We start from the raw sequence: 142923 nt of genomic DNA on the forward strand, positions 1-142923 counted from the left end.
AAGTCGTATCTTGTATCAGAGGGAGGTTTTATATCACTGCTGTGAAGCTTGACATTGCTACTGCTGAGGAGGTGACCTTGGCACATGTTCCCTCCCCTTTGCTCCTCACACTATGTGTTAGCACCACACTTTGTGCTTCCAGTTGAATGCTTCAAAAAACAACACAGAAGTCAAATGAGGATTTTTTTTTTAATAATACAACTTAGTAGCTTTCCAGTAATCCCCGCTCCCTTGAGAAGAATTATAAAAACAGACCTCCAGACCTAAACAAACTTTCTCTTGCTAAATAAGTGCTCATTTTTTTTAAATCTCAGAACTTCAGTTAGGGAAGACAATGGAGTCTCACCAGCATTATTTTTCTATAAAATCCCTGTGAGTTTGTTGGGTTTTGTTTTTTTCATGAGAAGTTCAATGGAACTGCTGTACAAAGAAACAAATTGTGCTAGAATCAAGATGGGAATTACATGCCATTAAAACCAGCATGATTTTCTCACTTCTATCCTTAACAAAGATGAAGGGGAAAGCCTGAAAAACACAATTGAAGGGAATTCCAAAAGTCATGGAGTGCTGTGTGTTAGGCACACCACAAAAAAAATACCCCATATGATCCTTGAGGATGGAGATGTAGGAATTGCTGTGCTGGACTGAAGCTGAAATCTAGTTAGTTCAAGACAATTTCTCTGACCTTGATGTCAGTAGTGAGAGTCTGGTTCTTCCTATTTTTTTTCACACTTTATATTTTCAGGGTGAAAACTGATTGATATTTCCTGTGATAAAGACAGCGAGGCAGAATTTTTGTAGCAAGCCTCCTGTCACCAAGACATGTGGCAGTGGCTGCTTTGCTGGAGCCGAGCTGTATGGTCAGCAGAATTTAATTTCACCTTCCCCTCTCCAAATATGTGGCAGTGAGTAGATTCTCAATGAGTTGCCTGAAAAATGCCACCTAAAGTGACTGTGTGTTTTTCTACAAACACAAATTCCCAAAATGCATTTAGGGTTTGAAGAGGGTGGAAAAAGACCCTGATTGATACAATACTGCTTCAGGTTGCTTCAGAAAGGCTCCTGCATGGAGGGACTGTCGTTTAGTTAACAGTGCGTTTTACAAGGAAGAACTTCAAAGTTGTCACACAGAGTGATCTTTGACATGCTCTATTCTCTAGCTGGCTCTTTGTTTTTTTAAGGATGGGAGATGCAGAGAGTAATGGTAAATGTAGTGAGAGTGTGAAATGAAGCAGTGGTGTTGAGGCAGATTTGGTGCTAAGAAGCTATTTTGCATGTTTTAACAGTAAAGGTTCGATGCTCTAGGTGTGCTGGTTTAGTAATTAAAAAAGGACTTATCCACCCTCCTTCCTATATTTTTCAGTGGCTTGTGGTGATAGTGACATAAAAAGATGTTATGGAAACATATAACCATACTTTCCAATTACAATGTGTGGCAGAGGAGTAGGAACTCCCTCTATGTATGTGTGCTAGCCTTGGTGCTCTGCAGATTTGACATGGAGGAGACGAGGAAGGAATTCGAGCTGCTTTTGTGATCCTTATTGCCCCTACTGAAACTGCCTGCCCATGAACAGCTGCACTGTGCAAATACACTTGTAAGGTGGCTTGATGATGTGCCAGGTACAGAAATGGACAACAGTGGCAAGGAGACAGATGAGCAGATATCACTTGTCTAGGCCTGAGGAACACCATGGCTATGTCTTCAAGAGTAAAAACTCAAATGTCAGTGGCCCTTACTAGTTGTGCCTGTTAATGCCACTGAGATGCATCAAGTGATCTATTTTCTAAGCCAGTATAGACTGTCTGAATAGGACCCTCTGGATGCATTTGTCTCCATCATGATAGGCAGAAATTTAGACCTTGCTTGCATAACATTAATTATTATTTTGATTAGAGGTAGATTTTTGGATGGTCTTTTTGTTTATCTAACTGAAATTTGATCTGATGCTGTCAAGGGGGTACAGAGGCCTGTTATATGTTTAAAGCTCATCGCCCTGGCAATGTAGTGCTATTAACACCTCAAATCCAGCATCTGTGTCCATCCTGAGTGAGCTGCACTGATTTAATGCTATCAGTGTATTAAAGCAGTATTACTTGTATATCAACAAGCTCCTCTCTTTTAACAGTGAATACATGTAGTGAGTAAATTACATTTTTCTGACAAAAGAGAAGAGAAGGCATTAAATCTGTGTCTCACCTCAAGCTCCAGGCGAGGTGCATTTATGCACTGCTGGCAGCCTGGACCCCTGCTGCAACCCAGAAAGCTGGTACAAAGGAGCCTGCTGAGGAATTGGGCACTGGAGTGCCACTGAACTGAGGTGGACAGTTGTCACAGCACCAGGGACCAGCCCACGTCAGGAGCAAAGGAGTAAGAGGCAGTACTGGGGAATGGAGCTCCTCTGCTTCTCACTTCAGTCATTGCAGACCTCACAATTTCACCTTTTGCTCCTGTTCCCTGTTAATTTCATATCAAGGAGACACAAAACACACGCAATGAATGTAGGAAATGCGTCACTGCTCCTTCAGACAGCTCCCATGGGGAAGTCTATTCTTATCACTTGTAAAACCTCAAATCCTTAGAAAGTGCTGCTGATGCCCTTTCTGATGTAGGTAAGCTCATGCTTCAGCAGGTGGGGTGGTGGTAGGGCATTGCATCTCAAGTGCAGTGCAACTGGAAACAGTGTAATAGGGCTGGAAAAAATTATTCCCGATTGTGGCACAATAGTTGGATTTTGAGCAACAGAAACAGAGTGAGATTGGGCCATTTTGAGGAGACCAAAATTCTGAACAAGATTTTCAGAGCCACAGCTGATCAGTCTTCAGAGACAGAAGAAAAGTGTTTTCCTGTCTGTGTCTCTCTGTCCAAATTTTTCATTTCTGACTTCTCTGGCATCCATAAACTATATTCTGAATCATGCTCAAAGCTGTGAAATCCTGACTTCAATAAATCCATATCCAAAGCATTACACATGGGCTGAGGTCAAAAAACTACAAAATCAGCAGAGGTATAAAATTAAAAGTAACTGCAACCCTTTCTGTATCTTGATACACTGGCTGCAGCTCATTTATTGACTTCTGCTCAGTCTGGGGCAAAAAAAATGGGCACCTAGATGAATGTGCATAGTCTACCTCAGTTCAGTCTATGGAAGGCAGTGCCAGGTTGCTGGTTCCAATGTTTTATTAGTGAAAGAAATTTGCAACTGAGCCAAAAATTAATTCCAAATTTTGTTATTTATACTGTAGTGGCTGGTGATGGAAATTTGGGTGAGCCCTAGCTCATGATGAATGGACAATGACCTGATGGTCTGATGCCATCACAAATAATTTCTGTTGCAGATGATTTAAAACAACTTCAGATTTAGACGGATGTGGTGCTAGTTGCACCCCAGATAGCAGTTCTTCTGTCATCCTTTTTCCCCTCCCATAGGAGCCCATATTCACCAAGTTTTTGTAAGGCACCTTTTGTTCTGCTTTGTCTGCCATAAGAGAAATCCACCTTCTGTTCTCACTCTTGTTCCTCACCATACAAATAATATTCACTTGCTTTGTTAGTTGGACTCTTTCCTCTTTCCAGCAGGCTTGTTCTGAAGCAGTGCTGAGTATGCCTGTGAGAGGAACAGCCTCCTGGATTTTCCTTGCAATGCATGGGACACCTGACTGAGGAATTCCTGGCTTTCCCCAAACTCACTCCTCTGGTGAGCAGTCTCTTGTGGCACCTCCCTCTGAGACTCTAGGAGACTGGACTTTAATTCTTTAATTTCTAGATCCAATAGATATTTTTCGTTGTGTTTCCCATTTGTCATTCTCAGCTTTGCTGGTCAAGACCTTCCATTTCCTACCTCCTTGCATCACAGAGGGCCCTCAGATTGTGTTATTTAATGACAGGGCTAGTTTTCTGCTAACAATCAGAAGACACATCTCTTCCCTCACTGTTGATTACACTCTCACATGGCTTATTCTTAGCTCTTTCTTTTGATCCAGGAGCTATGAAGAACATTAAGGAGGATAAGGCAGGAGGAGGGAGATGTGAAGAAGTGGAGTGTTTGTTTCTCTGTACATGGGGAGGTTGTAGAAGTTCCTGAGAGCTGGAAACATGTCAAAGCAAACTCATCCCTCAGAGCTGGTTGGGGGCCAAATGGCCCTATGAGACACATCTGTCCTATGGAGCTCCTCCCTGCACCTAATGATAAAGGGAATCTGGTGCCTCCTTCCCTCTGTGTCTGCTGCCCTCAGCTGCCCTTGGGGGTGCCAGGAAGGGAAGAGCTGCCTCCCATCACTGGAGACACAGGTACAGGGGCTGCTGCTGCCCAGCTGAGGCAGGAACATAGCACATGAGAGCCCAGCGTGTGTCTGAGGTGCTGAGATGGTGGGGTCTGAACTTGTTCCGTGCTGGAGTTGGGATAAAGCCTGCCTAGCTGAGCCAGCTGCTTGGAGCAGAAAAAAAGCCAGGGAATGAAGTAGGAAAGACCAGGATCACACTTATGTATGGTAACATAACTGTTGGCAGGCTGAGATTGCATATACTGCACATGGGGCTTTAAAACTTGGGCCTATCAATATGGCTATTTTTCTCTGTATAGATTTTACTGCAGTAAAATAGCTTGTAAGTTCTTCAGTATGCCATTAAGCAATATGATTATAATTGTTGCACAGAGCCTTTTTCATCCTTTGTCTGTGGGGAAAAGTATGCTGCAGTGGACACATTTGTAGAGGAATTACTTGTGCAAGTAGTTATATATTTGCTAGAGATGGCACATTTGGATCTCGCTGTGACCTTCATACAGAAATGGTCAGCCTTGCAGTGGTTCTTAGCTCCTGTGGGAGATATTTTCCTCGTTTTCAGCCAGCACCTGAAAAAGTGGTGTCTGCTGTAAACTTGAGTTGACTTAAAACTAATCTAAGGGTGTGAAATGTGCAAGCATGCATATGCATGTCATGATGTATCTCTGTATCTGGAAATACTGCAGTGATGTGCTGAGCATCTCTGCAGACATGCAAGTGTTCAAATGAAAGAATACCACTTTCATTTACAGTGGCTTAAGCAGTTTCTCCCCCTTCTCACTCTGTTTTCTGGCTGCTGTGCTCCACAGTGACAGCTCTTCATTGCCAAATCATGCGTTCAGGTACTGGAGACAATTACAAGGAAAAATGAGGGGTCATTTTTAAATAGTGAAATTTTTTACTTCATAATTCCCATCCCCTCTTATATGCAAAAGACTGGTGCAGGTCATTTTGTTCAGCATATCCAAAGCATTCATCTGTAGAGGAGGATAAAAATATTTGCCCTAAAATGTGACTATTTAAAGAATATGAATCTCACTTTCCCTATTACTATTACAAATGTAATCTTTATTACATTTCTATATTATACAGTGTGCATTATAAAAATTACTTCCTAATGATGAAGTCCTTTGCCTTTCAAGGGCAGATAAAAAGTCTGGGACTCCTCCATTTGGGGAAGGAAAGGCTAGCCGAGAGGGCAGAAATCATGGAGGCAGTGAATTAGGTGAATGGAGAAGTGCCATGCACCAAATTCCACTGTTTGGGGTCCAGGGGGCAATTGGTCTTGCATGTAGGAGGTTCCTTTACAACATATAAAAGATAAAGTGTTGTTGTGCAACATGTAGTGAAGTGTTGGACATTGTTGTCACAACAGGTGGTGGAAGCAGATGCTATTAAGAGGTTAAGAAGGTGAATATGTAAATGTATAGGCTCTATTGCCATTAACAGATCCTATAGGGAATAGAAGGATGGCATCCCATAAAAGAGGAGCAGGTATGCCAGGGGAATATGAAAGGGACAGACTGCAGGAAGAGGCCTGGTTCATGACAGCATGTCTTGAGACAACTTCTGGAGACAGGGTAATAGGACAAAATGAACCATTGGTTTCCCTCAATTCAGTGTAACTTATGTTCTTACTAGTATGTCCCAAATGCTACATTTTCTAGCAGTCCTTTGGGATGTTTTATAATAGACAGCCTATGGTGTCAGGTGTCTTCATGGTGAGGCTGTCAGCCAGCTGTCACCAGCACTGGGGAGTTTTGGAGAAAAATTCTGTCCTCAAGTTTGTACCTTCAAATCTCTTTTCATTCCATGGGACCTGATCTGCAAACCAGGGAGCCCCATGTGCCTGCTACAGAAGTCAGGGCTGGAAAGGGTCTGCAAGTGTGGAGATATGAAACAGGGATGATGTAAACTAAGTTCCCTAAAGCAAATGCCCTCAAATGCTCATTACCTTCAGCTGGAGCCATTTGCTCCCAGCACTTTGCAGCATCAAAGTCAGGCCGGCTGCCATGGAGGTTACATGTACCTGCACTGAGATCCCAGCTGCCTTCAGGGAGTTGGCTCCCACCAGTGCTTCTCTTGCCACCCTGACTGTCATTGTACTTTTAGTGCTTCATTAACTTTGGGTCGCAATATGGCACAGGTCACCCTGACTTTCTTATCTTCCCATGCTGCCTCAGTGATTAACCTGAGTGTGGGAGAGAAACACTGAATGTTAATACTGAAACCCCAATAAGACTAATGAGAAGAGCTGAGCAAGGAGAGGTAGGTACATCACACACAAGCTGCTGACCTGTCCCAGTACTGGCAGCGGCTGGGGGCTGGAGCTGTGCAGGAATTTAAATTCCAAGTTTTCCCAGGCGTAGCTGTCACTGCTGAAGTTTTCCAAAATGACCAGACCTGCATGATCCTAGTTCAAAGGGTTCCCATGCTGGATGACTTTCTAAAGTCGTGAAAGAACAGTAGCTCCATTTCTGCAAGATCTTCAAAATAATTTAGCAGCATATTTGTGGAAGCTTAGCAATACTGGAATTGCTCTTTTTAGAGAGGAATGCTGTCAGGCTCAGATTGTGTACCTTATTCTTCAATCAAAAATGGTGCCATGTGGATGGTGTTGTCTGTTCGTTGCCCCATGAAGCCCCTGGTGTCTTCCAGACTGACATAGCTGCTTGCTGACCTGCTGCAGGTCAGCAGTTTATACCGGCTACAGCTCCACCAGGGCTGTCATCTCAATTAATGTTCTTCCCATCCTTGATGTCTGCTTCACCCACCTCCCTGGGAGTAAAGATGTTCCAGTATAGCACAGATGGAAATGCTAGAAACTTATAAATATTTAATATCTTATTGTTCCTGGATTGTACTCCTGACATTACAGGCAGGGATGTCTGATGTCCTCTGGACTCCAACCCCTTTCCTGGCTTTTTTATACACTCCAGTTGCCACTTGGAGACAGACCTTGATGCCAGCAGGCAGATTATGGCATCAGGCTTGCTGCAGCAGCACTGCAATGGCTCTGGAGTTGACTGATCCATCGCTCCTATTTCTGGCCTGGAGTTTCTCATGCTTAGTGCAAGGGCTGGAATGTTTTGGAAAGTTTTCCATTAATTGCCCAAGGTATTTTCAGTAATAGAGCTTCAAAAATACATTTCTGTGATCTTTAGGAAAGTTAAGCATCTTTCATTGCACTCTACTCAAACCCAGTCTGCTGTGCAGGGTGCAAGCCCCTTTTATGGGATGTGTGAGAAACTGGGTGGGATATTTTTCGCAGGTTATTTCCCTGATTGTTGTGTTTTCACATGGAATTCCTCTGTAGTGGAAGACAGGAGTTTCATCATTTTACCAAATGAGCATTTCAAACTGCTCCTCCTTTGCAGCCAAGAAGACTGTTACAAGCACTAACCTGGTAGCTACATTGAGCTGTAAAAGCCTTGAATTTCTATGAGGATTAAATTGCAGTTCAGGTCACAGTCAATGCTGTGATGGGATGCCAGTAAAGGAGAGCAAATTGTCATCTGATTTAATAAAAAGATTTTATTGTTAATTAATTCTGAGTACCATAAAAAGTGCTATGTGCTTTACCATGAAGGTGGGAAATAAATCCTTATCCTAGAAAACATGCAGCAAGGAAGAGAAGTAAATGATTTGAGGTGAGAAAAGGAGATAAAAGTGGTAGGAGGGAGAGCAAGGCTCACAGCATGAATCAAGTTGATTATACATGGATCTCCTAGTTAATAAGTTGTATTAATAAGTAATTATGACTACTTAAATATTTATTCTGTTTCTACACTTTTAAAAGATTGTACAATGGGTATATGAACTTAGAGCATTGTTCTGGGCTGTTGATCTTTCCTGTCCAATTCTGCCATAACACCACTCCTCACTAAGGCTGCATCTAGTCTTGTGGAGGCAAAATAGGTGGGTTACCTGGCTTAGAGGGGATTAATGGCACTGTCTCCTAGGGGGTAGAGAGGGTGTCCTGAATCCCAGCTAACCATCTCTGAAGATTTTCCTGGCTCTTTCACACTGTCTTGCCACTGTTAGCCTTCTAGCAGGTGTTTTTCTCTTCATACTTGAAGAGCACAAGTGCAATGGGGAACTGTTAATTACAGCTTACTGGGATTCTTCTATAAGCTCTCATTTTCCTTAAGAAACATGCCCATGAAAGTGATGTTAAGATTTACAGTGACCTTAAACAACACTTAAGACAATGTTTCATTATACAATTTAAAGGAACTGAAATCCTGGTTTCCAGTTAACCATATGCTATTTGACTTAATTTGGCCCTAAGTCACTGTCCTCCACCACCTTACTGTTTGCACACTGACCAGAAACAATGTGGCCCGTAACATATTTCTGTCCTGGCCAGCAGATATGACACCCTAGACAACTTATCTTCTGTCAAATGCAGAACTAATTGGCACCCACCATCTGTACCTATTCTGATTGAGCATCAGGATAAATTAGGGATGAAGCCCCTCCTAGGGGAGAAATTTATCTGACTGGCCTTTTTGTGGTGCCTGTGGCAGTGAAGGGCTGGAGACTACTTGAACAGTGTCTAGCTCTAGGCAGGGCATAATCAAGACAAGCTGTCACACCTTGCAGTTTCCCAACGGTGTCTGAGGCCAAGGATGTGGAGGATGATATATGACCTGCAGCACAGCAGTATGGACTTTCAGAAGCCCACACACATACCCATGCTCTCTGACCAGTATGAGAAAGCTTCCTCAGACAAGGAGAGTATTTCAGGGAGTTAGGAATTTGGCCAATGTAGATGAGTAATGCAGGTAACATTTTTCTTTTCTAACACTTTTCTTTTCAACAAGCACATGGTAGAGGATAGCATACTCTGTCATCTTGGCATTGTGGTATGGGTGAACATGTCTCAGAGGTTTATAGGGGTACGATTTGGATCTGGATGAAGAGCATAGTGAGATGTCATGGTCAGACTATCAGAGGGGCCTCTCCTCTATTATGGGGAGGAGAGGCCCATCTCTTTCTGCCCGTTGAGACAAACATTTCCCCTTCTCCCTCATTTTTTTGAACCGAAATCAGGGATGAGCTGTGAGTCCTCTCCCTTCAATAGATAAATTGCTTTCCCCCACTCCTACCAACCTCCTCCTAACCTGGAAGCAGACCACTGACCCTGCTAGGGAAAAGACCAGGAGCTTCACCAGGGAGGGTGAGTGTCCAGCCCAGGGATCAGCCAGAGGAGGAAGAAGGAGCCACTTGGTGGCAGCAAGTTCAGAGAAAACATCCTAAGACGTCTCACCTCCTGGGCACTCAGCTCTGCCCATGCAGAAGGAACTCCCTGAGGAGTGATCTCTTGTGAAAAATCCTGGGAAAATTCCTGAACTGGGGCTGCTCTTCCCTTGATGCAATGAGGAGCTCAACTGCTGACTGGCTGCAAGCAAGCAGAGCTGCTTCTCTCTGAGCAAGTCTTCTCATCCCAACTTATCATCGTAACATGCTACACTGGTTTCTCTCTGGAGCATGACCTGCTCTAATCCCTGAACTCTGATGCTAATTTTCTTCATATGTTCTTAGCTAAACTCTGGATAAATGTACTCAAAACAGTTTCCAGAGTCTAGACAGACCTTACATTCATGTTTCAGATGGCACTTCCATGCCTGGAGGCCACAAATATAGCAGACCTGATTTCTCAGGTCAGAGTAGTGCTAAGAAAAACCTTTCCGTGTTCTCCAGATGTTACACAGTTGAAAGCTCAGCTACATTTTCTGTCAGATGACTGCAAAAACATACACTGTGTCTCACCATAACTATAAAGCAGACATACCTCATTTTTCTGAAGAGAAATCTGGATGATGCTTGTCTTTTCCCCTGCAACAAAGATCACCTCAATTTTATCTGGGCAATTTGAGACACCAGATCTCCTAAATGATGTTACCTAAGCTGTCAGACAAAGACACAAAAATGGCTTCTCAAGAGCACTTTTTAATATTCACAGCTTTAGGAGATCTCTTTCTTTTTTCTTTGAAGGGGATGTGGGTTAGGGCCTTGGTGTTTGTAAATAAAATAAGGTTCTCAAACCTCACATAAATTTCTCCACATAGCTGGTCGTATTCCTCCTCCTGTTCTGTATTGACATCATTCACCAAATACTTAGTCTATCCTTGTGCTAAAGAATCAGCCACTTGGGTTCCTTATTCCACTGTACAAAGTTTGTCACAAAATAAGGTAAGACTTAACATCTCTAATATGGAACTGGAAAAGAACAAGTGTGCTGTGGGCTTTGTATAATCTTGATTTGATTAGTTTATTACGTGTCTCAGGTCACTTCTCTTAGGGCATTTATTGAATTAGCTGGTGCTTTTGCAAAGATCAGCTGTGAAGTATTATCACTGTTAATATTCACTGTATGTCTACATTGCAGGTTGTGTGGTGTAGACATTTCCATGCCAGACTGTTTCTGGTATTCTTTTCTATGATGGGGATGGTTCTAAAATCTGAATGCAGCATTGCAGCTTACAGTATAGCTATACCTGAACAATTTATATTATCAGAGATCCCTGTAGAACATAAGGTTTGAATCGTGTTGTCTTTTAAAAGAAAGATGAAATTCTGGAGCAAAGCTTGATGATCAGAGATTAAATCATTGCAAGTTCTGGCTGCAGAACATGAAACCTTTGTTACCAATAGCTTGGACCTGAGAGCTAGTCATCCTGCAAGTGAGGTATTTGGGCCCTGAAGATGAAACATTGCTGTAGACACTTCCAAAGCATGTGGAAGCCTGGTGCTGCCTATGTGCATGTCTTTTCAAGGTCCTTTCTCCTTCAGGTCAGTCAGCTCTAGTGCCATGAGCAGCATGCCCTAACTCTCTTCAGTTCAAATAGGTCCCAAAGCTCAGGCAATGTAAATAATGGATCCTTGCAAATCTGGTTTGTCTGTGCTGAACTGGATACCTGTGGGCATGGTGAGCTGCTCTGCCACCAGCTCCGAGGGTGAGTAACTCAGTGCTTTTGCTGTGCCCTTTGCTACTGTTGTGTGCTAGAGCGGAGCTTCCCTACCCTGCTTGTTTCTGGCAATTCCCTACAGGCCATCCCTGGAGAGGGATTTGGGGGTCTTCAAATTAAATGGTTAAATTATGTGGGTTTTTTTCTTATAAGTAATGAATTAAAGAAGGAAGGCAGTGATTCTTCACAGGAGAGTTCCTGTCACTGATGTAAGTTGTCAGCACACCACATTACCCAGGTAGAACAAGTAAACTCAGTGGTTTTAATTTCTTGGTGCTGTTTTCTGAACTGCTGGCAATGCTCTGGGAATAACAGGATGTGATGGGGGCAGAATAGCAAAGAGGGCTCAGCAGTATGTCTTGCATGAGTGAGAAAGCACTATTGAGAGCTTGGAAGTCTCCTCTCCAAGAGCTCATCGATGACAGAGAGCAGCCACCAGTACACAGTCAGCTTTCAAGGCTTGTGCGTAAGATGCTTCCAGTGACAAGGGTCAGCTGGATGCAGGCAGCTGCCCACTAAACTGCGCTGTGGACAGTGACTCCCTACCCTGTATGTACAGAAGTTAAGTGCCAACACAGCCTGAAATCTCTCCTGACACATTCCTCCGGGCCGTGATTGCAGCTCTGAAACACAGCAAGACCATATTGCACTGCTCCCTTGATTACCTGGCAGTGCTTTGCACCTGCTTAGCATAGGGGTTGATGGCTGTTGCTGGCAGGTGGGACCAGTCCAGTGGGTGTGAACCAGTACTGTAGCATGGACAAGGTGCTGGGAATCATTAGCAGATGCCAAATGTTAGACTGCACTTTCAAAACTGAAGTTTCACAGGTAAATGCTGTGAAAACGTGATTCCTCTGGCCCATGTCCTGCATAGGGAATAAAGTGCAAGGTGTCATTCCTCAGAAGATGGTATCTGCTCTGGAAAGGGAAGCATGCTCAAAATGGTGTCCTTGTAGAATCTGAAGAGTCTGGGAGCTGTTTTTTTCTAAGCAGAAAAAGGAGATGCTGGGCTGACCCTGCAGGGGACTTGTCAACTGTTAGAGGCTTGGCTGAGGCTGAGATGCTTGTGCAGTGGGGATCTCCATTAGGATAGTTGAAAGTTGAGTAATGTGGTGTGAGGAGGCAATGGTTACTGCATGGCAGCTCATAGGGTGTGCTAGAGGGGCGGGGAGGGGCAATGCAGGAAGAATGGCTGCAGTGGAAGGGGGAAGCAGCATGCCTGGAAAGGCAGGAGGAGGCAGTCTGCTTAATTCAAGTGTTGGGGTAGAGGATTTTCTCCTGTTTCACACTTATTTCTCCACTGCTGTTGGTAATTTGCTTTTCTGTAGTGAATTTCACCAAATGGTGAGAAAAGATTAAGAAGAAATCAAGCAGAGTCTGGTGTGATCTACACACTGGTGAAAGAGGAGACAGTCTATGGGGCTAGCTCTGCTGTCACGTGGACATGAACACATCTTACTCTCCGTCTTTCCTTTTTCTGAATCCTTGGTACAGCTCTTTTGCCTCTCTTCATGTACCTCTGCAACCCAGGCAGCTGCTGGATCCAAATGCATGTAGGAGAGCAGATGCACTTCCTTTGGTAGGACTGGGAAAGAGATTGAAAATAGTGGGAGCTCAGCTTCCACAGGTTACTCGTACCACTGGAATAGGTTTGGACTGGGCAGCTTGGACTAATTATGTTTTTGTTGATCCCTTGGAGGACTTTGTTTTTGCCTTAAAGTCTCAAACTTCCCCTAGCCACTGACTATTATCAGCTGGCCTGGGAAGCTATGGTGGTTGACAAGTCATTGGGAAAGGTACCTTGGAGGATGTGAGATGCTTTCTAACATCTTTCTGTATCAGGAGTGCAGTGTGCTTTGCAGGGAGGTTGGTGTAGAGCAGCCCTGGAAGTGGTGGTTCTAGAAATAGCATTCTGCCCTGAGTGCTTGCACGTACAAATCTGATGGATGAATTTTATACTGTACTGTATTTCAGGAAACAAGCAGTGTGCAGGTAAACCTGAAAGGGCAATTTAGTAGGGCAAATTGTAAATACATTTAGAGGAATTTGATCAGGAGGAAGGCAGGGCAAAAAATTATTTAGAAGCCTTTTTGACATTTTCTGTACTATAATGCAAATCCCCTAATCCCCTCGTCAGGTGCCTTGGAAGCACCCATATTTTCTAAGCATTTGTCTTCACTGCTAATTTTTATTGCTATCTCCTCCTGCTCTCACAAGCTACCTTTAAGCTGTAGCTGCACCGCAGCTGCACTGTGCCTAAATGAAGCTTGTTTTCTCAAGCTGGATGGTCTGTTGCTTAAGCTGCCCTCAGGGCTGAATTCAGTGAGCTTTTTACTGCTGTAGCTTTGGCAGTGCCCTGTAATGGGGAATTGTATCATCGCTGACACTCCACTGCCACGCTTGCCCTCTTGCAGGGCTCGAAAGGCCTCAAGGCTGTGGTGCTGGCCCAGGTGCCCAGGTCTTGTGCCAGTGTGTGACTGCTGTGTGGTTGTGTGTAGCAGCAATGGGAACGGGTGCTTGGGCAGCTCCATCATCAGCCCGAGAGCCTTGCTCCTGTGAACCACACCAGCTTCAGAACGAGATGTGCTCATCTCCAGGGAGTGGATGCCTAGATCCCGTGTGCCATGGGGTGCCACGGTGTATTGGCTGGTTACTTCCCCTACGGACACGAGTACCGCGTGGTGCTGGGGCCAGCGAGGACAGGCACCCGAGCAGGCGGGGCAGGAGGGCAGACTGCTGTGCTACCCGCCTCCCAGCAGCTGCCCCCTGCGGCTGAGCCCGTGTTACCTTCGCCCCGCCACGTGGGTCCTGCCGCCCCCTCCCCGCTTCGGCTGCAGCGCTGAGTGTACCCTCAGCTGCATCTCGCCGGCAGCCTGCCCCGGCTCCTCGCGCCGTCCAGGCCAGGAGGAGGAGGAGCAGGAGGAGGCGCGGAGCCCTCCGCCCCCTGCGGCGGAGCGGGCGAGGCGTTAGGACCCGGCGGCGGCGGCTGGGCGGTGCGGGGCCGGGACCGGAGCGGTGCGGGGCGGGGGGGAGCCGCGCCGCCGCCACCGCCTCCTTCTCCTCTCCTTCCTCCCACAGCCGCCCCTGCCCGTCGAGGCAGCGCTCCCAGGCTCCCCTGGGGCGCTCGGAATGAGGAGAATCAGGGCCAATGCCATCGCCATCCTGACCGTCGCCTGGATCCTGGGCACTTTCTACTACTTATGGCAGGACAACAAACCCCGCTCGGCGGCCGCCGGCAGGTCCGCCGGCAGCGGTAGCGGCGGCGCCCGGAGCGGGCAGAGGACGGCCGGCAGGCTGGAGCTCCGCCGGGAAGAGAAGACCATCCCCCTCATCGTGAGTGAGCGGCGGCCGCCGGCATCCCGTCCTGCCGCGGCGGGGAGGGATGCTCGGGGAGGGAGCCGCCGCGGCGGGCGCGGGGTGAGCTGGCGAAGGGCTGCGCTTTGCCTTCGGGTTGTTTTCTGTTTATTTTAGCGTTCGCGCTTGTCACCATGGCAGCCGCTACAATCGGGGAGCAGGGTGGGCACGCTCGGGGGAATAGAGTAATGTCGTGGGTAAAGTGTTTGCGAGTTGTCTCCGCCGCTATCACTCAGCCCGGGCTCTGCTCCTCCAGCTGAGAGCGACTGCCCTTGGCCAGGGAAAAGGGCGGGTGAAACAGCTGGAAGGTTTTTGGTTCGCGTTCAGGAGGCGCATACATACACGTATGTATACACACAGGCATGTATGTGATCACAGTGCTTTGCCGTCAGGACCAGCAAAGAGCCATGACCTCTCACAAGCCCGTCCTCCGGCCAGCCGGGCTCTGAGCATCGGGGCCAGGGGATACGGATGGTATTACACTGGGGGATTGTGCAACCCTTACCAGCCTCTACCTCGGCCCCCTCCACTTGGAGAACCTGGACACCACTCGTGAGTTTTGTCTCTTTTAAGCCAGAGACAGTAGCCTGTGAGTCGGGCTCAGGCTAGAGTCTGGGCAGGGTGGTAGTTGGACGGGAGCCCTCAGGCCTCCTTCCTATCCTTAGGAGTGCTAGCAGTGCCCACATGTGATACTTCAGTTTTGTTGAGAGTCGAACACTCTGCCTTCCCTGGGTATCTCTGGGCTCAGTGAGGTGATAAAATCAAGCTCCTGACTTAAGGATGATGAGAATCTTTCTGCTCTGTCTATGGAGGTGATTTGTCCTCCCTTCGGCCTGTATAACAGCATCAATAAAGCTCTCCAAACTCTAGGCAATAGCTTCTTAAAAAATAAACCAGCCCCTGGAGCAAAAAGTGGCCCAGCAATACTATTCCCGGGAGCTGAAGCAGTTTGGGAACTGCACTGTGTGTCACTCTTTGTCTGCAAATCCATTTGTCAGCTGGTTATGCACACATGGAAGCGAACAAAAGCAGCAGCCTGGTCAGAGTTGGGGCAGGGACCGGGCACTGGGGCTCTCCACTTCCTCCCTTGACTGGCACTGGGGTTTTTGGCCTGTGTCTCTCTTTTCACCAGCTGTAAAGTGGGGGTGGAAGATGTGTGTATGAGTGTTTGGAAAGCCTTATGAATGTTTGGAAAATGCTGTCAGAACACTCCCAGCCTTCAGGCAGCAGGGTGGAAACCCTTCAAATGAGACCCTTGGCCATTGCTTGCAGCTGCCAAAACTCAAAAGTCAAAACTGAGGCTCCTGGGCAGAGTAAGGATGTTATTTCCTGCTTGCTAGGGCCGTGGGCTTCCAGCAGTTCAAGCTGCTCTGCTGTGCACCTCTATGGATCCCTGTGCATCCTCTATGGAGCAGGACTGTGGAAATTAGTACAGTGAGGTGAGGAGCTCTGTGCGAGTGCTGTTATTGCTGTAGCCCTTTAGGCACTCAGGAAAATGCTCTCAGGCTGACCAGGGCTGAGTTGAATAAACAGAGGATTTAGAGCACTCTTGTCTTTTTGATTCCACCTCAGTGGCAGAGGAAGCTGCCCCTGAGCCCCTGATTTCTTGTGTGTGCTTGAACAAGCTACTCTGGCAGTTTTATTCTTCCATTTCACCGCTTATCCCTTCTGGGTTTTTATAGCGTTTACTTTACTCCCTCTCAGAGGGCTTGTGAGGTTGCCTGAGTCCATATCGTCTACCAAGCACCTTAAAATCCTCAGGAGGAGGATGCTGTGGCAACGCCACACATTGTTATATTGCTGCTGTTTGGGGGGAGGCAGTATGTGCTCATGGCTAACCACAAAGCCTCTCCTTACAAGATGTAGCACCGCGCAACAGCCACTCCAGATCTGGTCCTGTTCTCAAAACGATGTAAGGCATCCCAGCTCTGCTCCATGCCTGAAATCCCTTAGCAAGGAAAAATATTCGTCCTTTGCCTCTCCTCTCCCTGTGTCACTGGAATCCCAGGATGTACCAGCCCCCTCCAGTATGTCCTGACCCCCGAGCAGGCAGCAGCTGAGATGAAGGAGGACCCTCTCCCGATGCACCTGACAGGGGGGCATGGTGGAAATATGACATTCTGACCTGCCACGATCCATTTACATAGAGAAGAGAAACAGGAGAGGTTTGTGGTATTTGGGCTTCCCCTCATGCATGCAGAGTGGTTTCCCTAGGGTTTGGTGGGTTGCTGTGACAGGTAATCTGGTAAAATACAATATGTGTGCTCCTGTAACTATGCAGTGCCATGGCTATGGAGAACTTGATGTGCTTCACTGCGATGCACATAACGAGCCAACTGGGCCATGGCGTCTGCCTGAGCTGCTGGGGCCAGAATCAGGGAAGCGACTGTAGGTGGGTACGGGGTGGGAAGGTTGGCAGGGTTCCGGGGATAACCCTCGCATGGGGTGGCATCTAGCCGGGTCTGAGCAGTTGGTCCTGTGGCCAAGTTAGCTGTGTGAGCCTGCAGGGCTGGTTACGCCAGGACTGTAGCTGTGCATATGGCCCTCAGCATAGCCCAGCTTCATCTGACTGTGCAACATGTGGGCTGTGGCAAGGCCCACTGCTCTGTCCCAGCCAACATGGAAAATGTGCCACATCAATTGCTCTGCTGGAGAAATAACGAATCTAGAGAAGCAGCTGTCCTTTGGCACTGTAGAGCCCTTGACCCTGAGTTAATTCCCATCAAAGTTAGGTTCCTTGACTTAATATGTAATGGCAGTCTTGTGTAAGGGGAGGCGTGCCTGGACTCTGCCTGCTTCTTGTATCCCTGAGTAGCCACTGAGACAAGCTGTCCATTTTAACCATTTTTTGGTTTCCTCTGCTCCTCATGAGTGATGGTTTTGGAGTTCAGGTTTGGGCTCATCTGCAAATAAGAGTGACTTGTGACTTATGAGTCTATGGAAAATATTTTTTCAGTTTTTTAAAACTGGCTGCTCTTTTGTCTGGGAAAAAGGAAAAAAAATATTTCTTTTGGATGAGTGTGTCCAAGAGTTCTGCTCTTGTATCTATGCTATGACATTTCAAATCCTTGGCAAATGAAGGTGCATTGCATGGGTTTAAAAATTGAAGTGCTTTCTGGGCTTGTAGTTTTCTTCTTTATTCTCTCTCAGTGTGAAGAATAAAAATCACCTCAGGTAAACACTGTAGTTGATTGCAAGTCTCAGCTTGAAACTGATTTTTTACTTGTTGACCTCATGTTTACTAGCACAACTTTAAACTTAAAATCTGGTTGTCTGATTCCTGGAGTCAGCAAGAGAAATCTTTGAATATTTAAGTTGGGGCGTGGGGCTATCAGAAATCAGTGTCTCAGAAGCAGCTCATGTATTGAAAGTGATCCTACAGATCTCTTCTTTATACATAGAAATCTTGACATGTGGTCTCTCTGAAATGGTGTTGAAACAAACAGGCCCTAGAGATGCCTGAAATAAAAATTCAGAAATTGGTAAATGCCAGGACTGACTTGGTGACACACTGAGCCCCTGCATGTTTCGCCTTCCACTTGCCATGGAGGGTGGAAACACAAGTGACTACCACAGTCCCAGGAATGCATTTTTATTTTGGAGCACAGCTCTGGCAGTTGGTTTGTGTGTTGAGTGTTTCTGAAGGATAGACTTCTTCCCTGAGCTCTTTTCTGTCCCTCCCAGGCAAAAAGTTGTCCTGTCCTCCAGGAAATTTCCGAGGACCAGAAGTTTTGCAGTGTGTCTTTGGAAGGGTTTTGGCATCATTCCCACACTATGTACAGGTGATTCATTGTTCACCTTATACTGCTTGTCTGCTTTAGTATGGCACTGATGGCAGAGTCCATCTGTTCTTCCACCTCTAAAGATTGTGGCATGGGAAGCTTGTCCAGCATACTTGTGCCCTGCTGAAGAGAGCAAGGCCATTGCTGCCATGTGGGCAAAGCTTGTTAGTGAGAGGGGTGGTTAGTAGTAGCTTTGAAAGAGGAATTTTTCTGTTGGCTGACCATAAGCTAAGGGTGAGAATATTGGCTCCCATTTCCCAGTCAAAAGCTGGACGTGAGGCTGCCCACAGGCTTCTCCATCTTGCTCATTTCTCTGGGGTGTCATGAAAGCAGCAACTTGCCTGAAAGATGGAGACAGAAGAGTACTGTTATTTAAATACTCTGAATTTTGTTAGGCTGGTGCCCAATTGCTCTTTGGAGCAGATATGATGCCTGTTATCTTTGCAGTTGCTCTTTGGAGCAGGTATGTTGTCTCTTGTGTTTGTCCTGCCAACTTTTGTGACCTGTGTATTTCCTCTGTGACCCCACTAGAGCCTGTTTGGCAGTGGAGAGACCCTATATTATAATGCTGGCTCAGGTTGCCTGGGCTCAGCCCTCCTGGCTGTTGCCTGCCTCATTGCTCAGCCGTATAAAATGAGCACTGGGGAGATGAGATCAAGGCGTCTTATTTCCTTATAGCAAAGGCTTTCTAAATGCTCTGCAAAACATCGCTGCCTGTGGTGAGACAGCGAGCAGGAGACTCCTCGGGATGCTTTGCTGAGAACAGGAGGTATCTGAAGGCATCGAACAAGTTGGTGAAGAAAGATGTCAATTGTTTGATTCCCCCATCTTATTTAGCTAGAAAATCAGCAGTGGCTGGGGTCTACCTGCTTCTCTGAGTTGTCAAACTAGCACATTTAAGCACCATGTAAGAGCCCCTTGATATATGCTCTTCAGACCCTGGTACACCTAACTAACTTGGCCAAACAGTATGCTCTGCTGCATTTGTTTTGTGTTGCCTTTGGCCGTGGGTATCTGAATCCTGTGGAACAGGTGCTGGCTGATGTTTACCGTGTATTCATGAATGATTTTATTCTCATCCCTTCATCACGTTTCCTCTGTGCATAGCTTTCAGAGGATGCTGTTTTTCTAACAACTGGGACATCCTGCAACTTTCATGGTTTGCTAAATGATACCATTTTCAAGGACTTGTATCCCATTAAGGCTCCCGCATGTGTGCCTACCTGGATGCAGGTCTTGTAGCCTCAGGCATGTAACTCTGGGAATTGAGGTAGATCCTAAATAAATAAAAAACCTCCAACAAACTCAACAAGAGAGGCAAGAGCACTAATTCCTTGCATTGACATATTGTCAGGCTTGATTTCACGTCCTCCTGTGCTGTGGAAGAGAAGGCCTAATATTTAATGAGATGCCACAGTCCATTTCAGCAAGCTCCTTACCATTTTACTCATACCAGGTTGCTCCCTCTTGAGTCTCCAGCCTTTTGGGGCCAAGATCAGGAATGTGGCTATATAGGTTTCTTTCTGCTCTTATGCTGGGTGACTGCATGTCAATTTACACACTTGTGAACTCTCCATCCTACCAACCTGCAAAACAGTTCTGCTCTCTGTGGCTCTGCAAATATCATGAGTGTTGGAAGTGAGGTGGGAAAGAAGCTGTAGGTTGCAGTGCCAATGCTTTTGTAGGTGAAGGTGCTCCTGCCAATTGCTGGGTTTGTCTGTGATGTTCAGCCTGGCCCATTCCCCTGCCAAAATTCAGCACCTGCCTGGCTCTTCCCTGCAACTGTATGGCCTCTGCTCTTACCAGTTTATATTAGGGTGGGGGACACAACCCTTAATGCTTGGGGTTTTGTGGCAGCCATTCCTGCTGTGGCAAGACCCCTGCAACACTGATTTCTTTTTGGATCTCTGTGGGATCTGTCTTGTGGCATGTGAGAGGCCTGTGCCAGCTCCCTGGGGAAGGATGACTTGGTAACTGTTTCTCTGAGGGTATAACTGCAGGAGGAAGATTCAAGGACAGTTTGACAGTTTAATATTTTATTTACAGTGTTTATGTTTTAAAAATGTGGGAATGACTGCTGTTTGCCTAAATGACAGAAAATTATTTTGTATTAATTTATCCCAGTGGCCCATGTGGTGCATTAAAAAATAAAATAAAAGAAATGGTTCACAATAGTAATACTGATAAAATCCAGTTTGCAACACTGGCCTTAGTTGTTAATCAAAGTGAATGCTGTAGCTGCAGTGAGGTAGCTGGGGCTTGGAGAACATGGTGATCTGGGCAGCCTGGGACAGGATGTAGATGTGAGGGGGGCGCAAGTGTAGATGATGTATTTTACTATAGCCTTTCCATTAAACTAGTGAGTGAAACAGTTGCAAGTTTTAGCTAGCTGAAGCATTCTTTAGTATGCAGCTGCTTCCCCAGTTAGATTTGTCTTTGCACATACAAAATTGCCTTAAGATTTTAAAGCTAAAAATTTAGCAGTGCTGCTGGAAACAGAATGCTTTGGGAGACATCTCAGGTTGCTGTTTGATGTTTGAATCTTGGTCCAGACACTTCATCCTGAGGCAAACAGGTTGAGTCAAGGGGAGAAAAATGTGGTTTTGTTTCACTGTGGTTTTGTGGCACTGAACTGGGACTGCCCATTTTGGAGTGCTAAAAATGACAATTACTCCTGATAGAAAAACATGCAGAGTAGCACAAAGGCAATGAAACAAACAGAGGTGAATGTGCTGGGTATGAAGCATGTGGGTCAGCGGAGTTCACTTGTGCTGTGCATTGCATCCCGTCTGCAGGGGAAGCCCCAGGGCAGAGCCTGGCAAAGTGGGATTTCTTGCTCTTCCTTGGCTCCCCACAGGATGTCAGCTGGTTGTTCCTATTCAGTGTCACCTCAGTGACAGTCCCAGGACCTCACGCTCTCTTTCCTGTTTTAGTCGCGTTTGCAGGTCCCTTGTGCTCCTCTAGCCCTACCTGCCAGCTCCTGCAGTAGGGCTGTCGGCTCTTTGGGGTTGTCATGTCACCTGTCCCTGCTGTTCTGTCTGTACAGGCCTAGCTCAGAGGCCATGATCCACAACACACCCCATACTACCATATTAAGGGAAAGATAAAACTAAAGTGAAACCCATGGATAGGGAGCTGAACTGGCTTATTGACTGAGCTGCAAACTCATCTTCCTTACAGGCTCTTTACATGCCTCAGTTTCCCCAAAGTCTAAAATGGAGATTTTATCTGCTTCACAGGGCTTTTGGGAGGCTTAGCTTGCAAGTTTTGTAAAGGACTGGAGATGAGAGAGATAACCTTAGCAAAATATTTGGTTGAGTTCTCCCTTTGTATACCTTTGAACCAGCAATGGATTAGCAGAAATGCAGCAGGTCAGGGCCAATCTGCTGCAAGAGGAAGGTGTTAAAGGCACAGCATGGACTGCTCCGTGCACTGAACAACAGGGTTTATTAGGAAAGTTTGTATCTTTCCTGTTGCTGTCTTCCACTGTGTTTTTATAAGCATATATTCTTGCAACTTATAAAAGTGATAAAGGACTGTAGGGAGACTGTTCACTTCAAATTTCCAGGTCCCAGTTGTGCCGGTGGATGTGGAGACACTGAGATATATAGGAGTACATTTAAATCAAAATCAAAAACAAAGTAAGAAAAAATATAGTGGTCTCTTGGGCCTCATCTTTGCAGAGAAATTACCTATGTTGTGATGTGCTTTGAGCATATGGGTAGTTTCTCAGTGTTAGTAGGGACTGGGGTTTTGATAGACATCTGTGTGCTCCCTTTGGAGCTACTTTGTTTCTGCTACTTCAGGGGCATCATGTCTGCAGAGACCTACCTCAGCTCCCTCTGCTGTGCCAGTGCAGGTCTCTCAGCACTGTTGGTGTCTGAGCCCTGTGCATCCCCAGGATGCGAATGAAGCTGCCACATGGGGCTGCCCCTGGGCCGGGAAGCTGTTTTGGCTGGTCACATAAGGCTTGGTTGGTCGTCCTGCCATGATGGAGCTGTAGAGTTGACTTTGCACTTCAGGCTTCAAGGCTTCAGGCTGGGATAGTGCTCTAACTTCTGACTGTTATAGAACGGTCACTGATGACATTTGGCTAAAGCTGCAGAAAATTATCTCCTTTATTTAACCTCTTGTTTTCCTTCTCCCACTTTCCAAATTTTTTTTCTTATAAGCTGAAATATGATCCTTTTGAGGAGACTTTGTTTTAGCGTAGCAGAGAGAGAAAGCACCTGTGCTGAAACCTGCATCATCCATTTCGTGTGCCTGTGAGGAAAAAAAAGGAATATTTTTCTTCCCTTTTTGTTTTGGATAACAGCCCTGAAACAGTTAGAGCTTGGCTGGAAAACTGCTTCTAATAAATGAAGGTGTCTTCAGAGATTCTGTGTGGTGGTTTTTCAAGCCACACTCTGAAAAAAATCTTTCTGCAGGACAAAATCGTAAGAAATTATGCTTTCCATCTGCTTGCATGCTGAGTGCCCTGAACAAAGTATCTCGTGCCAGAGTGTGTCATGCCCAGTAATGCCATGCTGTTACATTGTACCTTTTGGTACCAAGTATGCAGTAAAAGGCCTAATAAATAAGGAAGAGTGTGTAAGAGCTGCAAAAAGCAGTGTGGCTCCTTGGGTAACTGGTCACTTAGTCTCTGAATGCAGGAATATGGATAGAGTGGCAGTGCAAATGGGAGCCATCACATCCACACAATGAAGTTGAAAAAATTCTGTGTTTCTTATGTAGTTTCCCAAAGTCTTATGAAATTGTAGAAATTAATAGTAATGCATTGAAGTTAGCAAATGTGAATGTTACAAGTGCTCATTGTAGACTCCTGGTGCGCATGATCATGCTGTGTTTCCCAGGTGCTATAATATACTTGTGATTTTTGGTGAGTTTTCTTTCTTTATTCCTTTCTAGGAGATTTTTCAGATAGTAGTAGGAATTACCAGCCGCCAGGCTGCTGCTAGAGTAGGCTGTATGTGTCTCCCAACCTTCTGACATGTCTCAGTTAGTCTGAACTACCTATTTTATGCCTAAAGATAGGATACAGTCTCTCACAGTGATCTCAGGGTGGGTTCATAGGAGCATTGACAAACAGGTAGGTCACAACCCTATCCCTGCCATAGTGATGCTGAGTTGCCACATCCCTGCTGGCGCTACAGTTGCAGAACTGGCTTCCCTGGCAGTACCAGCTGCAGGCTGAGGTCAGAGTGCAGTGTGGTGTTTATACTGAGCTTGGGTTGGCACCAGAAGGATGGATGCTCTGTAGTGAGGTAACCCTTTCAAAAAAATCTGTTGGAGCAAATCTGAGTGAACTTGGTGTCTATTTGCATCCTCTCTGCATTTAGGTAGTCTAAGTCTGGTTGTGCCATACCTTGAAATGCCAGATTGCTGTGCCATGCCTGCTTGTTGAGTGACCCTGGGGGGCATTTCCAGGCATTTGCAGTCTGTGCTGGGAAAACTGGACCACACTGGCTGGGCAGTCCCGAAGATACTTTGGGAAGAGCTGGGAAATCAGTGTTCCTTGAGGACTAACTATGAAGCTATCAGTTCAGGCGATGATGATAAGATGCAGTCAGGTGAGTTCTGGCCTTGGAGAGGTGGCCCAAGCACCTATCAAAAGCTGCCTTTGTCTGAGCGTGAAAGGGTTTTTTTAAGTCAAGTCCTTGAACAGATACAAATCTCATGTTAGGCGACCCACAAGGAGGGGGTTTACAATGAAAATAAACACTGTCCTTACAGCGCAGGATACAGATTGAGTCACATCTGGTAATAGGAAAAGTCTGCTGATCTGCCTGCATCAATCTCCTTACAGCATTATTAAAAATTATGAATTGTAAATTATTTACTCATTAATTTTCTTGGGCCCAAAGTTTCACCTTCAGGAAAGATATTCTGGAGTTGAAGGAAACATGATGGGGTGATTCAAATCATTGTATGTGGCAGGGCTAATGTGAAATATAGGTTATTGCTACGTTCTTCTTTCTGCTGCTGTTCAGCTGTTAATTGTGTAGTGCTACCCTGTGTGATTGTTACCACTCCAACCTTTGCTGCCTCTTGTATCTGGAAATCAAAAGGGCTACCTGAGTTCTTCTGCCAACCCCATGGTTTTGGATGCATTAGTCATGGCATGGCAGTGCCATGGCAATAGAGTCCTCTTGCCCACTGACAGCTTCTTCAGGGCAGTGGGTCTTATCAACTCTCGCTTGCACCGAGGAATTGTCAAGGACAGTGTACTGTGAGGACCTTGTTAGAGACATTTGATGTGTGCAAAGCTGAGCCCTTTAAATCTTGGTGCCCTAGTTAACAGGAATTTAGTCCTCCCAACCTGTCACAGTCCATCTCATTTTTCCCTCTTTCCTTTTACTTAGAGGATTATAATTGTTGCATTGAGCTTAAAGGGGATTGGAATGCTCTGTATTTTTCTTCCACTTTTGCCCAATATGTTCTAAGAGACATCATAAAGAAGGACCAGGAATGGATAAATAGGTATTAGCAGCACTGCGAGTGGTGAAGAAGGGGTGAGAAAACTCTCCCTACCCTTTTGTGCCTCTATTGCAGAGTCTGCACAGGATGCTCTGTGACCTCCTGAGCTGTGGCAGCTGCCTGACACACTGGCATTAGTCTGTGTCCACAGATTGCCTGGTAAGCAGGAGCAGGGACTCCTGGCAGTCAGTTGGGCAGGACCAACAGCTGCAGGGGGGGAGAGTTCAAATGGAACTGGGTTTATGAAGGGATTCCCTTCTTATTTTTCTATGTCTCCTGCACCATTAGAGCAGGAACCTGGTAAGACGTTTTCTAGTTCCCCAGATGATGAGTGCATGAAAGGAACTTGCTGCTGCCAGTGGGCTGCATGTTCAGAAAACCCAATACTCATCTGCACAGTTCCTTCAGCTCAGCTTCAGCAGAATCCAAAACCTAAACTTTAAATGCAATATCTTGACTTTTTGGGGAGGGGGTGGGAAGAGGGGTGTAAGTGGGTGATGCTGTTCACTGTGGAAGAATACATAGAACTGTTAGAAAGCAGAAATGCAGGGTGACCATTTGAACTTCTCTAGTTTATATAGCAGTGAATCTGAGAAATTAGGAAATAATGCTGCACATGGTATTTATTAAATATCCAGGAAATTGCTAAACTTAAGTCTTGTGACAGATTCATTAAGCTCTGGAAGGTGGACTTCAGGTTTTCCCACTTCAGCCCTAGTACTAAATGGTGTTGAAACACTCCTTAGCAGGTTGAGGTTGCAACCAGCTGAGCTCCCTGGGGCTGATGCTGCTTCTTCAGTCTCAATTCTGCTTTTGGAGAGTTAAATTCTCAACTTAAATCAGGGTAAAGTGTGGTTCCCCATGTTATATTGTTTTCAATGCTGCATGACGTTGTAACCATTGTCTGGCTTCTAGTTCAGTGCTTAAAGCAGTATCTTCTGTAATTAGATCTTCTGGATGGAAAATACACTGTAACACTTTTAATTGTTCTCTCTGAAGAAGTGTGTTTTCATCTGCATCTATGTTCCTGGTGTTTGTGTGTTCTTGTTTTTTGTCTTACTACTAAGTTCTTTATACAGATAGATAACAACATGAGAGCCTGGATGCTGAAATGCTTGTATGCGTGGCCAGTGGCATGTGGCACACGTTGTCACGGGCAATGCCATCTGACTGGGCATATGGCCTTTTCCCCACAGGTTATTAATAGTCAAATGCAAGCAAAACCAGCAATGTCTACTTTTGTAGCAGCAGAATTTTACTGGGGTGAATTCAGCTGACTGTACTCATTTCCCTTCAAATAGGAGTCTCAGTGTAGGGCATCCACTGCTGCTACTGCATACCCAACTTTGTGTTGAGAAGGGGTACTTAACAAGTTCAGACTCTAGCAGTCTGAACAACATCAGATAGATGATGAGAAGTTATGAATGGATGACCAGGCATTTACCCCCATTGCTTTGGCAAGTGGTATTGGGTAATATTTGTTGCCAGTAATTCTGCAGCAGGTGAAACTTTGCAAGGGCTCCTGGGGTATAGTCTGCATCTGGGCTGGATAACCCACTCTGTGAGGCATGCTGAAGAACATCTCTCCTGATCAGAGGTGACGAGTATTGTTTCTAGGTCAGCAGCAACATGCCACCTCAAGGAAGCTCCTGACAGCTGCAAGCAGCTCAGAGTCCTTGGGTAAGTCTGTCCTGTTTGACAAAGGCTTGCTGTTGCTTCTTGAATATCTCCATATGGTTCTATTGGGGTGATGGCTGTGGGACAGAAGTGGTTCTGCAGAACTGGTTCTTCAGAATGGCTCTGCACTGTAAGAGAAATGGCTCTTTAGACTTACTTGAGGGGAAAAAATGGCCAAAATAGATCAAAACCCCTGATGATCTAAAGGAAATACCTTTGCTCCTGAGAAGGGTAAGACAAAAATTCCCACCTACTTGGTAGGGCCGTTCAGGCTCCCTGTAGGCTTTGGTTCCAGAAGAACTATGTGCAATGCTTCTACCAGTTCAGTACCTCCAGCCTTACCAAAGTGTATGTGAAAAGCAACTGTATGGGAATGTCTTTGATATTAGAGGATAGCTCAGCTATCTGTCCTCAGGACAGACATCAAGTCTGACAAGGATGAAGGTATTTATACTGTTCTTTAAGTAAGTGTTGACCTAAAAGAACTTGTTACAGTGCATTTCTCAAAAACCTGCTTTAAAAAAACTCTCTTAGCTTTAATTAAATTGATTTGGTACATTTCTGAGAGTGTGATGGTGATCAGCAATATTCTTCTTGGTTTGCTGGACTAGCTTATCTGAATTTGAGGAGCTTTCTTGGTGCTTCCTTGGGATGAGAAAGGTGTGCAAAGAAGCATGGGGTGCAAGGACTTTTTTTTCTTTAGTATGTTCTCCTAGTACAGAGGGGGTGTGGAAGTACTAAAATATGTATTTAAAACAATTAAATGTTTGCTGAAATGTAGGCTCTTAATATTGTCTTTCTTAACTCGTCACTTCAGCTATTTGAGTGTATTAAACAAGAAGTTGGGTTTTTTAATTTATTTCCTCTTTACAAGTATTTTGGTGGTTGCATAGGTCACAGAAAGTGGAGATGTTAAAATAACTGCAGCCTCCCTGCAGATGCTGACTGCCTCCTGTAGAAATGGCCCATGAAGAAGCTCTTGGAGCTTCTGACTTGTTTTAGGAGACACAGAAACCATCCAATAGCTCTTCCTTCCTCTGTCCTGTTAAATAGGTTGATAATATAATATGCAGGATGTACAACAGTGTGGTTTTAGTCTATATTGAGCTAGTTTGAATGCTCAATGTCTGGAACCAGAAGGAAAGATTACCTTAAGAATGCTGGGATTACAGAGTAGGATTCAATGGGATGGGGCTGGAGCTGGCTTCTCCCTGCTGTACAAGGAACTTGGCCCCAACCCCCTTTTTAAAGAAGTGTGATTTAGGAGGAGAGGGCTGCTGTTAGAGAGGCCTATCTGCTACTCCAGAGCTAAATTAACATCCTGCCTTCCATTCAAGCAAGGGAAGTCCTATCAATGGATTTTTTCCTATTGTATTAAGTGACCTGGCTGTATGTCATGGCTTACTTGTGTTACCCCAGAGGGCAGCGGGTAGAGGATGACTGTCCTTGAAAGTTTTCTTTGCTGCATTGGGAAGGGGCTGCTCCCATCTGATTCAGCTGCTAGGCAGCCAGATTTCTCTCTGCTGGTCAATAAACAGAAACTGCTGTTTTATGCACCAGAAACTGGGGTACTGGCTGCTATAGTTATGACTTAATTACTAGTGTCAGATTAGTTAGGACTTGGATATTGCACCAAGCCAAGGATCTGTATACTAGAAATGTACAGGTTGAAAGCAAACCTGTATATCTACATTAAACAGATTTGTAGCAGCATCAAAAGGTTTTTACAGGGAAAACAGTCCACAGACAATAAGATTGAAATACATCATTTGGTACTTTTGGTAATAAACATTTTTTACATTGACGGGTCATGGGCACTTGACTCTTCAGAAATGTGGTAGATGCTTAAGTATCTTCTTTTACAGATCAAGAGTCTGAGGAAGGCTCAGAAAGGTTAAAGTCTTGATTTATCCTGATTGCTCATTCTCCATTGACTTTCTCTTTGAATGTCTTTCCCACTGGGCATTTAACTGACATCACCTTCCTTAGAGCTTCAGTGCATGTTTAAATAGCCATGGCTTTTTTGCAGGGAGGGCAAGGGTAATAAGGAAAATTGAAGTGAATATACCCCTCTGATGCACAGTGATAGCATTCTTTGCCCCCAAAGGATGACACATCTCCTCTTGGGTGTCTTTAGGATGCAGCATTGAGAGTGCTCAGGTCTCTGTTTGCAAGTGGGACATCTTGCAGTGCTGCGAGGTGAAGGCCCTTGGAATGAGTGGCTCAAATGCTGCAGATAGTAACGAGTTGTCTGGGAACGGTTCATTGGCTCCTGCCTGGCAGAAGGAAAAGTGTCCCTGTGATTTGTGCTTACCTAGCTACGCAGCTGAATTTTATCCTTGAACTGGATTCCTGGTTCAGACAAAATCCCTCATGTGAAACACATGGCATTTGCACAGCGTTCTTAATTAGAAGAATTCATCATAAACATGGGCATCGTTCTCTTGTTATTATGTCAGGGAATACAGATTAATTACATCAACAGAAACATATCTGTTGTTTTTTACTATATGAAATGTGGCAATCCTTGATGTCTGCAGAAAGAGATGAGGTTCCATATGATATTGTTGTGCTGCCACTATTATGCTTTTAATTACTTAATGAACTACTGATTTTTGAGTTGAAGTAGCTCCATAAGGATTGTTATCTGTTGATTAGGAGATGCTTAAAACTTGAATATTCAAAAATATCTAGATATGCAGGGGAAAATAATGGCATGTTTAAATTTTTAATAGCAGCCCTCTCCTAAAATATCTGTTTTCTCTTCTCCCATACTGACACTAGCAAACAAAGGCATAGAGTGCAAGGAAATAATTTACTATGATAATTTCAAAATGAACAGCTTGGTTTGGGGCACCCTGCTTTCTCTCCTTTCTGCTCTCTCAGATGACTAAGGGATACCAGTTTGAAAACATTGAAAGTCCATTGTTTGCAAAGCTCAATAATTTGAGATTAAAAATTGCTTATTGGGTTCTTCTGTGTGAAGCTTAGCTTCTAGTGCTGAGGATTAATTGTTCACCTTCGGGTTTTTAAGGGTCTGTGTCTTTCGTAGAGAATAAAGCAAGAATATCTTGCTGGCTGTAAATCACATAAGCGTTATTTGAAATGCTTGCCGGGGGGGTACAGCAGAGTCCTCTTAAGCTAGCAGGAACTATTGGACTACTGAAGAATTGATTTTGCTAGTTTTTTCAGTCAATAATCCCCGTCTATCTCCTTGGGGAAATTTTCTTTTAGCTGGTTTGTCTCCTTTCTTCCTCTCCGAATGGATATCATGGTATAAACAGATTGCTAAGGAGAAATGTCTCCTTCTCTGACTAAAAAGGAAGTGAATGTATGGAAGCTGTCTCAGAGATGAGTTTTGAGCCCTCTTTTAACTCGGCTAAGATTTTGCTCTCGACCCTGGAGCCCTGGGAAAAAATGCCAGTGAGTCAGAGGCAGACAGGGCTTACAGGAAGAACAAACAGAGTGTGTTTTGAGGAGACCAGCGTGTAACAGTTGGGCACACTTCTGCTGCACTGGGCCACTTCCCACTCTGTCTCTCACAGTATGTAGAAGTTGGGGTTTTCAGCTGCTTCTGTCCTTTAAGCACAAAAGCTAGGTGATCAGTGGTATTACTGGAGATGAATATTTGTCCATGTGTTTAATGAAGATCTGCTCATCTATGAGTGCTTTGCACTGCTGGAAGCAGTTAATTAAATAAACACTGTGGGTTATAGAATTGAAACGTCTTTTGGGAGAAGGACTTGGGTAGATGTGGAAGTGGGTGTTTGATGAAGCTGTTTTCTGCTTTGCGGTTTTCGCTTTCAGCTGAGATGGAAAGGGAGTGTTAATCACTTCTCAAGGGCTCCTCAAGACATTGCTTCAGTCTTGTGTACATAATTGTTTGTGTCCTCTGAAAGATCTTGCTGGGGCCATGCAACTGGCAGCTCTGGTAGCTTGCTGAACGAAACAAGAATATTTGATTTGAGAGCCTGCAGGCAATTATTACTGCTCCTCTTGCTCTGATAAGGCACTAATACTGTATTTTGCTCTGCGAGTTACAATAAACGACTATGCCGTTTTTCCAGATTTTGCCAACTGCCAGTGGAGACAGTGCTTGGGAGGGCAAGAAATACAGAAGAAAGTAGTCTTAACAAGTTATCACTCCATCTGTCTGCAAAGGATGCCTGCATTTTCTTGTCCCTGGGTACTGCCTCCCCTTTGGGCTGTGAGAGAGGCAGAGGCTGAGCCAGTACAGCCCCATACCTGCAGGAGATGGGGGCCCTGCTAGGTTATGATTGGTCTAGAGACAGAGGTCATCTTCCAGTAACTGGACTGAGAAGACACTGTGGGATGTGAGTTGTGTTTGGAAGGACTGTAGGGGGAAACAGGAGAAGCAAAAAACCATCTTAGCTGGATGCTGACTGTGGTCCCTGAGGAAATCTAATTTTGCTCTACAAAATCTAATTTTTTTGCCACTGGTGTTTGTACTCAAGGTTAAAGCACCTGAGTGGAGGTGAAGACATCATTCTGGGAATGTTTTGCTTCAGATGGGTTGATTACAAAGAGAATTCCTTTTGTTAGCCTCGTATTAACCAGGGGCTATGAGAGGGATGATGACTGTTACTTGCCTGGTAATGTGAAAGTGTGCAATGAAGGATAACATAATGCCATTATTAACTAAAAGAAGTTGAGGGAGTTCCTTTCCCTCTTGGTTAAAAACTTACTTCTTCACACAGGTTAACACAGTGCTCTGGGAAGAAATCGAAGGGGTGGATGTGTATAGGAAGAGAGAGGGTGGGGATGGGTGTTCTCTATATACTTTTTCCGTTTGCTGCTTCCCTCCAAAATTTATCAGTCATTTGGAAATTGGTTCTGGCAATATTGGTCTTTATGTTGTAATAGGAGGAGTCTGTTAAAGGTGTATCTGATGGGTGATGGAGTACTTGTATGAGTTTTCATCTGTTAAGATGTTACCAGGTGGTCGTTTTCGGGAGTAGTTGTTACATCCCCAGCTCTAGGTGAGCACTGAGTGGAGGACAAGTTGGAAAGGTGCCATTTGGACTAGCAACCTGCAGTTCAGCTCCAAGGGCTGCTGGAGCAGCCTTGCTGGAAATATCCTTGCAGTTTGAGCCAATGCCCTATATGGCTCCATAGGCCAGAGAGTGAATATTAACATGGAAATAGAGAAGTCTCACAGCCTCTGACTCAGTGCATCTAAGTGGCATGGAATGGGGAGAGCTTGTAGGGGGGTTGACAGGATGGATAAAGAAAGCTAATTTGGCTGGGAAGCATATTGCACTGTGGTAAGATAAGACCAACTCTGTTTCCTTGTGCTTTTGCCCCTGGCTCTAGACTGCAGAGAACAGCAGCTATTTAAACATCCCCATAGATCTTCCTCCCTTTTATATGAGGCAAAAAAGGGACAATATTTTTTTAGGAAACCTGAGGTGTGAGTACATGCACAGTTTCTGAGTTGAGTTGTCTGGGAGATATGTATGCGTTATTTCTGTGGGTATATACTGACAGCCTTGTTCTGCAGAGACTTTTTCAGTACAGAGGATTTTCAGCATCTTTGTATTTATTTTCCTATTTTGTTTAAAGTAGTAATTCATATCTAGTTTTTCTCCTACAGCTCTGAATGGTACAAAGGAAATAGTGATGAGCCATTTGGATGCCTGAGCAAAAGCACTGGATGCCAGAATGCCTGTATTTGCCAGTGGAATTGACATACCTACTAAGAGACCAAACCTGATCAATTTGGCTGATGCACTTCTGTCCCCACCAAGTAAAGGTTCATCTTGAACACCTTTAATTTAAAATTCTCAGAACCATCCTGCAGAAATGAATGATGGAGCAGAGGGCTGCAGGACCCAGCTGCCTTCCTTCCTCTCGAGCTTCTCTTGTCTGGGGGATCCCTCAGCAGGACTTGGGACATCCAAGAGCTGGAGACAAGCCAGGTTACTCTCCTCTGTCAGGGTGGGCTTGGTCACGATGGGTTCACTCATGTGTACATCCTTTGGTGAAGTCACCAGGGCAGCAGTGATGTGGAGCAGGTAGACCCTGTTTAGCTGGAGATGGTCTCTGAGCCTTGCAACAGAGACTCCACCAGCAAAAGCTAGTGAAGCACTTTCAACTTCTTTGATTAAAACCACAGTAAATGAGCATTTACTTGTGATGGCTAAGTGAAGTTGTAGTACCGCAGCCTATGAGATTTTTTTAGATATTTTAGTGTTCCCAAGTTAATGAGCTTCCTTGAGATAGGTATGTCTTTTCTCTTGACGCCTATCATCATGTCTTAGACCTGGCAGAGTAGGATTTGAACTGTTGAGACTGCTTAATGCAGAGATATAAATTGCTATTACTTTTGCTGTGGTGTGTGGTCTGTGTCAGTTTTCCCTCTCAAAGCCAGCCATTTCTGAAGCAGTCCTTCTCATGCTACAATTTTGCTTTCAGTGAGGAAAAATTACTTACATTTCTGTGATGAGAAAAATTATTTCTTCCCTAATCTGTGATTAAAGACCAGTGGACTTTTGAAAAATACCTTTTTACTTTCCTCTAAGGAAACTATTCATTCTCTTGTTCTTCATGACTGACAGATATCTATCAACTCCAGGCCTTTAGTGTTGCAGTACAAACCTCTGCTGCATGCATTTAAGCAATTCATTCATTTGCAGGAACAGTACCAGGCAGTAATCCCCCATGAACAGTCACACAGAAATGGGTAGTGTGCAGTTGTAGCACATCAGCAAGATAGGTGTGCAAAAATTGCTCCATTTCATTATGGATCTAACTTCCAAAAATTTGATGGTGTGAGGCTTTTCTGCTGTTTAACTTAACTGATTTCTAATGAAGTGTGCTGCAAAGCTTTTCTGCTCCACCTAGTTGAGGCATTGGTTGAGAAAGAGTCAGCTTTCCAAGATTACTTAAATGGACCAAGTGTTTGACTCTTAAAAAAGATAAAGGAAATCTTCTTGCAAAACGATACCTTTCTTTCTGCTTCTGGAAGGATTTTCCTTTGGATACCCTTGGCTCTGAACATGATAACGGTTAGTTATTTTTGAGGAGTAAATGTCTGGCCATCAACTTTTTTCGTCTTTTTCACATTCATTGGAGTAGCCTGTGAATGACATGCTGAAAACCAATGTTTGTTGATATGGCAGATTGGGAAAACACTCTTATGATAGGTGTTTTAAGGCTACTGTAGATCATTACCAGACCCTGGAGCAGACTCTAGGATAGATGGAAAAGTTTGCTTTACGTTATTTGTGCTGGTCATGTAAGCTGCTTTTGGCTGAGCTGTTTAAGGGAGAAGCTGAAAGTGGATGCTCATAGCAATCTGATGGGTGTTCTGAGAAAAGTTATCACAAGGGCTCCTCAGGAGGTAAGTGGTGCAGAGGTGTGGTGCTCATCAGTGTGGGTAGGAAGCAACACCATGGTGGGTGCAAGCATCAGAAATGGCTTTGGTGAGTGAAGTGGCAGAGTCCTTCAATCACAGAGGGACCAAGGCAGGAGCTGAGCATCTTCTCTTAGCACCCTGCTCCCAGGTAGGAGGCCCTGCCACATCTACAAGCACACTGTGAGGTTTCCTTCTAGCATAACGGGGAACTGGCTCTGTTTGCACTGGCTAAGAACCCAGCTTTAAAAAAAAAAAACAAAAGCAACAAAACAAGCTAAAAAGTACTGTGATGCTGCTATGGTAACAAACATCTAGAAATGCAGACAGATCTCTGTATTAACTGCAGGCTTGGGCTTTATAGCCTGTGCCCTGGTGGTTGCATATGCAATCAGAGACAGAAATGTTGCTGTAAAGGGAAACAGCAGCATGTTTATGATACCTCGGGATCTTTTCAAATATGAGACCTACTGCTCCCTATGCTTGAGGCAGGCTAGGAGCAGGCTGTTGGTGTGTGTCTGTCACTACCCACCCAGGCGATGAGAGGTGAGCGGCCAAATGCACTTAGCAGCACTGTTATGGCTAAGCAAAAATGGCTGATTATGGGATTGGCACTGCAATATCCAGCAGTTTGAGTTTATGAACACCTTGGCCTTGTATCAGGCTTTGAGAGAGCTTAAACTAGTTGGATAAAACGGGTATCATTTGCAGCTTCCAGCAACACATTCAAAGGCAGACCTGGGAGAAGGCAAAGGGAGCTCAGCTGGTATGGTGCTTAGTCGTGCGTGCAGTGGTTCTGCGTTTTGCTTTGTTTTCATTCTTGTTTTCCAGTTCCACACTGTTTTGGGCAGTGTTAAAATCCCACTAGACAGAAGGTGCCAGCAGCAGAGCGCATTTTGTTTCTGGCAGAGATGGAGCAGGTTCTTCCAAAGCACCCCTAAAGCCATCTTCCTCTCCACAAGCATCTCCCGGGAAGTATGGCAGGACTGGGCAATAGGTAAGGAGAAAAAGGGAAGAAACTTCCACCAGGGCAATTACAGAGATGTAGGGGACCCTGCTATAATTGTGGAGACTGATGTTAGAAGAGGAAAAGACCTGTTCTGATGAGAGGCCTGATGCACCTGGAGGCCTGGATGATGAGAGGACTGGAGCACCTCTCTTACGAGGAAAGGCTCAGGGAGCTGGGCCTATTCAGCCTTGAGAAGAGATGACTGAGAGGGGACCTTATCAATGTATATAAGTATCTGAAGGGAGGGTGACAAGGAGATGGATCCAGGCTCCGCTTGGTGGTGCGGAGCAATAGAACAAAAGGGAATGGACAGAAACTGACGCACAGGAAGTTCCACCTGAATATGAGGAAAAACTTCTTTACAGTGCAGGTGACTGTGCCCTGGAACAGATTGCCCAGAGAGGTTGTGGAGTCTCCCTCTCTGGAGATATTCAAGAACCATCTGGGCGCAATCCTATGCAATGTGCTCGAGCAGGAAGGTTGGACCAGATGACCCATTGTGGTCCTTCCAGCCTTACCCACTCTGTGATTCTGTGAAAATGCTGCCTCCTTAGAAAGGTCTTGTTTTTTATTCTGCAACCCTTTCTGAGGATGATCCTGAAGGGATCCTGGCATGTGAAAAGGAAGCCACCTCTTGGAAAACAAGGACTTCTCTGGCTTACTGCTGCTCTGGCTCCCCTTGGGACCAAGTCGCAGGCCTGACTACCATTTCAGGCTTCAAATTTATTAAAGCTACTGACCGTGAGGTATCACTGGGGAATTGATCTGGACACTTTTGTCATGCCACTTGTTTCTGTTCTACTTTGTATGTGATTGCAGGGAAGCAGAGGAAGAACTCCAGGGAGATTGGTCTCCTGCATCAGGACACACATTGGCATGTAATTATGTGCAGTTGTGCCAATTAATGCTTGTAGTGGGCATGCATGGTAGAAGTAGCTTTGCTTGACACTTGTAATTCAGGACTGCCCTTTTTGCTGAGTGCCTAACTCTACAACCTTAGATATGCCTTTTAATATTGCTTTGGGGAAGAAAGGGCAAGAGAGAGAGAACTGTATAAAAAGCTGTATGTATTGACAGATTGTGAAGAGCATCAGTACATGTTGCTTAAACATCTATTAATTAGGGAAAAAGATTGAAAAATGCTATCCTGACAGTTGGCTGGTTCTTGAGCAGTGAGTGTTACTCAGGACATGAGAGCTGCCATGCACACTCTGGCTCACACCCTGCAGCTGTAGAGACCTCACTGGCAGCTGCCTTTGTGATAATAAAAAGTAAGGTTTGAACAGTTAAATATATTTTATTCATTAGAAGAGCAATATTTAGAATATTGCTCTTTCTTGACATTGGGTGTGTTGCTGGTCCAAGCACCTTTAGCATTGGCAGGGACAGACTGTCTGGAATAGGGCATGCCAGTGAATACACTACCTGGGTGCTGTTCTGGATCCAGTGAATACACTGCCAGTGAATACACTGCCTGGGTCCATAGTTCTGCCATGTTTAAACTCATTATACAGAATACCTTTTACATCTAACCAGCTACAGTAAAAAATACTTATTCCAGACTGTGTAATGCAGAATTACAAGCCAGTTTCTCTTTCTTATTCACTTTTTGTAGTCTAAGGAAAGGCCTCTCACATCTGGTGCTGTCTGTCCCTGCGCTTGCAACCACAGCTCTGCTTTTAGTTTTTTTGGGGTTTTTACATCTACTTTGAACAAACCTGTCAGCACATTTCTTTTGTTCATGTTTGGTAATCTCTACATTCCCTTGTGGAGTCAGAAATGCAGAAACCCAACAAGAGCAAGCCAGAAATGTGAAGAATGTCTCAACATCTTTTTCTGTTTGGGAGAAAATGAGTTCTGTTACAGACGCCATGTCTCCCAACAAGCTGTTTTGCTTTTAACCTTTATCTTGCCATTGCAACCTCCAGCTAGAAATTTATACATTATTTGTCTTCTGGGTAATGAGGGCCATTTATAACATGTTAGTTAAAATGGTTTCTAAACACAAGCCATTTTCCAGGGCAAATAGAGAGTTGTAAGAAAGGGAAGTTCAGTGTGTTAAGCAGTTTGATTTTTCCAAACGACTGAAAGGTAATAGAAAACTGAGTCTTGGATGAGTACTGTGTGTGTTTGTTTCTCATTGTTTATATTTTTGTTGTGGTGAAAATTCTGTCCTGCTGATGTCACTGGGAGTTTTGCCACTGAATTTCCCTAGTCATTTACAGACACTCAGACTTTCCTATTGTGTTCTTCTGAACACAAATAAAGCCTGTGTGCTTCATGCAGCTCCGTGCTGAGAGAAGAAAGCAGAACTCACTGAAGAGAGCTCATCCTCATGAGCAACCCTGTGGGCTTCATGGAACAGTGACAGGACTGGACATGTCTAGGTTTATTTTTCATTCATCTTTAGGAAGGTTCCTGAAGGTGTGGCCAAGATTCTTTGACCATCACAGCACTGGTGGCTTTTTGAGGCTGTGCTCTCTCTTTGGGGAAACAGATCTGCGTGGTGTTCCTTGGGCCATGGGAGGTAGCAAGGCTGTTATGTTGCCCCAAGATGTGAATAGAGGTCACTCAGTCCTACTGGCTATACTCAGCCATCGTACTTTGGAAGAGGAGAATTTTTAAAAAGCATCCTGTGGATCTCGAGAAGGGAAAACTGTCTTCTTGACAGTATTGGTTACTCTCACACAATGCTCCTATGGAAGCCAAAGTTTAGGATCACAGCCCCACCTACCAGAAACAGACACCCAAGTTTTTGCTATGACCCATACATGAGCTTTGAAGAGTGAAAGCTTGCTCACAGAGTGAAAACTGCTGAGCTGGCAACTGGATTGGAGCCATCTGGGTGTCAGGGAGGGAGGGGGTTATGTCAGGAGTGCAGGTTTTGTGTGATGAGAGGGAAATGGGACCAGGTTGCAGGACTCTGAGAGCATTCTGAAAGTGAATGAATATGTGGAGAAAAATGTCAGACATATCTTTTCATAAATGAACTCAAAAACAACAGCTCCCAAAGTCAGCCTGATCAAATTTATGGCTAAGCCAGGCCAAGGAAACAGCTATAGCCCAAGGTTTCTGTAGCACTGTTATTGCTGACCACAAACATTCAAACATTACTTGATTTGAAAATTAAGTGTTGTGTTCTTTACCTTCTGGATTTTTAATTTCTATATATCCACCTTTTTCTCTTCTGCAACTATGAAGGCAAAAAAATTATCTTATTAATAGGAAAGCTGTGAGTTCTCCTAACAACATAACCCAGGAGTTGCATCTTTACAAGATGATCGTACAGTATGGACCTGTGAGAACTGTGTGTGCAGAGTCAGACAATGGCTGGCCTTTGTATTGGACAGGGATTGATTGAGTAATGGATTTTGAAGATCCTTGCTATCACTGACTTTGTTTTGCTGCAGTTTGCACCTGCAGAATGAGACAAGTGGCTGTGTAAGGGACTGCGGCACTTTGTGCACAGGCATGTTTCCATGAGCAGTGTTTGTGCCATACCTGTCCTGAGTGTATCTTTGTGATGCCTGCTTCAGTGGTTCTGTTCTTCCTTATATGCCCAACTCTTTCCTGGTTGACAGTGATTAAATGGCAGAACTGAGAGGCTGTTGAAGAGGCCTCTATTAAAAATGTGATTGAAGTCTAGAATGACAGAGGCCTGCATAGCAGAACACAGGTGTTTTTTGTATTTGACAGGCATATAGGAGCCCATTGCATTATTCTTCATTGGTATGCATCCTTGATTAAATTTGCTATTGGGGAAGTGAATTTAATGCCTTTGCAAATGGGGATCCAAGCAGGAGCAGAATGTGGCTCTGAGGGTTTTGTCAGTTCAGTTTGATTGCTGAGTCCTGGAATTGGAGCAGTGCAGTAACTGAAAAATTAATCAATTATAATGGAATATCATTTGGCTCCTAAACAAAATGGCAACAACCTGATATTTTCAAATCTTCATGGACAAATAGACAGTGAGTTTTTCCACTGTTAGAAAACAATGTTGCATGCTGCAGGACTGAGTGCATGGCAGAGGAGATGTCTGAGTGAAGAAGGTCTTCACTCAGAAGGAGTGAAGGAACACCCTTCACTCAAAAGGACTCATTTTTGTAATAAATTATGGATCTATATGCACCATTGCTATTGTCACTACAGAAGAAATATCAGTACAGTCCTTGGGAATAGATCTCACGGCTTCAAACCTCCAAAATACAAGTCTACTTTGTGAGCTGAAGGTTGTTCTTGAACTTCTCTAAGAAATCAGGTCATAATTCAGTGGCAACATGGGGAGTTATATTAAGTCACTCTGTTTAATGTCAGCTTGGTTGCATTTTCATATTGGGCTTGTCTGACTCCCAGCCAATGGGTCCTGCCAAAAGCCTTTCTCTGTGATGTTTAAAAGCTAATGTGAGGAAGAGCTATGTGGAGCATCGTGGTAAATTACCTGACTCATCAAAGTCATGTCCTGCTCAGGTGTTATTTCCTGGGAAGACAAGGTCTGTGCAGGCTCTGGGGCTGTGGGCTAGCCTCCAGAGGCAGCATAGTACTGGGCCCAGCTGGCACAAAGGCAGGAATGTGGCTCCAGAGGCCAGACTGCCACCTGGCTCTGTCTGAAGGATGTGCAGTGTTTCCCACCTGCCTGCTGCAGCTACCTGTGAAAGGCTGTAACAGAATCTATCTGGTAATTAACATGGAAAGAGAGGAGAAAGTTGATGTGGAATTGAATGATATTTAAAATCATGATTGTTTGAGGAAGACCTGCTAACAAAAACACATTCGAGAAAAGTCTTTCCTTGCTGGAAGATGGGGAGAAATTCTCGTGTCCTGCTGGGTTTGTCCCTGGTAGGGTTATGAAGTGTCCTGAAATGTCCCCTTGTCTTTCTGGCTCAGCTGTGCATGGGCACAGTGTTTCTTTGGAGTGTGACCGTTGGCTACTTGCAAAACCACGCTATTTTATTCTTAATCTTCTAATCTCCATTTAAAGCTCTAACCCTTGAGGATGAATGATTAAAAAGGTACTTCAGCTTCCTTTCTCTAGCCTTACTAAAAAGCCCTTGCAGCGTGATCTTGAAGGCAAAGAAAATGAGCCCTAATCTTAATGTATTTAAATACTTAAATGCTTTGAATGAGCGGTGCCCACTTCTCAGTGCTAGCTGACCTCTGCTCATCTCTTAGGTAACTAGTTCACTGCTTACTACGTTAGCAGCTTATGAGGCCTAAAGTTGCTTTGTCCTTTTCTGTGAAAATATGTGTGTCGGCATCTGTCACTCTAGACAGTTGTGATTCACTGGGAGGAAAGGACTAAATGTAGGTCACTTGAGTTCAAAGGGAATAGATTAGTACATCAGTGCAGAAGGCACGTACACATCTGTGCAGACAGCGTAGGTGGGGGAGTGGGCATAGAGAGACACAGTTCATGTGACTGATGTTTTATGAAGACCTAGACCACCTTCATTTGAACTGTCTTATTGGTTTTGTGGGTGCTACCAGGTGAACGTGGGGACATCATCTATCTTGATACAGAATGCTGTATGTCAGTCTGTTGTGATACAGGTGCTATAAATCAGGGTTCAGGTAGAAGCTAAGAGGCCACTGAGCATCTAACACTTAGAAGACAAATAACAAAACAATGTTCCTTTTTCTTCCTTGTTTTCCCAATTCAAAATCACTGGGAAACCAGGGGCGTCCTTTGCATATTTAAATGCTTATGAAGACTGGGATATTTTTCCAAAAGAAAAAATGCAGCTTCTCATAGTGCCTTTTTTACTCTGAATACAAACTGTATATGTATGACCTTTAGCAGAGCAGTATTCCTGACCTATCTATCTCACATTGGCCTTTTTAACGTGCTTGTAGCAAATGTGGGTAGAGCCCTTCCCAAATCTTTGTTCGCGAAGCCTAGTCATGATGATTCCTATATACAGTAAGTAACCTAGATGGCTTTTACTAAGGAGGTTTCCTGTGTGATACTAAACAGATGTCTGAATGCAGACAGCTTCATGTCCATGTGACCATCTTCTCTGTGGAAAACCTTCATGCCCAGCGGCACAGTGTCCCCAGCTACCCACTAAGACCTCTTTCTGACAATGCTGCTGTTTTGGTGTGGGTGCCAGCATAAATGGTCAAGTTCTTTAGATATTCAAATAGTGTACTGTCCTGTCTGTCTTCTCTCTGGCACCAGATGTTGTCGTGGATATTTACAGATATAGAGAGGTGTGCTTGGAAAACAAGTGCTATTTCAGGGAACAGCAACCCCAGAGACCTCACACTCCCTTCTCATTTTGGAACTCAGCAATTTTGAAGACCATCCACTCACTGTTTTTCATGGGGTGTTCCACACTGGTTTTCTCCTGAAGTGAAATACAAAAGCATGAAGATTTATATGAGTAAAAATGGCATATCACAACAAAGTTTGCCAAATGGGAAACAAATGGCTTTACTCCAGGATATGAGATGAAGACTGAATGAACACAGAAGCCAGATGTATGTGAGTCTTGACATGTGGGTATTTATACAAAATCAATGTATGTGAATGTCATAAATATATTAAACCCAAAAATAGTAATATAATTTTTCACATTTTCATAATGGACATTTGTGTGCATTAGACTTCAAACTGAGGGGAGAAATGGGCTTTGGCAACAGCCTTACCTCATCTGGGATCTGGATCTCTATGGTTCTGAGGAGCCTGATTTTCTCTGGTTCCAAACAGCCTCATTTCCTCTGAGCTATTTGGAAGAGAGTGCCCTCAGGCATCTGTCTTTGAAGCCCTTCTGGCTTCCACTGCTTTTGCTTTATTCAATGGCTCCTAAAAACAAATGTCCAGAAGGATACCTTAGGGCATCATGTCCCCTCTCTCCAGTTATGGTCAATATCTTCCTGCCTCTGGGCAACTGGGCCACAAGACTTTATAGGATCTAGCTCTTGCTAACTACTCATAGTCTATTCAGGATTACCTAGCTAGATCAAAGATGGACATACTTTACAGAAGTAATCTCCTGCTATATGTTATATCTATATATGCTATATCTGCCTTGGCCAGCCATAGAGAATGATGAACAGTAGTATTGTGCACCTGTAACACGTGAGGTATAATAAATTCCAGCTTCTCAGGTTATCATTCTACAATGAATATACATCAGGACTGTATTCAGAGGGGAGTCCAAGTTGGCATGATTTATGCATTGATTGTTAATCTATGTGGGCATGGAGAGGGGTTAGTTGGTGCTGAAGCCAATGCCTGCATGTGAAACTGGTGCAGTGTTATGCTGACCTAGTATAACCAGTAGGCAGCGGGTACTCCACGCTCTTTAGGGCTTCTATTTGCAGAATGAATGAGACTGATTTCTGCTGTAGTGCTGGCGCTTGTGCAATGTGTGTTACTTTTGGCCATCCTCCAGTTGTCAATCCATGCTGCTTTGCATACCTTTGAGGCCTGGGCAAAGTGATCCATATGTGCTTCCTGGAAGCATCTCTTCTCTCCTGTAGACAAGGACAGGCAGGGTCTGGATGAAGTATCACAAGGTTGCTTTTCCACAGAGTCACTAAAGAGATGGCTAAGTAGGATCATTAGGCAGAGGCCACATGGCTGCCTCAGAAGCAAGTCTGTGTGTACTTAACGAGGAGCTGGGACTGCACCTTTTTGTATACTGAGAAGTTGGATGACAGTAGTGGTGTGTGAAGCTATCAGAGAACGACTGTTTGTGACAGAGGCAGTAATTTAATTGCTCTTGGTTTTTTTGGTGTGTTTTTTTTTTGCTGCTCTCCCTGTAAACTTCCCAACACTGTCAGACCACAGCAAGTCTGCTTGAAAGTTAGTGACCAAGCCTTGTCTATCAAGACAAGGTTGTGACCTGTAAGTCAGCAACATCCTGTTTCTAAATTCTTCTCACTAACAACCCATGTCTTCTTGTAACAGACATCATAGGAGAGTGTGATGTTCACCTATCCCATGCTGTAGGGATTAACATGGAAAACACTGTGCCATCTTCTGTATCTCTTGGAGGAGGCTCTGAAAGTAACATCCAAAATTGATGGGTGTGGAAAACCAGTTGCCATGGAAAACAAATACAGAAAGGTAGTTGCATCTCCTTTCTTGTCTTGCACAGGATTTCCACCTTTACAGGCCAGATTCTTGAGGACACTTTCCTTGTCAACAATTCAATGTCTGGCAAAACTATGAGGGAAGAAAAGAACAAAACAGAAAATGTTTAGTGGAATCACATGACTTCCTAGCCATGAGGCAGGGATGGAAAGAAAGGGTTTTTCAGGACTGAAACAGAAGAGTGTAGACATGCAGTGTTGCAGAGTTGACAGAGAATTGCACAGAAGGCAATACATGCCAGGAGACTGTGGAAAAGAATAGGGAGATGGAGAAGCCTTTGGGCAAGCATAAAGACTGGAAAGCAAGCCCCAGTAGACCTTCTCTGCTTCTCACTCTTACCATCCCTTGGCAACTACAGCTCTGTCACAGGGCCTGGAGAAGTGCTGTTTGCTGGTGACCATGGCCTTTTCTCGGAGAGTGTTGGTAATAGCCTCTGCTGGGAGCCCACCACTCGTGTCTCCAGCCCAATTTGGAAATGGCAGCTGGCTGTCCGGTGTTGATGGTGGTAGAAATTCTTTTGTGACCAATTAGCTGCTGTGATAGCTGATCAAGTAGCTCTACTGCTTCCATTGTGTTGCTCCAGTTTGTGCGAGCTACAAATGAAACATTCAAATTGGTCTCTGAGCTCCTCTGTCAGCACTTCTGAAGAACAGAGATGGTTCTATTTAACTGTGGTAATTTTTATTAACATTTCTTAGTAGAAGTTCCATAAGAGCATGGTTCCTAAACCACATTTACAATGCTTTACACAGTTAAACAAAGCATGAATAAAATAGGCCCTATGCTGTCAGGCACAGGCTTTTCTCTCTAAGTACTATGAGAAATTTTTTGGAGAAGTGTACACACTATTTCATGAGACATAACAAAAGCCATGTGCGCACTGAGGTTCCTAACCCCGACTGGAAATGCAACAGACCCTCTAAAACAAGTGCTTTTGGCTACAGGTATTCAGCTCACCTTATCTTGCAGGTTCAGCCCATAGAGAGTAGCTTGCTGCCTGGGAATTTCTGGGGTGTTGCTGTAGCTCTCAGTCCTGCTCTGCCTGTGATCTGAGCCATTCATAGCCCATCCATGTGCCACCATATGGGTTACAGAACTGAGCAGCACTTGTCTCTGTAGCATCCCCAAGCACTGCTGTGCTTCCCAGCATCTCATTGCTGGTTGTGGTGCTGTGCCATCTTGTCCACTCTGGAACTTGTCTTCAGGTCACTGGGACAGCATATGGAGCATGTGGAATAAACTAGATTTTTCCAGAGAAAAATTTCACACCATGCAGGCCCCAGCAACTCCACTGTGGTTTGCAGAGGTGACTTGGCTCTGACCTTTGCTCTGAAAGAAGAGGATCTGCTCAGCCAGCAAGGTTGTATCTCAATCCAGTGGGTTGAAACTGGCATTAAACCAGTTCAGAGGGGAGGAATCTGCTGAGACCTGTGGAACTGGTGGGAGGGAGATGCTGGCAGGGTTGGGGATCATGTCAGTGGCAGAATGTGAGGCTGCAGCAGTGGGATAAGTTGAAGGGGGGGCCTGGAAAGGGAAGAAGATTTGGTGAAGTTATTACTCTTTGCTTTGTGTCCATATTGATCAATTGATCAGTTAGGTCTTCCAGAGAGAGACACTTACTGGGGATGGCTTGGAATTGATGCTTTGCATTTCTGGGGATTTGGCAGAGCTGACACAGTCATGAAAATGAGCTTAGAACAAAGGAGAAGCATGGCAACCCCTGCTCCATTTGTTGTACTGGCACTAAATATTTGTAAGAAGTGCAAGAACTGCAAAGTATACATCGTGTCACATAAAACTGCTATTGGACTAAGTTTACAGTAACTGTAAAATTATTAATTGCATTTACCTCTGAGAGTTTTGCATACCTTACTCTAATTAGGTAACAATTCTTCGTGACCTGTGGGGTGTGGTTATTGTCCTAGTTAGAACAGCTGTGACCAGTTCATCACTGTATGGGTGTAACACAAAACTATGTATTCTATAGCCTTCCATGCCATTTCCCAGAAACTGTTATCGATGAACCATTTACACCATCTGCCCAGAGCAGCCTGACTCCTCAGGCTATAAACTGGGTGTTAAGAGGCCAGTGAGATAGGAGGGTGCCCCCTGTCCTCACACCCATTGTGGAACTCCCCACCCTGAGGGAGGTACTGGGCATTCCTGCCTGAACTGGAGAATATATAATCTTGGAGTCTTGGGACTTTTTTAACCACTCGTGGGATCCAGAGGAAGACTGCAGACCATCATTCTCAACTAGACTGCAACCACCACTCTTCAACCAGACTGCAGACCACCACTCTCGACTGGACTGCAACCACCACCCTCGACCGGACTGCAATCACCACTCTTGACCAGACTGCAACAGCACTCTCACCAGCTGGTTTTCCCCTCTCCTTTAACTTTGGACTCAGGGGGCCCAACAAACACCACTCTTGTTCATGCCCCAGGGTGCTGGGTTATACATTTGGGTTTTGTGGGTTAAAACCAATTGTTTGTCTGTATAACCGTACTTATTGTATTATTTTATTAAATTGTTATTCTGATTTATAATCTCTCTTTTGAGTTGGATTCATTTCCCCTGCTGGTTTACCTTTAAACCAGCACAGTTATTCTTTTTGAATTTGACCAAACCTGCTGTTAAAAAAATGCATCTTGGGGTCCTGAATTCCCCAGCTCTGGTTTTAGTGGCTGTTAGCACAATGTGGCAGTTGGTGTGCCTGTGTCTGGTGGCAGACAGTGACAATGCACAGAGGTGAATGGCACAGTCTGTATTATAGTCTTACTATTTAACAAGGAATCAGGCCTAGAGGAATATCTCTGTGTTAGTCAAGAAATGAGTTTCTCAAGTTTTCATAGATGTGCATGGCATTCATTCCTTACCCTTAATCCCTTGCTAACAAAGTTAATTTCACTATTTAACTAGTGTCTGGTCTATTGAACCATCTCAAAACACAAATAAGAACACACTTTCAACAGCAGACAAGCATATGAGTCCATTCTGTCACTGAAAGGGAAAAGCATTTATGAAAATGAAAAAGGGCAGAATAAGATTAGAAGGTTTAGAGTATTTCCTGAAATTTTGATATGCAAATTTTGTTGGATGCCTCAGCAATGTTTGGGACAAAACTTAATTTGTGCAAACTGTTTTCTAATCCCTAGTCTAGACACTCACATTTCCAGTGCCTATTCATCTTTATTTCTGCTTTTGTATAGCACTACTTTTTTTATTTTTTTGATCTATCACAGAACATCAGTCATAAGGAACTGGGGTCTTCCACTGCCCTAACTCCACCTTGTAGTCCCAACCTCAAGCGTAGGGATATAGAGAGTGTGTAATTACATTACCTGATGAACTGTAGGGGTCTGTGGTGCCCCTATTGAATTGCATTTACTGTTTTCAGACAATTTTTTCCCACATATTGAGATAATTTTGAATTCTCATCCTGTTACCTAATGTGTCTGACATTTTTTCTGGATTTCCTATGGATTTGACATACATACTCTGAATATCCAAGGTACTTATGAAAATACTGAATGGTGTTGAATCCAGAACAAACCCTTAAGACCTGCCCTCACCACTGCTCTGGCAGTGAACAGCTAATAATTCTGCTCAGACAGTGGTTTTCCAAACCATTTCACCCATTCTTCAGTAGTTTCACCCAGACTATTATTTTTCTAGCTCGCTAATGACAACATCTTAACAGCCCATATCAAAAACCTTATCAAAGTCATGAAGTATCTTATCTCTTACTTTTCCACACCCTTGAGCCTGATTACTCCATCACAGGAGAAAATTATGTTGATCTGATGTGATCGGTCTTGACAAATCTCAGTTGGCTGTTATTTATTACTTTGTTATCTTCATGGTGCTCATAGATGAATGTTTGATTACTTGTTGATTATCTATTGATTAGCTGCCTTTCTGGAAGCTGAAGCCAGACCCTCCTATCATCCCCTGCAACTTCTCTTCTGCCTGTTTGAAGAGAGCACAAAGTGATACTGTCTGAGATAAACTACAAGTGGGACTTAATTCTTAACTGACAATCAATTCCAAGTGCTCTTCTACCACTGTTTGATGTATAAACTATGTAAGAACCATAGTATCTAGAGGAATTATCCCTGATAGTTCAAGTTTAAACGTATCATGGCCTTGAGGTCACTAGTCATGTCCCTGCTCACTTCCCAGGACTCTCCCCACCTTGCCCATGGCCCAGGACCCCATGTCAGCCCCCTGAGACTTTCCCCACCCTGCCCATGGCCAGGACCCCAGGGTCTCTCAGCCCCTGCCCCAGTGACACTGCAGCAGGGCTGGTCTCCACCTCCCAACAGCCTTGCCTGCCTGGGGCCCCCATCCTATCCCGTCCCCAGAGAGGTGCCCAATACCCGGGACTGGGGCTGCCCTGGTGCCCCTCGCTGGTGCTCAACTTCTGGCTGGGGTGTGGGATGGTCCCTGGCTGCCAGACCCTGCTCCACACTATGGGGAGTCCCCAGCCTTTGCACTGCCCTGAGAAAAATGTCTCCTGAAAATTTATTGCCAGTTCCAGCATTTTCTGGTATGTTCCTGGCAATATAAACCAAAACGAGGTGTTACTTTTCAGGGACCTCAGGGAGACATAAGTAGCAGAGGGCAAGTGAGTGAGTGCAAAATATTTAAAGGCATGTGATAAGCCAGGCTTTTGCTGCAAATCAGCATTGTTTTCTAGGGTGAAAGGAAAAAGAGAAATGGAAGCTAAGTTTGACAAAACTCCTAGTATGATTTAGAGAAAGAAAACATTTCAGTTTTTAGAGGTATGAAAGTAATTATTTTTCTCATCATCCTGAAAATACGATTTTGAGGGAGATTCTAGGTAGCAGGCTGTGAAACCAGCCATAAAAGTAACTGAGATGTTACTGTAACCCAGTGACATGCCTGGTTGGTGGGGTTGTGGTGGTGATGGCTGCAAGAGGTGGGAGAGGATGGTGGCCTTGAGAAGGGGTGGCAGAGCAGGGCATTCTCTGCCTGGAGGAGCGGAACAGAGGCAGACTTATCCACTGGAGTATACCTATGTGTGTCCTACACCATAAACATAGGCTTGGTTGTACAGTGGTTGAAGGAGTTTCTTTGTGTTGAAAATAGGAGCACATTTTTTCCCTACGAAAAGACGTTTCCCTCGTTCTTGTATGGTAAGAAGGGGAAATATGAGCATCAGGCTGACTTTAGCTGTATTAGGCATAATTTTATGGGCCGTCTTCATTTTTTTTTCTGACTTCATTCATCTTCTCTCCAAATGGAATAGTCCTAACCTCTAATTTCTCTTCATCCTCCGGTAGCTTCCTTCCAGAGACAGGCTTGACAAAACCTGTGCTCTGGCCACGGTTGCTGGGTTGTCACTGATTCAAATAATTGCTCACAATGGTTTCAGTTTTCTCTGTTCCATTTGCAGTGCACTCAATTTGCTGTATTTCCCATCTTGGCAGACCGAGTGCAGGGTTTCATCTGAGCATTCATTTCGTGGGGATGCTCAGATCTGTAACCTGAGTGGTCATGGTTCATTTGAAATCCATCAATGTACACGAGTAGTTCAATTTTTTTTTTCTAATGTTTGTTATCTTACACTTCTCCATGCTGAATTTCATTTACCATCTTCTTATCCAACACTCTGGTTCTCCTAGGGCTGTCTGCACTGCAAGGTAGCCTTTCTCAGAGAAAGTTGGAGATATGTAGGTTCTTCTAAGCACTCTCTTGCTTAAGGAATTTGCTGTGGTGGTGGGTCTCTTGAATTCTTTCCCAGCCCACTAAGATGGCTCAAGCAAAATGTTGTGTGATAGTGGGGACCACACTCTTTTCTCTTACCCTCTATAACTCCTAAAAGGAGCTCTTTAGCAGAGGGAGAAATGTGATCAAGGCTGGTATTAGAGGGTATCCAAACTATTTTACATAGAATGATCTCAGGATCTGAGGATTATCCAGTGCTTTGAATGAGACGTGTATGTGCCAGTATTTGCCTCTTGCAGCAGTTTTAGGGAGCTCCAGCACTCCCTTGCACAAGGCTGGGAGTATTTTATGGCTTCTTCATGACTTGGTCTACCAAACGGCTACCACAGACAATTTGTTAAACTACTTCTGTTGTATGAACAATCCCGATTGCTTTATAATCCAATATTTTAGAGTTTGTATGTTTTTTCCAACCAAAATCTCCTGAGTTCAGCATGGGCCAGAGCTGTGCCTGTCCTCTCCTCTGGTGACACTAGTGAATGGTTTTTAGGTGCTGGTTTTGCACTGACTCTATGGCCTCAGAAAGCTAGAGGAAAATTAGGAGAGGAGAGGGATGGGTCAGGCATTTTAACTCTTGTGGGGTACTGAGGACAGTCACATGCAACTTTCAACTGTATTACGGACTTCTGTGAGATTGGGAAAATCTGGGCAAGGCACAGCAGGGAACTTGTTAAATCAGCTGCCTCTGTATTTGTATGAAATAGTGATTGTCAAAAGGCTGAAACTGTTTTTCCTCAAAATACTGTGTTTCAGCCACCTTGGCTGGAGACTGTTCTCAAACATGCATCTCCTGGAAGGATTTCCGAATGTCTGCAGCCTCACACATTCTCTGTAACAAGTGCTAAAGGGAATTTGGCTCTGCCTGTGCTATCAGGAACATCAGCTTTCGTCCCAAACCCAGTCGGCAAGGATAGTGAGGCCTGCAATTTTCCTCAGAGAAGGCAATTATAAAACCCAGTCTATGAGGGTTTCCTGCTCTCATTTCTTAGTTCTTGCCTATTGTGTCTTTTCTCCATACCTGAGCCACTTACAGATGTGTAGCAATGTCTGAACTTATTATCTGTCTAACCATGTGTAGGCAGCTCTCCCTGATGCTCTGATGCTTGTGTCTGCTCTAGATGACGCGGACTCCCCAAGGAGAGAAGAACAGCCGGAGGGGTTTTGATGAAAAGGCTTATTTGTCCTCAAAGCAGCTGAAGGCTGGAGAAGACCCTTACCGCCAGCACGCTTTTAATCAGCTGGAGAGCGACAGACTCAGCAGCGATCGACTCATTCGGGACACCAGGCACTACAGGTACCCTGCAGCCCTTGCTCTAAGCCATGGCTGCTGCTTGGAGCAGGGAGACCACTGTCCTCCTGTGTTGTTCTGCAATGTTGACCAAGGATGTTTGGGGTTTTTCTTTGCCAACATTGGTCCATTACTTCACTGAATTGGATGGTTAATCTGGAAGGGTCTCAAATGCTCTGAGACCCTTGACTAATTCAACTCCAGCCTGTGACCTTTCTAGCATCTCTTTTTCCAGGTCCAAGCATCAACTTTGCAGCTCATATTACTCATCTAACAGTTGTTTTTTGCACAACTCCCCTCACAATCATGGCTTCCCTCTCCTGGCTGCAAAGTATACCTTTGTTGCAGTCTTGCTTTGCTCTAGTGTTCATCACCTGCTGTGCCCTGGCTGTCTGAAGCTGGTTTGGTGCCTTCTTTCCAGTCTGAGCATTACTGTTTGGATGAAGGCTGCTGGGGTGGGGATAAAACTAACGTGCAACTACAGTTTGATGGCTTGTGAAGTCCTGTTGTTCTGTCCTTATTTCAATGGGGGTGAATTTATTCAGCTGAATAAACCCATCCTTAAATTGCTAATATGCTCAAGTAATGTAGTTTCTGGAGTACAAAAAGGTAATGCTGTATCTTGAAAAGTGTAGGTTTGATAGGGATAGGATAGTGTCAAACAGTCTCCTTAAGTCCTAGACCCTGTCTGGAGTTGCAAAGCAACATTTCACAGCTGCTGGGAACAGGAAACCAGCCATCTAACTTGATTGAAACTGTGAAAGGGATGTCAGGAGACATGGAGTTTTGTAAGCCTGCCAGCACTGACAGCCATCAGAGTTCTTATGAAGGGAAGCAGTTGGGACCTTGGTTGTAGGATCCAAATCTTGTGCTCCTGTTCCCCAGCATAGTACTTGGGATTGGTTTTCTAGTGACTTGGAGGCAGCAGTGCCATGTCCTGTGGTACTGACAAGTCTCTCTGCCATGCAGAATTGCTGTTTTCTGTTAATCTGCTGTCATGTTCTGGCCGAAAACTAGCTCACTTCAAAGGTGAGTTATTGTTTATTTTGATCTGCATTAGCATGCAGAGAGAGCATGCTTTTTGTGCAAAGCCTCATCTGTGCACTTCAGTCTGAAGAGCAACATATATGTAATCCCCAGCAAATGTATGGCCATTTCAGACCCAGCTTTGCAAGGATCCCCTTGAGCAATGGAGAGTCCAAAGTAGTATATAATCAGAACAAATAAACCTATTTCCGTGTTCCTACCCTTTAAAGGAGTGGCAGTTGGAGAATGAGGGAACTGTGTTTGAGTATCTTGCCTTATAACGATATTGGAATAGTTACTGGGATGGCAACTCAGGATGAAGACTTATTTCAGCTGATAGAAGTTAGATTGTGGACCTGGCTCTGTGTTTAAGGAATCGGGGGAGTCAGTAGGTCACTAACTTGCTAATTTTTCTTCAGGCACCCAAGCAGAGCATGGACATACTTGACTCCATATCCTACAAGTTCCTTCTGCCTTAGTATGTAGCTGTTTCTTTGATCCAAAGCAAAGACAGGGTCAACTTTCGAGTGCAAACCTTGTCCTTGTCCTCTGTGGTGCTGTAGTAATGCTGAATTCTTTGGATGACTTCCTCAAATAACACACACATTCCTGATTCCTCAATACATTTTGTATGCATTACATCATAGAGTTATTTTGAAACAATAATAAATATGGTATGTCTCATGTCTGGTCTCACATTTTCTACTTGAGTCTTTATCAAAGGTTTCTTCATATGTTTATAAACTGTTGTATGAAGCTGCTGTCCCCTTAATAAAACATTAAAATGAAAAAGTCATAAACCAGTAGGATCAAATGTGATGATAAAAACAGTAACAGTTTAGCAACAACCATAAAAGAATACTAAGTAAATGTGGAAATACAACTAGTGGCTCTAAGAAGTGATTTGTATTCCCTCCCAGGATGGATTCAGTCTATGCGTGGCCTTGAATTGTTAAGAACAGGTGTGGACTCTTCATCAGACAGGGAATTAGTGCTGGCTGACTGCAGTTTTACCCTGGCTGGAAGTTAAGAAGGCAGACACTTTGGAGGAGCAGATCAGCCCAAATCTGCCATACTTAGCATCTGCCAGAACTGGATTCAGGATTCACATTTGTGAGTTGTTCCCCTCACAGAAACTTTGTTCTCCACAGGGTATGAACAGCCCTGGTGCATATTAATCCTTAGTTCTGAGTGTGAGAATGTATGTATGTACCTAACATTACAAAGTCAGATGGGAAGACATAAGGAATTGCTCTTCACTGCCCGCTGAGCTGTTAGTGTTGAACCTCAGCAACTCCCCAATGCAGATTACAGCACTAGCTTGTGTTTTCCTTTCTGTAAAGTTCAATATCCAAAGAATTTGAAGTGCTTTATGCGGTGATGCCTGGGCGTACCAGCTCCATGCATCCTCAGCATATGCATGTCCTATGCATGAATAAACAAGATTTTATGTGAATCACAGGTAAATGCAGGGACTAGAGTCCATGCTGTTGAATCTTTTCTCACTGTAAAACCCACATGCCCTCCTTAGTGTGCACCTTTGCAGGCTTAGGTATCACAGCCTCAAAACTGCCTTTCAACAGGCACATGTCTTTTTAAGCTCTGCCAACCTTGGTACAAGATCTGCTGAGGCCTCCCTTGCTGCAGCTCAATTGTGCTGTTTCTAATTTTAGTATATTACTCTCTTCTTAGGAGTTCTAGGTACATTGCTGCAGTGGCTGCTGCTGAGTAATGTTTGTCTTACACTTCTGCTCTCCTGTGTTGCAGGTGCACTTCTGTACGCTATGACACTGACTTGCCAGCTACCAGTCTCATCATCACCTTCCACAATGAGGCGCGATCTACTCTGCTCCGCACGGTGAAGAGGTGAGTTTAGCAAGGGATGCTGGGCCTGGATGGTGGAGTCAGGAAGGGTACTGGTGGAGAAATAGGAGTTTTCCAGCAGTTAGACAAGCAGGGTGACTGCAGTTCCCCAAGTGCTAGTGTTCTAGCCTTCAGCTGGCCCACTAGGACAAGCCAAGGGCTTGGATTGACAGTGTGGGCATATTTTCAAATACAGAGCATATCTACAGTTACCCACTATATGGCTCCTTGGGGGGGCATCACGAGCAGCAGGAACAGGCTGCTGGGCTTGCATCCGCAGGTAAGAAGAGTCTGTGTGAGCTTGGTTTGGAAGAGTGAAAAGGGACCAAAGAGAACACTGTGTGTTGCCTGATGCAATGAGTGATGGAGGCTTAGGAGGGACTATGTTTCATAACCAGAAAAAAGCAGTCAGCTTCCTGCTAGGGCACGTGTTCCAGAAGCTGGGACTGGCTCAGTGTGGGTGGGAGCACAGCTTATAAGTCTTTCAAGCAGAATGTGATGGACAAGTCTTGTAGAGACCGAGCTCTTGTGGTCTGAGCAGGTGCTCAGAATCGCTTGCTGGTAAACAGTTGCTGAACCTGATGGCCCACCAGATCCTCCCTGGGGCTTTGCACGCAGACCCTGCTGAGCCTGCAGGACACTTGCTATCTTGTACCAGTGTCTCTTCATATCTGAGTATCAGCAGTGGCCAAATCTAACTATGTAAATAGGTGGCATAGGGCCTGTCAGCATCCCCAGGTAGATGGAAGCATGCAGTCATCTGTACTAAAAAGCAATGCTCCAGCTGCTCCTTCACCCCCCTCTTCCATCACCCCCACAGAACCCAGGTAGGCTCCTTTCCTTTTAGTTTTCACAGAAAAAAATGCCCTCTGCCTTTTCTGACTTACCAAGTCATTTCTCAAAGGGTCTCTGAAGCCTGTATGCAGGTCCAGGAACAGCCTGTGGAGGCTGAAGGAAGAGTGAATTGTCTGTGTAGAAGGTTGAGCTGGTGATATCACTAGCAGGAGTGCATTATTCATCATTGCCACTTCTTTCCCCTGACAGGTCCTGTGGACCTATGTGAATGTGCTATGTGAATAAATAACAGGCCTTTCCAAGTTAGCCTCATGGCTAGAAGGCTAGGTTTCTGTCTGCCAAGTTTGATGCTACTATGTTTCCAGAGACCTGTATATATTGCATTAAAATGTTTTTTTCTTCTTAATTGTATCATTTCCTTTTCATTTGAACTATGCTGTGAGTTCTACAGAGTCACTGTTCAGAAAATGAGCAGAGTTGTTTGAAACCATGGTGCTGCTAGGGCAATGGGACTGAGGATGCCAGCAAGAAGCCATTTGAACTGGCATGTTCACAGGTTCTGTCTGATAGCCTATTTCCCATTTTTTTCCCTATTCCCCTTCTTAGTCTCTTGCTGGATATTTTTAGCCAGTTGTCTCAGTCTACATTGAAAACAAATAAACAAAATTTGTCTGAAGGACTCTCTGCATGGTACTAGTCAGATTTGGGGCAGAATGGCCTATTGGTGTGCTGGCCTGGTCCCTTTGGCAGCTTGCAGGTTGGGCAGCAGGTCCAGTTGACTGTTGCCTTTACCTAGAACAGAGGAGGAAAATGGCTGGAGCCCACAGCAGAAGGCAGGCATCCAGCCCATGCTGCCTCTGGAGACCAGGAGGGACAAGCAACAGCATGCTGGAGGGAGTAAGTTACTCATCCTCACAGTCACTCCTCTGTTTCCCCCTCTCCCTCATATACAAACATTTCTCCCATCCTCAAGGGGCAACAATGGCACATCATTCCCATTGCCTCCATCCAGCAACAGAGATCCCAGAGACAGCAAGCAGAGCTTGGCAACTGCTGAGCTACCAGAAATGTTTGTGCAAGTCCATGTGCGATACATGCAGGTGGGGTTAGCAAGAAAGGTCTGCAGATCAGGATCTGGCCCCTACAGCTGCCATGTTTAAATGATCCTGAAATATACTGTAGTGCAGGAGTCTCATCCCTGGGTCACTTCCCAAGGCATTATGGTACCAGCATCACCACTTTGTTGAGTTATCCTGCAGAGCTGACAGAATAACACAGTAAGCCAGTATCTGGCCCAGGGGAGTGCATTTAGGCTCCTTCTAGTTATAATTTAAGAACAGTTCAATCCCAGTACCCTTTTCATATATTTCTTCCTAGAATTTCCCAAAGTTTTTTGGCTGATCTTTGAGTGCCTAAGTTCAGGCACTCAACAGCCAGACTTGCAAAGATCTCAAGTATGAAAACCTCAACTAGTAATACATATTCTACTCACCTCAAAAGATTAGACCTCTCAAAATGTTTTCAGACATAGAAAATTTTTGGTTTAGTGCTGCTCATGTCCACTCAGTTGTCCTCTTTCACCCCTACTTCTCTTATAGCATCCTCACAGTGTAATTATGATAACAGAACTTGAGAAAAGGCCCATAATAACAGTGGAATCATATTTAACTTTCACAGGATACATTTCAAATGGTTCATTCTAATTCTCTAAATAATCATGCCCTACCTAGCTTAAGAAAGCTCTAACAGATACAGAAATAATGACAAGCTGCAAGTCTGACTAGTCAGCAGGTAAACAGGCAAGCAAGCAATGCAATTTTATGGTTCCTGTTGCTTAGTATCACTGTGGTCCTTCGCAGACTCACAGCCAGGTCATAAACCCAACAGAACAGAACAGCCCTGTTCCTTTGATAGTTGACTTATCCCAAAGTGCAAGGGATGCAATGTAATTACATAGTATTGGTGCATTGACTGTGTATGTAAATTGAGCAAAAATTACACTCACAGCAGTAATTCAGCCTGGCACATTCAGATGAGTTCTGCTGAAAGACAGGACCCTCAGGTTACAGAAGAGGCCCTGAAGAGCACTGTGAAGTCTTCAACTCCCTTTCTATAACATCACTGTCAGCCTGCAAATGGGACAGCTCTATGCCTCTTCTAACAGTGCAGCCATGACCTGAGCCTTTACCTTTGTGTATGGTTGTCAAACCTCCAGTGCCTCAAAGGCAAGGCTCCTAGCCAATGCTTGGTTGTTGGACACTCCAAATACTGTAGAGCTCAAGAGGAACTCAGCTGTCGGGATCCCTCACCAGATAGGGATAAATTATTGACACTTCTGACGTGATTTAAGGAAGGAGTAAATCAGTCACGTACACTGGCTGTAAACCATCTGGCAATGAAGAGTACAGCTGTAGCCAAAGGTCTGGGAGGAAATTCCATCCACTATACCATTCACAGCAGAGTACAGACAGTTCTTCACAACAGCACCCCCTCCAGTGGCAGCAGTATTGCAGGGTCCAATCTGAACAGATAGGTCATCCATTTTTCAAGTCTTTGTTGGGATCTCTCTTACTAGGTAGGACATAGCTGTCACTCTCAAACCAGTTACTTGCTTGGCATCCTGTTCTCTTTCTCATTTTCTGTGATTGATGTCTATGTGTGATTAGTCATTAAGCGATACCATCACCTCAGCTGCAGTGACCATTCCCACAGAAGGGAAAGTCAACTGCTTTGTTATCTGGTCCCTTTCTTTCCTTTTCTGATTTCAGTCACTATTGCAAGGACTGTTTGATTTTGGTGCAAATGTAAAGGTGAATGGTCAGGCTCTAAGTCAATGGACTCGAACGGCTGCCAGTGGTTCAGTGCCTATGCAGACAGCCTGTAAAAATTCTGATTAAAAGGATGCTATTGCAATGCTAGAGCGCTTGGTGTAGCATTTCATTACAATGACAATTGAGATGATGGCAAAAGAGGAGATTATTTTAGAGCAAAGGGAAAAAGGATGCTCTTCTGCTAACATCTGGAATAAACAGGATTATCTGTGAGCTGATGGGGGATGGACAGATCAGCAGAGGAGAGAAAGTCATTGGCAATGCTGATGCGATGTCATGTCATGCAAGAGAGTAAGGACACTGATACAAAAAGAAGAAGGAAGCTGTGAGAAAAAACAAAGTAAGAAGAGAGTCCATGAGATGAAGGGAGAACAGCTGGTGTTTCTGCTGTAAAATGCAATTGTCATTTGAATTTTGGAATCCTAATAATGCATTTTTGTGCCTAGAAGTAATTGATTGTCATGCCAGTCTCTGCACCTCACTGAAGAGGAATACTAGGATTATTGTGTTCCTTGCTAAAAAGACAAGCAAAACAAAGTGCAAAGAACATTAATTACCTTTCCCAAGAATCCACAGCAAATTATTGTAGAGAGAAGAACTGGACATTGTACAATGAGCTGTGAACTCCTCAAGAAGTGTGTTCTCTCTACTGGGGAATCAGTGGACAGGCAAGGAAGAGAGAACAAAATGTTTGGGGTTTTTTCCCCAGATGTGTTGAGTTGAAAGACCTGAAACTTTTGAAGAAAATGTGAGCATTGCCAGTAGCCAGGCTAGTGGGAGAATGTGTAGAATACTGGTTTACAGCCATTATACTGCAGGATGCAGTCTGTCTGGATTGTTTTGCATTGGGTTTGCACAAACAAGAATTTCAGTGCAGGGCAACCTTGTCTATAAAATATGCAGATGATGGCTGTGCTGGGAGAATCTGTGCTTAAAATGGCAAAGAGGAGCATCCCCTCCACCTCCCACCCCACCATATGAGAGGATTCAGAGAGGTATGTGCCAAGTGAAGCAAATGAGATTCAGCTTTAAAAAATGCAAACTCAGTCATCTAGGGACATGTAAGTTTAAAATACAAATACTATCAGAAGCATATAAAGCAGCATAAATCTGAAATAGAGTGGGATGTGATACTAAGCAGCAGAACAGTCAGAATTTTGCTGTGAGAGACAGCAGAAAACTCACAAACTGAAGAAACTTTGGCTCTGTATGCAAAGGCATTAGTGATGTTACTTAGCAAGATGATAATTTGTTTCTCTACTTCTTCATACCTGAGAGTATGGGATTAGTTTTGCTATCTGTTTCCTCTATAAAACAAAAAAGCCCACAGAAGAGAAAAAAAGCCAGCAATCTTTCTGCAGAATTGCTCAAAATAGAAGAGCAGGTGTCACTGAAATGAGACAGGTTGCTAGAACTAGGAGAATAGTGTTTACCTCTGTTTTTGATACTTAAATTTGCATAACTGTCCTCTACACTGGGGTGCCTAAGCATTACTGAGCAATCTTGTTGAAGTTAATGAGGACCTGCCTGTTCATAGAGGCATTGGAGGAGGCTTGAAGGGGGAATACGCTGAGTGATGGTAGTAAAGCCAGGGGAGAGAGTTAAAGTTCATGGAAAATGAGTTCAAGCGTTTTAAAGAAATGAGAGCGATTAAGAGGTCAGAACCAAACTGCTCAGACTCCAGGGTACTAGAGTTCTTCGACCTCTGAGGAGGGCAGAAGCTTCTATCTCACCCTGTGTGTGAAAGCTCCTGTATCCTGCAGATGCAAACTCACTGCAGTCCTGAGGGTATTGCAGGGTGTGGTGCAACCACCCTAGGAAAGAGGATGCTTTCAGCAAGTGTAGGGCTGGTTTGAAAGAAGTAACAAGCAAAAGAGGAAAAAAAAATCCAAATCCAGAATATTGCCAAGGCAGTATTGACAATATTCCCGTCCAAAGAGGGGAATTGGTGAGAAAGCTTGAGCAGGGCTCATCTGTGGCATTAAGATAGAGCTCCTTATGGGGGAAAGTGGCTGCTCTTTTTGCTCTCCAGCAATGGTGAACTTTGCCCAGAGCCTGGCAAATGGTAATGGCCATCAGGCTCTGCATTTCTCCTCTCTGTTTGGAGTCAGAGAGCATGCAGCAGCATCCTTTGCTGGCTGGCAAGTCCCCAGTCAGCTTCCTGTCCGTGGGTCCTTGTAAGGTACCACCGAGATGCCACAGCTCTCCGCGATACTCCTACTTGGAGTTTGGTTCCTATCAATGAATCCTGCTACAAGGGCAAGGTCACCACTTCCACTTTACTGGAGTTTGGTATTGCTGTTGTAATGCATAGCATAGCAGATTTTTATCAGTCTTAACGTTGTTGTTATTATTATGGCAGCTCACAAAGTGTGTTTTTTTCCTCCCTGGGTTCTTGCAGTGTTCTGAACCGCACCCCTCCCAGTCTCATCCAGGAGATCATTTTGGTAGATGACTTCAGCTCAGATTGTAAGTATGGATTTGCACTGATTTCTTCCCTCCTGTTTTCCTGCCTTGTTTTTGTATTTGTACTGAAAATCAAAATCAAGCGAGCTTTTTCCCTTCTGCTCTGTGGGAGGTTTCCATCCTCCCTGAGCTCGACCCTCTCTCTCACAGATCTCCTCTTGTCTGTATGCAAGAGAAAAAGAAAAGAAGGAAGTTTTCTGTGTTTAAGGTCCATGCATGGCAGAGGCCAGAGCGTCTTCCTCTCTTTTTCTTTACATTGGGTCTTCCTTTTTTGTCAGCTTGGCAGTTTGGCCTAGGTTGCCAGAGATCTCTGTCTAGTTTCATTATGCACCATTTGGTGAGCTGATTAGCACAGATATATATGCAGCAATGCTGTACATGTGCAGAGTGGGTAATTACAGACCAAGAGAGAACAAGAGGATGCAGTGGAACCTACAGAAAATTGCTGCCTGTGGTCCTGCAGGCAGACCAGGGCAAGACTGCCTGCCTGCCCTCATATGTTTAGGATCCCAGGTGTCCCTGTGGGAAGCTGTGGAAAGTTAGTGCTTTGGGCAGCACCATACCTTCTTCTGCAGCTTGTCATAGGGATGGAGTGTCTACTGCATGAGTTCCACCAGATCTGCAGACTGGAGGCTGTGTACTCTTTCCATCTGTACAGTTGCTCTTGCTCCTGGCTGTTGTGTAGTAGTGGTGAGGTGGTGGGTATAGAAGCCTTCTTGCTTCTCCCATGATGTGTACTAGATTCAAGGACAATCTAGTTATGTACCATTTATAATAATTGATAATTACTCCTTCAGAACACTTTACAGATAGCTGCGAATGCCCACCTTGGCCTGCTGAGGTAAGGAAGCAATGCTCTTTTGATTTTGCAGCTAAATACTTTACATAGCTTTGGCCAAAAAAAAAAACATTTTTAAAGGTGGATGCTGAGATGAGGAATTTAACTTTCTGAGGGCCTTACAGTGTGATTTGAATAAGTACTGAGCTGTGTCCAGCTGTAGAAGCTCGATGTTTCTGAGTACTTCCAGCAAACAATCCTAAGTGTCCTACACTCAGCACCTAAAAATTCAGTTCTCAATGGGCAAAGTGTACCAGATCAAAACTGATATATTTCTGGTACCCATTCTGCACAGGGCTCATCCAAAAAATTGCGTTTAGGCTCCTAGCTAAATAGAAAGATTTTAACAAAGCTTCATCCTATGACAGCTCTCATTTTTTCACTGGTAACTGGATATTTATGGATATAGCCACTCCTCCGAGACACCTCCATGGAGGTACTTTAGCGCATGTTTGAGGTCGGACACTTTGCTTTAATACCCACCTCAGTTTCTCCAAAGATATTGAGAGTCTGTCTTCTCTTGCAAGTAGCTGCAGGCAGAGTGATGTGCTCCGCTCCTGCAGAGTGAACGAGTTAATAAGGATTCTCATACCTGAAGTTGTGACTTGGCCAAGATGAGATCATTGCCTTCCCTTGTAGCAGAGGTCCAGCAAAATCGTGATACTCTGTAATTCAGAGCACCTGCAACTTCCCTTGGATAGTGTAGCAGCTGCTAAAATGCCCACATTAGAGCAGAATTTCAGATTGCATATGTCCTTGAGAATGGAAATGCTTGTACAGGAACATGCTAAAAGATGCACTTTGGCTAAGGGTCTTGCATTCTCCCCAGAGTGCTCAGTCTGTGGGAATATGACAGCGGGAAAGGGGGGCATGAGACATGAAAAGGAATGTGGAATAAATGTGGAAACTGGGGTGAACTTGGAGCAAGATAAAAGAGCAAGTTAGAAATTGTTATGACCTCTACTAGGGCAGGAATAGAGAGCAGATGGCAGAGAACTAACAACTCAGTGCTCATTGGTACAGCTGGGCTGGAGCAGGTAACTGTTCCTCTCTGTCATCTCCCCTGGCCAATGTAAATAAGAGATACCAAGAGCTTCTGGCAAGCTGCCAGCAGAGCCCTCGGTCAGGCATCCATGTGTTAATGTAATAGTGTCTCCAAGGAAACGGGTCACATCCCTTTGGTCTTTATTAAACAAAGTCAAGCAGAAAGTGCCCTGAGAACAAATGGCAGGAAATGCCCAGATGAGCCACGGAAGGCGAAGAGAGAGGATAAGATCACTTTATATGACAGAACTCTCTTATCCTTGTCACTCTGGTCATTTACATTCCCGGCTCCCTGTGTTCCCTCCGTTTCATCGGTGCCCAGTGCCACACTGCCAGCACATGCTCATTGTTCTTGGAGGCCTGGCTGCTCAGAGGATTGGGAAACATAGGCCCAGCTGTCTAAGGACAGCAAGCAGGCAGTGCTCTTCTGTGTACTCTTTAGACAACAGGATTAAGGCCATCAGGTTGATTAATGTGATGCTAAATGAAAGTAGAATTTCCCCTCCCGTGGAGAAGCAGGAGAACAGCTAATTGGGGCTCTCTGCTGAAGGCAAATAATTCATGCATGTGTGCCAAATGTGTTTTTTTGCCTTCTCTAAGCTGAGGATTGCCAGCTCCTTACCAAGATCCCAAAGGTCAAATGTCTACGAAACATGCGTCGAGAAGGTGAGTGTGGAAAGCTTTGTACATACAAAGATTTTGCATATTTTCCCACATGACCCTGTTTGCCTGACAACTGCTTACATGTTATTTCTTATAGTTGCAGTTTGTTTTGGTATTCTAGTTTGGAGGCTCTGTGGAGGGAGAATGGGGCTTATCAACTCTCAGACTTCAGGGCTCTCATTTCACACTTTAAATAATGAGAAGTGGAGTCCAGAGGCCTGGCTAGAACAAAGACCATATTTTAAGATCTTTAGGAATAAAGATGTAGGTGTAACTCCTGTCCTTTTAAACTCAGAGTGCAAGATAACAAGCCATGTAGGGATGTGGGAGAAGGAAAAACAATGATATATCTATCATAAGGAGGTACAATTAAGGAAAGCTTTTTCTCATATGTCTCCTGCATGCATAAATTGTAACTCTGACTTTCCCAGCTGCCCTTTAGTTTGACTCACATGTGCTGGTTTATTTCTAAAGCTGTCAGCGAACAGCAGGCCTGGAGTGAGCATCTAGAAGGAGAGACAGGAACCACTGTTTAGTTCACAAAGAGTGTTCCCACATAGTGGGATGGTCTGTAAGGAAGTAAGGAGACATCTGAGAGCCAGGCTGATATCTCTGACTGCAGGGCAGAATAAAGGACAAATGGGAATAAAGCAGATAAGCAGTAAGAAAGGCAGAAAGAGAAAGTAGAATTTGGTCATGGGGAATTGGTAAGAGAGGGAGCAGGGTGCTCAGTGGAAGAGACAGTAAGCAGGCAGCAGCAAGGTATCTGTAGGGACAGCTGGAAGAGGAGGCAGATGAAAGTTCTATGTCATGGAGAGAAGCAATAGGAGAAGTCATTCTTGGTGTGCTGGGGGGGCTCAGCTGACTGCCCCCAGAGGATGCCCTGCTAAAACTGCTCTCTGTTCCTGATGGAGATGTGATATAGGAGATTCGCCTGCTCTTCCCTTGTAATGGCCACACAAAATATTTATTCTGAAGGAGGCTCAACTGTTTCCCTTCCTAACCTTCCTGCTCCTTTCTTCACTGTAGGGCTGATTCGCTCTCGGGTGCGAGGAGCTGAAGTGGCTACTGCTGACATTCTTACCTTCTTGGACAGTCACTGTGAAGTCAACAGTGAGTGGCTGCAGCCAATGCTTCAGAGAGTGAAAGAGGTGAGCACCACGTCCTCCTCTGGGATGGATGGAGCTTGCCTGACTTGTGCTGGTGGATCCTCTGCCCTCACATGCCATTAGCAGTGCTGGTGAGGACAAAGCCTGCCAAGGCAGGCAGGCTCTTACAGAGGAAAGTACAGCCTGAGCTACATGGGCAAGAGATCCCTAATGGGCTTCTACATTCTGATAGTGTGCCAAGGCAGGAGGTGCAGAGTGATGGGATGCAAAGGTGAACTCTGGAACCATCAACTTGTATCTCATGTGTCCTGCAGGCATCGTGCTTCCTAGTCCTGTTCACCTGTACATAGGACACCCACTTTGACAGCATACACTCTGTGACTTTTCCATGGTTTCCACCTCCCTTCTTGCTGCTGGACCCTCCCCTCTGCCTTGTCACTGCCACAATTTTCCTTCCATTAATGTTCCTACTGAGCCGCCAACATACACAACGTGCGTGCAGCAGCTTCCTAGCACAGAAGACCTGCCTGCAAGTTCAGGGATGTCCTTTTGATGGTTCACTTGGCAAAAGATAGATGTGAGGCTGGAAGAGTGAAAATGAGGCGGAAATATTAGCAGCTGTCACCCTGACTGCCCTGGAGAGCTGGAGGGAGAGACATACAGCTCTGCTATAAGAGAAGGCAGGAGAGAGGTGATGGGAAAAGTCAAGCCATGCTTGCAAGTGCCTGTAATTGATCCCCTCTGAAAGGTGGATACCATGGAGTAATGAGCCCCAGGAGAAGGGATGGAGACTTTATTGATGCTTTTTGTCCATGTCTACTTGGCTTAATATGAAGGAGCAGAAGAAGGTGAAACTCCAGGATTGATAACTAAAAAAGCTTCTGCTTTTTATTCCTGTTCAATTCCTGTCTCTGAAGCCCATAAATGTTTACTTTACTATTGGTCTTTAAGTTAAGCTGCAGCAGCAGCATAGGTGTCCCTAAGCAGAAAGAACCTCACTAGTTTCTTCAGTGAAGGATCTAAATTGCAAAATCTTGGGTGCTGACTCTAATATACTAATTTTTTTAGTGAGCAGATTTCAAATCAGCCTATTTCTGACATACATCCTACATTTCTGATATGCACCCTAGTTCAGATTTCAGTCTTTCCCTACCCAGTCCTGGTATTGACTGGTGGAGTAGAGGCTGGTGCACCAGGCTGCCAGGTGCATGCTGAGGGGTTCAGGCTGGGCAAACACACTCTCACTGGGCAACCATCACAGCACAGAGGGGAATAAACATGAATGATAACTCTCACCTAGGATGCCCCATCCTGAACAAGTGTGCAACATCAGGAGGAACTACTGCAAGGCACCAAATGAAGGTTTGGTAGGAAAGGCATGGATGTTGGCAGCTGTTTGATACCAAGGTGCTGTTTGTGGCATTGGCAGCTCAGTTTCATCTTATGTGTCAGCTGTCACAAGACTGTCTTTAATGCCCTGTGCTATGATGTTGAAAAACTATTCAACTTCTACTTACTAAAAGGATTGCAAAGGAAAACTGTAAATATCTATACCCCTCAGTGGTGATAAAGTACTCACAATATCTTAATATTGTAATTTATGTAATGTATTATATGTATTATAATGTTTGCAATATGATTTTTAAGTGTAGGGTCTTGATTCATAGTATTTCTTATGAAGATACTTTATTAAGGGTTTGATAATTTCTAAACTGATGATAATGAGTTAATCCAAGGATGGCTTAACAGAAAGTATGCTGTTGGTAGATATCAAAAACAAGCACAAAACTTTTGGGACCGTGATTCAAGCCTTGTGACTTGGGCAGGAAGTAAATAGCTGTTTCTTAGCAGCACTGCTGGGTATTGGAGTCTGACTCCATTTCCCACATCCATGGAGTGCAACTGGCTACTACCCACTGTCTCCACGTTTGGATGTAGTGGCCACGGTTCCCTTGTGCAGCTACCAAAACCATACTGGAGAAACCAGACAAAGATTTACATGTGCAGCTTTGTGTGGCACATTTTATGTTTTCTAATCTCTGGCAGCTTTGCCAGACATTCAAGAAAAGCCTGATTCCTTTTTTTCTCCCTTGCTCTCTCTCCCTCAGGATTATACCCGAGTGGTGAGTCCAATTATTGATGTTATCAGCCTGGATAATTTTGCCTACCTGGCAGCATCAGCCGATTTGAGGGGAGGTGGGTATAATGAATGGCTTGTGTAAGTTAGGCCTGAGGGATGGTGCATGAAAAATAAGTTACATTCTCTTCAGCTTTCCAAGAAAACAGTGATGATCTTTCCTGATGGATTCTCTGTCCTTTTTTCTCTGCAACTTGCAAAGTCTTTTGCAGAGTTAGAACAAAACTAGTGTTTTCCGCTTGAGCTTGCATCACTGTCATAACATTTTGCAATTTCAGGACTTAGTTAATTGATTAGATGTCTCACCATGCCATCCCTATGCTACATGTACACTGGAGTCTTGACAGGCACTTCCAGTTGCTGCTTTGATCTGCCAGACTATCTCATGGCATCTTCTTCAAAGCGTTTTCACCTCTGCTCTGCAGCTGAACCCCCTGCAGCTGTTCTTGTAGTCACCTCAGTGCCTGATGCCCTTCTACCTGTTCTGTGGCTGGGGTTCACTTCTGCCCTGCTTGCAGCCAAGGGCTACCTCTTCTCTGGCTACCCTCAGCAATGATATGAAGTTAGTGACTGTGCTGTGCTCAACTACCCACACAGGCCAACTATAAGTAGCCTTGAAAGAGGTGATATTTACCATCATCTTCGGGCCTTTGTTACCAGAATACATCACATCCCACTTTATTAAACCTCATAACTTTGGCAGACAGAGAAGTGTAAGACAGAGTGGCCGAAATACAATTACGTTTTACACCGACAACACTCTCCTGAAGATGTGGAATTAAATTGAGGAGGGGTCTGTAATGCCAAGGGGTGACAGTGCCAAGACAGAAGCTGGTAACATCTATATTAGGGTAGACTATTGCCATTTTGGGTAGACTGTGAGGGTGGTCAGGGAAGGAACAAAGGGATAGCTTGTGATGTAAAGGTAGAGACTATCACTGAAGCTAGTAGTATTGTTTTTACAATAACAAAACCAATTTGATGTGTCTTTTTCCTTCTCAGGGTTTGACTGGAGCCTTCACTTTAAGTGGGAGCAGATTCCTATAGAGCAGAAAATGTCCAGAACAGACCCAACTCAGTCTATAAGGTAACTGTCTCTGATGGACAGGGTACAGTCCTCCAAATGCCTTTACCAAGCCTTCACCTGTATGGCAAGGAGGGTACAGAGACTGCCTTGCTGAGGACAAAATGCCAGAGAGTTCACTTGATGATGACAAACTCTTCATGTTATTTTTTGAATGCACTGAGGTCAATACCCTCTGAATATTGTAAGAACAGGAATGACATGCTGTCATGCATGCCGCCTCTACAAGCCACCTCTTCTATATGTTTGTTCTTGTGGTCTCCCTCACTCAACACACTGAATGCCTCAGAAATCCCTTTGGGGTTTTTTAATTACCTCTGCCTTTCAAGTGAAAACTTATGAAATGAAGCAGATAAACAGTCATCCAGCAGGTGTAAAGTAGATTGGAAAACTGAATCTTACTTAATAATGTGGGCACAGAATTACTTTCGCCTCCTAAATCTGCATGTTGATGGACAGATGAGGCAGTTGTTGCCAGCCTCACTGCTGTGTACATGGCTCTGAAACATGTAGAATGTAACAAATCCTGAAATGAAAAGTCACGGTGCTTGTCCATATAGGCAGAAAGCTCCCTATTTGTAATATAAAAGTATCATTTAACTCCTCTGTGTGATTTGTGAGCCTCTGTTTTGCACACCAGAGGCAACCAGCTTGGTAACAGCAGAGCAATAAACGCAACAGCCTGTCACACTGTGTCTAATTGGTGAACACAATCATCAGACAGTGCCTCTGTCATTCCTTCATACTGTGAATATTTGTATAAATGCAAAAGACACAGCATTACTCCTGTAGTGCTTGCAGGACCATCTAACAAAGGCAGGAGAATGATATAGTGAGGGGGATCTCAGAAACCTGCTGCAGGTTCACTTCCCAACTCTCCTCTTTTTCTCTTTTACATGAGGTAAAATTTGTCAGACCTGGATAAATTGTCTGCCCTCTAAAATTAAGCTTGTGATGCTACATATACTTGTGATTATTTTGTGGGCTTCTGTTTTCTCTTCCAGAACCCCTGTTATAGCAGGAGGCATCTTTGTGATTGACAAGTCCTGGTTTAACCACCTGGGAAAATATGATACTCAAATGGACATCTGGGGAGGAGAAAATTTTGGTAAGTGTAGGGAATGGCACACTAATGCAGAACCTCTTCCCAGTCTTCATCACTTACCAGAATTCTTCTTCTGAGAGATCTGATCTGTATGTCAGTGTAAGGTTAGGGACATGGCCAGGTAATCCCCATGGTGGTCGGAGCTATTATTGCTGTCAGCATAAAGTGGAGACATTCTGCAATCGGGGCTACAGTCCCTTACAGGCATATGTGCTATTATACAGGTGCTTCCACAGTACAAGAAAGAAGGAGGAACCTCCTGAAATTTAAATGGTTGCTTCTTTTTGGAGAATATTCCCCCAGTTCTTCACATGACAGTCTGTGTTGCTCCAGCTCTGAAGTGGACAGCCCCTCCTACAGTCTCTTATACCTGTTCCTCTCTCGTAGATAAGTCTGAGTTGGTCTTCCAGTTTGACAGGTCAGAAAGATATTTTTCCTAATAAAACAAATGTCTTTGTAAACAAAATTTGATTACAAATAGATTCAGAATGCAAACATTTAGAAGCAGACTAGGGCATCACAAACATGTAAAGCATTCAGAGGCCCAGTGTAGTCTGTCCACTGTAGTGCTGTTATAGGGCGTGGTGCTTAAACCTGTGTCCTTGCACTTAATGGTGGCACAGATATTCCAGGAATCTCTCTTTGATCTGTGTGAAGGGGTGCTGCAATGTCACCAGATGTTAGTGACAAACGCAAGAAGATGCAAGGAGAGGTTCATGGAGACCTCAAATATTTGGGGCATTCATTTAGAAATGGTGCAGGTGGAGCTGAAGGGATAAAAGCCTTATGCTGTCTTGCACTAACTTAAGTAGATTTTTCTGTAGCTAACACTGCTGAAGAAAATTCTATTTCTACAGCTTGCATAAATGTCACAGATTTGTAAATAAAACCCTTTAAAGAAGAATTTGTATGGTGTTTTCTAGCACCTGGAGAAACAACTAGGAAGAACAAAATAGTCAGGAAGAGGAAACTTTTGTTTATCTGAACACAGCTGGGAGAACTGCTTGTTTCTGAAATGCTTTCTGAAACCAGGAAATAATATTTTGGGCTGATAGTAGAATATCAAAGTACCACATTTCAAAAGCAAAATATCTGATAATAAGTGCTTGTGTCCTCTGTTTTCTCAGGTCTTGCTTCAGTTTTATGATATTCATTATATTAAAAAGAGATATTACATGGGGCTGGCATTGGGATCTCAACAGTGCTAGTAGCATCAGCTAAGCACTGTGCCAGGAAGCCTTTACTCAGGCATGAAGATCCCCTCTCCTTTGTCCCTTGGACTCCTCTGCACAGCCAGATTCAGCTCCTTGCTGTCACTAGCCCTGCTTCAGCTGCAGAGCCAGCTACTTGGACATTCTGCCTACCTCTGAGCTGCAGCTCTGTAAAAGGTGTAAGCCTCAAGGAGGGAGAAAGAATATTTCTTTAGGTTTTTGTTTGTCTGCTTCTGCCCACCTGGGAGCCCAGTGTTATTTTTTAGTCTGTATGATATCAGTAGCATGATAATAAGCAGAGCTCTCTGCCATAAGTAGCAGTAAATTATCTACACACTCACAGCCATTCTTACAGGTAGAGCTGTTCAAAACCTCCACAGAATTGGTTCATTCTCCTTGAAATTGCTCTTGTAAAGCCTGGCAGTGGCTGGGCCAGGCTGTGTGAGACTCAGCAACATGTACAGGGCTTGCCAGCTTTGCCTTGTTACGTGGTTTTCCTGTAAATTCTGTGTCTACCATCACTTGTCTCTTATCCTCTGTTGAGCCTGTTGCTGTTGAATGCAGAGGGATAGAAACCAACCTGTATTTGACAACAAGAAATATTAATTTTCCCTGAATAATTCAGAATGGTTAATTTAGCCTCTATAAAAACATGTTAACCATACTTAATTGAAAACTGGGTTTTCTGATTAAGGAAAACTATTAATAATATTCTGAAACACTGTTTTTACTTAAAATTACAGTTTTGAGTGGAAAGAAACTGTTTGAATTAGGTCATCATTTTAGATGAGGTGGAAGAGGGTTTCTGACTAATTTGGGTGGGTGGGATGGGCCATTCTCTGCTCACAAAGGTCATTTTTAACGAACTACTTTGAAACATTTTTTGTGTGAGGAAACAGGATAAGAGAATGTATGGGAAGGGCACAGAGCTGGATGAGCTCTACACACACAACAGGTACACAAAAATGATCAGGCAGCAATTACCAGCTGCTTAAATATCCTTCCAGCTGGATGTGAGCTGGTAAATCCCCCTTTTTCCACTGTGATGGGGAAAAAACACAGTGATTAAGTAATTTAAAACACATATAGACTAGGTCATGTCCTGAAAAATGTACAGCAAAAAGTTCTGTTTTTCATCAGAGGATGGATGAAAGTCCTTAATAAGTTATGTTTGGTCTTCATTTTCTCTGATGTGTCCAAAATCTGCATTCTTTTGCCTCTTCTTTAAAGAGTTTTTTATCATTTACAAACCTGGACATGCAGTCTGTCTGTGTGTCTAAGATGGCATGAGAAATCCTCTTTTGGGAAATGGACAAGACTTTAAGTTACACATGCTAGACTGAGAGTTATATTTTTGTTGTAGGCCAGAGTGAGTCAGAACCTCATTCCAAGAGAGCAAATGCCAGGTGGACACACCACCAGACATAAACTTATGTCTTGGGCTTTTTTTTTCTTTGTTTTAAAACCCTTCCTCTATTCAAATCTGGAACTCCCTGTTGAAAAGAAACTGAAAATAATAAGCTCAGGAAAAGAGACAAGGAGAGACAAGAAACAGTAAGAAATGCCACAAAATACGGTATAGTAAAATGCGGTTTTTTACTTAGAAGCTAGATTAAATGCACCACCTTCCCCCACCCTGCAACTTACTGTTTAACAACCTCTCTCAGTGTGCAGAGAGGAAAGCAACGGACAAAGATGAAGGTTGGGAAGATGTTAGTGTGTATGTATGCTTTCAAACATCCATTAGATCTGGATGCATAATTTCTTTTTAATTTCTAAACATCAGAGCCACATACTTCAGGCATTACTGGAGGGAGATCCCAACTGCGTAAAATTTTTGAAGTAATTAGTCTATACAATCTGAAGCCCTTTTAGTAAGGACTACCAAACTACCCAGCTAATTTTCATTTTCCGTCTTCCGTCTTCTCTTCTCATCACCACATGAAATGTGAGTGGAAAACCCCTTTGGTGTGGCAGTGATTAAATTTGCAAGGACAGACTCATAAGCTTGAGCAAGGTCACATATCTTCTGTGATGCAAATAAGTGCCTGTACATCAAAGCTCCATGTTCTTCTAATCCTTTACCAAAATGTTGAATTTAGCTTCAGGATAGGGTGGATTTCTTCAAGTAGCAGGATTCTCTCCATATTTTTATAGTCATACTATTATTAGACTCATATCTGCTCTGAGCAGCTTCCCCAGCAGAGGCAACTGTTGACAAACTGTAACACAGTCATCCATTTATTTTCTTTTTTTTTTTATTTATTTTTTGTTAAATTAGAAATAGACCCAACCAGAACAAGAAGCCATTGTAGGGTGGATAACCTAGAGGTATAAGGGAGAGGACTTTGCTCTAGATGTTGAATCTCTATGCCCTCATCTTGTTCTCTTCTTTCTCTTTGTCTTCTAAACTCCCTTTCTTCCTCACATGATTTGCTTTACACAGTAATTCTTCTTTTTTAATTCCATCTATATGCAGGGAGGAATGTTACAGGAGTCCAAAGCAAGGTGGGTGTGTCAATGATCTCACTGTTGACAAATGCCATCCTGAAGGCCTGACAGAAACCTCAATGACCTGGTCAGATGCAAAGGTGTCTCACTGAAATGCTCAGGGAACTAAAGAGGAGCAGGACTGGAGAAGGCTAGGAAGTCTCTGAGCCACAAGGGTTGCCTCCATTTTAACAAAGGGAGAACAGTTTCTCTGCTCTCACCATGGCATCGCTTTTCCCGATTTTGCTGTTGCAGGCAATACATCTAGAGCAGAGGGGCAAGGAAGTTGCCCTTTTTGGAACTGCTGCTGATCTGCCTGTATCTGTATGACTCTTGGGGTCTCTTCCAGAGCTCTCTTTCCGAGTGTGGATGTGTGGTGGCAGCTTGGAGATCGTTCCCTGCAGTCGAGTGGGACACGTGTTCAGGAAGCGCCATCCCTATGACTTTCCTGAGGGCAATGCACTGACTTACATCAAGTAGGTGTTGAGTAGTTCCTGGTAGCAGCCAGATCACCTTTGTGTTGGATATGTCTAAATAAGCCTGAATTCTTTGTTGTCTTTCTGCCTGGTAACAGAGAACAGCTTGTGGCTGAGCATCTGTTCTCAAGGGAAGGATGAGTTGCTGTTTTCTGTGAACAAAACCTGTTCCCTTCTCTGTTTGTATTAGTGTGTCTTGTTCCTCCTCAGTCTGCAGTGGAGGGGGGAACAGTACCCCAGAGTGAGACAATGGCTGTTCGTGGATACTGCCTTATGACATGTGCCTGTGTATTGGCAGTCCTTAGTTATCTCTGTTGTCTCTGAGCTGTATGTGCTCTGAGATAAGCCCTGAGGACGACTTCTACTGCAGGATAGATGGGAAGGGAAGACTGTTGAGACAAAGTGTTTGACAATTGTGTCAGGGCCCCAGAAAGGCAGTGAAATATCCATCCTTGGAGATTTCAAAACTCAACTAGTCAAGACGCTGAACAACATGAGCTAATATGAAGCTAGTCTGCTTTGGGCAGAATGTTAGATGTTAGACAGAAGTGCATTCCAAGCTGAATTATCCAATAGTGTTATTCTAATCTGGGGAAAGGAATACTGTAAATGAGTGGGATGGTGACAGTCAGTCCAGGTGTCTCTGCAGAGGGAGTATATGTGAAAAAGTCGTGGTAAACTATGGCTATTAAAATTTTAACTTCCAAACAGAAGCGTTCCTGCAAGGCTTTGTAGACTTAACACATTCAATCTCTATCCATCCATACTGCCCAGTGTGTTTCATATTTGGGACCATCCCCCACTCCCTCCTGGCAGACAGGCCTTAGTTCTGCTCACCCAGTCAGTACCTGCTCACTGGGAGGGCAGGTTCTCCAACAGCACTCAGCAAATCATCTCCTCATCCCCCTGCAGGAACACCAAGCGCACAGCAGAGGTGTGGATGGATGAATACAAGCAGTACTACTATGAGGCCCGGCCATCTGCTATTGGGAAGTCGTTTGGAAGGTAAGCTGCCCCCAGACCTTGGTAAGAGGCTCTGGTAAAACGCTTGGTAGCAACAAATAGTTTTTAGATCTTCTCTGGGGCTAAGTGTGAGAAACAGAGATGCTCTAAAAGGCTAGCTTACCGGGGAGGTTGTAGCTTGAGTGTCTGGCTAATGAGGTTTGCTTCTAATTCCCTTTATTTTTCCCCCAGTAACTTTGCATAAATCGTCTGTTAGCAGAAGGCCAGAGGGATCTGTAATGAAATTAAAAGACCAAACATTTTAAGTGGATTGATAGGAATATTTTTTTAACACAACATGCAGCTGTTCTAGAAATGCAAGCTATGCAGTTACTAGAGCTTGACCTGAAGTTCCTGTGTGGATAGAATCTCAGGGCAAGCACAGCTGGCTGTCACATGGGGCAGGTTGCACTTGGTGCACTCCCCTCTTTCCTGATGAGTGAATGGGTAGTTTGCCTGGTTTGTAGGGCAGGAGAGAACACGGCCAGTGGTGAGACGTGTCATTCAGAAACAGAATCTCTGCAGAACTGTGCTCCTTACAGCACCTTTCCTAAAGCTATCTTCAGGCCACATGGGATTCGTTGTTACAGGCTTAACCGTTCTCTGTGACCCAGAAATCAGTGATGGACACCAAAACCTGGGATGAGAGGAGAGCTTGCTCTCTGTGCTATCAAACCCCTTTGAATCCCAAATAAATGTAAAAATCCCAGGAGTGCTGTATACCTGTGGGTTGTACCTGCCCTGTGAACAAATGGCTATTGTATCGGTGTAAGGACTTGGCAAATGTGGTTGTATCTCAAATGTGTAGCTATGTGCACTGGGTAATGATGCATGTCCTTCTTATTTGATGACAAGCAGGTCACTTTTTTTGCTGTACATTGTGCTTTATTATCATGATGCATTACATATCTTGGTACAAATAGCTTTGCCTGCCTAATTTATCTGTCCTTGAGCTGACTGCAGCAGCTGGACTGGGGCCAAATAGCAAGTAACCCTGCTGCTTGTGAGGGAAATCGGACTATTGCATTTTGTACATGGATATATTGCTCATGTGTTTTAGGGGCCAAACCTGCAGCTCTTGTTCACACAGACTTCCTAGTGACTTTACTAGTAGCATTGGCTGAATAAGAGCTGGAGCAAAGTGTAAGGCTTTTTGATTTCAGGCAATTTCTTGACCTGTAGTAACAATCCTGTGAACTTTAATCTAGAACCATTAAATCTAGATTTTAGAATGCAAATGCTTTTGACACCATCACTGACAACGGGGCCTATAATGGACCCTCCTTCCCCACAATTTTGGTAGATATAGAATCTAAGTACATTTTCCTGAGGTGTGTGGCCTCATGTATATATGTACAGTGGCCTCTGGGGGCTGAGGATGGCAAGGTGCATAAGTACAGTTGAAATTTGTTCCAACACACAAATGTAGTGTTACAGCTTGAAGACAAGAGCTCCTAGTTTCACTGCTCACAGAATCACAGAATATGCTGAGTTGGAAGGGACACACAAGGATCACTGAGTCCAACTCCTGGCCCTGCACAGAAGCATATCCAGGAGTCACACCCTGTGCCTGAGGGTATCATCTAAACGCTTCTTGAACTCTGTCAGCCTTGGTGCTGTGACCACTTCCCTGGGGAGCCTGTTCCAGTGCCCAACCACCCTCTGGGTGAAGAACCTTTTTCTAATATCCAACCTAAACCTCCCCTGACACAACTTCAGGCCATTCCTTCGGGTCCTGTCACTGGTCCCCACAGAGAAGAGATCACTGCCTGCCCTTCCTCTTCCCCTCACAAAGAGTTGTAGACTGCAATGAGGTCTCCCTTTAGTCTCCTGTTCTCCAGGCTGAACAGACCAAGTGACCTCAGCCACTCCTTATATGGCTTCCCCTCAAGGCCCTTCACCATCTTCATTACCCTCCTTTGGACTCTCTCTAACAGCTTAATGTCTTTCTTATATTGTGGTGCCCAAAACTGCCACAATATTCAAGGTGAGGCCGCCCCAGTGCAGAGCAGAGTGGGACAATCCCCTCCCTTGACCGGCTTGCGATGCTTTGCCTGATGCCCCCCAGGACAGGGTTGGCCACCCTGGCTGCCAGGGCACTGCTGACTCATATTCAGCTTGCCATTGACCAGGACCCCCAGGTCCCTTTCTGTGGTACTGCTCTCCAGCATCTCATTCCCCAGTCTGTAGGAGCATACAGGGTTGCCCCATCCCAGGTGCAATATCCAGCACTTTCCCTTATTGAACTTCATATGGTTGGTGATTGCCCAGTTCTCTAATTTGTCGAGGTCTCTCTACAGGGCCTCCCTGCCTTTGAGGGAGTCAACGGGTCCTCCGAGTTTTGTGTCATCTGCAAACTTGCTCAGTATCCACTCCAATCCTGCATCCGAGTCATTTATGAAGATGTTGAAGAGCACAGGGCCTAAGATGGAGCCCTGCAGAACCCCACTTGAGAGTGACTGCTTGAGAGAAATTCTCTTGTTCAGCCAGCTAAAGCCAAGCAAATCAGCAATGTGAGGACTGGTGCAGCAGACAGTTACTGAGATGTTGAGTTAGTCTCCCCTTATACTATTCCCTTTCCCCAAACAGCTTAAGAACAAATAACTAAGTTCTCCAGGTCTGAAACCCAGCCTGAGCCTAGAGCTGCTGCCATGAGCTAGAGACACTCTTTAGCACGCACAGATTAATCATATGTGCATACCTGAGCACAAACACTTTCTAGGCCTTTTCAGCAGCTGATCATTGTGCAACTTTCATGATATGCCTCTACAGGGGCACTCAGAGGCAGAAGTGCTTTCCTGATCCTACAGTAGTTTTACTGCAACGTATTATTTAACAAGGTAGGACGGGCCCTGCCATCACTCTGAGCTAAAGGAAGTGAAAGAACAGCTTTCTGCAAGAACAGCTTTCTTCCATTTTTGTTTCTTGCCACTTGCCTCTCTCCTTTTCATCTCAGGTCACTGCTAGTGCTCTGAACCCAGCAACAGCTTTGTGGGAGAATGAGTAATGGCAAAAAGTCATATAATCTCCCTCAAACCTCCTGGCTAATCTTCATTGTTCCCCTCCCTCCTGTTCACTGCCTTATCCTCAACAACTGCTTGTGTTTCCAGTGTTGCAGACCGAATGGAGCAGCGACGCAAATTGAACTGTAAATCCTTCCAGTGGTATCTGGAGAACGTCTACCCTGAGCTCAAGTGAGTCAGTTTTTCACTTCGAGAAATCTCTGAAGGATTTGGGAGGTGGGTCACAATGAGAAGCTGAGCCTTGACGGCAGTGGACAAAGGAAAAAGTTACGCTTGGAAAAGGTTTTCCTCAATTCTTCTTTTTGGTGAGAAACCTCCTGTGTTTTCCAGGCATATATCATCACAACTCTGCAAAAGGTTTGTTGCTCCTGCCTCTGGGAGCCTTCTGCTCTGCCCTGCACAGCTGTCCCTTGGAGATGTGCAACAGTGGTGTTTTCAGAGGTGCAGGATGCGGATGAGTGCCAGAGCACTACATCCCTCCCAGTTATGACTTGGTCTCTGCCCATTGGATGCTCTACCTGGAGGTAGTTGAGCCAAGTAGAGCTGGACAGCCTCAGTGCAGAGGTGTGGGTGATTCAGAGAAAGCTCTGATGAATGCCTGTGGCTTCACCTGCCCTGGGTCAGGACTCAGCAGTGTTTGTGCCCTTGCTCAGCTGGAAGGTAGCCTGGATAGGTCTGTGTTTGTTGGCACATGCTATCCAACACACCTTTACATCTCAGTCTGTGGCTAACATGAGTGGAGGCTAAAACATCCAGCTGTAGTCTGGCTTTGACAGACCTTACCTGTATTCCTACCATTGAGACAATGAGTATGTGTTAGCAGTAGGGAGAAGACTGAAAAAGGGGGAGGCAGAAGCGGGGTAAATCAGTGTGGATATAGCTTTTTGCTGGAAATGGCCTCTTTCAGAATTTCAGAATCAACACATTAAACAGCTTGGGGTATACCTAAAGATCCTGATATGCCTTCTGAAACAAAAAGATACCAGTCCTTGACCAAGTTCTCCCTTGACTTTTGCCTCCTCCATATATTTCAAATGGATAGCATAATATTGTTCGTTTTCTGTCAAATATAGGAGACTGTGTTTCAGTCAGGGGCCTGTTAAGCCCTTATAAATGTGAAAGTGCTTTGGACATTTCTGTATATGAAGTATCATGCAACTGTCATTTTACTTCAAGGATTCCTGAAAAGGAGTTGATTCCAGGAATAATTAAACAAGGAGGAAACTGCCTGGAGTCTCAGGCACAGGATACCACAGGGAATATATTGGCTGTCATGGGAAACTGTAAAGGGACAGTGAACAATCCACCTGTCACTCAGGTAAGGCAGGCTTCAGTTTGCTGCTTTGCTCCTGCTTCTACCCTTTTTATTACCTGAGATTGAAAAGGCATTTCTGTCCTTGGTGGGTTTGTATGGAGGTGAATGAAGGAAGAATTTGGCCATTTGGAAGAATGATTTTAATCACAAGCAGAAGAACAAGCTGTGCCCATCTCTTAGACCTTTGTTGGCTCAACAGGCTCAGCAGTCAGGCATAGAGTATGAAGTTCCATCACTCAAAGACGAAAGGTAGTGCTTGAATGCCCCAGGGGTGACAAGTTGTGCAGTAGATGTGTGACCAGGGTTTAAGTCATGTAGCTGTTCCCACTCAGATCGTTGCTTGGATGTGCTCTGCTTCATTGTCCAACCCACCAGAATCGTTCCATGGCTGTGCTTGGCTAGTACTTTAGCATGTGGGTAAGAGATTTTCCCAGGATCAGAAACATTCCTTGGTCTGCCAGTTTAACTGTAGCTGCAGATAACTTGAATTGTGCTGTTTTACGGATGTGTTTCAGTTTAAAACTCAAATAGAGTTTAAATAGCTAAGATCCCAGCTGCAGTAATATGGTGCAGCTCTCCTAACTGCAGTGGAACTGTACTGGTTTATGTGAGCTGAAGATCTGCACTCAACCTCTTCTTTTGGTGATTAAAAGCAGCAGGGAAGCAGCTTGAGAAAGTTAAGGGTCACAGTAGGATATTTTATGCCAGAAAACACATATTCACATCTGTTAAGTGTTAGAAACTAGTTTGCAGCCAGCATTCAATATGCCATTTAATCTGACTCATTGTTCCATGTCATTACCATTTGAAATCTCTGAAATTTACTGCATTTTGTATTTCTTCCTTGGGGAAAGTACAGTAATAATAGTTGATTGGGTCAGGCATCCCTCTAGTCAGAGGGAGAAATGAAGCAGCTTGTCCTTTATGTGTGCTGATGATACATGGATATACTTGCATGTGTTTTACTTCGCTTGACAATCTATAGGTCCAGGATACCTGTTACAGAACATGTCTGCTGTAAAATGTGCAGAAGCAGTTGCATGTCTTGTAAGTCAGGGCTCAGGATCCTCCTTGCTTTGTAGTCCTGAATCTGTCAAGCTGCAGAGCAAAGAGTTGCATGGGATCCAAGGTTAATCTGACACGTCAGATGGTGAGGGGAGCTAACTGCAGGCTTTGAAATGGTCATGGTGCACCAAGCCTGAGCATAAACTTCTGATCAGGTGAAGACTGCTGTGGTAGTCTTCCCAGGGAGCCTTTGATAAGAATAGAACAAAGGATAGAGGTTTTTTTAATATCTGATAGAAAAAACTCTCTCCCTCATCTGATCGCTGTTGTGATCCTAATGGAACCTTTCTTTTTCTTATTCCAAAGGAGTGGGTATTCAGTGACCCTTTAATTAGACAGCAGGACAAGTGTCTTTCCATTACCTCCTTCTCTACTGGCTCTCAAATCACAGTGGAAGCCTGCAATCAAAAAGATGGCAGACAGGTAGGTGCACCTGTTTTTAATCCCTTTGTTGCCACATACCGGTGTTCCTACATCAGTGCAGCCAGCCCGGACAAACCTAGTACTATCAAAGCATATAAAAGTCCTTTCCATCTCCATCTCTGATGTATTTCATAAGCTTGGATGTATGAGATTGCTTGCAATCAGAGCAGGACGTGCAGTATGTATGTGTCTGCTCTGCCTGGGCCCTCAGCAGCATGGTTAGCTCCAGCTCAGTAGCACCCTAACCTTGCTTCTTGAATGTGGTAATGTGCAGCCACATTGGTGCATGGATGGAGCACAGCATCAGAGAGAGGTAGGTAAGGCAAATGCTTTGAGAAACCTAAGGGAACAGTGGTGTGTGCTACCATTTGTTTGTTTATTTATTTAGAAGTGAGAGAACTGTGTTCTTTGTGATGTCTTTGGACGTGTGAACAGACCTTTAAAACTAAGTGTGTGCAGCTCACTTGAGAAATGCTGACTGGCATAAAGCACTGTATGTTCCACCCAAACTGCTCCCTAGAGGAAAAATACACAGCAGCAGTGTTCCTGACAAAATGCTGCTCTGTGACTTATGGTGTTTCCAAGATGTGCATCCCTGATCTGTCAGGACAAATCAATCATTTTGCCTTACAACATTAGGTGAGAGATGGCCTCTGCAATGGCCAGGGCGCCCTCAACAGAGATGTGATATGCCTTTTTATCAGAACTGGGCAAAACACAAAAGTTGACAGCACAACACTGGCAGACAGCAGATTGGGCTTTTTCACTCCTAGTTGCTGTGCTTCCCTCTACACCAATAGAGAAAAAATTTTCTGTCATCTAAGGCTATGCTGACTTTGTGCTTTCTGATGTGTCTGTTATTTTGATAGCCCAAAGTTAAGAGAGGGCTCAGCTTGCTACCAGTCCTCAGTAGTATCCTCTTTTGTCAGTACTTTTTAATGCTAATATGAATCCTTGAAATTAATACTTCCTGAAGGAAAGCACTGAAATCCAGTCATGCCTGTTTACAGGAAACCTGTGTGGACTTTCCTCTGGAGGATTGGTTAATGCAAAAATGTCTTTAAAAGTTGTCACCATAAATACACAGGGAAAACTCTTTAAGTTCGGATTAGTCTGCAAGGATATCCCAGGTGGGCTGTGCTTGCCTGCTTCTTTTTGTTGGTGGTAATCACTCACCCCCTTGCTGTGTAAATAGGTCACTTAGCCTCCCCTTATGTGCCTTGCAGTATTTTCCTCCCTGGCAGCAGAAAGGACTCTAGCAGCTGCCAAAATCAGCTGTCTTTCCCTGTCCCCTGTCATGGAAGGACAAGGGTCCCTCAAGGAGGGTAGAGTCCAAGGCCTGTCAGCCAGAAGAGAGATTAATTCACAGTAACACAAGCAGGCTTATTCTGCTGTTGGAATAGGATTTATTGAGTCTTGATGTGTTGATTATATACAGGCTCATTATAAAGACATGCACACATACTTAAGGATATGAGCTGTTGTTTTCCATTACCTTATGTGAACAAACTGCATTTAAATCAAGGACTTGACCTAGCAGATGATTTAACCAATTGACTGTAAGCAAGGATTTTGTTTAAGCATTTCAAATAGTTACAGACTGATTTGAATTACAGCTGCCATCCCAAACCATCTTGCAGCTGGAGGGATGAAGTGGGAGAAATGCATTTGAATTTTTAATTTAATTTGGGTTGAAATGCTTTTAAATGTTGGGGTCTTTTTTGTAGTCCCAAACTCCCATTTCAGATTTGTACTTACAAAGCCAGTTCTACTTGCGGTGCTCAAGTTTGTTGGGTTCCTGGGGAATGTTGTTATGGTTCTTCCCTTCCATAAACACAACAGTAATCGTTGCTCACACTGACATTAGATTTTAATTAGCTAGAAGCCAGTCATTCTGCAAACTATCCCATTCTCTCTCCTCCTGACATTTGAGAGGTTGATTTTCAAGAAAGAGCAAAGCTGGAGGGAACAAATGCCCTCAGCTGCCCTACAACTTGCCTATCTCCCCATGGATACTCACAGCCCAAAGTGCAAGTACTGGGGGAGAGCAGTGTTTCCAAACTGCAGATGGGTGTATCCACTTCTCAGTTCAAGCGAACTTCTCAGAAAGTCAGAGGAGCTGAGTGAGGGTGGAGGCAGGGGAGTTGAGCTACTTCAGAGAGCTGGAAGTGACAAGCAAGAGCCCTGAGTAGGTGGGCTAAGTGGAAGAGGGTGAACCTGAAAAACATGCATCACATGGACAATATCCTAAGAGGAGATGGCAGCATAATAAAAGTCTGGCTTTGAACATCTTTGCTGTCATTGTCATCAGAGATCTGTGGTGAAAGATGTTTGGACTTTTCTGGATCTGGATTTCATGTCTGTGTCTGAGTCATGAAAAAGCAAGATTTCTGACAAAAGATGAGATGTGATAACTTTGTTTTTTAGTATCACTGGAGTAGATTGGTTAGATCCTTATGACAGCACCATACAGCTCCTAAAGTTGGTTTCTGCTTTCTATCATACTGAATCTGTGCCCATGCTACACAGCTGTTGTGCGGTAAGCATGTCCACAGGGCAGCTAATTTTGTTGTTAATTTTGAGTGCTGACAACAGTCCCATCTAACATATAGCTAATACTCTAGCAGAGCCCTTAGACTATTATGAGTTGTATCTAGGGTGTTACCTCAAAATAAGTCTGGAATTTTGCAAGCAGGAGGATATGAGACATAGTTAAATTTTAGATGGTTTTTGGTTCTGTCAGACTGTTCTCCCTTGAGTTGAAAGAAGTCAGAAATTAAATCTATTTGGCACCATGATCACATTGATCATTCAACAGCAACAGCTGGCACTGCTAGCAGAAGACCAGCCAAAAGCTATTCTGCATAATCAGAACTAGATTTCTAACCAGATGGATGTTATCCATAATGTTATTTGGGGAATAGAATTTTTAGTTGAATGCACAATAAATTATTGCCTTTAGCTTTATTTTTGGCTCTGACTGACAGTGGGAGTGGCATTTTAATTTGTATTGTAGTGAGGACAAATAGAAGGCAAAGCAAGAGTCAGACACTAAAATAAGAGAATGAAAATGAGAAACATTGGCACAGTATTGCCCAACGGAACAAGAAGCATGCTGAGAAATCTTATTAAGCAACTATATTTCATTAAAATGTGCTGAAGGAATGCGACCTCACCCTGAAAATGAGGACACCAAGTTTTCTTGTGAGACAAACAGTATTTGAAGTCCTGTATCCCTTTGTATGCAACTGGGAAATTTTTCCCACTTTGCTTCTCAGTGTATCATGTTATCTGAAGTGAAGGTTAATGCAACTTTATATAGAGTATCAGAAAAGAGGAGTGAAAGCCTGTTTATTCTGAAAGCACCTGACTCAGCGTCTTCATGATAATAAGTAGGTTACTGGCAGTATGCTGCAGCTCGAAAGCAGTTTTCAGGAGACAAAAGTTTCTCTCAGTTGTGATTCTTAGTTTTACAAATTTAGGTGCTCAAAGGAAGACAGCAGTTGCTGGATCTTGGTGTGAGCTTTTCCATCACATTGTCTGCTCATATATTTAAAATTTACTGTTCGTCATCTTCATGACCAGCTTCAGGCTGCCCATGGCTCTGCAAATACATTCAATTGCAACTTGTAGCATCCTTGGCTACTCCAGTTATCAGCTCTCCATAGATTTCTGTCTGATGCATCTCAGTCCTCATCAACAAAATCTGCCTTTCTCAGCTGTGTTTCCTGAGTTGGGCCAACTCTGCTGTGTTTCATGGTCAGGATCTTGAGAGAACCCCTGGATTGCCTGGATTATTGGGAGTTAAAAGAAAACATTTGATTACCCTGAAAAATTATACTAGTGTAAACAACTTCAGCTCTTGTATATATTGGGTAGAAGAGGACTGGCTGTTTCTGACTTTTCTCTTGGTAATTTGCACATAGAGTGCTTCTATCCAGCCACCTCAAAGTACTTTGAAATGATAGATGAAAAAAGATGGAGACAGATATTTACAAAAAAAGTGTGGAAATTTTTGGTTGACACTGGGGAAGAGGATCAAGACACAATATTTCAAAGAAAATCTGGATTCTTTTTTTTCCCCTCCATCTTCACTCCAAATCTACTCTGACTAGTAAACTGTATTATCTTCATCTGCACAAGAAAGGGAGACCAAAGAGGATTTTCACGTCAAAAATTTTCAGATTTTGCAATGCTTGTGTCTTCCAAAAGCTTTACTTCCAAGTCATAATGTCTTGGTGTAGGAGAGTAGAGGACTCCCTACATTTGTAACATTTGTCTGTGTATGCAGAAGGTGTCTGCTCTGTTTATTTTTTGCTGAAGATGGGCATTATTGGCATCATTTAAAATTATCTGTCCAGGCTCTCCGTATGGTCTGTGGAGAAAGCTGGGCTGTGCCAGAAGGTTCTTGTACCTTGGACTCCTCCATAAGTATGTCACGAGGGAACTAGTTTAGACTAAGTTGCCCAGTTCTGAGGTGGCTGACAGTGGGAGATGAGCATCCTGTTTCCACCCATTCCTACTGCCCACCCTCCTCAAGGGTCTGAGATATGATGTGTCCCTGCAGGGCAGGATGTTGGGCTGTGTTTGGTAATTCTGTGGTCTGACAGTCAGACAGGGGTGTCTTCTGAAAGGTTCAGGTGAAGTCGAGGGGGTTGCTCTGGGATCTCATGAAGGGCAGCAAAGCACAGTTTCTGACCAGAAAGGGTAAAATCCATCATTCTGAATGTACCACTTCTGTGTGAGATGAGGAGCCCTACTTTGGCTTTTACTGTTGGTGTGTTTTATAACAGCTTCATACGTGGCACCTCCCTGCAGCCCAGATAAGCCTTATCTTCAACTCTCACCTTCTCAGTGTTCCTCCTCCCCCTTCCCCATCCTTGTCCCATTTTATTTTGAACCTGGGGTGACTTGAAATGCTATGCTTTCCAGTGGTATTATTCACTGAGAAGCTGATTGATTCAGTGTAGTTTGTTAGCAGCAGCAGATGTGCTCTGGTGAGTGTTTACTGGTGTCCTGCTGTGGCAGTAGACTCTCCCTACAGACTTCACAGTGGATACCTGCTCAGCATGGACAGCAGCAGGTCTCTGATCTGGAGGAATAAAATGAGCAAGCCTCCTGGTGCTAGTTTTCTCCTGAACAGCAAAAAGGAAGAAGAAAACCAGTGTCCCTCAGTAATTGCTCTCATACCCATCTCAGATCTCTTAACAGCATATTCTTTTACAGCAAGGTCTTTTGGTGAGCTATGGGGTGTGTGGGAGAGACAGCTGGCAGGCATTCCTTAGCAAACACATAGGGAAAGATGAAGGAGGAGACTGGGAATTCACGGAGAGGTGGTGGGAGAGTAGAGGACAAGGAACTAGGTGGGCTTTGGAGAAGGTCAAAAGACTCTTCACTGAGGTGTCTGTGACACTGGGAAACACTGTCATGCAGTGATCGCACCAGCTGGGCAGAGTGTGCAGCTTTCTAGGGGAGAAGACCTCCTGCTTTACACTCCATCATTGCAGCTGCTGCCTTATGGTATTAACTCTTCCTCAGCTCTTTGTAGGGAGACTTCTGCCAGATGGGAGCCAGATGGCTCTGGGTGTAGACAGTGGGTTGCAGCAGCTGGTGAGGGCATTGTAGTGCACAGACTGCATTGTAGCTTCCTGTCCACCATCACTGCATTCCTCTGCCCCCTTACCTGTTAAAACCAGATTTTTCCTGCTGCACAAACAGCTCTCCTTTAGTAGTATCCTGTCAAACAGGACTAGCACTACTGGCAAATTGATGCTGCCTCTGGTATTTAGTCTTGAAGAAATATGTGATACAGGAGCAACAGATTACTCTGAGCTTTGCAACTGCCCTGCCCTCCAAGAAACATAACCAGTGCACACATTTGGAGGACAGCTGCCAGCAATATATGAACCTAACTGGATATCTGAACCACACACCATGTGGCAATGTTTTTGCCATGTTACACAAGAATTAAAATGTTTGTAGGTTTTGACATTGTCCAGATATTGCAGGAAATTTTTTTATTCACTTTGCATATCATTTCTGCAATAGCCTTGAAGTCCACTAGTGTTATCAAATTGTTTATTTTTCTCCATCAGTCTCATGGGTTAACCAACACATATTCATAATATTCCTAAGACGTTTTCTGACTGAGCACCCAGATCATAATTCTGTCTGGGTCATCTGTGTGACTGAAAAGAATGATGGGAAAATCCCTGATGCCTGGACCCCTCAATCCTATAACCTCCTGATCTCAGCTGTGTCTCACTGGAGGTGAATGGCACTGCCTCACCTGGGAGATCCCAAACCCACAGATTCATTTTTACTTTTTTGTCTTCATTATTAGCCACAATGTTCCCAGTTCTTTCTAGCAGGGATGGAAGGTACAGCCCTTTCTCAGCAGAATTTGCAGTGCAAGGTTACAGCATATGTTATGTTTCCTGGTAAGCAGCACAACCTAAGTGGACCTTCAGGAAAGGGTTGCATGTGGGACCTTGTGCATATCCTGTGAGGGGAGCAGACCCAGAGGAAAGCACTGCAGAAAGCAGAGCAATATGCACTGAGAAGCTGTCAAATGCACACTTATAAACTGAAATGTTGGCAGGACAAATAAAATTATGAAGAAGAGACAGCTGAGAAGGTGCAGAACTATGAAGAGCTTTCAATGTAGTGCTCACGAAAATCTTGAATTTTCTGAGAAGAGATGAGGGGACATGGAAGAGAGAGAGATCCAGTGAACAGTAGGAAGTGTGGACGTATTTCTTTCTGTTTTGGGAGACCTTTCAATGCTTTGCTCTCCGTGGATTGGAAAGAAACCATAGAGAGGTTTCAGGTTTTGACAGGTATCTGGCTGCATGGAGATGCAGGACAGAGAACAGCAGGGAAACTGCAAATATAATATGCGTTTGAAAATGTCACTACTTGCTGATTCTCGTGTTCACAGAATATGCTGAGTTGGAAGGGACCCATCATGATCATCAAGTCCAGCTCCTGGTCTGCACACCCCAAGAATCACACCATGTGCCTAAGAGCATTGTCCATACACTCTTTGAAATCTGTCAGGCTTGGTGCTGTGACCACTAGTGTTGTTTGCCTTCTAGATGCTTCTGAATATCTAGCCCTATAATTCAGCTACACCCTAACCCTACCTAACTCCACATGTCGTTAATACAGGAAACCAGTGATTTGGAGATGCTGTCCATACCCAGATTTTCACTCTCTCCAGTTGTTGAGGTTTACTTGATATTTAGGCTCAACCTTCAGCTTGAAGGCACAGTTGTGTGGTGAAATGGAAGTAACAGCATGTTTTTTCTGTGTCTTCTCACAGAAGTGGAAGATGAAAGGCAGTTTCATTCAACACTTTGTCAGTGGTCTCTGCCTGGAAAACAAATCTGGAAGAATGGTTACCAACCCTTGTCAAGCAGGTGTACCTGGCCAACAGTGGGAGCTGCTACAAGCAACATGATGGTAGCACAGAGATCTCTTTGTTTCTTTGTGCATGAGACTTTGGGAACAGAGGGGCATTGGAAAGGGAGGAATGGTTTTGTATGTCTGACCCTAAACATTTTCATTGTGCCCATCAGTAAGCCACCATTTCAGCTGAGCACTTGGTGTTTTTGAGCTTTTCAGAGAAAAAGCTGGGGGTGAGATGGATCAGGAGAGTTGCTGAAATCTTCCCATCTGTTGTCTTAAGTTCTCCTTTGTAGCTGATGCCCGTGCACAGCTGCACTCAGAGATGGGGGAGGACCCAGCCCAATACTTGGAGTGACCAGAAGTACCTTGCAGCTGTCCCCATCCTTTCCTTTTCCTGCATCCAGATTCCATGACCTTCAGTTCAGCAGCTTAGGCTATGCTTGTACAAACACGGGTAGCTCTTTGGCTTCCCTGGCTTTTTGCTCTAACATTGCGCATCCTTTATGTTTTCTGTCATTACCTCACTGTCAGTGAGGACTGGCCAGAATAGTCATCATGATGAGTGGACAGGCTGAGAAAGAACTAGCAGACCCTGGGAACAGGTTTGTCACCTCTTTGTGGTGGACCCATTCCATCCTTTGCCCACAGTAGCTGCCCTGCAGCCAAATGTGCTGAGGCTGGCACAATGCTGACAAGAGAGGTGGAAAAGGGACAGTCTGTTTTAGCAGCGTTACCAGGGATTGTTTTGGGACTATTCCCTGTTGAATTCTTCCTTTCAGCTTTTTTACATGTGGAAGGCCAGCCCTGCCTCCCAGAGTGCTCCCAGCCTGCAAGTTCAGGGTACCACGCTCTGACGGAACCAATCAGAAACAGGTGCCAGCACTCTGGGATGTCAGGGAAGTTGAGACTGTTCTCTGGCTGCTCTTCCTGGTGTTACCAGACACTGCCCACTGCACCCCACACCCCAGGTGATGCACAGAGCTATGTGGGCAGCACACACAGACAGTGACACTGCATATGGCTCAGGCCTGTGGCAGGAATCCACCCAGTTCCCCGCTGCGAGAGGCAGAAGGGGACAGCCCCTAGGTCATAGCAGACTTCCTGCTATTGGCTGGGCTGGACCACAGTCCTTGTGCTGGCTCTCTAGCTCTGCATAGCCCTTGTGAACACAGGGCATGACAAGCCACCCAGTCCCTCTATCTAGTTGCTTTTCCCCCTAAGAAAGAGGAGGCAAAAAGGCTGGTGGCTGCCCTACTTTTGACACCCTTCTGTCTTCCCAGTGAGCACCTTAGTTAGCTGGTGAAGCCTAAACTGTCCCCTGCACAAATGCTGCCACAGTGCAGGCCCCCCCGAGAGATCTCTCCTTTGTGTTCTGGAAATACCAAAGACAAGCTAGCATCCCAGTCTTGCTCCCAGTTATCAGTCAGCTCTAGCTGAGTGTGGGTTTTCAGACCTGCCAGGTGACACTTACCTATTCAAATAAATAAAAACTTCCCCACCGCCTTACCTTTTCCTACTCAAATCTGTTAAATTTTCCTCTTGAGCTGGGTTTTGTAAACTAACCCTCTTTTTCAAGAGCCTGACTGGGGAACCAGATGGTAGGACCACCTTCATTAGGCAATTGCTTGCCTGGGTCCTTTATGATATGATGCAGAAGAAACAGGTTGTTCATCTGGATTCTGAACAGCTGGCTGCTTTTGATCATGTTTGTATCTCTTTTTAATTCTTTATCTTAGCTTAGTATTAGCCCAAACAGTTGACAAAAGAACAGATACTGTTCTTCATACGTTGCATGTGCTCAGAAGTGCTTGTGTGAGAACGGGACAATGCTTTTTTTTCTTGGTTTTAAAAACTTAAATCTGTCACGTGGCAGGAGCTCTTTTCCTGTCTCCCCCTTCACTTTGACATTTGCTCACTATCTTGGCACTGATTAGTTAGAAGAGTGATCTGCCTGCACTGTGAAAACTCATGAGGGAGTAACTTTTGGTCATTACAGAATGGTGCAGCTGCTCTTCCGTGTTGGAATGGGGGCACTGACTCTGTGGTGATTTCTCTTTCCCTGTATAGAGATGCTTTGGGATGGAAACACTGAGGTCAGAAGAGAGCAGAGAAGGAAGAAAAATAGCCTAGGAATAGAAAGAGGGCAGGACAGACAGATCCATCAAAGGGAGAAATGCCATCCTATTAGCTATTGCATTTTTAATCAAGAATATACGTGACATGCTACTCCCAGAATGGCATCATTATACAACAGAAAACAGGAACAGCCAAATTCTCACATACCTGGATTGAAAAATGTTGATGCAAAGAGAGATGAAGGGCCACGGAGCAGGTACTGTACGGATGCTCTGTATACAATGAAGTGCAAAAGGATTGCATATTTTTGTCAAAATGCATCCTAAGTGGACCATCTGAGCTTCCCCCATTTTACTCTCCAGCAGCTTAAGTGTTGCAGCTAACAGCGTGTTCACTCCTCCACCAGGTGCTGCTCCTTCCTCCTTGCTCCCACTGTATGTGCGGCTTTCTTGCAGTTCTTTCTTCATAACTGTTCTGGGACTAGGACCCAGCTCCTCTACAGACAGTTCTCCTGACTGCTGCAGACCACAGAAGCTCTGCTTTTATACAGTCTCCAAGCTCTGGGCCAGGCCTAATTCAAAGGGCTCTTGTCAGCACAATGGCTACTGCCCTTGACTGTGTGTTTGGCTCCACTTTTGGAGGTTACTGACTGCTCCTGGAGCAGATACACCTGGACTAGCTGTGTTGATTTGTACCTCTCTTGCTACTGCTCTCCTCCTGACAGAGAGTAAACTGGCAGCCGTTTGGTGCTGTGAGCTGGCCTTGGGGAGAAAGGGGAAGAGGTGGACATGCTAGATGTCAATATGCTAGATGTCAATAACTCAAATTATTTCTGGAGTTAGGAGTTAAAAAATAAAACTCTACCTGTTTTTGGACATGTTCTCCTGAGGTCAGCACCCCACTGCTCACTATGCTTTCAGCCAAACCACTACTCTATCTAGACATAGACCTCCCCACACTTTTGGAAGCCATTGGTTTCCAATGTATTTTAGCCATTCCTGAAAAGGAGGTACATTACAAAAGTCTGCTTTCAAGTGGGCGAACTGAACTCCTCAGAATAAACAAAGTCTTGTCCAAACTCATTATTAGCTTGCTTTCCATTTCCCTTGCTTTCTTCTCCAAGGTCCATGCAGTGCCATGTTTTGGAACGGGACTGTGGTAGGGTTTTTGACTGAGTCCCCAGATTTGTCCCAGTTGTTGTGTTTCTTTAACAATTAGAACAAGCAGTTGCTCACTCTTGTTTTCCTGTTTATTTTAAGCAGCCCCCTACACTGTCAAGACAGAGCATTTGCATTGGTAATGCCTTTAAAGACAGCTGGTTTTGTATCAGAATATCCAATGTAATTTTCTGTGCTGTGAACCAATGGGGGTTTATTTAAGAGGAGCTGAAACTACTGTTGTACAGAAATCAATTTCGAAAGGTTTATTTTCCCCACTCACTTGTAAGTTGCTCTTTGCCAGATGTAATTTATGTGGAACCCAGATTTGTTTTCCTTTTTCTTCATAAAGCATGTGCCAGAATCTGTTTAATGCCTGGAATAAAATCCATTTTGAAACAAGTGTTTCAGCCGGTTATTATTCCCCCTAACTTCCTCTAATGGAAAAGAGCATCCTTCCTTGCTGGTCCTCTCCTCTGTCTCTCACTGGTTTTGTTCCCCAGACATGCATACCCCAGTTCTTTGCATGGGTTCCCGGGGTGCTTCTAGAGGGATACTGCTGGAGCTGGCAGAGATACTTCTAGGATACAATGGCATATCAGTTGAAAAGGACTGAAGAAGTCCTTCTCAGCTGGATAGGAAGACAAATATCCTTTCTGGCAACTAATGGACTGACTTACATGCTGAAAGAAATATGTGGGGGTGGGGAGAATTAATTCTTCCTGTTACTTGATCTTTTCCTCGGGTTATCAGCCTGCCTATTTTTTACATAAGCCTCCCAGAGACCTTACTTCTACCTCTGGCTTGAGGGGAGAGAAGCATCACCACCCACAGATGCCTCCTTGAATGCGTGTTGCTGAGCCTCAAATACTGTAATTCCCCAAGGAGGCTGAGTAAGCTTTCCTAACCTCACATTATTAAAAAAAAAACAAACCAGCCAGAAATGTCAAGTTGGAGACTTTAAAATCGGGACTTAACTGCCTGCTAGGCTTTTTCAAACTAGGATCAGCTGGGTCTGCTTCTACAGAAAGCAGCTGTGCTAGAGCATCTGTCTCGGGAAGGTATTCTGGAAGTCAGCTGGTGTGGGGGGAACCAGTGCTCCCCCATGGAGCCCGGTGGTATATCTGGTGTTTGAGTGCTGTGGGAACTCAATAAAAAGGAGTTGTGGCTTCCTCTCTTAGTGCTGCTTCTGTAGCAGAACACAGTTGGGCTGTGTCCCTGGAGCCCTGCCATGCACACCCTGAGCGATGATCTCCGAAGTGTCCTAGAAACCAGGAAGTTCTTAGGCTGTAATGATGGATGGGAATACTTTAATTAGTCCTGTCTTGGAAAATGATATACTGATCTTCTGAAGAGCCAGACTGGGTTGGGGGGGGCTTGGAGGGAAGGAGAAATGAGTGAAGAATGAGTTACCCTCTGAGGAGGATAGGGTCAAACATGCAATGGTCTGACGCATGCATGACGTATGTAGAGTTGAGTTTGAGTTCGAGAAGAGTAGAGTTGAGTTTGGAGTAGAAACAGGTGTCTCAAAAGGAACTAGAACCAAGTGTGGGGAAAATTATGGGGGAGTAACTTCTTTTCAGGAGCCTGAAAACATACAATCACCATGTCCCCAGCAGTCATACAGCTGGGTCAAATTTGGTAGATGGTTTGTCTAACAAGGCAAATCATGTGTTATTTGTTTTTGTTGCATGTTTGTTTGGTTGGTTTGGGTTTTTTTAAAAAACCAAATACTCAAATACTTCATTTTAGCACTCACAAAGCAGATTATTTTCTTAAAAATAGAGGTATTCTCCAAACTACATTCGGTAACAAATCTAGGTGCTAAGAGACCATCATTTTCTGCAGTCTGTTAAAAGGGATTTGCTCGATACAGAGACCTTGTGGGAATGTCTCTTCATTCTCAAAACCCTCTGCTACTGGGCTGCAGAGTGTGTGGAAGGGGATAACTCTATCCCTCTAACTGGACTTCTTCAGCCTTTTAGAAGTACATACTAAGTGCAGAAAACCTGATTGCTGCTCTTCCTTTGGGCAAGCATCCTAATATGCTTCCTGCATCTTTTCTTGTCTGTTCTCTACTGCTTGGTGAACACAACTGAAGAGCTCCTGTATCCCTCTCTTTTAGGGGGCCTAAGATTTAGTCCTTCAGTGTGACTTGTGAGCACTTAAAACAGAAGCAAAGGAGCCCTGGAGAACTGCAAATAATGGAATTAGATGTTTAGATATACCTAAAAAACCTCCTTGTTTTCAGTGTGTTTGTTTTGCTGCTATAGTAGCAAAAAGCCAGCAGAGCACTGCCCTGTGAAAATAAACAGGATATTTGCAGCATGCTGGGCTTATGCTTCTCCAGTGGAGAACTCAGTGCCCATGTGCAGGCAGGAGGCATTGCCCCTGTGCAAGGTAGCAACCATCCACATTTCTAAGGCTTTTTTTCTGTAAGGTGTTCTGCAAATGTCTGTGATACAGCCCAGAGCTGCAACATGTTGCGAAGGAGCCACTGGGCAATGGGAGTCTTGAGTACAGGAGCTAAGTGAACAACCTGTTCCTTTTTTGACTGATCTGCATCTGTTTGAGAAATGCTACTTAAATCTAACCAGTGACTGACCAGTAATTAAAACCAGACCAGAACAAGTTAGTATTTCTGTGCTGAAAATGTCACTGGGTAAGTGTTCAGACTTACCTATTTTTGAGGCATCCCATCTGAATGGAAATAGCGGCTTCTGCTTGACATATTGATTAAACTTGTGCTTTATAAATCTGAGTCATTAAAGTAAATCCAGCTTCATCTGTACTGCACGGTGCAAAAAAAGAAAAAAAAAAGAGTAAAAGAAACAGTAACAAAAATAATCCACTTGGGACAAAATTGTGGTTTTAATACGATTTTGTTGGAAACCAGCTTCTCTGGTTTTGATTTCCATGGAAACTAGTACAGCAACACTGCTTACCACTGCCTGCAGCAGAGTTGAGCTTCGCAGTAACAACAACAGCAGTGCACTGGGTGATGAGCTGGCCAGTGCCTGGGGGAGGCACAAATTCATGACCATGAAGTGAACTAAGTAGGTTCACTGACCCAAAAGGCCACCCGTGGATCCCTTTGCACCTCCAGATCTGTCTCTACCTTCTCTTTCCAAGAGCTCTTCTTCCTCCTTCTCCTCATCTCAGTTTCAATTGATGAATGTATCTCAGTATCCCTCTCTGTAGCAGCCTGAGCTTCTTGTAAGCATGGTGGCTTCTGCCTCCTGGGGTGGTTTTGAGCTCTCACAGGCTTCATCCCAACTTGAGATCCCTTTTCACCTCACGCCCTGGCATGTCGTGTCACTGCCCCATGGGGTCTCCTGATGGTTGTTTAGTTTTAACTTGTAAACCTGCTGCTGTCTGCTATTGGCTTCCCTTCAGCATCAGGATAACCAGAACTGGCCCTGCAGTATAGCTGTATTTGGAAGTTCCCACAAAGGTTTCAAAGAAGTGGGACAGCTGCATACAAAGCACAGAGAACAGCTTGTTTGAAGAGGTGATCTTTTTATAGTTCACCAGAGTGTGTGTGTATTTCTTTACCCACCAAAACACCTTGTTTCCCAGTCTTCCCAACATATAATGAGGGCAAACCAGAAATCATATCAATGCTGGTATATTTTGAAGGTAATGGCTTGCATTTCACCCTTGCTGAAGAGAAGCAGTGTTGTTCCCAGTGCTGTGGCAAACAGAAAAGCAGTGGAAGGGGAAGTACTGAGATAGCTATGAAGACACACAAATGTGGCCATGGTTTCTAGAGTAGAAAAAGTGGGAAGATGCCTGATGAGTGCCTTTCAGCCCAATCAGTAGTAGAGCAACAGGATGAAGAAGAAAGAAATGTGAAAGGAACAGAAGTCTTCCTGTGATGGCTGGGGGTGTTTCCAGGACAAGACTGTGCGTACACTTGTCACATTTGGGAAACAGACTTGATCAGAATTGTTCCTGCTTGGACTAAATTCCTGAACTTTAATACTGTTGACTTTAAGAAATGTGAGTGGCTGGGAGAATGCTGCTGGCCAGCCACTGGCTTTGTGGCAGGATCACCAATAAAGAGCTGGACAAAGGCAGATGTGAGCCTGAGGGCTAGAGGGCAGCTTTGTGGTTATCCTCCTTTGTATTTCTTCAGCAACAAACACAAGGAAACTTGTGATAGAACATTTAAATCTTGAAGTAACTACTAGGAAGGAGAGAAATACAGCTAATACTTGAATCAGGTTTGCCTTCTGTACTGACAATGTTCAGGGGATGCTCTGTACAGATCCTCCCTCAGTATCCAGCATCACCTCTCTTCCCCTTTGACGCACCCTACCTATCTCAAGTTAATACACTGCTTAATACACTGATACTTCTCTCCATTAAAATCATCTTAATCACAGCAGTAGATGAAGGCTTGATTATGTGGGCTTACCATCTGGACTGCCTCTGCAGCTCAGCATGCTGCAGGATGGGAAACATGTCGGTGTTTCAGCGACTCAGGTATGGAGGGATCTATTTGAGGCAGAAGTAATTTTTTTCAAGTAATTTCTCCGATTTTTGAGGAAAAGTAGCAAATTGTAGCAGAGACTTGATTCTAAATTGTTGGGTTGGCTCAGCCTGGTGTATTGGGTTTGCAGGCTGCTTTATCCTTTCAACCAGGCCTTAGTAGTTTTAAACCATCCCCCGGACCAGGCTTACTGGCACAGGCTAGCATAGTGCATCCTGACTATGAGTGGAGATATTCAGCTGCCGCAGGGGAGTTGGGTTCCTCACTCTTACCTCCTGCCATATCTAGGATTTTCATGGAGCCTTTACCTCCAAGAGTTTTGTTTAGTCTAAATCACTCAGCCTGTGAGAGCTGATGATGCAGAAACCATAACATACTTGTTAATGAAAACCGGGGAATTAAAAAAGCATATCAAAGGGTCTTCTGCTTGGGGTGGAATTATGGAGTGTGAATGTTCAAGCTGGGTCTTTCACAGTTCGTCTCCAGGCTTCAGTGCAGCATGTTCAGTCTTTTGTATTTTCTCTTTCTTAAATGCTACTGGGCCGAGATTTGTTGTGTGCAGTTCTTCAGCTGGAGACTGCACTGTTACAACGCTACTGAGGAGGACAACCAAAGATCTCAAAGTCCCTCTAATCACCCAAAGCTGAAGTGTCACCTCTGCTTTCTGTCTGAGGAGATGAAAGCAATGTTCAGAGACCCACTTAATACCTTAGCATTTTTCAAGGCAATCAACTGTTCCAAGCTCTTTTCCCCCCAAGCAATCTAAATGCTAAATAGATATTTTAAATAATTACCATCTCTAAGATGAGGATCCATTTTCCCCTGCAAACACCTGATGCTCATTAGCAACATTTAACTGTCACACATCACTTCTGTTTACTCTGAGTTTTTGTGGCAGAAGTTTGTTAGGTATCTGCAAGTAATGAGCCTATGCTGAAGAGTTGGGGAAGCCTCTGGAGCACAAATCCTTTGTCCTGAGAGAGAAGGGGTCTGGATTTCTGCAAAACTCTTCCCTATCTCCACTCCCAGCTTCATTTTGATCTTATTAAAAATAAATAGTGCCAGTGAACTACACCAACCTGGAACCAGCATAAGGCAGGCCCCCAAATCAGAGATGAGCTCAGCCTGGAGGGGTAGGGTGGCAGAAAAGCTGGCTTCAGCTTGTCTTTGCAGCTTCTCTTTCCCAGCTCAGAACAGGACACAACTGAGACACTGGTGGCTGCTTGCAGCATCCAAGAGCCCTTGACAGGACCAGCAGCTGCCAGCACAGCTGTAGCCCCTTTGCCCAGGAACCTCTCTAGCACACACTGAACTATGAATCCCACCGGGATTCTGCTGCAAGGCTGGTAGAGCAGCTTTCTCACCTCAAGCAGAGCATCCTGCTGGGGGAAGTCCATTGGAGGGGTCTGCTCCCTGTACCTGATATGGCTGTCAGGAATCACTCCCACCCTTGTACTAATGCAATATGTCAATGAAGGAACAGATTTTTTGGGAAACTGGGACTGCTCAAAGTGGAGCTGTTCTTAGTTCTGCCTGCTAAAGCTGTTCTACTTTGCAGCTCACGTGATAATAGAGCTTTGAACAAAGGATGTATGATTCTAGCCTGGTGGTTGGAGAGCTTTGTGTCTTTGGAGCAAGGCCTGGAGCCTGAGATTGCTTCAGGAATTACTTTGCATTTTTATTCAGTAACCATTTAATTTCAAGCTCATAAACAACCTTTGGAGGTCCTGCATGGAATGCAGGACCTTTCTGCAAATACCTCAGCTGCTACTAGAAAACTATAATTACTTTCACACTGGTGCAGGCCATCCTCAGATATTCCGTATCAAGGATTTCAAGAGATCCTCACCATAAGACAGTCAGTGTTTTGGCCTTTAATCCTTCCTGCCAGCCCCAGACAAGCCTTTACTGTTTGGGGAAATAGAGAAAGCAGCAACTCTTATTTTTCCATTTATTTGCAATAGCTGTGTTTGGAGAAGGCTTATCAAATCAAGGAAAGTGGAGGAACACCTTGTTTATGAGTTCCCTTAGCACTTACTCTCAGAGGTGTCTGAACACAGCTGAGATTAAAACACTTCTGGATAGGTGTTGAAGCAGATCCTGAATTGTGAAGACTGAGATGTGCATATTTGAGGTGAATCCAGCTTTGGACAACAGTTGAAAAGAGGCTTTTTGGATTCCAGTGTGAGATCTAACAATTCATGTCGCACCTACAGCTTTTGGATCTGGGCTTTTGGACACCGTATGTTGTCTGGGGTACAGCTAGAAAAGAGTCTGAAATCATCTGACTTTGAGTGCTGTGTTTTGGCTAGGATGCCACAGACACTTTTTAAAGTTCTTATTCAAATGTCTTATTTGAATAATGAGTGTTTTGTTACCACAGGGATTCTTATCCTGTAATATACTGCAAACAAGGCTGAAGGTCTCAAGTGAGTGGACCCTTTGATGACTGTGCTGTGCATGGTAATGCTATCATCTATGACCTCTGTGAACTCAGTGCCTCCAGACACCATGTTCATTAGTAAAAAAGATCATAAAATCTCAAAGGGGGTTTTTGGTGTTTCTCAGAGGAAAAGCAAGCACTGCTGTAGGAACTTCCTCTGAATTAGATAGTAATAAAACCTGACCCAGGTGACTGTGAGCATGTGTGAGAAGGGTTATCTGGGGGCTCTCCCTCATAACCCAGGGTCCCCACCACCTGATCTGTTCAATCACATCTTAATCTGACCATAATCCCAGCAAGATAATGAAAGGAAAGTGGCAGGAAAGGCTTGATGCCTGCTGCAGCAATGAGTGACCAAGCAGATCCTGAAAGCTGTAAAAGCTTTTAAGGAGATCAATATTCCCTGTGCACTCATTTCTAATTGGGCTTTATTGCAGGTCTCTGATTCATGTAGTTCATTAAATGGACTTGGAGTTTCTATAACTAAGTTTATACTCCTAGGGCGTAGGATCAAAATAGCAGCAGCAAGCAATTGCCAAGGCCCCTAGAACTCATCCGGAGAAGTAATTGCAAGAGCGCTGAAGTGTTAGATTTCAAAGAAGCGTGGATATGGCTAAATCAGTATTATTAATTACTTTTAAGTTTACCAAAAAAAGTTATCTGCCATGTTAAGAGTGACTTTAAAAATCACCCAGTGCCATGAAATAGGTATTTCAACTGATTTGTAGTACCTCTTGCATTCTGGGGCAAGTATTTTCTGAGTCTTCATGAAGCCCATGAGTAAGCAGCTCCCAAACAGTAACTGTATCAGCTAGAGTTATACCATCTCCAGTTCTCTCATTTTCATGACACTTGTACCCAAAACACCAAACTCTTGGAAACAATGAGGAAAATATGTACAAAATACATGGAGAAAAAAACTACATATTGCAACTCCTTATCTACCTTAGGTGTACATAGACACTTTCATCTTCCCTACAAAACATCTGTGGAAGATGTTTGTTAAGTAAAAAGAAATACAACACAAACCCCCAGTATCAGAGTGCTTATGTGCATCTGATCACATACAAGTGCTATGTAGCCCGTTCGCCTGGTTCTGTCAGTGACACACACCAAGTATCTAAGGAAAAATGTGAGAACAGGGCAATTGCATGGTGCTGCTCTCCCAAAACACACTCAGGGCCCTCAGTAACTTCTGATGCATTGACACCCTCATCCTTGGATTTAACAGCCATGATGGATTTCTTTTTATAAGGCTTATCCAAGTAAATAGGAAGAGGGTGTGTTTCAATTCTCTGAGGATCCTCTGTATCAACTAATTAGCGCTACTTACTTAGGGTGAGTGTCAGTTTTTGATGGAAGGTAGGACAGGAGATATCAGTTAGGTCAGTGCATGTGTGAGGAGGGAAAAGGGGAACTGGACCAAAGTGCTCAGCTGGTATTGGGCTGGGACCTGCATTTTATTCTTACATTACACTACCAAAGGAGAGTCTAGGCGAGTCACATAGGTAGCTTTTTTCAATTTGAATTATGTACCAAATGCCTTTGAGGCTGGACCTCCATTCTCTCTGCAACTAGATTTAAGTGATGTCTAATATCTAAAGACAGCATGCCTGGAGGTAGTAATGAATTTTCTACACGAACAGTTTAAACAGAGAAGTCAGATTTATGGAGCTTAAAATGTTTTATTTGAGGTGTCTTTGGGGGCAGGTGGAGGCTGATAAAATTTCTATTGGCTGCTATTCCCCTACAAGAAGAATCTGGGCCTCTAAGTGAGCTGCCTATGCATCCTGTATCTAGGGAGAATGGGGTCTGAGGAGTGGGACAGACAGTGGAGCCAGCATGTGAGGAGAGAGCTGCTTAGGTTATACAACATGCTAACAAAATGTTTAGTCCATTAATTATAAGATGGAGGGAGGTACCTATATACCTCCTGGAGCTACAGCTGACCTGATTTGGTGCCGTTCTGCCAAGAAGCAGAGCAATAGTGGTTAATGTAGCTCCTGCCCTCCTTATTTCAGACAGGCTTTGAGTTCCCTGGAATATCCAAGGCGAGTGTCCTCATTAAGATCAAATACTCAGTTATTCCCATGTGTTTCTTCCTCAAGCTTTCTAGCTGAAGTTATTTCAATTTGTATGAATAACAAATGCTTTTACTTGGAGATGATACAGGCAAGGAATAGAGTGATCAACAAACAATTGTGTTGTAAACACAAAAAACCCCAAATACAATTTTAGGAGGCATTAAAGGATTTACTACTGATTAAGACTGAGATATCATTACCACAGTATGAAAGACTGGTAATCTTCATTTAGAGCTACAGGTGCAGTTGTTTCATTGAACTATGTTCAATCAAAGACAAACTTAGATAGGAAAACCTGCAGAAAACTGTCATGATGAGCAGGAAACAAACATAAAGTGGATAGAAATTGAAATTAAACTCACTTGACCCAGAACCTAGAAGGATACTAATGAGCTGAGAAGTGTGTTGTAGAAGAGCATTACAAACCAGGCAAGGAAAGCAGCATTGGTTTGGCACTGGCAAAACTTCTAGAGATTATGAGAATGGAGAAGAAACAATTCTGGATTCAAGAAATGAACTTCTTTGAAGAGAAGACTTGGATGCTGACTCAGCTTGCTACACTCTGGTTAGTGCTTCTACTACATTCCAGTGGAATAGATGAACAAGCTAAGAATCACCTCAGAGACCAAGTTAATGTGCTGAGAGATATTCTCCCTGCCCCCATTTCCTTCCTGCTCAGAACCTGAGAGAAGGCATAATTAAAAATGAAATTTGGAGCAAGATTTATGTCTAGTCCTAGCAGCGCTGACTTTCCTCTTTCCCCTGCAAGTACATTACTGGCTACTGCATTAGGATGCCTTTGTCTCCAATGAGATTTGCAGGGGATTGAGGTGGAGGCACAGGTGTGATTGTTTTTCTTCTCCATTGCCACACGTAGCCCACTTCTTACTTTCTCCTGGCATTTTGCAACGTCCTTCAGCTTTCCTCAGCAGTACATCACAGATTCCTGAGGTCTTTTCTCTCTTACACTGATTTTTCTTTTTTAATTTATTGAGGGCTGGAAAGAGGGGGGAGTATGGATGGTTGCATCTGGGTGGCAAGTCTGATGACCTCTGGGGACTAAACCTCTGTGACAAGGCATTATTCTCAGAGTCCCATATGAACCTTCATTCATACAAAGAGAGTATCAAAACAGAATCAAATGTGACTGTTCTGCACCCTGCCTTTTTCACTGGGGAGCAGCTGCACTTTCTGTAGCCTAGTGAATACTATTCTTGTGTCACCTAAATCCACTCATGGATACTTGATGGCCTGCCATTTCCAGCATTATTCTAGGTGGCCTGGGGAACACTTCAAGTGCCTGCATGAAACCGGTCAGAGTAGGGACTCAGAGCTTAGATTTCCCATTTTTCATGATATGGGATGTTTCAGTAATGACTCCAACAGAATGACAGATAATTTAGGTTGGAATAAAGCTCCAGAAGTCATCTAGTCAAATCCTACTCAGAGTGGGTCTAACCAGATCAGATTGCTCACTGCTGTGTCCAGTCAGCTCTTGAACATCTCCAAGGATGGATATTTCCCAGACTCTCAGAGCAAGAGGATTGTGTTCAGTGTGTGTGAAACCCAATCCCCTAGGTAACTAAGAAGATAAAAAATTGAATTTAGGAGCCCGTTTCCTGCACAGTTAATGAAGCAATGCAGAAACAGGAATTAAATACACTAGATGGAAGCACAGGTGCACTAGGGATCTGGGCTGTATAACTGCTGTATTTAGTCAGTGGTAGAGTCCAGAAACAAAGCCTCTAAGTACACAGCCAAATTTTTCACTTCTCTGGGTCTTGTTGACTTACACAAGGCATGCAGCAACTACAGAGTTCCAGAAGCTGTGTCTGTGTCACTGATGGCTGATGCTAAGGCAACAGTCCATAGTAACAGTCTTAGTTGGGAGGACTGTGGAGACACTGCAAGAGGTACAGCAGCAGATCAACTAGGGTGTGTACAGAATTGCTGACAAAACCCTTGCTAATGCTCCACCAGGAATGGCATATGCAGCATGCAAATTTTACTTGCATATCTTTGCAAACTCAGCACAAATAATTGAAATAAAACCTATGAATTGGACCTGTGCCCAAACTTCATCCAGATAAATTGTTCCTACAGAGATAGTTCAGATTACAGAAAACTAATTGCTAGAATCCAACGTTTTTCTGTAACAAATCCAGACAGGTCTTACTTTACCTTTAATCTCTTTCAGACACAGGGAGGAAGAAGCATTTATTAATAGGTGAGAATAGAGAGCTGCCTTGCTCTACGCAAACCCAAACACCTCCATTCAGTGAATTTCAGTGGCAGATTAATTCCCTTGCTATTGCCATGAATGGTACATTATATTTGGCCAACACTAAGTAACATTATAGCAGACAATACATTCAGTGTAGAAAACTTGAGAGAATTGACTAATACAACAGGTGTAAAAAAATTTTCTCTTTCAACAGATTTACTCTTGCAGTTTATGTATAGCTAGTACAAGTTATTTATCATTTTACCTTGAGGCAAATGCTGAAGTCAACACTTCTGGACTTCAGAGGCAAGTAGGTACCTAAGGCAAGTTGCTCAGATGCTCAGTGAGGCTGAGAAAGATGCTGAGAATCTCCAGCCTCATCCATAGCCTGTCTCATGCTGGAGAATTGCTAAATTATGCTACCTGATCCCCCAAATACTCCCCGCCCCCTCAACTTATGATAATGGTAAAACAATTTGTTTCAACGCTCACCATGGTCTAGAAGACACTTAACAGCTTCATAGCAGTCAAAAGCAGGAGCTTGAAATTACTCTGTACTTGTAACCCAGCTACCCTCGATTTTACTGTTTATTACTGTTCTTGATGGATTGTTTGAGTTTTCAATGTAGCTGAGTTTTAGTACAATCATGCCCTTACTCAGTGGGGATTGCAAATATATGTAACTGTTTATATACTCTAAAGCAAAGCAGCTGGAGCAGCGCATCACAAACTAGCACAAATTGCTTGGCATACTGTAATGGGATTACAACCAGCAAATTTGCAACTTACGCTTTTCTAATGCAAGTGAAAAATCTAGTGGTTCTTTCAACCTAAAAAATACTATGGGTAGTCAAGTCTCCTTTTCCTATAACAGGTTTATTAGTTACTAACAAAGATAACAAGGTGGTCTTGCTACTACTTAGCTTTTCTCCCCTGTACATGACAGCAGTGTTAAACACAAGAGCCAACTGATCTAACAATGGGGATGCTGCTACTTTCCTGCTCTGCTTATGATGCACCGTGATGGATGTCAAGATTTTGGTCTATTTTAAAAGAACACGATCATAGAAATAGCAGTTGTCCTAGTTAGAACAGCTGGGAGCAGTTCATCACTGTATGGGTGTAACACAAAACTGTGTATTCTATAGCCTTCCATGCCATTTCCCAGAAACTGTTATCGATGAACCATTTACACCATCTGCCCAGAGCAGCCTGACTCCTCAGGCTATAAACTGGGTGTTAAGAGGCCTGGGAGAGAGGAGGGTGCCCCTTGTCCTCACACCCATTGTGGAACTCCCCACCCTGAGGGAGGTACTGGGCATTCCTGCCTGAACTGGAGAATATATAATCTTGGAGTCTTGGGACTTTTTTAACCACTCGTGGGATCCAGAGGAAGACTGCAGACCATCATTCTCAACCAGACTGCAACCACCACTCTTGACCAGACTGCAACAGCACTCTTACCAGCAGGTTTTTCCTTCTCCTTTTACTTTGGACTCAGGGGGCCCAATGAACACCACTCTGTTCATGCCCCAGGGTGCTGGGTTATACATTTGGGTTTTGTGGGTTAAAACCAACTGTTTGTCTGTATAATCGTATTTATTGTATTATTTTATTAAATTGTTATTCTGACTTATAATCTCTCCTTTGAGTTGAGTTCATTTCCCCTGCTGGTTTACCTTTAAACCAGCACAGCAGTAGACAAGTATTTTAACTACCTAGCTTATTTCACCATCAAAGCAGGAATACAAACTCACTTTTGCTTTTCACGATTCCCCTTCAGCATACTGACTACAGAGGCTGCAGAAAGGGATTCCTGTAAGAGAGAGATCCTAATATTATTGTGGTGTCAAATAGAATTCAAATTCTAATCTTAGTGAGGTTACTCCCTGATCCAGTGCATTACTGACTGGCAGAAGCATGCAGTGGTAGATAAACTAGTCCCTGATATATATCCACCAATTTATCTACCATGCTTGCTTGTTCTCAAAATCTCAGGTTGTTTTTTGGTTTTTAAGTGACCAGCTACTCTGCTTGTCAGTGCTGATTGGCAGTCCTGTTCTCCCCTTCCCCACAACATCCAGTCTCTCTTTTGTACACAGTATGAAGTAGCATTATGCCTTTCAACAGCAGGGAACTGCTAGATCAGCTCAGCCATCACACAGAACTTCACCCTACTATTTAGTGAACAGCCATGCCAAGAAATTAGTTGTACTGGTCCAGTCATGCATCAACTTGAAATCCATAACAGGCAGTCCAGAGACTGTGGAAGGACTTCCCTATTCCATGATAAGCAAAGAAGCAGCGTGATTCCTGGCTCCATAAGACAAGCAGAAGTCAGGCAAGCACCTCTGCACTCCTGGCAAATGGATGAGGGCTCATACATCTCCTTGGCCTGAGGCTAGGCTTGCTTAATGAACTTGCTTTTAATATTATTTCCACACTTGGAAATACTAGGTCTCTGGATTCCATTCTTTATCCCTGTTTTACAATACCATACCACTCTCCTACAGAAACAGCCAATATAATTTCCTCTATCATTTACTCCCACACTGTAGCAGGCATGACCAGCACTGCTACTTGTGCCTATCCGTATACAAGAAACGCCAGACAATTCGCTGCAGGCAAAGCACGCATGGGATGGCAGATTCTTTTCTGACATACTTTCTGTAATCATGCCATTTTTTATGGCTTTACTTGTAAAATGCTGCTGTTGAGCCTCACTTTTAAAGCAGCTGAACTTGGGAAAATGATCAATATCAAATATCAAAGTGCTGTCTGATGCCTCTAAGGAGAGGTAAAACTGCAAAAAGTAGTAAATGCCCTGCTGTCATCCCTTACTCAGTAGGAGCCAAGAAGCAAACTGGAGAGTCATTTTTCACCTGGCCTGCTAGAGCAGACTACCTTACTAGAGTGCCAGCCTACTGGCATGTAATAAGTTTCCAAGGGTTCATAACCCTCTCCACTGTATTTCTGAAGGCAGTGATTAGTTGGAGACAGCTTTCCAGATTCTTCTTTCTAGCTAGTTGCACATCGGGTAGATGCTGCAGCATTTTTTTCTTCCTTTCATTGTATTTGGTCAGCTGCTCAGTTAAGCAACAAATCCCATTGTTTCATGAATAGTTTATCAAGTAAAGCACAACTAAAGGACTGTGGAAAACATCAGCTGAAGAACTACGTACTACAGAGTTTTAACTAGTAGCTTATTTCAGAAAAGAAAAAAAGCCTTGTAGCCGGGTGACAAGGGGGAAAAGAGGTGATGCCCAAGTGCCTTGTCTTAAAGTAGCCTACAGACTGTACTTTTTTATCAGCAGAAGGCCAACTCTGGCTCCAGAGGTATAAAAGGAACATTTACTTGCATTTTCCAATTCTGTGAAAACTTCAGTTTCACAGAGATGACTTTCACAGAACTTTGTCTGCTAGAAAAACCAAAGTGAATTAACCTTGAAGTTAAAGCTTGCTTACCACCTTCTACTTTCCAAAAAACTAAAAAACATACCTTCACAAAGTCCCTTTCAAAAAGCAAAAAGGTTTATTACCACCTGCTTTGAAGTTCCTTCTTCCTATTTTCTGCTCTAACATAAGAAATTCATATTTTATACTTGTTTACTGGTCTTAGTTTGCAGTTACTACACTAGAGCCAAAATCAAGGAAGATATTTTTTAATCAGACCAAATTTAGGTTACCTTTGAAGGAAGAGCTATGTTATGTTCCAATTCCTGATTACTAGGGATTCAGCATGCTCCTTGCACATTTCACAATAAGGAAAGAGCCCAAATTGCTGCTTTTCCTTGAACTGAAAACAAGTTCACAAAATGAGGAAAATATTAAATCACTATTTTGTGATAGGTACTGTCAAGGGATGTTTATTTGGCTTAATTTAAAGACTGCAAAATGGCAGTCTTTGCAGTTAAAGACTGCAAAACTTAGCACCTTGAATAATCCAGCATGAGAATATTGGAATTTTTACCAAAAAAAAAAATGAAGATAACCTCAAACATGCTAGGAAAGACACGTTATTCCACTATATGCTATCTAGGAGGATAAGATACACAAGCTGTTTAAATAACATTGCTTATATTAAACCAGATTGCTATTAGAGGGGCAATAGTGAATCTTTTAAGTATTACTTACTGTGTCAAGCTGGATATAGAACTTCCATGCCAAAGTATTTATAGATTTAAGTAACCATTGATGGATTAATATACTTCTGACTTACTACATTTTGAAAATCACTATTTATTATAAAGGAAGCATGTTTTGATGTTAGCAGATTGAATTTATTCCTGGTCACTATAATTCTAGAGCTAGTAGTCTAATCTTCAACCTGTATTTGTGTTGACAGAAAAGTTTAACACCCTCTCCCGAGTATCTTTCTAAGAACTTGTGTCTCTTCAATAATTCAATTCCCAGTCTTCAGCAGCTATTACTTACCACTTAAATGAAGTTATTTTCGTGAAAGCTTATTATAGACAGTCAATTTGACCTCAGATTCTTTTAAGCCAGTGCATTTGCTGTGAGATCCATCAGAAACTACTGATGTGTACTAGGAACTGAAGTACATTGGAGAGAATTGCATTCCTGTGTCAATCCTGGAACTGCCAATCCTGGTTGTACAGACTGTACATGTTGGTTCAGTCCACGTGACGTTTCAAGCCCTATTCCTCAGATAACAGGGAAAAAAGATTTGTGTTTTTTGGCAAAATCCATAAAATTCAGCACTCAAATTTAACCAAAGGGTAGTTTTATTTCCCATTAGGACCATCTCAAGGATGTAACCGAATGTTGGAAAGCCCACAGAAGGGCACATACAGCAAATGTGGTGAAGTACAATGTGAACAGCCCCAAGGGTTCAAATAAAGTAGGACTATTAGCTAACTGGAGGAAAAAACCCAAATTAAATCTCCGCAGAAGATGTTGTACTTTCTTCTCCATTTACACTGAAAAAAAGAGACAAATCCAACAAAATCCTTGTATCTCTAACAATACATTCAGTCCTGACTAAAGAGTTTATCAAGATGGCAACAGGATGACTATAATACAAAACGTTCACTACTACACTCTGTACACACCTGTTGTCCAAGCCCTCCCCCAAACCCACGTGATGATGGTGCCCCCATCATTTGCTTGCTTGCTGGGCCTGCCTGCGAAGGAGGACGTAGATCTTCTCCTTTATCCAGTCTTTATTGTACGGTTGGTATGTCTGAGTGTCAGCACGGTAACTAGAAAGAAAAAAAAAATGAATGATAATCTGCCCTGCAGTACATTTACCAGAAGAACTTCACAAACAATTAAGTGTCCTCAAGTGTATGAAGCAGAAAGCTGTGTACAGATCATAAGTAATATCAGAAGTAGATGGGAACTGCCACTTATCAAATGGATTTATCCTGTTCCCTAAAAAAGTTACGCAGCAGATCAGTCTGACCCTGAAATAAAACTATATGTTCCAAGGATTATTATCGAGTGACTGGATCACAGTGTGTTCACATTTTAATTCATGAATACAATTACTTATGGGAAACAACTAATGGAGAATCTTAGTATTCTAGAGCTCAGAATGAAGAATAGTTCCACCAGGGAACGATCAAATTTGTCTTAAGGAGCCAAACACTTCTACACTTCTTTATTAAGTTTTCGAGTGTTCAACTTTTGTCTGGAATTTCCTGAAAATTTATAAACCCAAAATTTTCCAGGAGCAAAGGTAGACTCAGAGATGGATGACAAAGAATTTCCTGCCAGTGAGGACAGGCTTGCATCTAACAAGGACACTTCATAAAAAGCAAACTGAAAACAAAACTCCACATGTCTTCTTTGCTGCTCAGGGATAGTTGATAAAAGCAGTTTCCTAGCAAGACCAGCAGGGGCCAGAGAATTCAGTTACCCAGAACACTGCTGAATCGAAGCAGAATGAGACTGAAAAATGAAAGCAAATTGCCTGAAATTGCATCTGTGTAGATTCATGCCTTTCTTTCTCCCTCATTCATTAAAGTTGAATATTTTGTTCATGAATATGGTACTTTCAGTGAATACTTCAAGAACTACTAAAATTCTGATCAGTCTTTAAATCCTGGTACACATACTTCTGACCAGGTAAGAAAGGTGAGATGGTCATTGGTAAGAACCTGAATAAAAATCTGAAGTTAGCTCAATCCAGAACAATTTACAGTTCTTACCTAAGGAAAACACCCTAAGCACACTGTTTCTAAGAAAGCCTTGTTATTTAAACCTCAGCATGACTTGTTCAAGGCCAAAGAAAGAATTTATGTTGATAGAGCAGTAGTTCTTGTGCAGTGTAAGAAATGTTAGTTTCAGGAAAAGTTATTGATTTCTATCCCCCACCCCCAAATCCACTCACAATGCTATACCACAAGATCAGACAGCAAGTACTTCAGGAATCTCCATGAACACAGGACATGTCTGATACACCTCTTGCTAAGTATGCCATCTGGTGGAAAACTAAAAGCTGAAGTAGAATTTGGCAGGACACTGAGTTAACGAGCCTAATTAACAAAGGCACAAGACTGTACTAGAAAACAGCTGCTACCTCCTAAAGCAACTGGCGAGCTTTAGTCTGTTAGATAAACTGTGGTTTTCAAAACCTGCATCAGCCCAGCAATATGACACTTGAAAATCAAAGGTGGCAGAATGTCTAGGGTCAAGCTAACTGCAGAACCTGTAAGCCCATTTTACTTATTCTACTCAAAACTTTAGCAAATGGCATTTGTAATAAGTCATTATCAGTAAGAAATTTTGTACTGTCCATCAGAACACAAAGGAAAACAATTTGATGCTCAGGGTTTTTTTAATAAATTATTATTTTAAACTGGAATTAACTGGCAAAGTCTGTTCACTGTGCAGCTACACAAGTACTTGCACCAGGATTTCAGCCACAGCAGTACAGTTGCAGGAATGTCTATACCAGAAACTCACTGGTTTAAAAATGTTCTGGAATTTTGAGATTCAAAAGCCTAATACTATGTCTTTTGTTACTTGAATATGAGATTTGTATCCTTATTCCTACGGAATTTCTGCAAAGTTGATACCACTGTCATACCAAACCATTACCTTGATATTTATGGTATGGAAAGTACTCAACCTAACACTAAGTTTTGTTCTGAACAGTGAAATTTAACATTTGATTTCACAGTGCAGTCAGAATGGAAAGTACTCGAGACCATCTTTGCTTGCCCACAAGTCCGACACACAAATGAGAACTGGAGATAATGTTTTCACGAGAGCATGTAAACAATTAGCTAGGCTCTCTAGAAGATTCATCTGTTCCTCGGGCACTTCATTAGCATTTACAGAAACTTCCATCTTGCTGTATCGTGCTCAAAATAAACAGTTGGCTCTAATGCACTTCTGTAGACTGCTACTGTACCACTAGTACTGCTCTCAGCTGGAAAAAGTTCTGTAACTATTCTGCCTCCTTAGGAATCAGACCAACATCACAAAGGCACATACAGCCCCAATTTAAACAGATTCTAGCAGTAATAAAATAAGCAGCTGTATTAAACTGTTGGATTTCAGTATCTGAAATGCTGTAAGCTTCAATGTGACTAAAATCCAACTGGAATTGTCATTTTCTAAGCCTTCCTTAGAGATTTCAATGCAGATAATTGGAGCGGGCAACATGTTATGGCAGCTACAATACTGCTGCACTACAGTTACTGCAAAAAACACTCAAATAAGAAAATGTAAGAGTTTAGAGGGAAGACTTGTGACTTCCCTGAGTCAGTGAAATGGATTTATACAACTGAACTTACACAAGACAGCTGAGGTCTGCCAAGTCATCAATGAAGTCAAACAATTGGCTGATATCGTATGTAATGGATGGACTGTTGGGATTCATTCTCTTCAGATGCTCTTCATACATTTTACAGACTCCTACAGAGAAACAAGTTTAACAATGCAATGTTAAAAACTGTATTTGCTGAAACTTCTTCAGCTATTGATCCACAAATATAAGGAAAGTTTAGAGATGAATACCATAAAAACAGAGAGACAGTCAAGATTTTGCAGAGTTGAAATTCTTTTGTTCTAGCTATTTGCATTGAAACATAATACTATAAAATCAGGTAAGATGCACGGAAAGAAGAGTTTTCGTCATGTAGAGGAGAAAGTTTTAGCTCTATCAAATATATACCTTTCCATGCAGTAAGCTCCAGTGGACACCTAGAACTCCTTCTAATAATTTTAAGACAGCAATTACAACATATATTTCTACTGTACAAAACACCTGAGAAACAGAAGAACTCATAAGAATGATCATTATTGATCACAGAGTCAAACAGGACTACTAAGGTAAGACTGACAGCACAAACCTAAATAGTTTAATTAATTTAAATCAGTTTTATTTATTTAAGCTAGCCCACAAATAGTTCAGATACATTTGAGAAGAATGTAATGTTAATGTGAGCATAGAGGCTTTACACAGTCTTTAATATGCTTTTGTTTGCCTCGCAAAACTTCCTGGAACATTAATGTTAAGTGAACTACAGCTCTAGTATGTCAATCTTCTTTCCAAGCTCATTAGGTGACTCAAAGTCCCTCAGGATCTTTACTCTGGCACATACACCAAGAGGCTGTAAGTTATGTATCAACTGCACACAATCTTTTATTTAATATATTATATCCAGTAGTAATCTTTCCTTTACAGTGCTACCACAAAGATTGGTGAGAATTAGGTGCTGATCCTGCAATAAAATGAACTGAAGCAAGTCTGCTGCATGGCCCCGCCAACAATATTGCATACTCTCACAAAATGAATGTGACTTCATCTAGTTAAATCAAAAACAAATATCTAAGATTAAAAGAAAGTTTTAGGAACAAATAACAACTAGTTGTTAGTTTGCTAGAACATTAGCAAACTAAAAGCATGAGACACTTTTTCAATTTTTTTTTTTGTGAATTACCTTTGAAAAACATGAAGAGCAATTCATTTTCTTACTGAGTAAGTTTGACAGTATGTCAAAAATGGTAGTTAAAAACTGGTGTTTAAAACCCCATGTCTTCACCCACCTTCCATGCACTCATTCACTGATTCATAATCAGCGTATGTTCTGCCTTCTGGCCTCTTGGTAGGCTGGACAAGTAGAATTGTGTGAGACTGGAAAACAAAACAAACATCAAGAAAACGGGTTACTTGCACAGTTTGAATGATTTGTGTTTAAGTAATTTATCTGAAGGAAGCACCAAAAAGCAGCATAATATTAAAACAGTGAACTAGCAATCAAGGACACATTTTCCAAATAGCATTTACTATTCATATAAGCTGGGTTAACTTTTGTTTCCAATCAGTCCTATCAATCCTTACAGAATTTTAAAATGTGTAAAATCACCAGTAAAGCAGCTACTGTGTTGAAAAAAGATACCACAGAAATAGCAGTTTCTATCAACGTATAAAAGCTATGGCATTAGTGCATTTACTTATTTTATTCCAAATGCAAGCTGTTAGTAAGATTTCAAATGCCCCAATTAAAGTGCAAGGAGGGGATTCAACTTAATCACATTGTCAACCTCACCTTTAAGATTTTAACAGCAATAGCTATTTTGAGTTATTCATTTAATTTCAAGGGAACACAAATTATATAACAAATCTGCACTTAGTATTCAAGATTATTTATCCTGCAAAACAGATGTACTGGGTTTTCACACTTCAATGAGTTTACTGAAACAGCAATTATGGCACAGAAAACTGTTGTAAATGTTGGAGTCCATAAGCTTGTTCTTCTGCAGGGAAGACTTAGATGATTGTACACTCTGTGGCTTCCATTATTTCCATAACATTTTTCACTTTGCTACTGCAAGTAATTTGAGCAAAGAGTGAGCAAGAATTTTTCAAAGTGTACACAATCTGTGATCTAATTAAAAGGGTGCATAGCACAGAAAGTTCGCAAGCACGCTGCAAAAACGGCCATTTCCAGTGCTGCTAATTGGATCCAACATTTTCAGTGCTAATATAAAAGGTGAGCACACAACTAAGAGGCAACTGCAGAGTAAGGCATATTACTTGGCTTAAATTAATCAACTGCTGACAGAAAAATCCTGAACCATACCACCAGTTCAGTGTTTATCACATGCCATGACAGAATATAGAAATGGCAAATATTAGGATTTACAAGAAATATATAAGAAGAAAACAGGACAAATTCTTGTCCCATGACTGACAGTGTTCTCATGCTTGGAATAAACAGTTTTCAGTTCTTTAAATTCTGTCTCCAATAACACAGCAGTTGCAGAGTCCGAGAAGTCCAGGGAAAAGTTACATGGAGTAAAAGAAGCAGCAAAGACTTCTCCCAGTCAGAAGTGGCAAAAGAGGGGAATTGAGAGCTACACACTGTAATAACAAGAATCATACAAAGCAGACTAGATCATTTAAGTCCACTCTCATGTATGCCAGAGGACACTGGATTTGACAGGAATTCCCCAAGGGGGCCAGTACTTGGCTGTTCCTAGTGCACTGCACTTGAACAAGCTTGTCTTGCCAGGCAATTTCTCCAGCACTATCATTTTAATTAGCTGGTCACTGAGGAGCATTAAATTAATCATACATTCTGAAATTATCCAAATCTTTAGATTGAAAAAAATTAAAAAAATCAGTGAGCCAGACATTTAAGCCAGTTCTTTCAGAACTTCACAGCAGAAATTATTTGGGCTTCTGACTTTAAGCTGATTATCACTTCAGACATTATACAATATCCATATCAGATAGTGGCCTGGAAAATATTAAAATTAATGCCATTGGGATCATCTGTATCGTAGAATTAATGCTTTTCAAGCATTTTTTGGAGGGTCTTCATGTTATTTTACCTTAAGGGGAAAAAAAAGAAATTGTTCGATTTGATAAAATTGCTGGTCCGGCCCTACCACGTAGGCACAAAAAATGACAAAGTTCAGAAGCCTGCTGGAAGTTTCCTCTGACTATTACTACCTGCCCCACTTGCCTAGGTGACACAAAACCAAAACAAGGGAAGATCCATAAACCTTTTTGCATTAGCACCAGGTTACCTGAAAAAGCCCAATACGGACCCTTCCCTGCATTTTCTTTAAAAGCATAGGTGGACTGGCTGTTAAGAAGGACAGGTAATGAGACACCATATGTTTATATTATACCAATTCTGAACTTCTAGAGAGAACTTTACAAATTGGTCTTGTTACTCAAGGCAGAACTCTGTAAAATTGGTTAAGACAGGGCCGACAGCCAAACCAGAAGAACTTAAAAGCTAGGCAGCATGTGTGCAAAGAGGCTTCCACCAATTGTAGTCTATTAGACAATAAAGCAAAAAAAAAAAGGCTCCAAAACAATAAAAAAGGAAGACAAACACGGATTGCAAGGGTAAGATGTGCAGTGATACAACTAGCAGTAGCACACTGCAGACACCTAAATGCCTTTTAGTTCCCTCTGCTAGGTAGAAAAAGTGGTCTAAGGGTCACTCTTCACTCTGGACAACACAGAGAAAGCTTGTAGCTCCTCATCCTGGCCGAAGCCAACTGCTTCAATCAAGTGCCAGGCAGATATGGAGCTTCGCTGCAGACCCAGAAGCGGCTTCTTCCCGCCGTGAGGCAACAACTTGCTGCAGCGTATCCTAATTCATTAGGTGAAGGCAACAAACCACGATGAAAGGGAGGCCTTCGAACTTCAGCGTGCCATTCCGACAGCCCACCAACGCACGCTCCCGCCTTTCCCTTCTCCGACCGGAGGGAAGGAGCAGGGACAGCAGCATGGAAAGCGCCAATCAGCCATTTAAGGCAGACTAGCTCGACGAGTGAGACTCGAGGGAAAGAGACGCGCTTCCAGCAGCGCCCTGAGAAAGGGGCCCGAGCTGCCGGGGGGAGGCGGGAGCCCCCAGTCCGCCCCTCCACGAGTGCCTCTGCCGCCTTTGTGCCCCCGCCTCGCCCGGCCCTGCCCCGCCAAAATGTGCTGCCGCCCGCCCGGGCCCGCACCGCCGGCCGCAGCCTTCCCGGCCGCGGCCACCCATGGGAAGGGAAGGGAGGGGAAGGGAGTACAGCTCATGCGGGCGCGGCGGGTCCCGTCCCGCCCGGCGGGTCCCATCCCGCTCTCACCATGGCGGCTCCGCTCCCTCAGCACTGCCAGGCAGAAGTGGCGCGCGGCGATCCCCCACAGGCCCCCGCGCCCGCCGGAAGCGCCGTCGCGCCAACGGCCGCCACCATAGAGCCGCCCGCGCCAGAGCGCCGCTCCCGAGCGCGCGCGCACGCGCCCACAGGGCCGGCGGGGGAGACCTCCCCGGAGCGGCGGGGGCGGGGCGGGACGCGCGGCCATCTTTGGTGAGGGTCAGGGTTCTCCCCGCCAGCCCGCGGCCTCGCCCGCCATCTTGGGGCCGGGAAGCGCGCGGGGCTGGGCGAGGCGCGGCCCGGCCCGGAAGGGGAAGTTCGGACGTGCCACTCGGGCAGCGGGTGCGGGGCGGGAGCGTCGGTCCCGCAGCGTCTCCTCGTCCCCGCTGTGAGAAGCCGCTTGGGTGCTCGCTGTCCGCCTCCTCCTCCCCTGGGAGCGGCGCGGTGCGGGGGAGGGTTCCGCTGGCTCAGGTGAGGGCCGGGCCTGCCCGCCGGGGGCAGAGCCTCCCCCCCCGCCCCCCGGCCTTGGCAGGTCTCCCCGCGCACCCCCGGCTGGGGGCACAGCCGGCCGGAGCCGCCGGGCGACAGAGACATGGCTGAGAGCCTCTCCTGGGAGCTCGGTGTCTGCACGGGCTAAGGCGTGCGGCCGGGCGAGGTGGAAAAGTTGCTGTTGAATTTCACTTCAAGGGACCGCACAGAAAGCGGCGAAATGGATGACTTCCCCTCCATCTGCCTGCTGTCCCTGGCCATGCTGGTTGCCTGCTATGTGGCAGGAATTATCCCCTTGGCAGTTAATTTCTCCGAGGTAAGACAGGTCCGCCGAACTGCTCGTTGGTTGCTAAGGGAGAAACCAGATGGGGAGATCTCCCAGTAGGAGTTAGCGCTGTACTTTTGGAAGTCCGGCAACGCTGTTAGGGGCAATGCTGTAACCTTAAAAGGTTTTTAAGGAAGTTCTCAGTGCGATTTTAATTTTCATTCGAAGTTGCTGTGTAAAATTATGCTGGTTTCAGAGTGCGTATAAAAGCCATTTAAACATGCCAAATTCGAGTCGAACATCTCTGCTACAGGTGCAGCACAGTCTCAGCATGGAAGGACATGAATAGGAGCTGGACTTGGCTATTCTTAGAATTAGAATTAGAAGCTTGTGTAAGAAATTGCTGAAGTCAGAGATTATCTCTTCTTATGTGCCTATGGGCTACTCAAATTAAGGCTTTCAAAAACGATTCCAAGAATGTTATCAGAAAACTTTGACTGACAATTTTGTTCACAGCGTGCAATGCTGAAAATTAGATCTTAACTTTTTGATCACAATACAAGTTCAAGTTACTCCCCTGGGTAACTCAAAGCATTCTTTTGGAAAAAAAACTATCTTGGATAAATAAGATGCTGTTGAGGGAGAGTGAGACTTTCATAGATTGGGTGAGTTTTCAAAACAGTATGGGATTTCATCATTAAGTGTATTTGGTCACTGAGGTGATGACAATTGTTACAGTCTCTGGAAGTCTCCTAATATCCTCTGGTGCCTGGGGGTTTTTTCTCTTTCTAAGTGATGGTTGTTGTATAGAGATATGGTGTAGTGAGAATTTAGTTGTTCTAAGGTAGTAAGAGTGCTCTTATAGGAGGTTTCCTGTTTCTTCTGGAAGCAGTGCTGCTTTTGAGAAGCAAGGTGCTGGAAGAGATGTTACTCTTTCTTCCATCGAGTCAGAGGGTGGGTTGTACCTGTCCTTTGGTCCCATTATTTCTAGGAGGCTTTGGGAGCAGTAGACCCTGAGCAGCATGGAAGGAAAGGCTGTTCATTTCAGGAACAGTACAAGTCAGCTAAATGAATTGAAACCTAACAATGTATTCTGAAGTCTTCACATAAATATTTGCAGAGTTCTGTTTAGCCAGTGCTTGGTCTGATGCTTTGATGGACCTCCCCTTATGTGTCTTCAGTGTTGTTACTTCCAGCATCTCACTCTTCAAAAGTCACTTCTGCCCTGAAGCCTGTGAAGGGTTTTCTTGTGAATTTGCTGAGAGCACTGCCTTGCATGCTAATAATGTCTCTTTTTTAATTTAATTTCACATTTTGTCATGTATGTGTTCAATAGTCACCTGTTTTCTCTGACTTTATATTCAGTGTTGTTTGAAGATAGGGTTCTTGATCTGTCTTTATGTGGTTTATTTATATCGTTGAATCAGTGGTCTCCTAAATCTCTCAAGGCTTTCAGCAGTGCAGGAATACAGATCTTTTGTGGATCCAAAATTCTCCATCAGCAGTAATCATGTACTTATTAGCCTTTTGTGTGTGCGGTATTTTACCATCAATGTACATGTGTGCAATCAAGTTTGTTTTAGTATCTTTAAGTTCTCAGAAATTCTTGACTCAGTTTTACTCTTGATTTAAATTGGGTGTCTTAAGGGTTTGCATGCAATGCTGGTTTAAAAGAGGAGCAGAATATCTCTGCAAATTATATACAAATCATAGCTAATCCTGGAAGTGTCTAATTAGAAGTTAGAATTGTTTTGTTAAAAGTGATTGCTTAGGATTCTGCAACAAAGACGATTTCAGACTGAAATGACTGGTTGTTTGCAAAAAGTTTTGCAGGTAGCCCAAGTGAGTTAAAATGCCTCTTCCTACTGGCCATTTATAATATTTGAGTTGAAAACAAAAGTGAATGCTATACATAATATACTCCAGATGCTGGAGAACAGTGAAATTATTCATTGGTGTTATTACATTCCTTCAGATGAGTTTTTTGCCATGGAACCTATTACTTGTGTTCTGATTTCATGCTGGTTTCTATTATAGTAATTAGAGTAGGATATCCTTGAAAGTATAAAACTCTGGCAAAGCCAGGTATGACTAAACAGTGGTGGTAAAAAGGTGCAGACTGTACCGAGCTTCGCCTTACTTCTGTGTGCAGATGTACCCTTTCAGCTTAATCCTAATTTACAGGACTCAGTTGGTCTAATTTAGGGCTAGAAACAACACTGTACCAGTTCTTGAGGCTATTTCTTAAGTTTTAGTCTAAATGCAAAAGTTTAAAAAAAAAGAGTTGTAGCAATTTGAATGTTTTGGTGATATAACAGAGGCCAGCTGTGTTGTCTGTGAAAGTAGGTATGAGTTTTTTGATACATTCCAGTAAAAGTCTCAGTGCCATGTAGATTTAAAATAAATACTGAGCAGTGAAACAGCTTGCTAATTTGAGGAATTTAAGATTTTTCCCTTGGATTTTTAGCACTGTTTACTGTGCTGCTCCTGTTTTTTAACAAGAGACACAAGTGTGTTTCACTGAAATTGTTTGATTTCTTGGATAAAACTATATTACTTTTGCTTCTCTGTGTAGTCTGTTATTAAATTTCTGTATTTGCCACATCTAAATATTTTGTACTGAAAAGGAGATGGAGTCTTATCTTGAAACACTAACTTGTTAGTGTGTATTATTTCCATGGATATTCAAAATTCACAGATGCCCAAGGGAAAGCAAGCAGTACTCTGTATTTGCAGTTGTAATAAATCAGTATTACTTTTGACACTTTTTCCCTTTTTTTCTGTGTGTATGCAAAACGTGCTATAGTGTCGCAGGTAAAAATAATTTTTTTTCCCTTGTAAGAGACTATGTTTTTGCAAAATGATTATGAAAAGTGGATGTTGAAGGTTGTCTTTTAACACAGATTGCCACTGTATAACAATTTCCCAAGTATAGTTATTATATATGGCACTATAAGGTGCATGTTTGCAGAAACTTTACAGGTGTTTTCATCTCTTGCATATTACTATTTGAATTTTCCCCAGTAATGCTGCAATTGTTTCCTTATGGCCACGTTTGGCTTGCTTTCAGAAGGTTAGCTGTGCATCTCCCTAGAGCCTCCTACTTCTTCTGTGCAAGTGTTGCCTATTTTGGTGAGACTGAACAATTTGTGTCATTATGGTGCACGTAGGAGGATGGATGGCACACGAAGGGTATGTGGCAAGTGGTTTCCCGTTAATCAGACACTGAGTTCTGCGTCCAGGTCCTCAGTAGTTAAAGTTTGTATTTTGGTAGCATTGAGCATGGGAGATGATGATGATGGCTCTGCCACAAAATGTGTGCTACATGGTTGTTAAGAGGACCTAGACTCCCCTGATTGCTCCATGTGATATGAGGGGAGCTCTTACAGAAACTGTGAGAAGTGTCCTCTGCAAACTCTTGTGTTTTAGAGTCTATTAGATGTTCATGTAATTGGATTTTAGTACATGGCTTTGACTTAAGCCTGTCACGAGGAAATGAATTGGTAATTTTATTGATAAAACATCATATAGTGAGTTTGGGAGGAGTGATAAGTCTCTAAGTTTTTTGCCTCAAATTAGAATATAACTAGGAAGATAACCCTAAGTAACAGTACAAGTACTGATAAACTATGTCTATTTTTTAATCTTGTAGAAATTCTTCCCAAAATATGAGTTAAACTATTATTCTTTGCTATACTATAAAACCATTTTTATGTATTGTTGTTAAAGTTTAATTGCAAATTGTCAATACTAATGTAACAAGTAACCTCTGTTAATAAGGGAGATTAAAGAAAGCATTTTTATTCCTGAAGATGATACTTGTTTTGTACTTGCTTGCAGGAGAGGTTGAAGTTGGTGACTGTTCTGGGTGCTGGGCTGCTATGTGGAACTGCCTTGGCTGTCATTGTGCCAGAAGGAGTACATGCACTTTATGAAGATATTTTGGAGGGTAAGAACCAAACCCAGATGGCCTCGCTCAAGGGTTTGCTCTCCATTCAAATTTAATTATGAAGAGCCTATTTTTCTCCTGTAATGTTATGGCTAGTAGTGAATACAATTGCTGTGAACGTTTGCTTTTTTGAAGTTTTTTTCACTAAACGGGGCATACTGTTCACATATGACATCTACAGCTTGCAGTTTAGAGCTACATGGTCTGTAACTTTGTTTAGTTTGTGGAGAAAAGAGACCATTACTGCGGAAATACTCCCAGAAGTATTATATTAGTAATATCAGAAGTATTTACCTAGAAAAAAAAGAATTTGTCTGTGGCTTCAGACTCCATGTCTAACTCACAGTATCATGTCTAAAGACAGTCTATCAGTAAAGATTTTTTTTTTTATATTTCAAAGGATCAGAATTAAAGGGGTATTACAGATTTAACTACAAAAATTATTTCTAGTATTTTTCTTAGAAAAGTAGGATGTTCAAAGTTAAGCTTGTGAGAACTTAACAGCTTTCTTTTGTTTGTTTTTTTTGTTTGTTTTTTTTTTAAAATTCACCTATTTACATAATTAAACCTAGAAAGGTGCACCTAAGGGAAACATTGAGGTGTATTCATAGAGCTGGAAAAACAAAAGGAAGAAGGTCTTTGTTTTCCGATTTTCAGGTGTAACTTAACTCTGAGACTGGTTGCTTGCTATCAAGCATTTGAGTGGTTTTCATTGATACAAAAGTAGTTTACTGTTACTTCTGTATTTACCCACAGGCCACAGAATAAATAACTTCTAATTTTTGACCTTGTAGGCTAAGAGCCAACAATAAATCATGACTTGGATTATTCTTTGATCATAAACCTCTGTCTGTGTGTATTGAAACCTTGGTTTGAGTGCTGCCAGCAGATAAAATTCTTTTTCTGACATCAGACCTTTGTTTTGACTCATGAAACTGTATAACCACTGTCAGAGAGATTGCTATGAGTTACACACTATGTTTTACACTTTGAAATGATCCGAAGCAAACTTAACTTCTTAATATAGATGACAACAATCTTGTGTGGTCTGAAGTAATTTTTTCTTGTTCAGCGAAGATATGTTTGAAATCTTGCAAGGGCTACCAAGCCTATTCTGGTGTGCTTTGTAGCAAAGGCACTGTGACAACATTTTGTACAGTGGGATGAATGTACACTTGTGTCTCATCCAATAAGATATGTGAATACTCCAGCAAGAATATGACTTGCTAGAGTAAGTCAGATTTTTGGTGTTAGTGTCTAAAATGTCTGAAGAGTAGTGGCCAACCAAAAGACCTCCCCTGACAGAACTTCTAATATCTAACCTAAACCTCCCCTGGCACAACTTCAGGCTGTTCCCTCAGGTCCTGACACTGGATCTTGAGGTTCTTTTCTGCAAAACTACTTTTCTGATTGTTGTCTCCCAGCGTGTAAAGGTACCCGGGGTTATTTCTCCCCATGTTCAGATCTTAAGAGAAAATGCAGTTTCTGATCAAGGATTTGAACATGACAAGAGTCCTCTTCATGGTATAGTGCTAACAGTTGCTTTGTGAGGGAAGAGAAATTAATGTGCATCCTTATCACCTGCATCCTTATATTGGACTGTGATGCACTGGAGCTTTGCACATGGGTTGTCTGTTTTCACTTCTTATTCAAAGAATAAATTTTTCTTGAGTTTGCATGTAAATACAGGAAAGTTGCTTCTGTGAATAACTGTGTTCTAAGTGTAGGGAAAGGACAGGAGACTTTATGAAAACAATTACCATTAGAGATTGCAATACCATCATTAGGTCTACAGGGAAACATAGAAGAAACATTGTCTTAGTAGCACATTAAAAGGGTTTACAAATGTTAATTGAGCCTGCCAAACGTGATTATTAAGCATTGTGGAGGCGACTTGTACGTGAATGGTAGGTGGTTCTGGGCTTTGCAGAACAGCATGCAACTCAAACATCTGGCTTGAGTATCAGTTGGGGAAGTAGATTTACTATCTCTTCTCCCATTGGAAACACTTGAGTAATACTGTTTGCAAAGCACCTTATCTGCTGTGGAAGTACAACTATGTATAATAACAAGACTGCCAAGGAGCATTAAATGCCTCTTCTGTATCACTCAAAGGGCTTTCTAGCCTGATGTCTTGTCTCTGCCAGGGACCATAAGGGCAAATACAAAAAAAGGAAAAGAATGTATGGTTTAGGTGAGCAGTGTCTGAATCCAAGAGGTCAAATATTACTGTGCTCTATATGGTAGTTGAGAACTTAATTCAAAATTTTCTATTCCTGATCTTTGGTTGTACCTTTTTAACAGTGTATTTCTGCATGCAGTTGGAAGAAGAAGGCTTTGCCATGATTATTCACTTGTATCAGCTGGAAGCAATACCTAGAATTTTGCTAAAAAATAGCTGTATTAAATCTCTTTCACATAAATGTAGTAAGGCAACTCTTACCAATCTTTGCTGGCCAATACTAAAGAAGCTATGTACTTCTGGACATTTCCCACTGTGTCAGATGGGATTGCAGAAGCAGATGTTTCTATGGTCATAAGCAAGGTTGGAGGATCTTGTGCATCTGTCTTGGGAGCTTCTAGGCCAAAGACTACTGGAAACGTTAAGTGCGTGTGCTGGAAAAACTTTCTCTTTTAAGCCTGTGTAAATTCAGAGCGAGTGCTGCAATTTATGTTGAAATTGGTGGGAATTTTGTGTGGTATTTGCTCGTGATAAAGATCACACATGCTGGGTAAATGGCAGTCTGTAAAAGTTGGTAAAGTTATAATATTACATCTCTGCTTTTTAAAAGTCATTGCAGGTGGAGACATTTGTTGCTGTTACTAATCTATGAAATATTTGAAAATGTTTTAATATTATGAACTGTGCACAAAATAAAGCATTTTCTACACAGAAACTTAATTAAAAACCTGTTGAGACATCATCTTTTCCATTCTTAGATTTTAGACTCATTTGGAGCTCGTCTGATTTCAGGGTAGCTCAGTGAGATGAAGTAAATGTCTTGGGGAGGGCATGGACAAGCTTTTATTTTCTCACTTAAATGAAGATTATGAAGTAACTGCTTGAGAGTATCACTGAATATTGACAAAATTGGCAACTTCAATTAAAAGGGAATTATACAGCAATTTTTATCAATTAATTTGTATTTAAAGTGCAGCATTTAAACAAAGTAGCCTGGCTTATCATGTGTTAATGCTTTACTTGCCTTTCCATGCTGAAGATGTATGAGGAGAGACCAACCAGGCTTCCCAAAAAAGATCATCTAAGAAAGACCTTAAATAAGGACTTCTGTGTATTGTCCAAGAAAGTGTAAGGAAGGCTTTCAGCAAAGGAGGAAATAGGTGGCCGTGTCATGTTTAGCCCCTGCTCCTAATCTGTTTGCTTGCCTGTCACAGGGAAGCATCACCCGGCGAGCGAGATGCAGCGAGTGATTGAGTCTGAGAAGGTCGCAAAAGTCGCGGTTGTACCTGAGTATGGCCATGACCATTCCAGGTTGCATGCCTACATCGGTGTATCCCTTGTCCTTGGCTTTGTCTTCATGCTACTGGTGGATCAGATAGGCAGCTCTCATGTGCACTCTACAGATGGTAAGTAAAGATTCAGTAAGATTGAATTAGATTTGCTAATTCATTTTAATTACCATGTTGTGATTTTTTTTTTTTTTGAGTGCTACCAGATTTAATTTGTCCAGAGTGTTTCAGCAGGTGCTTTACAAACCGAAATCAGGGTCCATGTGAAATGTTTATGCTGGAACTATATCCTGAAATTCAGCATAGTTTGAGAGCTTGCTTCTCTAATATGAAATAACAGTATGAGCACATATGGTGTGGGGGTGAAGGGTGACTTGACACTTGAGTTATTGTCTGTTTTACAGTATCACCCATAGGGGATTTCTTTGGCTTTCCAAAAACCTTCAGGTTAGTCTTATATTCATTTGTTTTTTCCTACATAATTGTCATACATATAGGTAAGCTTTGCAAAGAACAGGTTATCTTAAGTAAGAATCCAGAAAGCAGTAGAGGTAAGCTCTGGTCCTTTACTGTAACTGCGCAGCTGGACCTCCCACACTAGTCTAGAGCTTCACTTTCACTTACTTTAAAATATCTCCTGCTTTGTCTAAAGGTTTGTCAACTTCTTGCAAGACTACAGTTGCCTTTGTTTACTACCTGAGGCTTAATACACAGACTGTCACTTGAAATATACCAAAGGTGTTCTGTCATTTGAGAAGATATTTTATTGCCTTTAGCTGCCCATTTTTCTCCCACATAATTGCCTCTAATGGTGGAATTTGGCCCTCAAAAATTAAGGAATTGATCTTAAAGGAGAAGTAAAACACACAAAGGAGGGGGGGGGATATATTTTGGTGGGATTCTTGGCAGTTCACAGTGTAGCTGTGCAAATGCTTGTATGGGGTTAGTGTGGTGGGACAGATGGAAGGCCAGTGCAGGGGCTGTGTCACCCTTGTGCTCCTGAAGAAGTGTAGATGGAGCCACAGCCATGGCTAGCTGATTTTCAAAGCTTTTAGAAGGAAACAAGGGCAGTAAGGATGTCAGGAAGATGCAGGTGAGCAACTGTCAGAAGAATCCTTGGTTTGTACAGGTTATAACCCTTTTCTATGTTTCTGATCATAGCAAATACCAGAAGAAAATTTAATCGTGTCTGTGTTAAATATACCCACTATAAAATAGGATATTAAGTAAAGTTTTATCTAGCCTGTACCTCTGTCACTGGAAATGAAGTAGTGTTTTTTTAATGTTTTTTTAAAGCTGCTGGAGAAAAACACTTTTCTCTTGAAGCAATGTCTTGCAGTTTTGTTATCTCCCAAGTGGCTAGATATTACTTTGTCTAAACTAGAAAAATTCTGTAGACCAGAATGCAGATATTATGTAAAATGTGACTCTCTTTGAGTGTGTTTAGTATTGGTCAATCCAAAACAAGTTTAAAGGAAATGTTCTTAGTGAGTATCTCCTCATGTTTGACATGAGTATACCATTGCTGTCAGCCAAGTGCAGCTTATGGAATTAATTTCTCATTCTTCCAGCATCATTTATGTATTTGATCCCTTTATATTAACTTTTCTCATGATTGTTTCAGATCCAGAAGCTGCAAGATCAGGCAACTCCAAAATCACCACAACACTGGGACTAGTAGTCCATGCTGCAGGTAACGTGGGATCTATTGTTAGTGCTTGACAAGGACATCCATTGCTGTGTGGGTCATCTTTGGATGTGGTGGACACACTTGGGTTTTGCATTTGAAGGTTGCTTTTTATTAAAAAAAAAAAAAAAGGCAGAGCAGAGAGAACTAAGGATATTCCCAGAATTAACTGGGAAAATACCAGTTCTCAGATGTTCCACAGAGTTTTATTTGGGTACAGTATTTTCACTCTTTTATTTTTCCCATTTGAAAGGTTGTATGATGCTCATTCTCTGCCACCTCAGTTCCTTTGCTGGCTCCTCTAGCCTGCTGAATTTCAGTACATGCTAACACATTTGATAAGTAGTATGAAACACCTTTGGGTTTGCTTGTTGGTTCACCTGTGTTTTTTTTAAAAATACTAATTTAAAAAATAGTATCTTGTAGGGAAAAAGACGAAGGTGGAGCACAAAGATTTAACTGAAGCACAGTCTGACTTGCAAGGACTGACTGTGCATGTGTTGCAGTCAACCCATGCAGAAATAATTAGATCATTTTTATTCTTGATTGATATGTAGTGTAAATATGATGCTTTTTAATCTTCTGCTGAGGGTTGCTGTCTAGAGAAGTCAGATGTTGATCAAAAAGATACTTGTTCACTAAACAAAGTGTCTATATATTAAGGAATAATATTGTATCCATTTTCTGTTTCATTTAGACAATATATGTTAAATGATAAAAAATTATTTACAATCGTTATATTTGAAAAATCATTTAAAGGGTAATAATAAAACAGATTTTTTTAAATTTAGACAGGAAGCTTGTTCTACTACAGAAGACTAAAACAACTAAACTTGTTTCCTGGTTCTAATTTGAAAGGATGCGTCAATACTGAGTAGATTCTCAGTATGGTTTTCATGGTCTTGGGAAATATGGGACAGCTCCTGTTGAGGGTTGTCTGATATTTTGAAATCTTGTGGCTTAACAAACAAAGGCAAGTGTTGAGTTGCTGTTGTTAATGGCATTTTGAATAACAGAACTTCTTAAATCAACATGGTTTTTACTGTCAGCCGTTGAGGGGGTGGGGAAGCTCATGTGGAGGAATAATCCATGAATTTGCACTCCTTTTTCAGCTGATGGTGTTGCATTGGGTGCAGCAGCTTCTACTTCTCAGACTAGTGTCCAGTTGATAGTGTTTGTTGCAATTATGTTGCACAAGGTAAGTCATCATCCAAAAAAATCTTACTTGCTCTTCAAAAGACTACTAAAGCACAGAGGAATTGCTAAAGATCTAAAGTTTCCTCAGTGATGTAATGCCATTGAAATAAACAGGTTAATAGTACAGTTTCAGGGACCAAAAAGCACTGGTATGATGTATGATGGAAAAATAAATGATTGATGCTAGGTCTGAATGGGGTACAAATGAAAGAGAAATCTGACTGCCTACTGCCTACCTTGGTTGCAGTGGTTGGGACAAGTCTCCCAAAGTCTCCCAAAAGTAAGGAGAGAATAATAGCTCATGAAGAAATGTCAGCTTCACACTTCTTCAGAAGCTAGTGTGGTAGTGTTTGGTTGTTTTAACAAAAAAAAGCCCTATAGATTCTTACTGCTGTAAGAGATGTATCCAGAGAAGCGAAGCACAAAAATATATGCTAGGGCATTAAAGGAGGAAAAGCAGTTTTATGCTGATAACAAATCTTTTGTTTCTGTGATGTTCTTAAGAAAATGGAAAGGATATTTATTTTGAAGGGTTTTAGTGTTTAAAGGGTTAGTCTTTTGAAACCACTCAATATCAGTGTACTAAATTACAACTTCTAGTTACGTCTGTTATTGTAGTAGTTTCAACATCAGTCATATGCGATGACTGCAGGAAAAAGAATTAAATGTTTCTACTGGTAACAAGTGAACAATAGCTCTTGAAGACGGGAAGATCTTTCCTTAATACTTGTGCAAATGTAAAGGCTCTAAATATACATGTGCAGATGCCTATTTGTCTTGTGGTAACACATGCATGGATTACAGTAGTTAGTCATACATTATTGAATAACTTGCTTATATAATTACATGTTCAAAATGTTAGGGAACCCACATCTAGTATGTCTTTTCTTCAATGTTCATACAAGAAACTGTATGAAAGCTTATGTAACCCTCTTCAGAGGTGGTGATGTCAACGTCTCATCTTGCTTGAAGCTTAATTTATGGCTGTTGCTAATTGAAACTTTTGTTATTCTTAATGTTCAAATTAACTGACTTCTGAAATTGTACAAATTTAGAAGAGGAAAATTACTCCTATGAAATATTTGGTATTTGAAGGGAAATGTATTTCTTCTCTGGTGTCTTTTTCCTACTCTTATCCTGATTGATGCTTTTGTCTTCCTCATCTTTTTTCTTTCACTCATGGTTTCCATCCTCTATGTTTAAAAAGAAAAGATTATGTATAAAAATGCTCAATGCATTTTAGCATCCTACATAAAAAATGTCAGGGTGTATTGCTATTATCTTTTTGCAAGCAAAGATATAGTAAATTTCGTGAGTAGTAGGACAGCTATGCCTTTTGGATAAGAAACTGGATGCCAGCAGAGAGAGAAGGGATTATTTGTTTGCTACCTGGTGGGAACAGGAATGAAACTGATTGATGAAGTAATCAAAAGACCTCTTAAGTCTTTGTTAAGATGGAGGCTGACAGTTGCCTGTCTTTGGGCAATTTTTTCCCTCCTCATGTTAATTTTAGAATTTTTCTGCTGTAGATAAAGAAACTCTATGTAAGGATGTGTAGTAGTAACAAGAAAAGAAATTACCTAAGTTAATTGAAACTTGGAGATTATAGCAATGACTCAAGTCAGAATGAACATTTTAATATTTATAATGACTACACAGGTATGTGTTTTCTGATAGCCAGAGTGTGAGTTTCCATTAGGTACAGTTATTAAGATGGGGTGGTCTGCAGAACTGATGGTTGATTTGGGTTAACTGCAACATACTAGTGCTCGTCCTGAATTTCTTCCAATTCAGTACATTTCGTAGTAAGTTGTATTTCAACTTTTTCTCATATTTCAGGGGGTTTTAGAATGTATTGTATTACCAGCGTGTATTGTTTTTTTGCAGGCACCAGCTGCCTTTGGCCTGGTTTCCTTCCTGATGCATGCGGGGCTAGAACGGAATCGAATTAGAAAACACTTGCTGGTCTTTGCATTGGCAGCACCTGTTATGTCGATGGTGACATACCTAGGGCTAAGCAAGGTAGGTCTGTGATCTTGTTCTGCCCAAAATCTAGCTTAGTGCTGGAGTTTGGGGAAAGGAATATCATGATTTTCATATAGCAAAATTCCAAACTGCTTGAAAAATTTAGCAGAATGGAGATTTTAAAAAAACCTGATGAAAAGGTGGCAATGTGAATGCACAAAACAAATAACCCATGCTTTCCAACAGAGTAGGTGACATAACGCCTTTACAGAGTTTTGTATAGCTTTTTTTAAAAGTCTGATTTCTGTGTTTTCTACTTTCTACTGCTCCCTACTGAGAACAACTTACTCATATACCAGGCTTTATCAGATGCCTGCTTAACTATGTAATTTTCAGCATTGTTGCATGCATTCTTCTTTTAATGTGCAGGTAGAAAATAATCTTTGCTAGTTTCCCCTACCATCCCAGAAGTGGTCCTCTGTGTTCAAAGTCTATGTCAGAAGTTGAATCCTCAGCCAGAACAGCCTTTTTGCCTCTCTTATTCCTTAAAGCATAGTCTTGTCTTGGGTCTATACAACAAGTGGCCTGTGAAATGAGCCACTGCACATGGGTTTATCATCTCTGTCCTAACTAAATGTTTCTGCTTCTTACAGCATATCTTTTGACAGTCCTGTATTTCCAAACTGCTGTGGGTCATGCTGGTGACACACTGTGGGGATGTGTTGTAAAGAGTATGACGTGATCTCACAAAACCCAAGGCATGAGAGGAAAGATTAAATAGATCATCCGGGCTAATCCCTGTACTTGTCAGAGAGGAATTATATTTGACATTACAGTGCAAGAGGTAGCAGAAAAAAGGGTTGGGTTTGTAAATGGAAATAAGAATTCTGTTTGAGCATTCTTTTGAAGCATGCTCATCAAGAGTTGGGTTTGCATTTTGCACTTCAGCAAGAACAGAGAATTGATAAGGCATCAGGGCTGTCACACGAGTTTTATAGTTCCAGATGAAGATGTATCTTTGCTCTTTGAAAAAATGACCCGAGAATACACCAGAGAACTAAGATCACACCTGAGCTGAAAAGTGTTCAAGAAGCATGTGAATCTGAGTGGGTTTGCATTTCATTACATTTACTGATGTGTAGCGTGATCTTAATCCTAGTATGAATGTGAAGAGGTGCTCAGTTTTGATCTGGAAGTTGCATTTCTTCATGAAGTTTGCATGGAAATTCTGGAAAAGTTTTGGGGGTTTCCTGCTACGTACAAATGAAATATTGAATGAGTGATGATTTGGGACTTGGCTCTAAACAGCAGATATTTAAAGGCTAACATCTTATTTGAACCCTTTGTTTAGAAAAAGGGGGGGGAAAAATCAATCTTGAATGTTCTTCCTAAAATTTTTGGCTTTGCAATATCAACTTTATTTTTTTTCAAAACACGTTTTGTATGTTGTGAGATGGTCAAACAAGATGCTTCTGCACAGACTGTGACTTTTTTTCTTTTGCAAGAAGTCCAAAGAGAAGCAACTTGGATGAGGAGTGTCTTTCTGCCCACCACAACTTTAGAGTGCCTGTTACTACATATGAGGTGCAAGACACAAAAGAACATGCTAAACCATTGTCATTGCAAGAGAAGAGAGTTCATAGAAATCCTGTTGTGTCTGGACATATACAGAATTTTTTTTGTTACTCATTGAAGAACTTCTGCTTATCCTCACTTTTGCTCTTTGTGTTTCAGAGCAGCAAAGAAGCTCTTTCAGAAGTCAATGCCACTGGAGTTGCTATGCTGTTTTCTGCTGGGACTTTTCTTTACGTTGCCACAGTTCATGTCCTTCCAGAAGTAGGAGGAATTGCTCATAGCCACAAACCTGAAACAACTGGAGGAAAAGGACTCAGTCGTCTGGAGGTGGCAGCCCTAGTATTAGGATGCCTTATTCCTCTAGTTTTGTCTATTGGACACCATCACTAAAAGCTCAGATTTCACTGTTCTCCTCCTCGATCTGACATGAGCAGTAAAATGTCAGCTGCTCCTTTTACCATTATCTCTTACCCATCATCCATCCCATCCACTGTATGGAGTTCAGAGGGAATCTTGATTGCAAAATGAGGAATACTAGGAAAGTTTTTAGTGTAGCAAAATGTACTTTGGCAGCTTGACGTAAATTCTGTGTAACTTTCTCTTCTGAAGACATTTGCTATTTTAATTGCTACTTCTGGCCCTATTCTCAGGGAAGATGGAATTTGAAGTTTAAGGAAGGTAAGCAGGGAAGAACATAGCAACTCATCACGAAATTGCAATCACCAAAGTATCCTGCAGTTCAGCTTTCACAGCTGAGGGCAAAACCCACGGATTGCTGCATTATGAAAGGTTGAAGTCTTACTGATGAAGAAAGGGGCTCTGCTCTGTCAGTTCTGTGCTGTCCTGGCAACATAACTGGTCCTCGTGTTGTTTGTCACTAATTGTATTGCAGCAATGGGCTACACTTGGAACTCTGGATAACACTGCTGTTGTCACAGAAGAGTCACTTGATAGGAAAGAAATTATGTAGACAAAGTGTAGGATTAGACTAAGAATCAGCCGGTTAAGAAAGTGCAAATGAATTTTGCAGTGTATTCCATTATTTAGGACAAAGGATAGAAGCAAGGAGAACAGTGTTTTGATTGTTTATGCAATGGTTAATAAATTCTAAAAAGGCACTATTTCTTGGGAGATGGTCTTCTTCCAAGTCAGTCATGTGTTAAGCACCAAAAATGTTAGCAGGAATTACATCTAGGGTACTATGATTACACTACTGCTTCTATTGAGAGAAATACCAGTAGTGCCCTTTGAAATAGAGCTGTTCTGGGCTCTGGGGAGTAGAAATCTGATGGAGACAGCAGTTAAGGGACCAGAGAACTTTACTAGCTCATTTTCAAAAGTCCAAACTGCTGAAATCAGTGGAGGGCTGTGTGAGTTTTTCACTAAATAAAAGGTATAAAGGATAACGAAGCTAGATGTTTAGTTAAATATTTATGCTGCAGATAGAGTACAAAGTGTTTCTAAAGCAGTTCTGAACAAAAAAACCCCAACAAACAGAAAACCAAACTGGTGGGTTCCCAGTGGACTTGTTAGACAATTTGTTCTTCCTTTGGGAATTGTTCATTCACCTCTTATTGAGAAGCATTAGTTTTGGTGAATCTACTGAAGGAATTATTGCCAATTCATGATGTCTCTCACTGCAGAGAAGCGGTGAAAGCGCTCTCTATTTCCCAGGCACAGCTTTGTCTTGTCAGGCACCATTTCTCTTATGCAGAATATATTACACTCTAATAGTGCATTGAAAAGTCAGGAGTTCTTGACATGCACAGAATCAGCATAACATTCTTTCTTAAGGGGAAAACTTTTTAATGCCATACCTGTTTTAAACTGTACTTTGTCTGCACTTTTTAAAGATAACATTGCCAAATATATTTTTCTTTTTGATTGTTTTTTTTGTTTGAAATGAATTGTCAAGGCTTGAAATATCTTCTTAACTGAAGTGCTTCTTGTTTCCATTTGAATGAGTGTCTGTTTTTGATGCCATTTATTACTTATACTACACAGCCCATTGTGCCTCATAACTTCTTCACATTTTTGTCATTGTTCTGTTTGTCTGTTAGTTCAGTAATGGGTATGGCCTGGCTCTTGGACTGCTGGTTGCTTTGTCTGTTGGCTTTCTAACAATACGGGTGTATCCCAGGATTGAAGCTGGTATTGATTCTGAGGACGGCTTGTTTATTTGTGTCTTTTACTACATAAAATGCATGCAAAATTATTAAAAATTATTTTTCCCCATGAGACAGTATTTTCAGGTAGAATTGGTGTTTCAGGCCTAAACAAGCATTTTTTGCATTAGACCTTCAATACTGTGTTCTGAAAAGCCACTGCAAAATTAATGATGTGGATGAGATCATCTCCTGTGCATTCTTATATGGTCTTGTTTGGTTTTTTACAATATATGTATGCAATTAGTAAGTTACTGGTTAAAAAAGTTCAGTGAAACAGGTTTCTAGCATGTGCAAATGATACACAGGGATGTTTACACCAGAGGTGTCCTTCCTGATTTCTCACTAGTTAATTTCTTCCTTGATAATCTCACTATTTTACCTTGCTTAATTTTTCCATATAAGTGTTTCCAAACCTGGAGGCTTTGCAAGAGCAGTAACAGAAGCAGGAGATAGCTTAGTGCAGCACTAGGTGCTGATGTTTAGTAAAGCAGTAAATTTTTATTCTTTGAGCTCTTATCTGTCACTTGCATGTGCCCCTTGCCCTGGGAGTTAAGGGGGCATCCCGACTGCATTCCACTTCAGCCTCATTTTGTGTATAACAATAGCAATGGTTTAGGGAGCTATATAACTAAGGTCCTATTCTATGCCTTTTGTTCCAGTGTTAGAGTATGTGGATAGTACCTTCTTTTAAGGATCAGTGTGTTTGACCAGGACGTGATTTCACTGCTAATGTAACCTCTGACATATTAATCGTAGGTGCCACTGTTAAAAGATCTTGTCATCCTTCTATTTTCCTGTCCTTCAGATCATGTTTCCAGTTTCTGGAGCAACCTTCAGAAATAGTAATACTCAGTTTAATGATTCATGAAGTATAGAATCCAAGTTATAGCAGCAGGTGAGGGATTTTGAATGAAAACATTAGCAACTTAAAATTGGCACAAAAATTTTGATAACATGCTTTTCATTGTGGCACTTAAGTGATAGAAGACTTCTGTGGTTTTTATTTTTTTTCTTATTTAGAAATGGCAACGGCATTTTGTTTTGGCTGCCTCTGTTATCTCTGTGTGGAATTATTATTTTAAATTCTGTAATTGAAACTGTAGTGACTAAAGAAACTTTTGGTTATGTGATAAGGAGAATGTAAAATTTTGAATTATCAAACCTTTCCAAATTGTTAGTACCAGATAGAGGATTATTTTCTTGAAGCAGAGTATTTTAATGAGTTAAAAGAAATGGCCCATTTTATTATAACCTTTTTTTACCTATCTCCCCATCTGTCACAGTAAATCCAAGCATTGAGTGTAGTGAGGGCCATCTGGTATCATTTTCTACTCCTCAGGGGACCTTGGTACAAACAAATTCCTCTTACTCTCTCTGTAATAGCCATCTCTGCCTGTTTTTTCTTCTGTGAGGTAGATGGCAGCAGGTCTAGCAGGTAATGTTTAAATGCCCCCCTTTCCTTCTGTAAATCCTTCCAGGAAATCCATAATCTTGTCATCACCTGGTTTTTTCAGTTAATGATTTCTTAATTGGCGATAGGAATTGGACTAAAGCTATTTCTGTTGATCCTGGTGTGTTCAAGTACTTTCCCTACTGTTCTAATGCTTTTGTTATTCCTTATATAAAGAAGGGAAATACTTCTTTTCCAGCACTTGATGACAGATGCAGAAGCTGTACTGACATTAATTTAAGTGAGGATGGCAGAGCTGTCACACCTAGACAGGACTTTTTGATTTTTGTGGCTTGTCAGATAGCTGGGTGTTAAACACAGAAACCCACTGTTGACTTCAAAAAACCATTTCCAGGTGGATTGTGTAAAAGGCTAATATTATCCAAGAGGCCCAGGAAAACCACTATGTTTATTCAGGAACTAGTTCAGAGCCTTCAAGGAGCTTTTGACAGTAGCAGATGTGTCCGTGTGGCATCAGCTAAATGCAGAATAAGAGAGATGCTGTGGAATAAATGTTCCTGCTGGTCCCTTCCTGTTCTGTGCTGGGACTTGGGAAGAAGCGAGGGAAGCGTACTTGTATTCTTTTGGGGGTGTGGAGGGGGGAGGAGAAGTGATTGCAGGTTGGTGGGAAAGTTTATGATGAATTTCAGATTCTTCATGATGAATTTCAGATTCCTGTTCACATCAAACTTCTTTTAAAAAATAATATTTTTTTTCTTACTGTTCTTATATCTCTCAGCAGCCTTGGCTTTCCAGGGAAAAACATTGCGTGGTCATTGCTGTTTACCTGACTCCATGTATGGAACTGTAATTTTAATGTCTTTTTTCCAAACCATTTGTACACAAAATCATTCCATGAATGGCTGCCTTATAATTTTTCCACTTTAATTGTGAATGGTTAAAATAATGTTGCCGTTTTCAATTTGTTTTATTATATTAAATTTTTACTAGGTGCAGTGCTTCGGAGTTGGCTTGTCATTTACTGCATGGGGTTTTGTGATAGCTCTGACAAAGAGAAATGGGATGCGAGTGGGGCAGACGGTACATTTTATTTTATGCAAGTGTTTGCTGCTTTTCTTCATGATGTCTGAGCACCTCCTGGAAGCCTGGACTGAAACTGCATGTTGGGATGCAGTCTAGCAGGTTGGTTTGGATATAGGTATGAATGGGTTTAAAGGTATTGATGCAGACATGATTTGACAGCTCTGCTTGAGAAGGGCATTTGGCAACTCCTGTCTCTCCCAGGGTTTAGTAGTTGGCATTGCCCCAAAGCTATCTCTTCCCCCACCCACAGGGAAACCTCTCAAGCTTACTAGGCAGAGACCTCTTTGGAGGGCCACAAGGAGATGATTGCTGCAAGGTTACTCCGTGCCACTGTTAAAAGGCTGGAGGACTCCAACCTGTGCTCTCAATTGTGTCAGTCCCAAACCCAAAATGCAAATGCTAAGTTCCTGCATTCTTTTTGGGGACTTTGTGACAAAGTAGCCTTTCACATACATATATGTGCTTTTGTGGAATTTGGACTAAAAGTCAACTTTGAAACCCACCCCACTTTTTGTTCTTGTCTTACAGGGGAAACTGCTGGTGAAATCTTTCTTGCCCCTGTTATGTGGTTTGTTGTTGGGTATTTTGCCTCCTGTCTTGCTGTTTCCAGGCACTGAATCACCGCTCAGCTTTCCTTGTTGCTGCTCTGTGATCCTCCTGCTTACTGTTTACAGCTCTTCAGCGTTTCTCTGCCTTCATTGTTAATGCAGTTTTTCTGTTAGGCAGCTCACCTTCCTCCTGCAGCCTGTTGAGCCATAGCTATCTAAGTGTTCTCTCTTATGCCAGTCATGGTGGTTGTAACTGAGAAGGGATTGTGCTCTTGCTGTGAAGAAAAACTGTCTTCTCAGGCTCCTGAATTTCTCTGAGTCTTATTTGGCTCTGACGTAAATTTTAAGTGGCAAAGTGTAGTAGGATATTAAATTTTTGTAGTAGTCTCTGAGGTGCTCAGGCAGGGGTTAGGAGGAGTGCTTGGAAAATTAATTCTGTTTTGTTATCAGAGATAAAGCTTACAGGGCAGTCTGTGGGTTTTTTCCTATAAAACACTTTATGGCACTTTTTTAGGGTTTGCAGATTTTATTAAGAGATTTTTGAAAAATCCAGTGAGTTGCACGTTGTGTGCTGTCATTATAGAAGGGGCAAAGTTTTAGAAAAAGACATTTAATGGTTTATTAACAAGATGCAACTTTAAAGAATGGCCACAGTTAGGCACCTTTGACTTTGTTACTTTCCCAAACTTGGTTGGGACTAGATTTAACATTTTAAAACACATGTAGGGTTCAAATCAGTAAATGAATTGAAAGAGCAAAGGGAAAGGTGCTTGTCTCTTTCCAAAGCATGTCCCATTGTGTGTATTATATTAGGGGTTTGTAGAAGAAAGTTATTACTGCTGCAGCATCCTATTGCTACTGCCAGGATTTAGGGCAAGGATGAGAATCAGTTGGGATACTTGGAATAACTAGGAAGTGGACTCTCTGTCACAAGGCAGTTCCTAAGGAAACACCTGCATAGGCTTTTCAGATCTGTAGGTAGGTCTGTGGGGCTTGGGTTTTGCAAGCAAGGGATCTGAAATTTTGTCACTTGACCTTGCCTGATAAAACTATCAACTGGAGCAATGCAGGAAGGGATAATGGTTTAAAGCAATTCTAGAGAGTGAGACAACCCCTTGAGCAGCTTAGGAACAGGCTGGTCTTCACCTCCCTGCTGTGGCAATGGTACTTGGCAATGTGCCAAGTTCCTTAGGATATTGTGGGAAGGCACTAATTGAATGTGGTCTAGACCACTGATTGCAGAGTGGTTGAGCCTGGAAGGGACCTCCAGAGGTCGTCTGGTCCAATAACACTTCTGCTCAAACAGGGCCACCTGGAGCCAGTTACTCAGGACTACATCCAGATGGCTTTTGAGTATCCCCAAGGAGGGAGACTCCACAACGTCCCTGGGCAGCCTGTGCCAGTGCTCAGTAATGCTTGCAGTAAAAAACCTTTCAGGAGGAGGCTCCTGTGTTTTGGCGTGTGCCGGTTGCCTCTTTTCCTGTAACCGGGCGTCACAGAAAACAGTCTGGCTCCATCCTCTTTGCACCCTCCTCTCAAGTATTTGTATACATTGATGAGATGTCTCTTGCAGCTGCTGAGTTGACACAGTTTATAGATACTGTTCTCCATAATTTCCAGCTGCCCTGTAAGCAGGATTGGGTTTTAGACCTGCATTTTCAGAAAAGAGAAAGGGGAAGGTTATAGGATGAGTGATGTATACATTGCAAATGTCATGCATCCATTTAAGAAATACCCTTAGTATTCTTAAACAATTAATTAAAAAAAAGGATCTATGTTTTTCTCCTGGACTTGCTATCTACAGACTTACCTAAGATTCTGTCACACAGTGTTCTAGGTCTTTCACTCCAGCAATAAGCAATCCTCTCAGACAGTTGCTTACTTTTGATTTTTCTCGTAGTTCATAAGACTTGTGTCATTAAGAAAGAGTGTAATCTCTTTATACTGGCTTAAGCACAAGAGAATATGATTAAAGTCAGTAGGAGAAGCAAATGACAGGTGCTGTTATAGCTAGTACAGGCAGATGTAAGGCGGTGAGGATGGGAAGCCATTATTTTTCCCCAGATACACTCTTGTGTTTTTTTTGGCAAATAAAATTCAGTTTTCATGGTGAAGTATTATACAGTATATTAGCATTCTTGTAGTGTATTTAGTAAATATGTCACCTCCGTAACAAATTTTAACCACCATAGTCTGTGGTAAATCCTTTTGGAGATGTGAGGAAGTGTTTTTTGGTCCATTAATGTAACAAGTCTTACCACTATAAACTAAAGTACTGAGGAGCTGTGGTGGTGCAGACTTCCTGATGATTGCTGTAGTGTTCCTTTATTTGTTAAGGAAAAAAAAATGTACATGAGCATTTTTATGAGAGACTCATTAGAATGAGCACAGCAGCAAGAAGATGAGCTGTCATTTATTGTTCCAGCTTACAAATTAAGTCTTTCTTCTACTGATATGTGCAAGCCTTATCCGAGTATCCCTGCTGGTAGAATTGCACAACATTCCACCCTCCTTATCACAGCACTTCTCCCTCTTGTCTGAGATGTCTAGAGATTAACAAACCCTTATGGTGGATGGGGGGGGTGGATAAATAAAAATGCCTCATTCATAAAAACTTTTAGAGCTAATTAAAATTAAGCTGTATCTTACTGACTGACACCAAAAGGATATAGTATTTAGAAAATCTAAAAGCAGAGTGAAATCTTAAAGGAAAAAATGCTTGTTCTGTATCTCTGTGGCCATCCAGTGTCTGAAGTGGTAATTACTTTGATATATGATTATAGCTATGTTGAAGTCTGGGGGGGGGGTTAATGGGCTTCTGCTATCTGAAGAAACACTTTAAATGAGATACTTATGGCTATACTGGGTTGAAGAGGGATGCTAAAAACCCTGCTTACAAGCCTTACTACTACTCTGAATGACTCTTACTGCAACAACTCTTAGTCAAGCTTTTCTTGCCTCCAGAGTATGATGCTATCAGTAGAATGAGTTGGTTTAGGGCTGCAATGCATTTCCCATGTTCTGTTGTTTCTTTATGACCTTGAACAAAACTTTGTACTCTTGATACGTCTGCAGATGCTTCTCTTGAAGGTGGTTGGGTGCACATAGAGGACTAGGCAGTGGGTCTGCCCAGGAGTTTTGCTATGCTCATTCCTGCAACCTGAACTTCAGCAGTATGAAAGAAGCCTGATCTACAAAGGCTGTGTGGTAGCATGGCTCACAGGAGAATAAAAGGAGATGGGGGAAGGAGGAGATGACCCTCTTCACCTGCTGTCTTTTGTGGAGAGCAATGTCTTTGATATCTTTCTTGCCAGGCAGTTTATCCTTCATCTGGCTGATGATTCTCCTCAACACAGCAGGGTTTGCAGTAGAGCTCTCATGGTCTGCTGCTGTGATAGATGGCACCAGTAGATTTTTGTGCCTTTGTAGTTAGATAACCCCTTGATAATGTGGACAAGAAGGAGGCAAGAAGTATATCTAGTCCTTGTTAGTAATAAATTTAAAATTCCCACTTTGAGTCTGTTTTGCCCATGATGGTGAGCAGTAAGTGACCCCTCCCTTAACTCATGAATCGTTTGTTGTAGTTTTCTCTCCTCTATCCAGTTGCAGAGGTGGGGGAGAGAGTGGCTTTCGTGGGTACCTGGCATTCAGCCAGGGTCAACCCACTACAGCTGGCTAAGCCATCTCTGCTCTGCTGTTTCACCTGGTCAAACCATGTTCTTGGTAACTGTCTACTGTTGCTGCTGTCACATTTGGGATTGAGTTGAATAGTGTTCATCGCAAGCGGTTAAGATGTAGGTAAAATTAAATGCTCTTGGAAAGGTAAATAGATATTGCTGTGTGCCAAGCAGCAAGGTAACCAGCTCTAAACACTTCTGAAACTTTCTTGGGGAAAGGTTTGTTCTTTCCTGTCCCTGTGTATGAAGGTTCAGCTGCCCTCTCAGGAGAAGGGGCATTCCTATGGCCACTGTGCTCCCCCACAGCCTCAGGAATGGGACTGGGATGTGGCCGACTGGGGCTGCTAGAGCAATGCAACTTGTGGGCGTGCAGCACTACCCCTCCCCAGGGAGGAAGGGAAGGGAGTGTGTGCCAGTGGGTTCATCATCTGCAGGAAAAAAAAGAAAACAAGTAGAGCTGTATTTATTCACTGGTGTTGAACAAGCTGCTTGTTAGAAGCAGCCTATTTAACTGTTGCAGCTCTAAGCATTTTCTGTCAGCCGTGTGATCACTTTGGTGTTTAGACTTGATGGGGGCAAAACTGGTGTCTTGCAGAAGGCTCTGTACTATCTTCTGGAGAAAGCTTTCAAATGTAGCTGACCACTGTAATGTATTCTGAAGCCCTGAAAAATAACTATTTAGCATAAATCTTTATTAAAAAACCTGCAAAACACCAGAATAAATGAGCTTTCTTCCAGAGGAGCTCTCTTAGTAGAATTAAAGAAAAAAAAAGAAATTAACTCCTTTACATGCTAAGAGAAATGGTCTTTGACTGTGGTGTCAGTTCCTGAGAAAGCCACCCCCCAAAAGCCAGGCTATATGTGTGGCTGCTTGCTATCAAATTTCTTTGCTTCAGTAAACTGATGTCTTACTTTCTGTCTTCCTGTAGGATTCCTGAAGTAGTGCTATATCCACAGCTAATAGTTGGATTAATATAACTCCTGGGCTATCCAACATGGATCTGGGTGGGTCTGGAGGGCTGAGACCAGTGGAGGTCTTTGGCTGGAACAGGTGACTAAGACCAAGTAGTTCTCACCAAGGGATGATGTCAAATGGGATTATACATCTTGTATGGGTGATGTCAGATGAGGTTGCAAATCTACAAAGGCACTTGACTTTAATGCCTGTTTGCTGAGTAAGTAACTCTTTTCTTTGAGCTCTACAGGACAACTCTGGCTTCCCATCTGACACTGAAAATTCAATCATGTGCCAAAGAAACATGCTCTGTCCGTGTATCAGATTAGAGGTGGATTGATGGTGGTTTCTTCTGTTAAAAATAGCCTCTGCACACAGCTGTGCATCTGGGAAGCTGGAGCATCACTTTGAGGAATACATGTGGCATTTTGTCTTTGCAAGAATGATGTATCATAAATAAAACCTGAGCTGGACTTTATTTCTCTACATTGTTCCAGGTATTTGGTAATACCTTCCATAACTTCTAATGGTTCTCTGGATTGAAAATGATTATGGAACCTATCAGAAGCTGTAAGAGAAAAAGGAATCCAGACTGGAAGGCAAGATCTGAATCTTTCCAACTCCACAGCAGCTCTGATCTAAATCTTAACTTACTAGCCCCAGCCCAATAAATAGTTTGTTCTTTTCTGCACAAGGTACTATTGTAAGGCTGCCCAGAACATGAAGGTATAACTTTTCACTTAAAAAAAAAAAAATACAAGCCTCCTTAGCAGCTGCAGTTAGCCAGTATGTGTATCCTTAAACTGAAAGGGAGCATCTTCCAGCTAGAGGGTGGTGAAGGCACATGGTGTGATTCTTGAGGATGTCCTGTGCAGGGCTAAGATTTGGACTTGATGATCCTTGTAGGTCCCTTTCAACTCAGAATATTTTGTGATTCTGTGAAGAAGTGTTACTTCTGTAGAGCTTGCACTGGTGTCTGCTTCAAAGGTTTTATTTTTAGCAAAATTTTATTGGCTTGATGTGTAGGAAAAATAGAGACAACATATTAGCAAAATAATTCCTATACCAGTGCAACCTGTCATTCGACAGAAAGGCCTTCTAATTAAAGCTCCAGTGCTTTCTTTCCAAGATATACAGCTGTGTTTCTTTCCCCTATGAGCCATCAAGAGTGAAACAGCCATCTAAAATCTTTAAATTATTATTCTGAAACAAAAAGATTTCAGAGAAGGTACGTGAGCCTAGTCTGTATCCCTGGAAGGTACGGCCACCCCAGGTTGCCGTGCATGTAGTGGATCCCACCAAGTAATGGCTTTCTGCCTCCACTGCTCTTGTTGCATGGCAGTTCCGCAATCCTCTTCCAGCAATTGTTAATTCCTTTCTCGTTTTTTCATGACTAATTTAGGCCAATTTGTTTTCTTGCAAGCATCAACCTTTACCAATACTTTAAGAGGGGAAATAATGCCTAAAACTAGACAGCAGTCAAATTTTCCCCTTTGCTCTCATTTAAACAAGTAAAGTCCTTTTAGTCTCCTGTCATACTATGGGTTAGCTATACCTGTGTCCAGACACCGGTAGTTACAAAATTCACCTTGCCGCTATCTTCTGCCCTAGCATTGCTGCTTCTACCTGTGTTTAACTCTTGGTCACTTGACAAAAGCAAGTTGCACTTTCCTTCCCTCAGACTGCTGACTTTAAAGAACTTGCTGTAACTACTCAGTCCCTTGCTGAGTAGTGAGCCCCTTCCCTTTTCACCCAGAGGAGATTTATCTCAGTTTTTTGATGTTCAAATCTAGAAACCTCTTTATTAGTCTGTGTAAAGTAAAAACAAGTAAAGAAGCAAAGGATGAAAATCTGCTTTTCCTCACTGTAGGTCACTGCTGTCAGATCTTTGCATCACTGGTGCAGTACAATGGCAGGGGCACTGGATCATCCTTACATGGGAACTCTGGCTTTTCACTGCACTCTTGTAAAGTGATGCCATTGGGCCCAGAATCCTTTTTACTCTTTGCACAACATAATTCCAGGGAAATTTTTCCGTCTCCTGTTCATGAGTAGTATTTCCTTCTTGGTGCAGTGTGTGGAATGGTGTCTACAGCATTAATGCTTCTCTTCTGCAATGCAGTGTTTTATTCAAGAGTTGGAACTGAGGTGGGACAGAGGCAGTATCTGCTGCTCTCCCCTCTTTTCCACCCTCTGCCTTAGTGTCACTCAGAGATGGGCTTTGCTGCTGCTCGGGACATGTCCTGTCTGGGACCAAAAAGTCAGTCAAAGCCAGGGTGAGAGAAAGTAACAAAGCACTGAGTTTGCTGACTCTTTCATCTAGTGATCAATAGTGACTTTTATCAGGGACCTGCATTTCTTAATTTCTCTGATACCAAATGCAGTCTGTGAGCTTGAGGCAGGCTGTCTGCATTTCCTCTATTTAGGATGCCTTGCAAGTGCCTCTGACCATATAAAGTTAAGTGAACCTGTGTCTGGTGATGTGATCTAGCCTACAGCATATCCCAAGTTCCTGATCCCTGGGCATGAGAAAGGACCATGTGTCTGCACTGTGTCACTTCTGAATAACTGCATTGGGAAGGGCTGACATCCAGCAATTACAGCTTCAAAATCGATACGGAGGATGGCACAGGTTAAAACAGGAGCAGATGCCTCAGCATCTATGACATACATGCCACACAGCATGTATGTGTCTGTATTGGTTATATAATGCACCAAAAACCCAGATGCTTTAGCAGGCATGATTCTTCCACAAATTCTAATCCTGGAGGGAAGGCAGGACCCAGGAAGGAACAGTATGATGCTAATGTGCTTTCCTGTGGGCATTACAAAATACAGGGGTTATTTTGCAGGACTTTGTATCTATGCAAGGAGGAAGGGTTTCAAGGGAGGAACAAGGACTAGGGACCCAGATTAAAAAGCTTATTGTGGGAGTGCTAAACAGGAAATGAAAGTAGACTCACCCGAACTGTGGGACATATTTCTCTGTGTCTGCGTTGTGGCCAAGAAGGAGCTGGTGCCTAAGATGCAGAGCAGAGACTATGCTTGCCACATCTCCAAGATGCAGCAAGGCATGGAGGCACGCAAAATTTTGTGTTCTAAACTTTGATCAGCAATGGCCCTTTAAGGCTGAGCAAGGCATGGACACTGCCCAGTCCAAACCCAGCAGCCACGTGAACTCTCCCCAGGTGGGCAGTGCCAGGCTGGCACAGCAAAGCCTCCCTCCCCTGCCCTGATGACAGAGGGAATCTGATTGAACTTCCTCGCTCCCACTCACTTTGCCCCCATTTTCCTCAGGACAAATGAGAAGAACCTGTCTCCAAGTGCAAGATTTTGGGAATATGTGTCAGAGATGCCTGAAAGTAAAACATCCATCTTGCCCTAATTTCTGCATGAAGTGCTGCAATGTCAAGTGAAATAACCTTCCAAGCTGGCTCTGGTGCAGAGGTATTTTGGCTTACGTTATTGCTGAGAGCTTTCTCTCTGATGAGCTCTTTCTGCCTCTCTGTGTTTCTGATGTCTGACTCTCTTCACTCGTTTTTTCCCTTGGGCTGGGATGTGCACTGTTTGTAATGCATCAAGAAGTAATACGCGATGAGGAAACTCTCATCATCTGTGCATCAGAGAGAGAATTACTGACTGAGTGCTGAGCAGTCAAGTTATTGATTCAAACCAAAGCCCAGTCTCTCTGTCTGCTGGGCTGGTTACATCCTTCTGGTTCATTGCATTTAATCGGATTCCCTGAGCTGCCACACAGAAGGGGAGAGTTAGAAGCAGATTCAGCTACAATGTTCTCTTCAAAATCCAGTTCGGTATCCCCTTCTCCGTCCATGGAACAGGCAGATTCAGATGCTCTGGACATCAGCACCAAAGTGCAGCTGTATGGCGTGCTCTGGAAGAGACCCTTTGGGAGGCAGTCAGCCAAATGGTCCAGGAGGTAAGCCACAGTTGCTGAGGGATGCTCGGGTGAAATACAAAGCCTAAGGGTTGTGGGATAAGTTAGAGCCTGAGTGCGGCTAGCCAGGCAGAGGCTAGGGCTAAAACTGTGGGCATAGCTTCCCTCCTGTTCTGAGTTGGCTTTACACACGTGGCACCCCATTGTTCTCCCTTCTTTATCTGTCCAGACCTTGTGCTATGTGCGCTTCAGGGAATAGGGACTAGCTGCCTCCTCTGGATAATTATCTTATGATAGTTGCACAAAAGAGGAAGAGTCAGCTCATATATTTTGCCCCTAAACTGCTTGACTTTGTTCTTTAGCACTCATTAAAGCTTTGAGTCCTTCGGGTGTGAGATGGCTAGGCTGAACTGACTGTGCACGTGTGTCTGTATGTGTGTGTGTATGGTCTGCAGGGGTTTGTGGACCAGCATCAGAACGGCTATGCTGCCTTATAGTGATGGCACACTTGGAACAGCACATGAAGACTCTTCCCTGGGAAGAAAGTCGCACTGAAGTCTCTTCCATATGGTGTTAGAGAGTTGTAAGCTGCTGTGTGTTGTCTGCCAGCAGCCCAGAAGTTTGGAACTGGAAAGCGTTTGCTATAACCTTTTACCAAGGATAGAATTATGTTCTATAATACTGAAGTGATGAGTCAGTTTTAAGTTTAGAGTTGGTGTATTTCTCTATGTGAATCACTGAATCTCTGGTACTTACCTTTTGTGGGTAAGTACTTACTCTTTGCTGCAGTGTGCAGTTTGGACACAAACAATCCATTTCTAAAGCCAGCTTTCCCAGTTTTGCTCTGTGTAGTAACCACAGTGCTGTCCAATCTAAACCTGTGAAAATGGCATAGCCTGGAAAATAGTTAAACATTCCTTGGGAAACAGTTTTATATTTGTAGCCATCTTTGACCTGTGTGCAGGTTTTATTCCCTTCCCTTCCTCCCCCCAGTGGCCTGTTTTCATCCAGGAATGAATTTGTGCTGATGCTCCTACTCAGTTCCCAAATATTGATATTTAAATGAATTATGTCTGGAAACTAAAGTGACTGTGTTACGGAAAAGAAGTGGACAGAATAACGGAGGGGAACGTAATTTGCCATGGAGGAGACATTCTTAAAAGGCTTTCTTCCTAATAAAACTTTCTTGCAGGCAAATGGCCCATTTCTGCTCTCTCTGTCATTATTTATTTAGTGCTGCTCTATTCCTAGAAGTCACCCCCATCTTTGGCAAGTGGTAAATATTTTAGTGCTAGCAAGTGGGAAGAGATGGGGAGGTGACGTGGGGCAGGGATGATATGGAAGATAAGTTGCAAGAACAGCAGCTGAAGTCCTGGGAGACCAGACACAGGTCAGTGAGAGGTGAACACAGGGAATCTGTAGGGTTTGGAAGGAAGTGAGTTCTGGAGTTAAAAGACTGGGACAGTAGGAACAATACGTTTGGGTGTTTTTTTATCATGGGAGAGACTTGCTTTTAAATAAAGTACCGTTGCATGTTATTATAAGTCAATCATTACGTGGGGATAAGGAGCAATTCACCATTCCCCCTACTTATCCCCCCATTCCTAGCAACACGTAGCTAGTCACAGGCTCTTTTTTTTTTTTTAATTGAAAGAAGAAGAAATGTTTCCCACTCCAGTTAAATAAAGAAAAAAAAATTTGACTTTTGCGTGATGTAGTTGAGGATCTGATCTCTGAGCAATGTAGGTTTTGCCCTGACGTCTTGGACTGGACAACAGTCTTGGTCCCAAGGAAAATCTTTCCAAGATATGGGAGATAAACCAGCTTGTAAGGGGAGGATTGATCTCATCAGGCCATCAGCCATGAAGACAGGTTTACGTGGCTGTTGGGACATGTATGAAATTTACTGGCTTGATCCCATTCATTTGGCTGTAGCAACAGTGCTTCTGGAGACACTGAGAAGAGTCGTGTTTAAGGGAAAGATGGAGTCTGACTAGATTATGGATCAAGGTAAAAAACTCCAGGCATGGTGTCCAGTGCTTTGGTGATTGAAATCCCAAGGCTGGGAATTTTGCAGCAGTAGAGGTTATGCTGGGAAAAGAGAGGTATAGCAGAGTCTTGTTTCAGTCAAATGGCACCTGTGAGGACAGCAAAACTTGACATGAGGCAGCTGTCTGGAGCACTTTCTGTCCTTTCCTTTGCTCACACAATGGTCTGTTCTGAAGCCTAAGTATTTGCATGCCTGTCACACCAAGTACTATCCTAGAGCAGGCTGGGTGCTTCTGACACTGGATCAGTGTGGCTGTGTTTATCTGCCAGGACTGACATCTGAGCATGCTGCCTTCCAGAGCTTGATTTTGAGATGCCATTACCACTATCATAGTACCCATCTCTCCAAGATAAGAAATGCTATCCCTAATGTGAATTTTCTTTCCCTGTAAAATAATATCCTTTCAGCAGAAAAGCAACTGTCTTCTGAGTTTACTGATGTTTTTGACCAGTCTAAGCTTGGCTTCTTGCTGGAATGGCTTTGGCAAATAATATTCTCAGCCCTTGATGTATGGTCCTCTTCCAACCAAACTGCA

At 43.1% G+C, this 142923-nt stretch overlaps 4 protein-coding genes across 10 annotated transcripts in view; 3 read left to right on the plus strand and 1 right to left on the minus strand.

Annotated features, from left to right (window-relative positions):
• The first annotated feature begins 14281 nt into the window (after positions 1-14281).
• On the plus strand, positions 14282-89085 carry GALNT16 (polypeptide N-acetylgalactosaminyltransferase 16). Of its 3 annotated transcripts, XM_027642294.1 has the most exons (17): positions 14282-14588; positions 49904-50079; positions 51091-51102; positions 52867-52965; positions 58990-59057; positions 61537-61602; positions 62629-62750; positions 64817-64904; positions 65848-65932; positions 66934-67037; positions 71085-71211; positions 72124-72216; positions 75324-75407; positions 76413-76554; positions 77923-78039; positions 85364-85503; positions 87932-89085. In XM_027642294.1, exons 1-16 carry the CDS (start codon positions 14385-14387, stop codon positions 85499-85501), a joined length of 1725 nt encoding a protein of 574 aa, XP_027498095.1. In that variant the 5' UTR covers positions 14282-14384; the 3' UTR covers positions 85502-85503; positions 87932-89085. The 3 variants fall into 3 exon arrangements, with proteins under 3 accessions (XP_027498095.1, XP_027498094.1, XP_027498096.1); XM_027642293.1 differs by having other exon boundaries at positions 85364-89085; XM_027642295.1 differs by lacking the exon at positions 51091-51102 and having other exon boundaries at positions 85364-89085.
• Positions 89086-104650: 15565 nt separating this feature from the next.
• On the minus strand, positions 104651-112127 carry ERH (ERH, mRNA splicing and mitosis factor). Its single transcript, XM_027642368.1, has 4 exons — positions 111995-112127; positions 108950-109037; positions 107695-107815; positions 104651-105150 (listed from the first exon to the last, which is right to left on the minus strand). Exons 1-4 carry the CDS (start codon positions 111995-111997, stop codon positions 105048-105050), a joined length of 315 nt encoding a protein of 104 aa, XP_027498169.1. The 5' UTR covers positions 111998-112127; the 3' UTR covers positions 104651-105047.
• Positions 112128-112280: 153 nt separating this feature from the next.
• SLC39A9 (solute carrier family 39 member 9) lies at positions 112281-131178 on the plus strand. Its single transcript, XM_027641988.1, has 8 exons — positions 112281-112474; positions 112691-112808; positions 116598-116706; positions 120103-120294; positions 121802-121870; positions 122977-123062; positions 124949-125083; positions 126761-131178. The coding sequence occupies exons 2-8, from the start codon at positions 112713-112715 to the stop codon at positions 126989-126991; spliced, it is 918 nt and encodes a 305-aa protein (XP_027497789.1). The 5' UTR covers positions 112281-112474; positions 112691-112712; the 3' UTR covers positions 126992-131178.
• A 615-nt stretch (positions 131179-131793) lies between these two features.
• Positions 131794-142923, plus strand: part of PLEKHD1 (pleckstrin homology and coiled-coil domain containing D1) — a 37581-nt gene continuing 26451 nt past the window's right edge. Inside the window, exons 1-2 of one of the 5 annotated variants that reach the window (XM_027641984.1) lie at positions 131794-131843; positions 139741-140380. In XM_027641984.1, the coding sequence (XP_027497785.1) occupies positions 140232-140380 (149 nt within the window). In that variant the 5' untranslated portion in view covers positions 131794-131843; positions 139741-140231. Of the gene's footprint in view, positions 131844-138090; positions 140381-142923 lie in introns of those variants that run through there. The other 4 variants (XM_027641986.1, XM_027641985.1, XM_027641983.1 and 1 more) reach the window with 4 other exon arrangements.

This window comes from Corapipo altera, unplaced genomic scaffold (assembly GCF_003945725.1).
Source record: "Corapipo altera isolate COAL_440 unplaced genomic scaffold, ASM394572v1 23b, whole genome shotgun sequence".
Classification (NCBI taxonomy): Eukaryota; Metazoa; Chordata; class Aves; order Passeriformes; family Pipridae; genus Corapipo; species Corapipo altera.

What these genes read in the sequence shown, in the direction of transcription:
- SLC39A9 (XM_027641988.1), top strand. Translation starts at nt 112,713, where the DNA reads ATGGATGACTTCCCCTCCATCTGCCTGCTGTCCCTGGCCATGCTGGTT. An exon ending in TGGCAGTTAATTTCTCCGAG is followed by an intron (nt 112,809 to 116,597) that starts GTAAGACAGGTC and finishes ACTTGCTTGCAG; the next exon opens with GAGAGGTTGAAGTTGGTGAC. An exon ending in TTGCAATTATGTTGCACAAG is followed by an intron (nt 123,063 to 124,948) that starts GTAAGTCATCAT and finishes GTTTTTTTGCAG; the next exon opens with GCACCAGCTGCCTTTGGCCT.
- ERH (XM_027642368.1), bottom strand. An exon ending in AGTGAATGAGTGCATGGAAG is followed by an intron (nt 107,816 to 108,949) that starts GTGGGTGAAGAC and finishes GTTTCTCTGTAG; the next exon opens with GAGTCTGTAAAATGTATGAA. An exon ending in GCAGACCTCAGCTGTCTTGT is followed by an intron (nt 105,151 to 107,694) that starts GTAAGTTCAGTT and finishes TTTTCTTTCTAG; the next exon opens with TTACCGTGCTGACACTCAGA.
- GALNT16 (XM_027642293.1), top strand. Translation starts at nt 14,385, where the DNA reads ATGAGGAGAATCAGGGCCAATGCCATCGCCATCCTGACCGTCGCCTGG. An exon ending in ACAATCCACCTGTCACTCAG is followed by an intron (nt 76,555 to 77,922) that starts GTAAGGCAGGCT and finishes CTTATTCCAAAG; the next exon opens with GAGTGGGTATTCAGTGACCC. An exon ending in ATCAAAAAGATGGCAGACAG is followed by an intron (nt 78,040 to 85,363) that starts GTAGGTGCACCT and finishes GTCTTCTCACAG; the next exon opens with AAGTGGAAGATGAAAGGCAG.